Raw genomic sequence first — 117186 nt, 5'->3', positions numbered from 1 at the left:
CAGCCTATCACGTCAAACGGCGCGAACCGTGACGTATAAAGGGAGCGCCTGGGGAAGCAGCCAACATCCTTTCATCTTTTCGGGACTGTTTTTTGTTCGTGCCATTGTTTCACAAACTCCGGTAGGAAATTACTTATTTTTGTCTGCAAACGTTCAGGAGAATGTGTTCATCCGTGTCCCCTGGTTTGACACTTGATGTACACGTTTCTGGCGTTTTTTCTGTCTGAGAGGAGCGAACGCATAGACGATGCTTGAGGGCGGCGTCTATGTGTGTTTGTCTATTATTCAGTGCGAGCGTCTCTTCTGTTCGGACGCTCTGTTCTCGTTTGACACTCTTTCCGAGAGAGAAGGTGTCTGCATCTGTGTTTGTAGTCCCGTGTGTGCTATGACCGCTCCTCTGGCTGCTGGGTATGTGAGACGCTGTGTTTTTGGGACACGCTTTTCAGCAGGCTGCAGCTGCCGTGAGTGCGCGTTGAGAAAGGAGCCGCGCGCGGACAGTTCGACGAACGGTTCCTTTCTGATATTGTGGCTCCCATAGACTTTCCATTCTCTCCTGATCTCCGCGTTTGAGATCGGGAGGGCATGGAAAAACCCCTGGCCGTTCAGATTTGGATCTGAGCCAGACAGACGGGAGGAGGAAGAAACGAGAGTAATGGGTGATCGATTGTAAACACTGTTGCGTTTGTAAGCTGGGTCCATATTTTTATGTTTATAAAAAGTGTGGACTTTGTTTCTCCTGTATAGCTTTCCTGAGCATGTAGTCAGTAAAGTTAGAGGGGGCTTTTTTGGGCAAAATAACTGTAGCATTAGGTTGGCTAGTTTTAAAACATGCAGGCCGCTTTTCGGCTGCTATTTTGTAGCCTCCTATGTTAGAGTAGCTTCTCAGCTAATACTTTAGTTTGGTTTGAGTTAGCTCTCGTGCTTCAGTTATTTGTGTACAGGACGGCCTGCCACAAGCTGATGCCACGTGTCTGCTGAGATTGTAGGCCCATGGGGCCTTCTTTAGCGCATGATGGCGTACGCTGTACTCCTCTTGCTTAAAGGGTAGGAAGGTGCTTTTACAGAGTACACTGCTCATTGGATTGTGTTGGATGGGCTGTTTTCGTGGGCACCCACAGCTTCTCAATTACTTGGTGGTCATGCTTCCAGCATGCTATGTTTTAGGTGTTTGGCCTTACGGGCCATCCCGGAATATCGCCTCATTTGTTGAGTTTCTGTGGAATGCTTAGTTCATTATTAAGAACTCGGGTTATGTTGTAGGCCCTTTGTTCCGACCTCCATGACTATGTGCCCACAGTACGGTCTGTCTGTTAGGTTTAGCTTCGTACTTCCCTTTGGGTTGACTGTGTAATTGTGCTTAGCTCCCTAAGCTGGTCATTGGTTGTAGACTTCTGTGGAGTCTCCTGTTCAGACTGGCCCCAGGCTGGTTTGTGCTCCCCTGTACCAGGGTTTTTCTAGCGCACAGCCTCCTCAGTGCTTTTTCAGCCACTGAGTAGATCCTAGGAAGAGCAGATTTTACTCCCCTCATTACGAGGGTTTATAGTGTTTAGCTGAGTTCTGCTCTCCGGGATGCCCATCTCTTAATGGCCGCTAGCTGACGCTGCATGTAACGGGTAGGCCCGCGGGGCCTCCTTTTGGAACATGCTGGCATGTACCTTTTGCGTTTCTTTTGACAAGAAACAGTGAAAGGGATTTTGTCACTGGCTGGCCAGGGCTCCGGCTGACTCATTAACCTCCTCCGTAGACGGTTTGTTCTGCCTGGAGCTTGATAACACTGCCACGAGCTGATGCCACATGTCTGCTGAGGTTATAGGCCCATGGGGCCTTCTTTAGCACGTGATGGCATACGCTGTACTCCTCTTGCTTAAAGAGTAGAAAGGTGCTTTTACCGAGTACACTGCTCGTTGGATTGTGTTGGACGGGCTGTTCCGTGGGCACTCACAGCTACCTAATCATTTTGTTGGTCATGCGCTTAGCATGCTATGTTTTCAGTCGAATGGCCTTATGGGCCATCCTGAATACCACCTTATGGATTGGGTTCTTGTTGTGATATTAGTTCGTTTACAAGAACTTTAGTTATGTTGTAGGCCCCTTCTGGTCGGCCTCCATGGCTATGTGCCTACAGTATGGTCTGTCTGTTAGGTTGAGCTTCGTACTTCCCTTCGGGTTGACTGTGTAATTGTGCTTAGCTCCCTAAGCTGGTCATTGGTTGTAGACTTCTGTGAAGTCTCCCGTTCAGACTGGCCCCAGGCTGGTTTGTGCTCCCCTGTACCAGGGTTTTTTGTAGCGCACAGCCTCCTCAGCGCCTTTATCAGAAGCTGAGTAGATCCTAGGATGAGTGGTTGTACTCCCCTCATACGAGGGTTTTTAGTGCTCAGCTGAGTTCCGCTCTCCAGGATGCCCATCTCTGCGTGTGGGTTTGAGTTGCTTACTGCCTTTTCAGTCACTCTTTCCCGCTCTCCTCTGTGGAGTTTGCGCTTGGAGATTCTGTGTATCAGACAAGGTTGGCCAGGCTAGGTTTGGCTTTCGCTAGATTAGTAGGCGTTGGGGGTGATTTTGTTTCCCCCCTTAGTGACTGGCCAGGATTCCTTTGCACTTACATCACTGCCTGACCTCACAAATGCACTTCTAGAAGAATGATCAAAAATTCCTATAAACACACTCCTAAACCTTGTGGAAAGCCTTCCCAGAAGAGTTGAGGGTGGGCCAACTCCATATTAAACCCTACAGATTAAGAATGGGATGTCATTAAAGTTAATGTACATGTAAAGGTAGGCGTCCCAATATAGCGTGTGTGTGTGTGTGTATATATATATATATATATAATATATATATATATTATTCTTTTTTAAATACTGGGGAAATATTGTTCAATGTAGTTACAGGGTAAATACAATAAAAATACATACACAATCTGATATTACTGACTCTAAAACCTTTATTTGAAAAGCAACTTAATTCAAAACATATTTGCAACACTTCTTATTCATGTATTAATTTTTTTTTTTATCACTATATACTTTTCATTTCAAATTCTGAAGTCCTGACAGAAAGTAGCACGTTTTGTCCCTTTCTTTGTTTCTCTTGCTTGTCTTTTTCCTACTTGTTCCTCTTCTTATTTTTCATTTTTTCCACTGAGGAATCTTAAGAAGGGATCCCATGTATTTTGCTATTCTGTATTCTGTATTAAAAGAAAATAGAGTTCACCAAGAAATATTCACCACCGGCCTCGCTCCGTTCTCATGCCATTTAATCCACCTTGCTAAACACATAGGAATACTGTGACATGTTCATTCCAGAAGAAAACTCAAGACTGCAATGGAGGTGTTTCATTATGTTCAGAAACAGTGTGACATGTGATATAGAGAATAACTCAAGGGCTTTATTGATATTTAATAATATCAAGCTTTTTCATGGATAACCAGCAAAATTACACACACTAAAGAAAGTTGAACATGTAAAAAAGTAGAACAGGAGCTATTTAAACAGTCTGTAATTCCTCACCCAAGAGTCACACACAACAAACACTGACACACAAAAGCAGGGAGACAAACATCAACAAGTTCAAACTGAGATAGTCAGATGCGCAAGCCGAGGTTTGACACAGTATATGTAACTGTGGACAGAGATATTCATAATTATGAATAGATACACTCAAATTATCTAAAATAATGAGATGAAATAAAGGTTGGTAGAAGAATGTATTTATGAAAAGAGAACAGAGATACAGTCTGAGTTGAAAGATATATGAGGCATCAGATAGCCGTGTCTTATATCTGCTAAAATTACTTGAGAAGATAAAATAAATGCTTTGAGTTTTATCAATAAAAAAAAAATAAAAAAACGTGTTAAAAACAATGTGTATACACAATGTGTCTGCTGTTTGATAACTCTACATGACACTTTAAAATGTATATCTGTCAGTATTTTATGAAGTATTATTTACTAACCATGAATAATGATGATGTAGATTGTAGATGTTTCTTGTTCCTCCACTGAACTTGTGTCTTGAGCAGAAGTTATTTTGAAACTCCTTTCAACTCCGCATTTTCATAAAGGACTGTGGAGACGGACATTTTCAGAAGTGTTAAACTGATCTGTTTAACCATATCTTTTTCTGAAAACTAATAGAACCAGTTTTTCAAAAGGACATGTGACATAAGCGTGAAACTATGTGGAGAATCATGTCTTGCGAAATTGCATGTAAAAAGAGACCAACAACACTGACAAATACAGTAATCAGGACATGATGGGCAGTATTTTAATGTATTAAAATGTGCATTTAATTACATCCCCAATTTGTAATTAAATACAGATTTTTTTTTTTTTACAATACTTAAATGTAATTTTATTCTCAAATAACGCAAGATAAAAAAATATATATTTTATTTACTGTGGACTTTTTAAGATCTCCATTTAACCATTTCTTGCTTTTTTTGTAGAATTGTAAGGGAAGAGATGACTGTTTAAACGTCATTTCCCGTTTGTTGCTGCCACGCTGTTTGAGCCGAGTCGTCGAGCTGATTCCTAATTGCTTGTTTTTTCTCTTAATATCAAATTTATAACAGATCATTCTCTCTTTTACGGCGAGGGAACACATCGCCTACATTATTTCATATATAAAACACTCGGATTGATTTGATATCGATAGCTTTAGCCCGCTAGCAGTAACGGTGTGGCACACTAGCGTTTGTACTCTTCTCTCTCACTATAATATGGTTCATCTATTTTAATGGCGAGTGTATCGGATGTTTCTCTACCTTTGTTTGCAGGTGAGGACACGTTTGAGCTGCATGCGGTGCAGTTGGAGCTGGAGGACGTGGAGCGACAGATTCGGACCCTTCTCGAGAAGCAGGCCGAGCTACGCGAGCGGCAGACAGTGCTGGAAACATTGCGTGCGGACGCTCATCAATCCTCGGTAAGTTTGCAGCATGATATTAACACTCCTGCTTCCTCTATGCCGTGTGTTTCTCTGCACAGGGCCCGAGCACCCAGAACGCGTTCATCCCAGCCCTTGTTCACTCCGGCGCCTTCTCACCAGGGACCTTGGGTTCTTCAGCAGCGGAAGATGCGAGCCAGGCCTCGGACCAGGACCTCTCCTCCACCACCGCCCCCGGTCTTCGAGGTCCCGACACGGAACCGCTTCTCCCCTCTTCGCGAGGTGGAACGCGACGCCGTGGTCATCGGAGACTCCATCGTCCGCCACGTTCACGCTACCACAGCCAAAGGTAAGGTGCGCAGTCACTGTTTTTCCTGGTGCTCGTGTTCTCGATGTCGCCGCACAGGTTCCCGCGATCCTGAATGCTGACGAGAACATCGGAGCGGTAGTGCTGCACGGGGGGGGGGGGGTGAACGTCACCGGGCTGCGGCAGACAGAGGTGCTGATCGAGACGGTACAAGCCACAATGCCCGCGACGAGGATCATCGTGTCCGGACTGCTTCCAACGTACTGAGGAGGACATGAAAGGTTCAGTAGATTATTTGCTTTAAATGAATGGTTGATGTCTTGGTGTAATGAACAGAAGCTGCTCTTTATAAATAATTGGAATCTTTTCTGGGAGCGGCCCAGGCTCTTCCGTGCGGATGGCCTGCACCCCAGCAGAATCGGAGCTGATCTTCTGTCGGAGAACATCTCCAAGATGCTTCGCACCGTATGACTAGTAAGTCAAACCTCAAATCACAGTCTGTGTTCTGCCCACTTAATTGATAGAAATGTGAGTGTAGTACAGTCTATAGAAACTGTGGCTATTCCCCGAATAGTGAGGTTTAACAATACAAATAAAGGATCTATAGAAAACCTGATTGTAATCAAACCAGAAATTCACAAAATTACTGAACAAAATCAATATCTAAAGTAGGGCTGGGCAATGTATCGAATGCTTTTGTCACGCGCATTTCTTCAGTAAAGCCGGTTCCCTGATTGCCGCTAAATCGCCATCACCTGCTTTCAAATGAAGCGGCATTTAATAGACAGAGCCGTAGTTCACTGATAAGACACGCAATATCGCGTTCAATATCGACGGCGATACATATCGATATTGAACGCGATATTGCGTGTCTTATCAGTGAACTACGGCTCTGTCTATTAAATGCCGCTTCATTTGAAAGCAGGTGATGGCGATTTAGCGGTAATCAGGGAACCGGCTTTACTGAAGAAATGCGCGTGACAAAAACATTCGATACATCGCCCAGCCCTAATCTAAAGCTAAGGCTACTAAACATTAGATCACTGACACCTAAGGCAGTTATTATAAATGAATTGATCACAGATAATAGTCTTGATGTAATTTGCCTTACTGAAACATGGCTTAAACCAAATGATTATTTCGGTCTTAATGAGTCTTGTCCACCTGGCTACTGTTATAAAAACAAATGCAATCTGATTGGCCGAGTCGGTGGTGTAGCAACAATCTATAGAGATAATCTTAACGTTACTCAGAAAACAAACTACAGATTTAATTCCTTTAAAATTCTTATGCTAAATGTTACACTCTCAGATATAAGTAAAAAGTCGCTACTATCGCTACAACAGTACTACTCACGCTATCAAAAGAGAAACTCGTAATCTAGAACGCAAATGGAGACAAACTCGTTTAGAGGTCTTCAGAATCACGTGGAAAGACAGCTCGTCCCGTTATAGAAAGACTCTAAAAGCAGCCAGAGCCGAGCATCTCCACAAACTTATAGAAAATAACCAAAACAATCCAAGGTTCTTGTTTAGTACAGTAGCTAGATTAACAAATAAACAGACATCACCAGAACAAAACATTTCATTAAAGTTTAATAGTGATAACTTTATGAATTTCTTCACTGAGAAAATCGAAAGCATCAGAAATACAATTGTAAATGTACAACCTTTAACAGAGTTTTATGATTCAGCCTCAATTATCGGCCCTCAAGAGTAGTTGCAGTGCTTTACAACTATAGGACAGGTGTCTAAACCAACAACATGTTTATTAGATCCAATACCCACTAAACTACTGAAAGAGCTGTTACCTGTAGCAGAAGAGCCTCTTCTCAATATTATCAACTCGTCTTTATCTCTAGGTCACGTCCCCCGACCATTCAAGCTAGCAGTTATTAAGCCTCCCATTAAGAAACCACAATTAGATCCAAATGTATTAGCAAATTTCAGTCAGGATTCAGATCTCATCATAGCACAGAAACTGCGCTCATTAAAATTACAAACGACTTACTTCTAGCTTCTGACCAGGGCTGTATCTCAATACTAGTGTTACTTGATCTCAGTGCTGTGTTCGACACTATAGATCATAAAATACTCCTAGACCGACTACAAAATTATACTGGTATTCAGGGCCAGGCATTACAGTGGTTTAGGTCGTATCTATCAGACCGTCACAATTTTGTCTATCTAAACGGGGAAAAATCTAAGATAACGATAGTAAACTATGGAGTGCTGCAAGGATCAGTGTTAGGCCCTCTGCTATTTTCAATCTACATGCTGCCACTCGGCAATATTATAAGAAAACATGGAATTAGTTTCCACTGCTATGCCGATGATATTCAATTATATATTTCAACACAACCAGATGAAATCTCTAAATTATCCAATCTGACAGAGTGTGTTAAAGAACTAAAACATTGGATGGCTAGTAATTTTCGTCTATTAAATTCAGATAAGACTGAAGTATTACTTATTGGGCCAAAAACCTGTACACAGAATCTCTCAGACTACAATCTGCATTTAGAAGGATGTACTGTTACTCCATCCTCGACAGTTAAAGACCTGGGTGTTATATTAGGGTGTTTTCACACTTGGGTCCTCTTTAAAAGAACCAAACTCAGACCCCTTTAAGTGGACCAAAAGGTGGACCAAGTGAAAAAGGACCCAGTTCTCTTTATGTTCATACTGTACTTGTCCCTAAAGGAGGACTCAGATCCTTTTTGGTCCACTTAAGCACTAACGGGGTCTCAGACCTCTTTGTGTTCATACTGTTTCCTTTTGGGACCTCTACTTTGCAAGATGGCTGACACTATACATATGCTAATTTTCCTGTACAACATGTTTTTAAAAAGAAAAGAGAGAAATAGCGAACACTTTAAAAAAATGAAAGAAATCACAACACAACAAACGAATGCAGAGCATAACCAGAAGAAAAACATGGCAAACAAAACTCCTGCTGAAGCAGCATTGTTTATCTCTGGGACTTCACCTTATGATGCTGACTTCAGTGATGCTGCCAATTGAGCTATCTCCTCAAAGGTTAGTTTTCTCACTTATATCACATGATTTGATATCATACCTTTCATCTAAACACCTTACTAATTTGTGTTTTTCCCATATAATATCATGATTTCATATAACCACTTACTGTTGAATATTTTAAAGATCCTGTTGGACCAGAAACCAATCAAGCCATTGGTGGGAAAGCACTGAGTCTTGGTCTGACTTTGATTGGAACAGAAACTTCAGGATGAGTAGGAAGACATTCCTGTTTATATGCCATGAACTAAGACCTCATATTGAACGGATGACGACACGCTACAGAGAACCTTTAACAGTGGAGAATCGGGTTGCAATGGCTTTATGGAGACTATCTACTAACACAGAGTATCGGACCATATCTCACCTGTTTGGGATAGGAATCTCTATAGTGTGCATAATTACAAGAGAAGTTGTGCAAGCAATTGTACAAATTCTGATGCCACAGTTTATTAAAGTGCCACAAGGAAATGATTTGAGAGATATTGTTAATGGTTTCAGGGACAAATGGGGTTTTCCCCAATGTGCCAGTGCCATTGATGGCACCCATGTGCCCATCATTGCACCTCGTCAAACAAAGGCAGATTTCTACAACCGCAAGGGTTATTATTCAGTGCTGCTGCAGGTTGTTGTGGACCATAAGCTACAGTTTTGGGATATTAATGTTGGATGGCCTGGAAAGGTACATGATGCACGTGTTTTTGCAAATTCTAGCCTTTTTAAAAAAGGTCAATCTGGGAGGCTTTTTCCAGCATGGACTGAAGATTTTCAGGGTGTACCTGTACTTTTAACAATCATAGGTGATGCTGCTTATCCCCTTTTGCCATGGTTACAAAAACCATTTGCAGAGGGACAAGGTTTCACTCAAGCCCAACAACAGTACAACTACAGATTAAGCAGAGCAAGAATTTGCGTTCAAAGGGCTTTTGGAAGACTAAAAGCTTGCTGGCGGTGTTTGCTCAAAAGGAACGATCACAGTACCAAAATCATCAACACAATAATTGCTGCTTGTTGCACTCTGCACAATATATGTGAGAGCAGAGGTGAAGAGTTGGAGCCAAATCTTATTGAAGATGAAACAGAAGTAACCAGCATAGAAAATTATCAACCTATTGCAGAAGACATAACAGGACAAGACATACGCACAGCACTTGCTTCGTATTTTGCTCAACTCTAAGTGGTTGAGTGCATTATAATTATATATATATATATATATATATATATATATATATATATATATATATATATATATATATATATATTAGTGTGTGTGTAAATATATAGTTTAATTTTCATATTTTATTTCATAATTGATTAAAAATTTTATGTAGTTTAAATAATACAGTTTGATGGAAACTTGTTTTAAATTGAATTTTCTGAAATATTTTTGAGCGTGTGAAGGACACATGCATGTAGTTCTACAGTTCCTTAGGAAAAACACTGTTAAAACACTAAGTTAAATGATAGACATAATATACTGTAAGCATACACCTGTTCCCTTTCAGTCGGTCACGTTCGACGTACGTCAGTAGTGACCGACGAATTGGGATATCGCTTAGAGAGCCCTATCATCTTCGTGTAATCTAAAACAAGCCAATGGAATTGGCGTGCGATATTTGCATAATGCGCACCGCCCCCGTCAGGTGTATATAAATAGGAAGCAGATGCAATCGCACTCTGTCTTTCGCTTCGGAGCCATTCACTGGTGTCCTGTTTAGAAGACTCCTTTTTTCGTTTGTTTATTCTAAAACTTTGCCTAAACAGAAGAGGATTTACAGCGAGCTTTCAGTGCTGGTGAAAGGGCACGTTCAGCGAGGTCGCGAGTCTCCGAGGAGCTGAGCTATAAGCTCGAAAACTGCTGTTTTCACAGCAACACAAAGAGTGTGTGCGTGTGTAGCGATTTGGGCCGGTTCCTCGGTGTGTCAGGGAGTGGTGTACCTGACACATCGCGTCGCTCCCTGGGTGCTTCAGCACGAGTGAGTTGACTTCCCCTTCTAAAAGAGCTTTACAGACGAACCCTGACAGTATGTCATTTCGTCTGTGCGTTAATGGGTGCGGTCGTTCCCTGGTCCCTGCTGATGGGCACAATCGTTGCATCTCGTGTTTGGGCATTCTGCACGCTGAAGCAGCTTTTGTGGATGGTTCATGTTCCCATTGCGGGAACATGACTATCGCGGTTCTGAGGTCGAGGCTCTCCTTCCTGAAGTCTCAGGAAGCGGGGGTCCCCTCTCCTATGCCGCGTACGACCGTTTTTTCCGGCCCCGGGAACCGGAATGACGGTACGGCGCTGTATAGGAAGGGTGACCTGAGGATTACGGTCAGGGCTTCCCCGCCGAGCGGAAACGCTCCTCGGGCCCCTGCCGCCTCATCAGCACCGCAACCCATCGTGCCACCGTTGGTTTCCGCTGGGCCCTCTACGGACTGTCCAGCCGTTACCTTTGGTGTGCCGGCGGCGGATCGGATGCCGATCGCTGCATCGGAAGGTGAGCCTGAGTCCTCGGGGGAGGAAGATTCGGACGCGCTGCCGCCCGGGACGGTAGCGTTGCCCGAGTCGGATCCCGAGCTCACGGCTGTGCTCTCCCGGGCCGCCTTGTGCGTCGGGCTTGAGTGGAACCCTCCACCCTGTCCCGGCCCATCTCGGTTGGACGATTGGTACTTGGGGGGGGGTCGCGCTGGTCAAATCCAGCGTCCCGCCCCAATGCCTTTCTTCCCGGAAGTACACGATGAGGTGACCAGGTCTTGGCAAGCTCCGTATGGGGCTCGTACAGGGCCTGGTCCCTCGTCCGCCTTCACCTCCCTGGATGGTGGGGAAGCCAGGGGATACGCGAGGATCCCGCCAGTCGAGCGGTCTGTTGCGATGCAGTTGTGTCCAACGGCCGCTGGCTGGCGCGGTGAGCCGCGTCTCCCGTCCCAGGCCTGTGAGTTCTCAGCCGGTCTGACTGAGTAAGCTTACAGTGCCTGTGGGCAGGCTGCCTCTGCCCTGCACGCGATGGCCCTTTTGCAGGTTTATCAGGCAAAAGCGCTGTCGCAGATGCCCCAGGAAGGTCCTGACCAACAGCTGCTTGGGGAGCTGCGCGCTGCCACTAACCTTGCCCTCCGGGCAACGAAGGTGACAGCGCGTTCTGTTGGCCAGGCGATGTCTACTCTGGTAGTCCAGCAACGCCACCTCTGGCTGACCTTGGCAGACATGAGGGACACCGACAAACATCGGTTCCTGGATTCCCCCGTGTCTCCGGTCGGCCTTTTCGGCGACGCGGTGGAGAGCTGTGCCCAACAGTTCTCCGCTGCACAGAAGCAGGCTGAGGCTATCAGACATGTCATGCCACGGCGGTCCGCTGCTGCCTCCACCCAGCCGCCCGTGGCTCAGCCTCAGCCCGCTCGTCGCCGAGGGCGCCCGCCTGCGTCTTCCTCCGCCTCTGCTAAGTTGGCAAAGCAGCAGCCTACACCAGCCAAACAGCAGGGTGCCGGTCGCGGACGTGGTGCCCAGCCCGGGCAACCTGGAGCGGAAGGTTCCTGCCCTTTGGGAGAGTATTCCATCTGCTCTCCCACCCCCGGAGGAGGGCCGGGGGGGATTTTGTGGCGGCTGTCCATCTACCGCCGCTGGCTCTCCGGAGTCCAGCGGTACCCACTTTGCCACAAAAGGAGCAGTTTCCTCAAACTCCAGGTCACAACAAGGGGTGTCTGCCAGTGTGCCAGGCTCCGCCTCGCCGCTGACAGCTCCCTCCCCATTCGCCAGCAGGCGGCAGTGTGGTGGCGCAGACCGCTTCCCGTGCGCTGTCTCCCATGCACACTGCTGCCTCGCAGAGTCCGACCCCACTCCGGGCCGCCCCCAAGCCGTCCGAGTCGGGTCCCTCTCTGCCTTGCTGCCCCACCCCCGGTGCGTCTGTGGTGCCTTTGGTCCCGCTGGCTCAGTGTCTGGAAGCATGGATAGCGCTCCCCAGCCTGTCCAGTTGGCTCATTCGTACTATCAGACTCGGCTATGCGATTTAGTTCGCCCGGCGCCCCCCGGTCTTCAGGGCCGTCCACTTCACTCAGGTGTCGTTGGACAGTGCACCTGTTCTCCGGGTGGAGATTGCTGTCCTCCTGGCGAAGGATACAATCAAGCCGGTCCCTCCAGCCGATATGAAGTCGGGGTTCTACAGCCCCTACTTCATTGTACCGAAAAAGGGCGGTGGGCTACGGCCAATCCTGGACCGTCCCCAGGATTGGTTTGCAGCAATAGACCTGAAGGACGCGTACTTTCATGTCACGATTCTGCCTCGACACAGACCCTTCCTAGGTCGGTCTGCGTTCGAGGGTCGGGCATGTCAGTACAAAGTCCTACCCGACATGGTTGTAGCTCCCAGCCGGTTGGGTCTTCAGGTCAACTGGGACAAGAGCAAACTCGCCCCCGGGCAGAGGATCTCTTGTCTCGGTCTCGAGCTAGACTCGGTCGCACGGACTGCGCGTCTCACCGAGGCGCGTGTCCAGTCGGTGTTGAACTGCCTGAGCTCGCTCAAGCGCAGGACAGCGGCTCCACTGAAAGATTTTCAGAGGCTCCTGGGGCATATGGCATCTGCAGCCGCGGTAACGCCGCTCGGATTGCTTCATATGAGACCGCTTCAACACTGGCTCCGCGGCCGGGTCCCGAGATGGGCGTGGCAGTACGGCACGCTCCGTGTCCCCGTGACACCGAGCTGCCGTCGCACCCTTGTCCGGTGGTTGGACCCTTCGTTCCTGTGGGCCGGAGTACCCCTCGAACGAGTGTCCAGGCACGCTGTGGTCTCCACAGATGCCTCTGCCACGGGATGGGGGGCCACGTACAACGGGCATGCAGTGACAGGTCTTTGGACGGGGCCTCAGCTGCATTGGCATACCAATTGCCTCGAGTTGCTAGCGGTTCGTCTTGTGCTGGCCCGCTTCAAGAAGCTGTTGTCAGGCAAGCACGTTCTAGTCCGCTCACACAGCACTGCGGCCGTTGCGTACACCAACCGTCTAGGTGGTCTACGCTTCCGTCGCATGTCGCAACTCGCCCGCCATCTCTTGTTGTGGAGTCAGAAGGATCTGAGGTCCCTTCGGGCCACTCGTGTCTCAGGTGTGCTCAACCGTGCAGCCGACAAGCTGTCACGGCAGCATCCACTTGCGGGCGAGTGGCGGCTCCACCCCCAGGCGGTCCAGCTGATTTGGCAGCATTCCGGCGAGGCCCAGGTAGTCCTGTTTGCCTCCCCGGAAACTGCCCTCTGCCAGTGGTTTTATTCCCTGACCGGTGGCACGCTCGGCACGGATGCCCTGGCACACAGCTGGCCCCCGGGTCCGCGCAAATATGCGTTTCCCCCAGTGAGCCTTCTCGCACAACTCATGTGCAAGGTCGGGGAGGACGGGGAGCAGGTCCTGTTAGTGGCCCCGTACTGGCCCACTCGGACCTGGTTTTCAGACCTCATTCTCCTCGCGACAGCACCTCCCTGGCCGATTCCTCTGAGGAAGGACCCCCTGACTCAGAGACGGGGCACCCTGTGGCACCCGCGTCCCGATCTGTGGAACCTCCACGTGTGGTCCCTGGACGGGATGCGGAGGTTCTGAGTGATCTCCCGCAAGCGGTCGTAGACACCATCACTTCCGCTAGAGCTCCTTCCACTAGGAATCTCTATGCGTTGAAGTGGAACCTGTTCGTCGAATGGTGCGCCTCTCGCCGAGAGGACCCCCGATCATGTTCGGTCGGATCCGTGCTTTCCTTTCTGCAAGATGGGTTGGAGCGAAGGCTGTCTCCCTCCACCCTCAAGGTGCATGTTGCCGCTATTGCCGCACATCTCCATGCAGTTGAGGGTAAGTTCCTGGGGAAACACGATCTGATCGTCAGATTCCTGAGGGGGGCCAGGAGACTGAATCCTCCTCGCCCTTCCTCCGTACCCTCTTGGGATTTGACCCTGGTTCTCACAGCTCTCCGGGGTCATCCCTTTGAACCTTTGCAATCAGTCGACCTGAAACTAATGTCTCTTAAGACGGTTCTTCTGGTTGCATTGGCTTCCCTGAAGAGGGTAGGGGATCTGCATGCATTTTCGGTCGACGAAACGTGCCTAGAATTCGGGCCCGGTGATTCTCACGTTATCCTGAGACCCCGGCCTGGATACGTGCCCAAGGTTCCTACCACTCCCTTCAGAGATCAGGTAGTGAACCTGCAAGCGCTGCCCTCGGAGGAGGCAGACCCAGCCCTAGCTTTGCTCTGTCCCGTCCGCGCTCTGCGCGTTTACGTGGATAGAACGCGAAGCTTCAGGACCTCAGATCAGCTCTTCATCTGTTACGGAGGCCAGCAGAAGGGAAAGGCTGTCTCCAAGCAGAGGATGGCCCACTGGATAGTGGATGCCATCGCCTTGGCGTACGAATCCCAGGGCGTGCCTTGCCAGCTCGGGTTGAGAGCCCACTCCACCAGAGGGGTGGCCTCTTCCTGGGCGCTGGCTCATGGCACCTCGCTGACAGATATCTGTAGAGCTGCGGGCTGGGCGACACCTAACACGTTCGCTAAGTTTTATAGCCTACGTGTAGAGCCGGTATCCTCACGTGTACTCGCATCCACTAGTCGGTAGACGTGTTGTACCCGCTCTAAGTGTCGGCTTGCAATGCCATTCCCGCCACAATATAGACATCAACTGTTTTTTTTTCTCAAATAAACACAGGTACAACAATTTAATATGTTGTAAAGCATTTTATTGACCACGCATTGTAAAACTGCTAAACATCAAGAAACAATTTAAAAAAAATACTGCTTCTCATCACACAATACAATAATAAAAAATACATGGTCTCTTCTTTTATTGCAAATATACTCAAAACAAGTATTGATCAGCAATAATGGTCCTGCTCTCATAAAACATACCTGAAAATTATTAAAATAAAAACAATATTAGCTAGTTTATTAACTGTCAGCATACAGTGCCCAGACATTTGAACAGTAGACATTTGAACTGTAACCATTCAGAACTGGCTTTTTTTTTTTTTTTAACACATTTTAAAGTTACAGCAAACCAGGTACCCTCTACAGAGTCAAAACTAAAACTGTCTGGTCATTTAAAAGTGGATTAAGTATTTATCTTTAAAAACAACCCTTGAACAACAATAAATATATCATCAAAATTCCATCAACAAACTGGAATTTCATTATTTATCAGAATTGCTCAACTCATGCAAGATAGAAGACGGTGTCTGCTAACTACTGCTTGTACTACTGACTCCTTGACCAGTAACCGAAGCACTTGGTTGGTGTATGTCAGGCAAAATATGAAAAGATGGTTCTTCTGTGGGGTACAAAGGTGTGTGAATAGGAGGAAAAGTGTTAGTTACCGCTGAGTTCATCACTTGACACAGCATCCTCATCATAGCCTGATAATGTTCCATCTGTGCTCGGTGTTGCCACTCTTCTAACTCCATTTGGAACTTGTAACACTCTCGTTCCAACTCCAGTTCTCTCTGGTGCCGTTCCTCTTCCTTCAGCAAAAACAGATGATGGTCTTTCTTCTGCTGTTCAATGACTGATGAAATCAAAGTGGTAATTTGTTGTAGAGAACTTTTCTTCTCTTCTTGGTTGGATTTGCTTGTCTTTCTCTTTACTTCCACTGGATGACTGCTTGAAGTCCCCTCATCACTGGTTTCTACTGCAGACTCAGTAGAAGGTATGGAGCTGTCATCAGTACTGATGCTGCTGCTGCTGCTGCTGCTGCTGTTGTTGTTGTTGTTGTTGTTGTCGTCATCATCATCAGTTGCTAATGAAAGATGATAGGCACACATTTAGGGCAAAATATAGGTAATAAAAAAAAAATTAAAAAAACATTTGATAGGACTTCTAAAATGCTACCACATCTATTTCTAGGCTGCTTTAAGGAATATTCCTAGTTCAATAAAAGTTCAATTGACTGAACACCATTTATAGTTTAATGTTTATTATCACAAATTTGTAGATATGTAGATTTTATTGTGTGTGTGTGTGTGTGTGTAACATTTGAGAGAGAGAGAGAGAGAGAGAGAGAGAAAAAAAAAAACTACTACAAATCACAAAACTACGGAGCCCCTAAAGGGACATGGTGGTAGAAAAAAAAAATGGGAAGGAAGGAAATTTTACGTGGTGGTGGAAAAAAAATTGGGATGGGAGGATTTTTTTTTTTTTTTTTTTTTTAAATCTTTTGCGTTCCCTCGCAAAGATGTTTTGCGTTCCCTCGCAAAGATTGCGTTCCCTCGCAAAGATGTTTTGCGTTCCCACGCAAAACTTTTGCGTTCCCACGCAAAGATGTTTGCGTTCCCTCGCAAAGTTATAATCGTTCCCTTGCTGTGAGCTCGGACAAACACTTCCTCTTTATTGTCCCGCTGGCTGGCAGTAGTGTTTCAGTTAGTAACATACGTTAATAATGCACACAAATAATGCGCAGCTCATAGAGTTTGAACTTGGACTCAAAAATGAAGAAATGCAGTCAGTGCTTATGTCAAGCAGTTCAGTTGGCAATATATTAACAGATTCGAGCTTCCCGGATTAGTAACTCGTGAGCTAAACGTTGTTAAAAACACAAATGCAGCTACTTCCAATCATAGTAACCTAGACAACAAGCTACAACAACCCAATTTTCCTCAAATGTGTTTTATGATAAATTGGTCTCTATGAGCAGGCGGCGGAGAGAGACGCCTGAAGGGACCGTCTGAAAAGTGCAAAACCCAACACTTAGTTTGATTAAAAAAAAAATGCATAACGTTTATGATTATTAATTATTAAATAAAATAATATAATAATAACTTCACTGTTATTAGTAAAAATATTAAATAAATTGTAATGCCATCAAATCCAGTAAGCAATTATCATGCAAAAGCTGTTGTATGTAAGCTGTGTACCGACATCATTTGTGTAAAGAAGGCCTTTAAGTGCTACTTGCCAAACTAAGTGTTGTAGTACCTATAACCAGCAGGAAAGCAGTGATGTATGAACTGAATTTTGTGCCAGTACAGTGTGTTACAGTGAAGTTATTGAGTATTTTTCGTAATATAAAATGAGCAAAAGGGTTTCGGGTTTTGCACTTTTCAGACGGTCTCTTCAGGCGTGTCTCTCCGCCTGCTCATAGAGACCAATTTATCATAAAACATAAAATTGGGTTGTTGTAGCTTGTTGTCTAGGCTACTATGATTGGAAGTAGCTGCATTTGTGTTAAACAACGTTTAGCTCACGAGTTATTAATCCGGGAAGCTCGAATCTGTGAATATATTACCAACCGAACTGCTTGACATAAGCACTGACTGCATTCATTTTTGAGTCCAACAAGTTCAAACTCTATGAGCCGCGCATTATTTGTGTGCATTATTAACGTATGTTACTAACTGAAACACTACTGCCAGCCAGCGGGACAATAAAGAGGAAGTGTTTGTCTGAGCTCACAGCAAGGGAACGATTATAACTTTGCGAGGGAACGCAAAACATCTTTGTGAGGGAACGCAATCTTAGCTAAGTCCACTAAAGGAGGGAGAGCGTTTTCACATTTGGCTCCGAAACTCTGGAATAGCCTTCCTGATAATGTTCGGGGCTCAGACTCGCTCACCCAGTTTAAATCTAGATTAAAGACGCATCTCTTTAGCCAAGCGTTCACATAATGCATTTCATGTCAGATCAATTGCATGTATCTTTGCTTAATGTTATGAACAGCAGCTACGCTAATTATTCTCTATTTGCTTTTCTGTTTTACCTCGGGACACCCGTCTGGTGACTAGAGAGGACATCAGCTTCAGTTTGGATCCAGCCTCTTAAGAAGACCTCAGATGACCAACACCTATGAAGAGACGGCGCCAACTCCTGTGAGGACTTCATAAGATGCAACATGCACATTCCCAAATTTCTAGATATCCTAATTATTGTTGATGTATTTCATTTTTTCAGGAGCTCATTGCTTCTACCTTAAAATTAAATGCTAACAGTGTTTGTAAATTAATTGCACAAATTATTACATTATTTGCTAACTGCATTCTTCTAATATTGTAATTTTGACATGCATTCTCTGTAAAGCTACTTTGAAACGATTTGTATTGTGAAAAGCGCTATACAAATAAATGTGAATTGAATTGAATTGAATTGTTTATTATCGGTCAGGTTATTTCCAAACTGTGTGACTATTTTTGATTTTCAGTTGATGCTGTTGATTAATATTTAACTGTAGTTCTAACTTTCCCTTATCTGTCGTTCTACATGACGATGCACGGTTCTGAAGTCTGACTGCTTTCGGGAAGAAACTGAGTCTGGATGTTCTTGCCTGGATCTTCCCAGTGGCTTAAACCAGATCTGGGAAGGGTGAGCGGAGCCCTTCATGATAGAGGTTACCTTTATCACACACCTAGTGTTCACAGTCTGTTATGTCCTACATGAACGTAAACAGTTGGGACAAATCGGATGTGTAACTGTATATTACATCTGTGCATTTGTTCTTGAAGGGATGACAGCCTTATTAATATAAATCCAAAACAACAATAACAGAATATCACTTACTGCTCTTGACTGAATCACTTTTGTATCTTTAACATGAATCAGTTCATTAGCAGATCAAAGGAGACACCTACTTGCTGGAAGGAACTTTTGAAGTACTTTCTCACACTCTGAGGAAGGCTGAAGGCCGAAATCAGAAGTTAGTGGTAGCTTGTAATAATGTTTTATAATAAGAGCGACATGGTGGATTTCCGAGGGAAATTTGAGCATGCAGCAGTTCGTCTGTGCGTCATTACGTCACGTCCGTAAACAGAAAGGAAGAAGGAGTCCGTCCAGGCTAGTCAGTTTTATCACGTGAGGATGCTGCTGGTAGCGGATCATTTATAGCCTTTTCTCACAGCGGCTGAAATAATTAAACTCATAATTTTGATGGCGGATTTTAATACAGAAAGACCCAAAGGACAATCATCAGTGACAACTGGAGATCCAGTCATAGTCAAAAAGCAAAAGACTGGACTGTGGAGTGGATACCGAAATTGAAATCAACAGGTAACGCTAATATACACATAGTCACGCAATGCTGATGTTGTTAACATTAACAATTTGAGAACAATATAACAGTGATTATAATTTGCACGGTTTGGCATGATCCGAGCTGAGCGATCGTTAGATTTAATCATCATTGGCAGCGCGATTTATTGTAGGCCTAATGCCTTTTTCCTCAGTTGGTAAGAACAAAAGTGGCAGACATGTTACTTACTTGTTCAGATGATATTTTCCAGTGAAAATTCTTATATTGGTCATACTTTCAAGACGTAGAGTCTGTGATTCTGAAGTTCAGTATCCACACCGGTGCGGTGACTGACAGCAAGCATTAGATTCATCCGCGCTGACGAGCTGTGCCGATGCACAACACACATGGACAGCAGCTTTAAAATATTAAGTATTTTCAACTTGACAAATTTTCTTATTTAAACATACAGTTCAGTAGATTTCAATGATCTGATTTCAGCCACTGAAACATCAACTGCAAATCAAATCAATTAAATATCTCAAGATCTCAACAGAGGATGATTAAACAACTCCAAAAACAGCTTTACCAGCTTCACTTATTACAGACCAGTTTAGTTGAGTGCTTGACCCTTGGCTTTTCTTAAATGACTTCTTTGCATCAATTGCTACAGGGTTTGGATGGCCAGCATGCTAACAGTGCAGGAAATCCTGAGAAGATGAAGTCCTGTGGGTGCAATAGTGTTGTACTGTGGAACAGACACATCCACTAATTAAGTTATACTTTATATAGAATATTTAAGATATTTAGATATATTTAAATATGCGAAAAGTGTACTTTTTCTGTGGAAAAATGCTATTAAAGCACTTTTGATTCTGTATTTTCTAGCACGGGCGGACTGGCCATCTGGCATACCGGGCACTTTCCCGGTGGGCCGACGGTCGCCGACCGCCAAAAAAAAAAAAAAAAAAAAAAAAAACATGACCATGAAAAGTGGTAGGCCTAGATCGGCGGCCCAATGCTTTTTCATTTGACACTGGGCTGCTGGTCCAAAACACTTTAGTCAAAAATATCACATAGGCTATTTTTTTCCTTCTGACAGACGCGGCTCATGAAACATGTAGCTTAGCGGCCCATTGGTTGTTTTCTTGATTGACACTGGACTGGCTCAATCATATCTTTGAACAGAACTATCTATAAGATTTCTGCCTGCACGCAATATAAAAAAATATAATTAATAACCACGCTAAGTATTGTGCATAAATTATATAAACCTAAAATAATTATGTAAGTAGTAAAGCAATACAAACGCAAACGGGCGTTTTAAGTTTATTAAACATTTTGAGTCACCCCTCCCTTGCCTCACAGTGGTTTGGTCCACCGCGCACGTCACACTCGCTTGTGCTTAGATTCTGTAGAAGTCCGGCGGCGCCGGCGGGAGAGAACAGTTCTACAGACAGATGAGTTCCAGTAAGTCGGCTGTCAAGGCTATTTTATTCAAAAACATCGGGTGAAGTGATTATTTTCTCTTTAACGTTGATGGTGCTGAGTAATTAGTCATAACAAAAACAACAACAACAACAACAAAAAAGATGATAACTGATGAATTTGACTGATTTTTTTCCGCTATTTCCGATTACTCCGCTATTTTAGAGATTATAATGTTACCTAGCTTGTTTACCATAGCTTGTTGGATATAAGTAACCCACACCAACAACAATTAACATTGTGATAAGAATAAGTAAACTGTAATAAGGCTAATAGATTTACTGTTGTGTGTTGGGTTATGCTCAGTGTGTATTCATCGTATTTTGGTGACTTGGTTGTAAACAACTAAAAATAAATAAATAAGTAGAATAAATTTTATATATATAAGCGGAAGGACGGGTGGTATTTGTGATCTTATGTGGTGGTGGGCCGGTCTGGGCCAAAAAGCCAGGGCCGATTTTTGGTCCCAGTCCATCCCTGTTTTCTAGTACCAGCAGATGGCAGCAGACACTATTTTAACTACTTTAACACTTTCTAATTGGCAGTGTTATATAGGCCTATATTGTTTTTGGATTACAACTGCACCAAAAACTGAATTACTGTTGTTATGGTTTTTGGATTTCACCAAAATAAAATGTATCGAAATAGTTATTTCCCTCTGTGATGAAATGAGATGTGCTCTGTGTATCCAACAGGGGGCAGCAATTGATCATGCTTTAATCACTGATTTACAGAATGAAGTGCACCAGTCATACTTTTATAAACAGCCTCATAGAGCTAATTTCCCTTCATTACTTTTCACTTTTCATTCTATGCAAACTGTTCTACAGAAGATAGTCATATTTGGAACAACATGAATGATGAGTAAATTATAACAGGATTATTTAATTGAAAAACAGCCTGGCCCACTTAGATTTCACTGGTCAGGCTGGTCTACTTTGATGATTTTAAAGGGGGTTTAAGTCACTTTTTCTACTGCCCAACCAGTAAAAAAAAAAAAAAGAAACCCCAGGATGTGTTTTACCAATATGATTGTTTAATTGATCGCAAATTAAATTGGCCGTTGGGAAAATGTGTAATATAGGATAGGCCTAATAGTTATTTATAAATAAATGAAATCCTAGAAGGTCTACATTTTGTGCCTCATTGTGATCAAACTCACTGCAGAAGTCAGACTTGTATGATAATAATCCTGTTGAGGTGAATCTCTGTAGGTGCTTGAGCAGATATAATATATTCATTCTTGTTCCATCACAAGATGTGTCTGCACCTCTTCATTGTTCTTCTTTTCATTATTTTCACTGGAGGTGTAGAAAACATATACATATTGAACATTTTGATATTGATAATGATACTAAAGATAAATACAGATTTGCTGTTTGCAATGTATATTTCCTAAAATACTAGGAAAGTACTTTTATCAACATCAAGATTTTAAAATAAATTTGATATAAAAACATAATATGTCGTGTAACTCTTTTTTCACCATTTATACTTTTTTTTTTCTCTTCTAGTTCATTTTAAATCTTGTGTTGTGACATAATTATTATTAATTTCAATTAATAAGAGATATTTAATGTATTAAAGAATAAATATAAAATAATTGCATTATATATTTTGAAGTATAGTATGTCATACCAAACAACATGACCTGTACATGTACATGACTTCCTCAAAGTATTTATTAGTGTGTGACAAATTATTAGTTTTTATTAATTTATTATTAGTTCACATACTTGAGAATGTTTCAATGCAAGCTAAATTTGAATGCATTTTGTTCAAATTTAACCTGAAGAAATCCTGATGTTGTTTTTGACCTGTTTAAACACACCCAAAGTTGATCAGAAACTCCACCCTCTTTCAACACTCAACAGGAAAAGACTGACCTATTTTTCCTTTCTGTCATACTTCCCTACTCTAGTGATAAAAGCAAAAAAGAATCAGCGATCAATGACGAATGTTGAGGAAATTTTGAAGAAATTTTTTGAGAAATTTGTTTCTGAACAGACAGCAGAACTTTGTGATTCTCTTGGTTATTCATTTTGGAAACCATTGTTCAGAAAGTTAAAGTCAAGTTAATATTGCTGGAGCTCAAACAGTAAAAATGTTTTCACTATCTGAAGATGATTTTTCTTGTCCCGTGTGTCATGAAATCTTCAAGACTCCTGTTCTTCTGTCATGTAATCACAGTATCTGTAAAGAGTGTCTTCAACAGTTCTGGAGAACCAAGGAAACTCAGGAGTGTCCTGTCTGCAAGAGGAGATCCTCAAGAGATGATCCTCCAAATAATCTTGCGTTAAAAAACTTGTGTGAGTCGTTCCTGAAGGAGAGAAATGAGAGGCGTTCATCAGGATCTGAGGAGATCTGCAGTTTACACAGTGAGAAACTCAAACTCTTCTGTCTGGAGGACAAACAGTCTGTGTGTTTAGTGTGCAGAGATTCACAACAACATGTCAATCACACATTCAGACCCATCAGTGAAGTGGTTCCATCATATAAGGTAAGACTGATTTACACATAGGGCTGCTCAGAGGGTTGACCTGCATGTCTCCTCATGGCAAGAAGGTTCTCATTTAGAGTTTCAACAGAACCATTGTGTGTGTAAATTTTGCATGTTCTCCATGTGTTAGTGTGGGTTTCCTCTATGTGATCTGGTTTCCCTGACAATCCAAAAAAAAACAAAAAAAAAAACATACTGTATAAATGAATTGGAGACACTAAAATTGTCCATAGGTGTGAATGAGATCGTGAATGTATGTAAGCCCAGTGATAGACTGGCCATCCAGGGTATTCCCCGCCTATGGCCCAAGACGCTGGTATAGGCTCCAGCTTCACTGCAACCCTGCAGAGGATAAAGTTGGTTTGGAGAATATATGGATGGATGGATGGATGGATGGATGGAATTACATATGACGATTAAAACTGAAATCATATATATGACGTACAAATGTGTCTGTTCCATTTTGCTCATATTACATATGAACATGAACGTGTCTTATATTTTCTCTTTAAATTCCAGGAGGAGCTCAATACAGCTCTGAAGTCCTTACAAGAGAAACTTAAACACAAAGAAAACAGTAAAGGAAAGTTTCAGAAAAACAGTTCAACACATCAAGGTAAGGATTCATTCTTTTGATATATGTACAAGTTGAGCAGTTGAACTGGTTTGTTTGACACAATGTTTCTTTATTGACTGAAACACACAGTCATTTGCATATGATCAGGCAGAGATGCCTCTCTCAGCTTGTTATTCAGCAGTGGCCGGGACTAATGTGTGAGCAATAATCCCAATGGCAAGAGCTCACCTTGTTCCTCTTTCCTTCAGTGATTGTGCTTGATATCATCGGGTGTCTTCAATAATCGAACAATCACTTAATTGTCTAATTAACTCTAACACTGCTTTGGTGTTACTTTTAACACGCTGCTAGTGGTTCGCATATGAACAGCGAACTGTGTTAATTTAACACTGGGGAATTTACAAGGAAGCCCTGTTCACACCACCAGCGGCGTGCAGCGACAAAGCGACATGATCCCATTCATTTCAATGCAGAGTTAGCATCATCCAGCGACATGAACAACTGTGACTGTTGGCAATAGGAGGTAGGTGTTTCAAGGTAGGTGTGATGTTTAACTTTATGCAAATGAAGAGCGACTTTCGGGCGAGGCAAACAGTAATGAGTGAAGTCAGTGGCGCACACGTGATCCATCACTACATCCTGTAGTGAAGTGTTGGAGGCAAAATGGAGGAGACCGTAATTTTAGTGGTCAGCAACTTTTCTATAATTGATAATTGATGTCTTTTCCCAACAAAATATTTGTTTTTATTGGCAAGAAAGCTGATTTGTTTTTTACAACATGGAGTAACATTCATGAATATCATTCACAAACGTTACTAGGCAACCAGTTTTGGAAACGCCCAATAGCGATCTGAACCACCACCCGCTGGCAACATGCTGTGACAAAGTCACTGGCAGCATGAACACAGCTTTCCGTGTTTTCATTTGGACAAATGCAGACAATGTGATTAATATTCATGAGCCTGACAACCTGTATTCTTTGAACAACATTGTTCGATTGTCCTTTAAATATCAAGGATCACTAACTATCTGACTATTTAACTATCACTAACTATTTAAAATTAGTTTAAAAGTTCAGTAGGTGTTCTGGGAAAATGTCCTACCCTCTTTGCAAATCACAGTCCAAAGCCATGCCTCCTCCAAAATATCTGGTGGTGTTGGCCTTACAAATTCATGCCCCAAAAGTGTGGATATTGTAGTTTGCTCGTATCTTTGACAACATAAAAATAGTTCCCGATTAGACACTGGGTGCTGCCGTCATTGAGCTAATTAGTAAAGGTACACAAACTGCACATGCTACATTATGTTACTATTAAAACACATTAAAATCAAATCATACCCTGTACCTACCTGTCCAAAATAAATACTGCAACCATCGCATCATCTTTCCCTTTGACTCCCACATTCTCCAACATGGAAAAGCAACACAGATATTGATTATTTTAATATCTAATTAGCTCTTTTATGAGCCAGCCTTTTTTCGTTGTAGCCCTTTCTAAGACTGTCTTTCTTTTGGACGATACTTTTCCAGTCCCACTTGTTGTCGGTTCAGAAGGAAAGTTAGGTTGACTCTGCACCACGTACAAGAAACGTGCTGATGACGTATGATGCCTGCATGAACAGTTGCTATTGGACCGAACACAATGATTGAACGAACATTTTATGGGCCTACGCCTTCCACAGTTGGTATGTATTTATAAAAAATACATTTAGACTGCTTAACATAGTGATTGCTATCAGGATATGAGGAGACTTTCAACCAGCATAACAAAACAAAATTCTGAAGAGAATCTCCTATTGCACCTTTAAGGCTGTATGCTACAGCAAAATCCTCTGTGTTTAATGAACATCGCTCTGAATGTAGTGCACCAGTCGTATGCATCTACACTACAGAGTCTTAAAATAACACTGAAGCAGTGCAGGAGTTAATTCGATTTTTATGTGATGATTGACCTTTAGTATTGACACACAAACATTTGAAGTCACCAATGTGGTGATCAGTGTTTCCTGAAGTTGGGCTCTTGACTATTGAATTTTTTTTTTTTTTTTTTTTTTTTTTTTTCTCTGGCTGCTTAACAGTGTAAACACTTTTATTGCTTTTAAAAAGTCAAGACAGAACAGAATGTTGGTTGGAAATTAATGTCTTCTTGAAGTTGTCCGATTCATTCATTACAACTGAATCACTGAAATGTGTTTTGTTACTAATTTGTTCATATATTGTGCCAGTCAAGATTTTCTGGAACATGATCAAAACATTGTGAGTGTAAGGTTGAAAATATCCAAAGATATTTTAAAATGAACAAAGACATTTGCTTTACTGTTTCAACCCCCTCTCTCTTGCTACAAGGGCCATTTGGAAGGCTCAAAGGTGTTGATGGCGATCAAGGCCTGTAGGCCAAGATGTGTGTAAATGGTCACACCTTTAGTACAGTGGGAGAAGTTTTAATCTTCTGATGGGTCAGTTTGAATGTCTCACATTTGGGTTTCAGTCACGTGGTCAAGGAAGGGATAAAAGAATATTGTAACTGTTGCTCTGTCTTTTTGATTCTTGGCTTTCTTGGGCACTCTCTGGCCCTCTCTCTCTCTCTCTCTCTCTCTCTCTCTCTCTCTCTTTCTCTCTCTCAGGTAACTTTTTACATACATGCTGTGTACGATTAAATGGTATATGATTTTATCATCTCTATTCTGTAATTATTTATCTATTTTGTAATTATTTTAAGTGTAACCATAAGCAGATATTGTCATTAAACCCTTTCTATTACAAATTATGTGGTAACTAGTTTTGATTTGGTATTAACATTAACATGCTCCCTATTGCAATACAATATTGTCACACTATAGCAACGATATAGCAGCCTGAACCCCTGTAGGAGGAGTGTCACATGTTTTGATTTAAGTTTCATTTGGTGACTTTTTCTGTTTGCTCTGTGCCTGTTCTCCTGACTTACTAGTTTGTCATCTAGGCATCTCATTAGTTAATCATTGTTCCAGCTGTTCCTGTTTAGTTCCCTCATTTACTATGTGTATACTCCCTGTTCTGTTCAGGCTTTTGTCAGTTATTGTCTCAGATTATGTGTTGTGTTACTTCTATGTTTTCCAGTAAAGACTATTTGAAGTGTTCCTAGTTGTTTGTATTATTTATTCAGTGAGCAGGAAGTTATTAACTACAGACACACACAGACATCAGCAATCGTCAAATGAAACCCAACAATGCTGCAGTGCATCATGGGTACCAACATACAAATCTAGTTCAAGTGGCTCCTAGCATGCACTGTGGCATTTTATTTTTTTAATTTTAATCTTTTTTATTAATTAATTTTACTACTTCCTAACTATTAGGAAATCATGAAATTACAAGAGACACAAATGTCTAAACCACAGTCACTCGTTTTACTGCTACATGCATGTTACTGTGGTTTATCATTAATCTCTTTTTTGAGCAATGCAAAATGTTTCTAAAATCATTTCCAAATGATGAAACAGAACAGTCAAGAGCATTACTAAAGCAAACACTGATCACTATAATGACTTCAAACAAAACTTACTTTCACCCAAACATCCACATCTAAATCCCTGTTTATTTCAATAAAAACTTTTGCACATGTATGAAAGAAACAAACTGGTTGTAATAATTAATCTGCTGAGATCTTGAGAGATTTAATGTCTAAGGTTGTGGCTGGAAATCAGATGTAGTTCCTGTTCTTGTTTTTCTCTTTCGTTCAGTGCTTGTTAACTTTAGGTGTTTGAATGTTTCAGGAACATCATACTAAAAATTATTAACATTAAGGAAACTGGACATTTTTATGTTCTTGGAATGTTATGAATCAACATTCCTAGAATGGACTAACATTAAGAAATCTGGACATTTTAGCATTCCCATATCCAAAACTGAACATTTGGAAAATGTTTTTAGAACAAACATTTGTTAGCTGCTCAGTTCATTTGCTCTGCTTTCAAATAATATCGCATAAGAATGTATCTTCTTAAAAAAAAAACATTTAAAAATGTTGTTTTAATGAAGAGAGGCTGATGAGATTCATGTGTATTTTACTCAACAGAGACAGAACATCTACTACTACAGTATTAGTACTTTAAAAAGTTAAGGTTGAAGTAAACTAACCCACATTTACTCACTCTTCATGCTACTCCAGAATCAGTTGTGTCTTTGAGATGATTAAAGTGAATGTGATTTGATTTCAGTCTCAAGCTGATCGCACAGAGCGTCAGATTAAACAGCAGTTTGAGAAGCTTCATCAGTTTCTCAGAGATGAAGAAGAAGCTACAATCATTGCACTGAGGGAGGAAGAGGAGCAGAAGAAGCAGATGATGAAGGAGAAGCTGGAGGAGATGAACAGACACATCTCAGCTCTTTCACACACAATCAAAGACTTGGAGGAGATGATGAAAGACAATGACGTCTGCTTTCTGGAGGTCTGATTTCACATCATTGATTGATTGATTGATTGATTGATTGATTGATTGATTGATTGAGTTCTTGATGATAAATGGTGTGTTTGTTTTGCAGGAGTTTCCAGTCTCAATGGAAAGGTGAGTGATCTGCTGGTGTTTCTGGTCTCTCTGCTTCTGATCCAAAGCCACTGCAGTTCTGACTCCTGAATGTTCTTCCAGAGTCCAGATCTCACAGCCGGATCCACATATGGCTTCTGGAGCTTTGATTCATGTGTCACGTTACTTGGGCAACCTGCAGTTCAGAGTCTGGAAGAAGATGCAGGACATTGTCCAAAACAGTGAGTCTGGAGAAGATCTGTACTCTTACACACACACACTGGAAATCACACATGGGAGAATATTTACAGATTTTATTGAGAGAAGAGAATAACAAGAGAAGAACATGATTACAGTTACAGAAATACAGAATATCACCACTGTTCAGTTTTACATTGAAATGGTAAGTTATAAATGACCACTGCCAAGTTCCCTGGCAAAGGAAGTCTATGCTGCATCAGTTGCTGACACTATTGGTATGCGTAAGCAAACAATTTAAAAAGTGTCTCTCTTTGTCCGCGTTATTTTACATCTGACGATGGACAAGAGTTGTGTATGATTTGTTTGGGAGCAGAGTAAGCATGTTCAGCCATCAAAGGGGCTGGATGTGCTCACTGTGATTCATTCTCGCCTTTAGGAAAAAGAAGTTTATTCAAGTGTGCTATTAGTGTATGTCTTTTAAACTAAAAATAAGAAAGTATACTTTCAGTCTACTATTTATATTCTTCTCAGAAATCTACTTTATGTACTTGTCAGAAATATACTTTAAATTGCTCTTAAGTATACTTGATTTATACTGACAGAAAAGTATATTTGGCTTATACTTGTACTCAATATTTTGATCAAGATATACTTAAAATTTAATATCAGAAAGTCTTAAGTGATATGTCAATAGATATGTTAATGGATTTGAAGTATACTTAATATGAAATAAATGTATTTTAAATAGATTTTGCTAATATATATATATACAGTACAGTCCAAAAGTTTGGAACCACTAAGTTTTTTAATGTTTTTAAAAGAAGTTTCGTCTGCTCACCAAGGCTACATTTATTTAATTAAAAATACAGTAAAAAAAACAGTAATATTGTGAAATATCATTACAATTTAAAATAACTGTTTTCTATTTAAATATATTTCACAAAGTAATTTATTCCTGTGATCAAATCTGAATTTTCAGCACCGTTACTCCAGTCTTCAGTGTCACATGATCCTTCAGAAATCATTCTAATATGCTGATCTGCTGCTCAAGAAACATTTATGATTATTTTCAATGTTGAAAACAGTTGTGTACTTTTTTTTTTCAGGATTCCTTGATGAATAGAAAGTTCAAAAGAACAGCATTTATCTGAAATACAAAGCTTCTGTAGCATTATACACTACCGTTCAAAAGTTTTGGGTCAGTAAGAATTTTTATTTTTATTTTTTTGAAAAGAAATTAAAGAAATGAATACTTTTTATTCAGCAAGGATGCATTAAATCAATCAAAAGTGACAGTAAAGACATTTATAATGTTACAAAAGATTAGATTTCAGATAAACACTGTTCTTTTGAACTTTCTATTCATCAAATAATCCTGAAAAAAAATATTGTACACAAATATTTTTGTACAATTGTACACATTAAATGTTTCTTGAGCAGCAGATCAGCATATTAGAATGATTTCTGAAGGATCATGTGACACTGAAGACTGGAGTAATGATGCTGAAAATTCAGATTTGCATCACAGGAATAAATTACTTTGTGAAATATATTCAAATAGAAAACAGTTATTTTAAATTGTAATAATATTTCACAATATTACTGTTTTTTACTGTATTTTTAATTAAATAAATGTAGCCTTGGTGAGCAGACGAAACTTCTTTTAAAAACATTAAAAATCTTAGTGGTTCCAAACTTTTGGACTGTACTGTATATATATACACACACAGTGTTTTCACTAATATATGGTAGGGGGCGCTATTACACATCTTCTGAAAGAGTACAGAATCTCTGAATCAAAACACAGGCGAAGAAGAAGCAGAAACAAGTGCTAGATGACTGCTCATGCAAAATGTAAAAGAATGCGACCATCAAACATTAAACAAAACTGCCTAATGTTACCAAATGAAATGTCGACCCAGGACGAGCTATAGGACTGTGAAGCTTTGGGGGTGTTGCAGTGTTAATTTCGTTGACGAAAAAATTTTCGTCATAATTTTCGTCAATGACATTTTTTCACGGACGAAAACGAGACGATGACTAAATAAAAATGCGTTTTGAATGACTAAAACTATGACTAAAATCTACTCTAATTTTCGTCAACGAATAAAAACGAGACGAAAATGAAAGAGAGGGACGATTTGGGAAGATATCCAGTCAGGACTGCTGTCCTGTGTGGAAGATGCGCACATTTGAACTGTAATGTGCTGATCTAACCGCGGGAAAAGCGGCGCTGTTGCGCGCTCTACAGGCTCGTGCAGCAGCACATCTGACTGCTGCGCAATTAATGAATAGCGCACATTTATGCCATCCGATTGCTTATAAGCTAATGTTGATGAATTATGACAATGTTTACTACACGATGTTTATATGGTAGCATGTTTTAGACGGTTGAAAGAATGCATATTTATCTCCCTCATGAGCAGCCTGCTACAGTGCAGACTGCAGACATTTCAGAATAAGAGTCACGGTGTATTTCGGGATGGTTTATAATTATTATTTTTTTCCTGGTCATTATTGTTATTTTGTTTAAACAATAAACTGTATTTAATTTATTTTCTGTTTAATTCATAGTAAACTACTGTATCTTCTGTCACAGGAAGGAAAGACTAAGAACATTATTTGACACATTATTCAATATATTTTACAAGTATTATAGTTATTAAAGTAGTTATTATAGTTAACTAAACCTAAAACCAAAGAAATCTTCATTACTTTAAATAAACATTAACTGAAATAAAAGATAAATATATAAAAATGTAAACTTATAAAAATGTAAACTTAATAGTTTCTAAGCTTTAGCTTAACCTGAGGTATTAAAATAAACAAAAAATAAAAAGTTATAGACATTTAAAAGCAAAAACTAAAAGACATAAACAAAAAATTACTAAAACTTTTAACTAAAATTACAATGAAAGCAGGAAAAACTAAAAATCAAATCTAATTTTTTTTTAAATGAAATCTATAATAGTAGCCTACCTCAATGATAAGTGTGTCAATCCCTGAAAAGTACTGAATTTTGCTCTTTCACGTGTTTTTGCACTTGAACGGTCAAAAACCGTCCGCTTTGGTGAGCAAAGTACAGTTGGGTGAACATAAACAGTTTGGGGAATATCAGATGTACCTATATCAGTGTATTGGATCTGTGGAAGCATTTTTATTGGAAATGCTTAATGCTTACAATTTAACTAAATTCGATTTTAGTCGACTAATTCTACTGTAGATTTAGTCGACTAAAACTAGACTAAAACTAAAACAATTTCCAATGACTAAAATATGACTAAAACTAAATGGCATTTTAGTCAAAAGACTATGGCTAAAACTAAATCAAAATTTGCTGTCAAAATTAACACTGGGGTGTTGATGGACTTGATCTGCTCCATCTGGGTTTTGATCATCATTCTGAATCGCATCCAGACGTAATCTTTGACAAAAATGTAATTTTCTCAGCTTTTTGTTTAAAATGTTGTTTTTTTATGAAACCTACCCACATTAAAGTGTTGATAAATAAGCTAGAATAAAATGGTTTTAAAATGCAAAGAGTTAAAGTATAGTTAAAGGTACGATGCATAGCATAAATGAGTCCGTGACTAAATGAGTACGTACGGGATAGTGTGTGACTTCCCATTCTCTCATCCTTTCCAATTGTCTTTTTGGGTAGTGAAATTAGGATTATACTCATTGTGTATAGATTGGCTCCCATCCTGGCTGGCTGCTCAAAGGTTGGAGCAGGGCTTTGTCAGTTGGAATGGTTTGTATCATGGTCAGTGACCCATTACTTGTTACCTCCCCAAATCATTAGTCTGGAAGTTGGGAATTTGCTGCTATGCTTCAAGCATGCCTGGGCATCTTCCTTCAGACAATTTGAATTTGATGGTTTGAATCTCATCACTTATGAAAAGAGCCAAGCGGGACGGGAGCTTTCTCACTGAGAATCACAGTGTCACAGTGTAGTACACTTGAACCCATCTTTCATACACTAGTGAGTTTGTGTACTACAAGTGGTAACTAAATAAATCTTTTGAGCAACTGTTGAATAAAATGTTGTTTGTGTCTCATCAGCTCCTGTCATTCTGGATCCAAACACTGCAAATCCATCTCTCATCCTGTCTGATGATCTGACCAGTGTGAGATGGAGAGGGAACAAACATCCGCTTCCTGATAATCCAGAGAGATTTGATGATTATTACTGTGTTCTGGGTTCAGAGGGTTTTAACTCAGGAACACACTGCTGGGATGTGGAGGTTAAAAAGAATTTAGCTTGGAGACTTGGAGTAACAGCATCAAACCAGAGGAAGGGATGGGATTTCTTTAACTCTGAAGTCTGGAGTGTGCAGTATGGACTGACTAAACCATTTTGTTCTACTGTTAAACAGAAACTTCAGTGTGTGAGAGTTGATCTGGACTATGACAGAGGAACGGTGTCATTCTCTGATCCTGTAACTAACACACATCTACACACATTCACAACCACCTTCACTGACACACTCTTTCCTTTCTTGTATAGTCGTTACCCTCTGAGAATCTTACCGCTCAATAATCAGTAAACATTACAGCCAGGTCTGGATCTGTTTTTACCTCTGTAAGAGTGCTATTGATCTGAATATCAGTAAGGCTGTGATTGGGCCCCAGCTGATCACGTGACTGATATCCTGCACTACAGCAACACTCACACTCTCATACTGATTTTATACAACAGTTCAATGATTAATGAAAAATATGGCCAAATATTTAGCTTATTTTTGTCCCAACTGAAATGAGCATTGAAAATGAAGTGAACACATAGACAACTCGTATGTCTCAGGTACTAATAGTTGCCATTTATAGATTTAATTGGTCAAAGAAAAAAAAGAAAAAAAGAGTACTTTGACAATTTAGTATCAATAGGACTAAATCTGAAGTATGAATGAGATTGCTTACTTGCCTATATCCTTAAATGAAGGGATGTAATAATAGCAATAAATGCCATACAGGTTATTATGAATAATGAACATGTTTATATGTGCTTCTAATTCACAGAACATTTAAGTAATAATAATAACACAAGCCATTATTTTAAGTAAATAATAACACCAGCCTTCTTCACAAATATATATATATATATATTTATACATTTACCATAGGAAATTTACAAAATACCTTCACTGAACATGATCTTTACTTAATAATGAATTTTGGAATTAAAAGAAAAATTGATCATTTTGACCCATACAATGTATTGTTGGTTATTGCAACAAAATACCAGTGCGACTTGTGGTCCAGGATCACAAATAAATGTAAAAAAGCACTCATATTTTTTTCCAACACCATTTCCTTTTAGGGGCTCCATAGAATGTGTCATTTCCTTTCCGAATAAGGTATTGAGCTTTGGGCAGGTCTAGATCTAAGTCTAACTTTAACTTTTCATTTCAAAATAAATATATTTTATATGTATTGTTACCCTATGAGTCTAACACTCTGTCCTTTTGTTGGAAACAGCACTGTCCTGTGTAGAACATAGACTGTAAAAAAAAAAAAAAAAGATGGACCAAGTTTTTCCACTTCCTTCCACTGTAGAAAAATGAAGCCAGATATCCCAGTTTCAGTCACTGCAGATTATGTCATTTGGAGCCCTAGTCTGCACAGTAGTGATAATGAGGTGGATTACATTGGGAGGGCGGGGTTTATGGCCTATACTGCAGCCAGCCACCAGGAGGCGATCAAAATGCTTTTGGCTTCACTTTTCAGGACATGTGCGGTACACTTGTTGTAGCATGTCAGAAATAGAATGAGGTCTGTTTAAGGCCCACCGGTTCCCACCCAGGACAATTTTTTTTCCAGTTGATGAACAATAGAGCCAATCAGAATCCACATGACTATGGAGATGAGCATTTACAACGGCAGATGATAAAACTGCAGAGCATGCTTATAATAAACAAAGTTATTGTTAACTTGTGGACGCTAATATAATTATTCTTGGTGTGATGTGCCTTTACTGTCTGTGACTCGGCACAGCATTTAAGCAATGCTCATGTCCGGTCTAGACAGGGTTTAAATGTGTTACTGCGTATCCTTTTCTGCATTTGTGTTATTTTGTTGTATTTTATTGTCATGTGTGAATCAAAAGTAAGTGGATGAACGGGTAAAACATTTTTCTAATTCTAATTCTTTAAATGAACATTTAAGTGTTTTTACACAGAACTGAACCACCAGAACTGTTTTGTTGTTGTTGTTGTTGTTTGTTTCCATCCCTTCATCTCATGTCGATCAACTGACCTTTTATGTCAAATATATTTCAGAAGTGTAAATCATTCTGTTTTAATATTGCATAGACCTTTTTTTTTTTTACTGTTTCTGTTTGACTGGACCCAATAAAGACATTAAAATTACAAAAGGCCAGATTGGATTTTAGAACTGAATTAAAAATCTGTGAAAGAATTTTCTGTTCAGATATTCTTTGTTTATTACCAGTTCGGAATTAAAAAATGTCATGTCTAATCAAACACATCATTCTACACTTGACTAGAAGGAGGCCATCATCAGGTGTTTGGAGAGCTTCGTGGCCTGATCCAGAGAACAGCCAGACCCAGAGCAAACTTTGACACCATCGACCATGGAGGAATCGCATGTGCCCCAAGCAGACTTAGTGGGACAAGTGTTATAACACTGTCCCATTTTATGCTTGCAGGAGGTATGAGTTATTGTATTATTATTATTTTTTTGTTTGTTTTATTAATTTTGAGAATTCATAAATATTCTATATAAAAAATATAAAGAGGCTACTGGTGTTTGTCTTTATTTGGGGTTGATCCAGTGTTCTGCTACACATTTTACAATCTTCTTTCTTTCTGCTTCAAAATTTCAAGCTCAAATTTCCTGTTTCTTGCAATATCTCTGTAATAATAAAATTTACTAGCAATGCATGAGTAAAATTGTCTCAAAGTCAAACCTTACAAAATCAAATTGAATTGTGTTATTCAGTATTATTAGTTCATGTATGGATTTGAACATAGGATACGTCTCTGACAATAAATAACCCTTTTAGTTTAAAGTTGAGCCTAAAAGTTTAATGTTGAGTGTTGCTGGATATTGAACTTTGTAACATGCTCCCTGTCCCCATGGCTAGCATAATGCTAACAGTGCAGGAAATCATGAGAAGAAGTTATTTGGGTGTGATAGTGTTGTACTGTGGAACAGACACATTCATTGCTGATAAAGTTACATTTTGAACTTCAGCCTCTTAAAGCCTTGTTGTACAAAGTATTGTAAATACTATAATATATACAGTATATTACATTTTCCTATATGGTTTAAAAACATTAGTATTTACTATAAATTACTATAGTATTTTTTCACTTGGGACTGCTCCAAATAACATACATTCAACTAACAGTATCTTATTATGGATAATATTGATGGGTTACACTTTATTTCAAGGTGTCTTTGTTACACTGTAATTATACATTTAATTACTGAGTAATATTAAGTAACTACATGTACTTACTATAGGGTTTGGTTTGGTTTGGTTTAGGGTTAGTTGAATGTAATTATAAATAATTTATAGTTATTACTATAGTAACTACATGTAACATATGTAACAATGACACTAAAATAAAGTGTTACCTTTTCACGTTATTCAAATCACTGTGTAATTCGACAGTATTTAAGATGTTTAATTCATATGTATTATTATTATTATTATTATTATTGTAGTTGCTTACCATATAATTATTTTAAAGAGGAACACTGAAATTTAAAACTGAATGTCTGATCAAAATACAAATAATAAGATATCCTGACATTGGTATTCCTGTAATGCATTCAATTTACTAAAATAGTTATTTTCCTCAGTGCATTGTAAAATGAAATGTGCTGTGTATCCAGCAGGGGGCAGCAATTGATCATGCTTTTATTACTGAATTTTGACTTTCTAAACCATTCTAAATCATTGTATTTTTTAGAAAAAAATATAGATGTAATCACAGTATGTGACCATAGGAGGAAGAAGGCAGGAGAAGCAGGTTGCAAATAAAACTCAAAGGTTTAATGATAAATCAAACAACATGTAAACACATCCAAAAACAACAGTGACTGGACAACTGAGGGAGATGAGTGGTTTGCTTAAAAGTCTGGTGTGGTGAGGTGCTGATGGAGAACAGGTGAGTGTGCTTAGCAGATGGTGGACTGAGTGCAGGCAAAGAATATACACTAACAAGAAGCGACACTCAATAGAACGTTCCATTGAAACACCGGCGCCCAGCAGCGCCCCTGCGTTTTTCCGTCATTTTGGGGTGAAAGCGAGTCAAGTATGCAAGTGAATGCTTACGTGTGTGTGTGTGTGTGTCTTGATGAGGTGATAATCAGTGGCAGGTGTGGTGATGGTTGACTGAGTGCAGGTGGAAACCAGGAAGGGTGCTGGAAAATGTAGTTCTATGGTGACTGAGGATTGTGACAATAACAGTAATTAAATATATCGTCAATTTTTTCTTCAATATATTTCAACCCTTTAATGCAGGGACGTGCACAGGGGGGTTGCTCAGGTTGCCCGCGCAACTGCCCATATGCCCTTCTTGACTCACGTTGCCCTTCCGAGGTGGAAAAAAATAAATAAAAAAATCGTACAATGGATGCAGAATTTCACGTAGGCCTTGATTAAAAAAAAAAAAAAAATCGCAAAGCCTCATTCACTTCCATATTCGGGCACCCGTCCGAAAGTGAAAGTCAGTAGGGGAAGGGCAAACTCTGTTTCATTGGCTGCAGCGCTGCACGCCACCAGCACCTGAGCTGAGCCTGCATGAGCGGCACTAGAAGGAGATTGTCGCGGTTGTCGGGTGGGACGACTTAACGTTGTCGGAAAGGTGAGTAAGGTTATAATCGTTAACGAAAAAACGAAAACTAGGTGGGAAAAAACATCGTCGTTAAATGAAATAAAAATAAAAACGAGGCATTACAAAAAAACGATAACTAACCAAAACTGTAATGTGTGTTTGGCAAAACTAACTAAAATAAAATAAAATTATAGATTAAATGTCCTTAGTTTTCGTCTTTGTCAATGTCTTTCATAGAGCAAACGTTCAGCTGCATTTCATTTCCCTGCGTCTCTCACTCACGCGTCTCTCTCACATACTCGCGCGCGCACAGCCCCTCCCCTCCGTGCACACCGCGCCTCCATGAGAACAAGTGTTGGAAGCAAGTTCGCGAAAGGTTGGTATCTCGTGAAAACCTTTACACAATCTCACACATTAAAAAGTGGTATAAAAATATTTTTAATTCTGAATATAATTTTGTCAGTGTGTTAATGTCGACCCCAGAAGCGATTGCTACTTTAGAAAGTTAACTAGACGCAAGTTTGAGGTAAAATGCACTTGGGTTGTCGATGTCAAAACACTATAGATGTTTGGTAGGGGAGTGCCCTTTTTTTAGGTCAGAGCAACTGCTCCTCAAAATTTCTGTGCACGTCCCTGCTTTAATGTATTGATCATAAATATGTGAAAATATATTTTTATTTTCATAAGGATCCACATACTGGATCCAGCAAATAAATTACAAACTTGTTTCCAAAAAGTTGGGACACTGTACAAATTGTGAATAAATAAGGAATGCAATAATTTACAAATCTCATAAACTTATATTTTATTCACAAAAGAATATAGATAACATATCAAATGTTGAAAGTGAGACATTTTGAAAATGTCATGCCAAACTTCAGCTCATTTTGGATTTCATGAGAGCTACACATTCCAAAAAAGTTGGGACAGGTAGCAATAAGAGGCCGGAAAAGTTAAATGTTCATATAAGGAACAGCTGGAGGACCAATTTGCAACTTATTAGGTCAATTGGCAACATTATTGGGTATAAAAAGAGCCTCTCAGAGTGGCAGTGTATCTCAGAAGTCAAGATGGGCAGAGGATTGCTGCGGCGAAAAATAGTGGACCAATATCAGAAAGGAGTTTCTCAGAGAAAAATTGCAAAGAGTTTGAAGTTATCATCATCTACAGTGCATAATATCATCCAAAGATTCAGAGAATCTGGAACAATTGTAAGGGTCAAGGCCGGAAAACCATACTGGATGCCCGTGATCTTCGGGCCCTTAGATGGCACTGCATCACATACAGGAATGCTACTGTAATGGAAATCACAACATGGGCTCAGGAATACTTCCAGAAAACATTGTCGGTAAACACAATCCACCATTCGCCATTGCCGGCTAAAACTCTATAGGTCAAAAAAGAAGCCATATCTAAACATGTTCCAGAAGCGTTTTCTCTGGGCCAAGGCTAATTTAAAATTGACTGTGGCAAAGTGGAAAACTGTTCTGTGGTCAGACGAATCAAAATTTGAAGTTCTTTTTTGGAAAACTGGGAAGCCATGTCATCCGGACTAAAGAGGACAAGGACAACCCAAGTTGTTATCAGCGCTCAGTTCAGAAGCCTGCATCTCTGATGGTATGGGGTTGCATGAGTGCGTGTGGCATGGGCTGCTTACATATCTGGAAAGGCACCATCAATGCTGAAAGGTATATCCAAGTTCTAGAACAACATATGCTCCCATCCATCTCTTTCAGGGAAGACCTTGCATTTTCCAACATGACAATGCCAGACCACATACTGCATCAATTACAACATCATGGCTGCGTAGAAGAAGGATCCGGGTACTGAAATGGCCAGCCTGCAGTCCAGATCTTTCACCCGTAGAAAACATTTAGCGCATCATAAAGAGGAAGATGCGACAAAGAAGACCTAAGACAGTTGAGCAACTAGAAGCCTGAATTAGACAAGAATGGGACAACATTCCTATTCCTAAACTTGAGCAACTTGTCTCCTCAGTCCCCAGACATTTGCAGACTGTTATAAAAAGAAGAGGGGATGCCACACAATGGTAAACATGGCTTTGTCCCAACTTTTTTGAGATGTGTTGATGCCATGAAATTTAAAATCAACTTATTTTTCCCTTAAAATGATACATTTTCTCAGTTTAAACATTTGATATGTCATCTATGTTGTATTCTGAATAAAATATTGAAATTTGAAACTTCCACATCATTGCATTCTGTTTTTATTCACAATTTGTACAGTGTCCCAACTTTTTTGGAATCGGGTTTGTACAATAAAATCACACAAATAAAGTGTATTTGGTCTTTTTATTATGAATATTTGTGCTCTAGTTGTTTTTTTGTGTTTGATCTAATTTAATAACACTATATTTGATAGTTTCAGTAAGTACGTTTTGAATGAATGTTGTTTACATTAACCTTAAGAAATCTTGAAAGTGTGGCATTTGACTTGTTTCAACACACCCATGTGATCGGAAATTTCACCCTTGTACAGCATGTTTCCAAAAAATGACATGACACAATCATTCAGAAAGTGGAAGTGAAGTTAAGGTTGCTGGAGCTCAAACAGTGAAAATGGCTTCACTGTATGAAGATGATTTTTCTTGTCCCGTGTGTCATGAAATCTTCAAGGCTCCTGTTCTTCTGTCATGTAGTCACAGTTTCTGTAAAGAGTGTCTTCAACAGTTCTGGAGAACCAAGGAAACTCAGGAGTGTCCTGTCTGCAGGAGAAAATCCTCAAGAGATGATCCTCCATGTAATCTTGTGTTGAAAAACTTGTGCGAGTTGTTCCTGAAGGAGAGAAATGAGAGGCGTTCATCGGGATCTGAGGAGATCTGCAGTTTACACAGTGAGAAACTCAAACTCTTCTGTCTAGACGACAAACAGCCTGTGTGTTTAGTGTGCAGAGATTCACAGAAACACGACAATCATAAATTTAGACCCTTCAGTGAAGCTGTTTTATCATATAAGGTAAGACTCATCACATTCATCCAATCAATATTTTTATCTACCATTTTGCTCAAATTTATATAATATACATCACTGTATTCTCTTGTTAATTCTAGGAAGAGTTCAATACAGCACTGGAGTCCTTAAAGTGGAAACTTAAATGCAGAGAAAGAATCATAGGAGAGTTTGAGGAAACTGTTCAACACATCAAGGTGAGGAAAATGAAACAAGTCAAAAACTCAACAATCCCAACACACTTTATTACAGTCCCATTTATTATTATGACTATCCACAATTTAGAAGAGTAATAACACAAATGTAAGATTGACAATGATATAGTGACCAAAAAATGTTCAAACAAAATCATTTATTTTATCTCCTTTAAAGTTCCTTAGCTCTGGACACAACAATTTCCTTTTAATTTATTTATTTTTTTATTCTTTACTTTATCTTAAGCCCTATGTTTAGTACATGTTTCTTTAAATGATTGTAACCAATTAATATGATCAAAGTCCAGTAAGGTGTGGGAGTCAGTATCAAGCACCATTTGAAGGTAGGACTTCCTTTTCTGACACATGGTCACATGAGCACATGGTGTAAGAAGAAGGAAAGATTATTTGCTTATTAGTAATTAGTAATCTTATTTAAAATAACATGAACTGTACATAAAAAAATGTGTGTGTGCCTGAACGTGTAAAGAAGCCTTTTGTCTGGTTTTATGGTTCAGAAATTCAGTTTTGTTTTTTTGTTTGTTTGTTTTTTTGGCTCAGGGCAACGTTATGTGATAAGGGGTACTTTTTAAAGATGTCTTGGACAATACCTCACATTGGCAAATAATGTGTGATAAGAAGGGAAGATGCAGGGTTCCTGGGTGCGCAGGAACACCCGAAGTGATGTGAAAAAATATAACATACATCTCTATTTCACAGCAGAGAAGAAGTGTTTTTTGAAGTTTTGTACGGAGTAAAGTACGATGAAGTACGTTATATGACATGACACATTACATGATACAAATTTATGCCTGTGTCAAATCCGATATATATCAATGTGTTTCATTTTTCCCTTTTTACTTAATGATTTAATTACATTTTTTAAAAAGATTTGTGATTTCTTATAGAGGGTTGTTTCCAGTAGAGGGTTAAAACATGAGCACATAAGTCGATCATGTAAATATGCCACATAGCAGCATGATGGTACAAATCCATATGCCTACAATTGGTAAAACCAGAGAATTATCACTTAGTACATAGCAAATTAAGAATTCATATAAAAGCATGTTCCAGTAAACATACATTGACTATATCAAATTAAAAAACACAAAGTTACTTCAAAATATAAGCAGACAGAAAACAAGCCACTACTCCAGATTATGAAGATTATCAAATGATCACTGTTTTACAGGTGCAGAAAAATAATTAAAAGATATTTTAAATCTTGATTGTTAATACTGTTACGGTTGAGTCAGGCAAAGAAGCAGGCAGAGAAAAGGATCCACGTGCAGGATGATTTAATAACAATCCAAAAGAGTAAAAAACACAGAATATTCCAGGTGGCTTTCAGGCTTGATAGAAGACCCCCTCAGCGGAGCTTGAGACCACAATGGTGGAGCTGATGACCACCACAGCTGGGCAGACAGGGCCAAAGATGCCCATGGTGGAGCAGAAGACTGCCACAGCAGATCAGGCAGGAATGAAGACCTTATTTGTATAGCGCTTTTCACAATACATATCGTTTCAAAGCAGCTTTACAGAGAATGCATGTCAACATTACAATTTTAAAAAGAATGCAGTTAGCAAATAATGTAATTTAGGCAATTAATTTACAAACACTTTAAGCAATTTACTTGAAGGTAGAAGCAATGAGCTCCTGGAAAAATGAATTACATATTAACAATAATTAGGATATATAGAAATTTGGGAATGTTCATGTTGATCCAGTTGATTGCGTCTTCTGAAGTCCTCACAGGAGTCTGAGGCTGGATCCAAACTGAAGCTGATGTACTTTCTAGTCATTTTGTGATCTTAAAGAGCATGAAGGATAGAAGATCGGTTATTATATAGGTCATTAGCAATACTTTATAATCGATACGGAACTTAATAGGTAACCAGTGTAGAGATGATAAAATTGGTGATATATGATCATATTTTCTTGTCCTGGTAAGAACTCTAGCAGCTGCATTTTGTACTAATTGTAGCTTGTTTATTGAGGAAGCAGGACAACCAGCTAATAATGCATTACAGTAATCTAGTCGAGATGTCATGAAAGCATGAACTAACTTTTCTGCATCAGAAACAGATAACATATTCCGTATCTTAGCAATGTTTCTGAGGTGAAAGAAGGCTGTTTTTGTAACATATGAAATATGATTTTCAAAGGACAAGTTGCTGTCTATTATAACACCCAGGTCTTTAACTGTCGAGGATGGAGTAACAGTACATCCTTCTAAATGCAGATTGTAGTCTGAGAGATTCTGTGTACAGGTTTTTGGCCCAATAAGTAATACTTCAGTCTTATCTGAATTTAATAGAAGAAAATTACTACTCATCCAATGTTTTACTTCTTTAATACACTCTGTCAGATTGGATAATTTGGAGATTTCATCTGGTCATGATGAAATATATAACTGAGAATCATCGGCATAGCAGTGGAAACTAATTCCATGTTTTCTTATAATATTGCCGTGTGGCAGCATGTATATTGAAAATAGCAGAGCGCCTAACACTGATCCTTGCAGCACTCCATAGTTAACTATTGTTATCTTAGATTTTTCCCCGTTTAAATAGACAAAATTGTGACCGTCTGATAGGTATGACCTAAACCACTGTAATGCCTGGCCCTGAATACCAGTGTAATTTTGTAGTCAATCTAGGAGTATTTTATGATCTATAGTGTTGAACGCAGCACTGAGATCAAGTAACACTAGTATTGAGATACAGCCTTGGTCAGAAGCTAGAAGTAAGTCATTTGTAATTTTAATTTATAGACAGGGCTGAAGATCTCCATGGCAGAGCAGACAACCAACATCTGAGTAGACAGGCCTGAAGATCCCCACGGTGGAGCCAACATCCACCACATCTCAAGGGCGTCCTCCATAGACGCCAATTTAGGCTTCTGCCGGTGGATGCCCAGTGCCCCACATCACCCCTCCCCCCACCCCCCATTACATCCCCCATAACATCCATATTATATTATAGATGAATATGCTCTCAGTTTTGTGTTCCCTAATTATCAGTGGTTTGAATCTGCCCTAATATCGGTTTTTCCCTCATAAAGTTGAAAGAAGTTCATTAATATTTGTACATCAAGAGCAGGGACATGTTTGTGTGCATTTTGTTAGTGATTTCCCTGGAAAGAAGAGTCAAACGATAGATTGACTCGCATGTCTGAAGACTAACTTACACGAGTCACAACGTTCCTCAGCATGATTTCAATTACAACACGTTTCAGCGCCTGTTTGCTTCTTATTTAACTCAAATCAACGTCAACTGGATGTTTTATTTGCACTATATCCATGCAGCAAGATGACAATTACGACCCAAAAGCACATTCTTTTCACGAGTGTTGTCGCGAGTCATGCTCTCGCTTATATCTGATACAAGGAGAGTTTGAGTTTGAGCGTGCGCAAATATCACCATAGAAACAGCCTTAAATAAACTATAAAAAAGGGTGAAGATCATGTCTGAAAGCTCCAATCGATTTGTTATTGGTTAAAATCAATGGAGAATATCTCATATTTTTCCGTGAGTACTCGGGGGCTGGAGCAGCCACAGAAAGATATGAGATATTCTCCATTGATTTTGATCGGTGCCTATGGCGTCCTCCATAGTCGTAGAGTTACTGGGTTGGTCTCAGGGACCATGTCAAAACAGGCAGGAAACTCAAGGGTGTCCTCCATTTTCATCATAGACCATCTTTCTGTGGTCATCTCTGGGCAGAAAGAAAGTTCATGGATGACCTCTGTGGTCATGTAAGGGCAGACAGGCAGTTCAGGAATGTTGGTGCAGACAGACCGTTCAAGTGTGACCTCTGTGGTTATGTCTGGGCAGACAGAAAATCAGGGACGATCTCCCAGGTCGCATCAGGGCAGACAGGAAATTTAGGTACAACCTCCGTGGTTGCATCAGGGCAGACAGGAAGTTCACGGGCTGTAACTGACACAGGACTGGGCTCTGGGGCAGCAGTGGACTGGAGTGGATTCATTGACTGAGAGCAGCGTGCGTCCCAAACATACAGAATGGCTATCACCATAAGAGTGCAACTGACAGTAGGACAACCTCCGAGACCCCCAGACTTGATACCACTGCAGAGTGGTATCCTCCAAACTGGAAGCCAGTCTCAAGTGCCTAAGAACCGCCTTGATGTGAGGTTCCTGACAACCGGAAACACTGATGTGGCGTCCATGATGGCTGAAGACTCTGGCATGAAAAAATGAAAAAAAAAATGTTTAGGGGAAGCATTCTCCTCTACCTCGCCAACAGTGAAGGAGGACCCAGTTAGCTAGAGGGCGTAGTCCAAGAACTTGTTTGGCGATCCTTGAGGACCATCACAGAGACTGTAGGGGGTTGTTAAGTCCATAATAAAAGAAATCAAATGAGAGCAAAGACTGGGAGGTCAGTAAAATTAGCAATGGTTAGGAAGTCCTGGATGTGGTTCTCAAAGCGAGCAAGTTCTCTGATGAAGGCGGACTAGACTAAACTACTAGATCCATAATAGGTCAGTCATTCTGGTTAGGCCAGGCAAAGAAGCAAGCAGAGAAAAGGATGTTGATTTAATAATCCATAAGAGTAACTAACACAGAATATCCCATGTGAACAAAGAACTTTCAAAGCAGTTTAAAACATATTTAAATAATTTAGTGTCTAGACATTTGATTTAAAATGATTGAAATGAATGTACTGTGATTTCAGTCTCAAGCTGAGCACACAGAGCACCAGATTAAACAGCAGTTTGAGAAGCTTCATCGGTTTCTCAGAGATGAAGAAGAAGCTACAATCACTGCACTGAGGGAGGAAGAGGAGCAGAAGAAGCAGATGATGAAGGAGAAGCTGGAGGAGATGAACAGACACATCTCAGCTCTTTTACACACAATCAGAGACATGGAGGAGATGATGAAAGACAATGACGTCTGCTTTCTGAAGGTCTGATTTCACATCATTGATTGACTGATTGATTGATTGATTGATTGATTGATTGATTGATTGATTGATTGATTGAGTTCTTGATGATTAATGGTGTGTTTGTTCTGCAGAAGTTTCCAGTCTCAATGGAAAGGTGAGTGATCTGCTGGTGTTTCTGGTTTCTCTGCTTCTGATCCAAAGCCACTGCAGTTCTGACTCCTGAATGTTTTTCCAGAGTCCAGAGCTTACAGTCGGATCCACAGATGCCTTCTGGAGCTTTGATTCATGTGTCAAGTTACTTGGGCAACCTGCAGTTCAGAGTCTGGAAGAAGATGCAGGACATCGTCCAATACAGTGAGTCTGGAGAAGAGTCTCTTTCATACACTGGAAATCATGAATGAGAGAAGATTGACAGATTTAAAGATGTCTGATGTATTTGATCAATATGACGAGTGTTTGAATTCATAATAATCTGTGTTTGGTTCACTCTTGATCATGGGCGTCGGAACCATTGTATATGGGTGGGACAAGACCTTTGACCTTTTAAGACCAATAATATTGGACCCACTCACTTTTACCATCTCTAATTCAGCCCATATGTCTTTTCACTTTTCAGAGCCCCGTTAGTCAAATCCATTCCACTTGAGGAATGCCCTAATAAATTAAACTCCATTCCGTGTTTTAGCTACAGGCAGCCTTGACATCCAGGCTGCTGCTTCCAAAAATCTATTCCGCATTCAGAGTCCAGGAAGTAAAATCAGTTTAATCACCATTATTAATGCGCTGTTTTCATTGAAGCACGCGCAGACATACATCACTCGTACACAGAGAGTGGAGATTGTGCTGGGCGCACACAGAAACATTTAGGAGGACAGAAACTTATTAATGCTACCCTGCAACTTTAATTAATAAAATAGCTTTGCTACTGAATCGTTACATTATATTTCTCAGCAACGAAGGGGTTTATCTTGCACACTACTTTATCTCTATGTCTGATTCAAAGCAGGCAGAATGCTAGATCTAACTAGCATTGTAACTGACGAAAACAACCATCAGTTTTACCCTTCTGGTCAAACATTGCACTGCAAACATCAACAACAATAAAATGACCATGGTATAAGCAGGATAATCCAAGGCTAGCTGTGCATTAAATAATTTTAATGGACTTCTCAAAGGCAACCGCTCGATGTGAAGCAGAGGGCGGTTGCCTTTGAGAAGTCCATTAAAATTTGCCTCCACGTAGTGCATTAAAATCATTTAATGCACAGCTAACTGTAATTACTTGTTTAATTAATGACACCAGAATACTTTTCCGACACCCATACTTTTGATCATTATATGAACATCAGAATAAAAGCACCTGTTTATTGTCTCATCAGCTCCTGTGATTCTGGATCCAAACACGGCTCATCCATCTCTCGTCCTGTCTAAAGATCTGACCAGCATGGCATGTGGCTTGATCAATCAACTCCTTCCTAATAATCCAGAGAGATTCGACAAGTATTTCTGTGTTCTGGGTTCAGAGGGTTTTAACTCAGGAACACACTGCTGGGATGTGGAGGTTAATGAACGTTCATCCTGGAGTCTTGGAGTAACTACAGCATCAAAACGACGGAAAGGACGCGTTTTCTTTAACACTGATGTCTGGAGTGTGATGTATGGACCATTTCAACTGCCTGGTTTTCCTGTTAAACTGAAGCTTGATCATGTGAGAGTGTATCTGGACTATGACAGAGGAACGGTGTCATTCTCTGATCCTGTAACTAACACACATCTACACACATTCACACCCACCTTCACTGACCCAGTTTTTCCATTCTTTTATAGTCAATTCCCTCTGAGAATCTTACCGCTCAGTAGTCAGTAGTCGTTACACCTGTAGGTCTGGATCGAGCTCCTTTCATATTTTACAGTCATCATGTTTCCAGTATTTAATCCACTTCTCATGAGTAGCTTGGTAACTTCACATGACTCAACAGCAAAGAGCTTGTTAAATTTTTAGACAAGTTAAGATACTGAACAGGACCACATGAAGATGCTAGAAAACCCCTAAGTCACCACCCTACTCTGTCTGCATATACCTAATACAGTACATCGATCCATTCAGAATGACTAAACGCAGCAAGATACACATGACAAATCAAAACATTATCCTGAATGAGTGTGGAAACAATGTAAATGTACTGAAATGTGTGTGCATAAATGCAATCAGTGATCGAGAGTGCACATGCACGGTTTATTTGCGCATCAATACAGCGTACTGTACGACTGTTGTACGTCACCTATCTTCATTTTTATTGCAATCGTCACTCAATATGTTACATGTTAGCTGGAAGGATCTGCTTTGCAGGTATGATGTTCATTCTATTCATGAGGATCAGTGTCCATGTTTTATTAACATTTATGTTATTGTGTATTTGCCATGGTAACTGCAATTTCTGTGTACCTTAAGTTACGAATATGACTTTTACACTTTGTTTTCTGTATTTTTGATGACTATGGTGGCTCATACCAACTTATAACTTTATTGTATTAACAAAAACTAGTTTGGGACTGCTAATTAATAGCCTTCCCTTTATTCATCAGTGTTAAGTGATATTCTTACAATTTATGTGTATGAGGAATGTACTTACGGCTGTGTCAAACATTTTGGAGAAATAAAATTGCTTGGTTCAAAATCCAAAAAAATTGGGTCGTGGCTTAATAACCATGGAAAAATGTGGGCCAAACCAGTTGAAAACCATTGTTCTATTGGTCATGTGTCTTCAAGTGATATGAACTCGCAAGTTTAACTTGAATGCAACAAAATTTCTTTACATGAGTCTGTGTTTCCCATCTCCTACATTCATGTGCAATTGAATACATGTCAAAAACAAAAAGTGTATTATGACTGCCTCTTAAAAAAACCCAATGAACACACTGCATATTTTCCTTATTGTAGGTTTAACTAACCTTATACAGAGGTCACCTGGATGTCAATAACATACAGGTTTGGAACAACATGACGGGGATATACTTTTGCTGTCAAATCAGCCCTGACCCGTTGAGGCATGTACTCCACGAATGTGTGCTGTGGTATCTGGCACCAAGATGTTAGCAGTAGATCCCAGCAGATGCAGTCCTGTAAGTTGCAAGGTGGATCAGACTTGTTTGTTCAGCACATTTCACAGATGCTCAATTGGATTGAGATCTGGGGAATTTGGAGGCCAAGTTGACCTCAAACTCATTGTTGTGCTCCTCAAACCATTCCTGAACCATTTTTGCTTTGTGGCAGAACCATTATCCTACTGAAAGAGCCACAGCCACCAGGGAATACCGTTTCCATGAAAGGGTGTACATCGTCTGCAACAATGCTTAGGTAGGTGGTACGTGTCAAAGTAACATCCACATGGATGGAAGGACTCAAGGTTTCCCAGCAGAACATTGCCCAAAGCATCACACTGCCTCTGCCGGCTTGCCTTCTTCCCAGAGTGCTTCCTGGTGCCATGTGTTCCCCAGGTAAGTGAGGCACATGCACCCAGGCATCCACTTGATGTAAAATAAAACGTGATTCATCAGACCTTCTTCCATTGCTCCGTGGTCCAGTTCTGATGCTTCACTGTTGGCTCTTTCGGCGGTGGACAGGGGTCAGCATGGGCACCCTGACTGGTCTGCAGCTCCATACACAACAAACTGTGATCACTGTGTATTCTGACGCCTTTCTATCAGAACCAGCATTAACTTCTTGAGCAATTTGAGCTACAGGAGCTCGTCTGTTGGATCAGACCACACGGGTCAGCCTTTCGCTCCACATGTGCATCAGTGAGCCTCGACCGCCCATGACCCTGTCGCCGGTTCACTACTGTTCCTTCCTTGGACCACAAAGCTAAACTGATTATGTATTAACAAGACCCCTGATTAAATGTCACCTCATATTGACATTTTACTAAAAAGCAAGCAGGCATTTTGATTTGACAATAACACTCCAAGCAAACACAAACACAGTGAAATTCATATCAATCTTTATTTGTACTTAGAAATTTTGCGCAACAAATCTTTTTTTGTTTGTTTTTTTTTTTTTTTTTTGTCCTTTTTCCTTTAATGATTTACACCAGGGCAGATTAAAAGTCGATCTGAATCTCTCATGCCATTATTCCTGCAGGAGCGGCTGAAACGGACCTCTTACATAAAGTGCTTCTGTCAACGATCGCTTCTCTTTTTTTTTTTTGCAATAGAAAAAATGAAAAGACGGTGGAGGACAAAAAATTTCCATGGCTCACAAGAAGAGTGAAGAGGAAGGGGAATTCCTTTTTAAAAAAAGAAAAACAGAAAAAAGACAGAAAGAGCAAAGAAAGTTCAGTGAAGGCCGTTTCAGCCCAGGATCAGACTGGATTTGCCACCGGGTGGGTTCCTCCGGCCGGACGGGTTGGCAGGAGACGGGGCAGAAGGCTGTGCGGCTTCCTCTTTCTGCTCCACCGCCTCTTCTGGAAAATAAACACAGATGGACAATGGTTAGGATACTAGTGTCCTACTCCGTCTGACACAGAGATTGTTGAAAATATTGGCATCCGCATTGTCCAAAACAACACAAATAACCGCATGCATGCTTAAAGTGCCCCATTATGCTTTTTCCCCCCAAATATTACCTTTCATGTAGTATAATATAGCGGTTTGTGAATGTAAAACATCTGCAAACTTTTAAAGATCAAAGTGCATGACAAATACAGTTATTGTCTCCTAAAAGAAAGAAATCGATTCTGAACAGCCGAAATAAGTCGTCCGTAATTTCAGTCTCACTTCCTGTTAAACACCTACGTAACAATGTAACAAATTTGCATAATGCCAATAACCAAGCTTCAAAAAAATGGCTTGTTTTGATATCGCGGGATCTGTGACATCACACGGGTAAATACATTTGCATATGACTGCCTCCAGAGCAAGACGTCAGCGAATAGTTATACATCATGACATCATAGGCCCCGCCCACTGGTGTTCAATCACTAAATGGCTGACGTTTGCCTACACAGGATGTGAGCATTGTGTCAAAAGTGAACAGAAGCCATTATAACCAGTGACGCTGTCTACACTGATACAATATACAGATGCGAGTTCAGTTTCTGACATATTCCACGAGCTTCAGCCTGTCAACAACAGGACAAATGGAAAAGTGAAAAATTGTTCGCTTTGACAAGTCCAGTTTAAACCGCTTGTATATGAGAATTTAGTTCAAAATTTGACCTGCGGAGGGCAGTAATACAATTAGCAGTGTCTACACTGCTGGAATTCTAATAGAGAAGAAGAAGAGAGCTAGTTCAAGATAAGCATTTATGGTTAAAACGTATATAATAAAAAAAAAAAAAAAAAAAAAAAAAAAAAATAGAAAATGAGTGATGGTTTCTCTAGATAAGACCCTTAATTCTCGTCTGGGATCATGTAGAATGCTTTGAAGCTGCAATGAAACTAATCTTGACCTTCAGACGTTTGGGCTCCATTGAAGTCCACTATATGGAGAATAATACTGGAATGTTTTCATCAAAGACCTTAATTTCTTTTCGACTGAAGAAAGAAAGACATGAACATCTTGGATGACATGGGGGTGAGTAAATTATCAGGGAATTTTAATTTGAAAGTGAACTAATCCTTTAAAAGGTGCCTCCCCTTTAAAATGCATAATTCCAGGCAGCGGTTCAAAATGAGGGTTAACGATAATATTTTTTCCATGTATATTGTTTGTGTGTGCATGAGCAAAACAGCTCTACTAACATTATAAGGGATATCAAAGAACATATTAAAATAAAAAGTCCTTGTCATGGCCTTTTTAATACATTTCAATGTTTGATTTTGAGGATGGCTTATCATACATGTAAAGTCTAGGTCCAGATGTCTAGATGTCAAAGCACCGGTTCTTCAGTACCATCAATGACTGGAACAACATTCACTAACTCATTCAGCATATTAGGACTGAGTCTCTTATGGGTTTTAAGGTCAGTATATTTGCATTTTATGGTGATGGAAACATAATGGCTCATCATTCAGTCATATTGAACATTTCCAGGAAGTATATTAAAAAGTGTTCGGTAAGGTGTGACTCAGAAACGTCTCACAAAAGGACTTGTACCATCAGAGGGAAAGCATCCAGCTCATGAACAGCAGTATTGTGCACCGGTAAGGCCTGATATATACTCTACACAACTATATGAATGCACATGCTTTAAATTCCATACACTGTGCTCAGAAAAGTGTCAGCTCAATTAATAATGCAACAAATTCAAACTGCAATATCACCGCAGCCACAAGGGGGCACTATATAGTGGACATTCACATAAACTGACCTGAAAGAAAACACAACAGGCTTAAGAGAACCTCGCCGAATAGGTTAAAGTTTAGTTTTTATACAGCATTATCTAATGAAAATTACCCTATGTTTGAATTCTGATTACAAACATTTGCTCAGAGGAGCTGAAGTCAGATACTATGCAAAAGTGCTAACTGGTAAAAAGCCAAACCCAGCAGACATGAAGACCCTAGAAACGGATAATATTTACACTATCAGCATTGACTAATGGCCTAACACTAACACTAGAGCAGGACTAGTAAACAGACTTGTTATATGAACCCAGATCAGCCACTGAATACTGAATACTTAAAGTCACAGGACACTTAAACATTCAAGAGGCACAAAGCCTGTGTTTGAAGAGAGAGCTACAAACATTTGGCCATAAACTACACAAATTAACCTAGAATGAAAAAGTTGCTAGTTTTAAATGCATCAAATGTGTATTGAATTAATATTAAAGGGGACATATCATGAAAATCTGACTTTTTCCTTGTTTAAGTTATATAATCGTGTCTACGGTGCATCTACTGACCCAGAAAACATGAAAAAGGACAACCCAGTAACTTTGTTTTGGCAAGCCTTTCTCTGCAAACATGTGAACATGTGAGCTGCTCAGATTTCGCTCTCCTAGCGATATAGGAAGAGGGATCTTATTATAATATTACCACCCCTTAATCTGCATGTTTTCACCCACAGCGCCACCATTTTGTTCTTGCAAGCAAAGGTAAAGCTGCAAATGAAGGAAATGTAAGCATTTTTAAGTAGTGCAAAGCGTTTCTTCAGTTCAGGCAGCTCCATTTATTTCAATCCTCATTTTGGCTGCGTGAGATTTTCCAGCTTTGTTGTTGTTGAGCAATGCAATATGCAAGCTGTTAAAGCTCCGCCCTCTTCTGGAAAGGGGGCCAGGAGCAGCAGCTCATTTGCATTTAAAGGGACACACACAAAATGAAAGTGTGTTTTTGTTCACACCTAAATAGGGGCAAATTTGAGCAGCTGTAATAAATGATGTGTGTGAAGTTTCAGCTCAAAATACCCCAGACACATTCTGGGGACACCAGAGACATCTTGTAAAAAAAACAGCAATGCCCTTTAAAATTCATTGCCGTTAAAAAACACAAAGCAAACAAAATGAATTTACCCCTTTAAAAAAAAAAAAAAAATTATATATATATATATATATATATATATTAATTTGTGAACTATAAATGTGTCCTTTATATAAAATGTGTGACCTTGTTATCCATGCTAGCATTTTTTCATCTATTATTAAACTTTTTTTTATCAATTATTATTTTTATTATTTGTATTTTTATTATATATTTATTATTATTATATTTTTATATACACTACTACTAATCATATTTTAAACATCATTTAAAATCTACCTATAGAACATTTAAAAGAGGGAGGGGGGGACAAATAAATGAAGGTTTAAAACTATATTTAGACATATGTCTACTAAATGAATGAAAAATAAAAGCTCATATTTAGTTTGACCTCCTGAGTTTGTAGAACAACATTTACTGAAGTTTAAGCACTTCTTTTCACTGACCATTTGCAAAAATAAAAGAAAATTAAACTGAGTCGTGCCAACACATGATGAACGCATATCAAATCAACATGAAGCCCAATCAGCATGTGACTTCGGTCTAGTAGGTTAAGACTCGAGTCCCGGTTTCCCTGTCCTGAACTCTAGACGTGTTGGATTTCTAATGGAATTCCCTCATTCTGTCCCACAAGACCGACCGTCATCTGAAATCCAGAATCAGTGTTACTCCAGCTGTCCTTAATGAGAAGTCCAGACTGAAGCAGCGGCCAGCAGACGTGGAATCATGGAATATGTGTCTCTGTGCCGTTAACGGAGAAGGAACATTCCAGAACTAATGCAGAACTTCAGCAACCGTTTATTAGCAGCATTCCTCAACAAATGTGAGTCACGCTTCAGCGGTCACACGCGCAAAGAGAAAGAGCACCATCACTGGAGCACAATGAAACACTGAGATTTACAAAAGGAATTGATTCTCACCGTTGTTCTCTTGCTCATATTCATTTTGATCCTGCAAAACAAGAGCAGATTTGAGATCAGATGCATTTATAAAACAAACCTGGACAGTGTTTGTCAAGCTTCAGTATTAAATAAGGTCTCTCAGTCGTGACAACATGAAACGCCATTCATAAAGTTTTTAAACTTGTATAAAAAAGAATAAATACAGGCATTTCAAAGGCAGATTAAGTAACTAAATTTGTTTTGATGAAAGAAAGTTCATAAAAAATGTGCAATGAATTTTGTTCTATAAGAGCAGAGACATTCAAGACAGAAAATGGAAACAAATGCTTGTTAAAAATCACCACAGGATAAAAATCTGTAGGAAATTCCTCCTGTGAAGGACAAATGAATGAAGTTCATCCACATGAAGAGCTGTGGTTTTACTGACCCAGAGAACAGCTGTGGTGTCCAGCAGTGTGTGTGCATGCATGTGTGTGTGTTTTCCACAGACCCTGCGGCTGTTAGTTTGTACCCCACCCAACTAACCGTGTTATTTTAGACACACATACAGTCAGTTAACAGCACTACTGTGATCCAAATACAGTTGTGATAATGAAACCCCTCTGAACTTAGTCTAACACAGAAATAAAACTGGTCATTTGTTAGACCTTTAATAAAAAAGGAGAATAAAAATTAATTTTAAATGAATGAACAAAATTTCCTGTTTTTCTCTAGACTAGTACAAAAATAATTAAATCTTTATTACAGATAAATATGTATTTTCTGTTTGTCTTGATTGCCTCTGGCCTTATAGCACTTGATTAATCATTGCACACTTTATTGTATTCATTCATTTTAAAGAAATTGATAAATAGAAACATTTATAATAGTTTGATCTTTATGAATTCTCTGCCTGTCAAATTTCTCTGGTGTTATGTTAATTGTTTTATTGTTTTATTCATTTATTTTGATGAAATGTTGCAAACAGTCAAAATATTTTTATTTTTTAATATACATTTTAATTATTTTATTAATCTTAATGTTTAGGGGTTACAGAAAGTATAAAATATTTATTTATTAAATAAATATTTATTATTTTATTAGATGAGGTTTGCAGAAAACAATTGTTCTTCAAAATAAATAAATAAATACATTTATAACAAAAAATAATTTATTTTTTATTCAGATAAAGAGTGGCAGAATGTACAACAAAGTTTTTTATGATAAAGGGTTGCAGAAAATATAATAGATTTTATGAGTTACTATTTTTTTATTTTTAGATGAAGGATTACAGAAAACAATTGTTCTTCAAAATAAATACATTTATAATAAGATTTTTCTTTTTCTTTTTTTTAATTTTAAATGAAGTGTTACAGAAAATGTTTCTTAATTAATGAATATATTTATAGAATTTTTTTATTGTATTTTAGATAAAGGGTTGCAGAATTGTACAATAAAGATTGTTATGATGTTTTAGATGTTTTACATTTTTAGAAAACAATCTCTCTTTAAAATAAATAAATACATTTATAATAAAATGTATTTTTGTTTTATTTAGATGAAGGGTTGCAGATTTATAAAGATATTTTTAAGAAATATTTTTAATCCATTTTTTTATTTAATTAGATGAAGGGTTGAAGACAATATTTCTTTAAAATAAGTACATAAAGTTATTTTTTATGAAACGTTTTATACTTTTTATTTAAATAAAGGGTTAAATAAAGGGTTATTTTTAATTTTGTATTCATTTGGATGAAAGGTTACAGAAAACAATCTTTCATCAAAATAAATAAAAAATATTTATGTATTTTATGTGCTGAACATGTCTGGTCTTACAGTGGCTGATTAATCATTGTACATCTAAATTCTTTACTTTTTTTTTTCCACTCCAGAATAATATGTCCTGATGAACTTCACAGTAAGACCAGAAACATGCATGAAGAAAAGTAATTGGGGTAGATGTTGAGTAAGAGTATGAACTCCAGGCACACCCTTTCATTCATGTGCTCTAGGTTGCTAAATGACTAAATGAATAAAGCTCAAACAGGTTCAGATGACCTATATTCAGATCACACTCATAAATCTCATGTTTGAACTCACCACACTGTTGGCGGGCCGTTCGGCAGGAGCGCCGTTATCATAAACTATGGCGGGCTGGCACCGTCTCAGAGGAGCCGAGGGTTCACCGCACAGGACACCAGACGCTTCTCCACCTGTGATGACAAACACACACGGGTCATCAGATCATCAATATTTCAGTTTACCAATAAACAATAGGAACTTATAAACCGTGGCTTGGCATCCAAACAAACTCTACAGCCCTGTCAGTTCATAACATTTCATACTACAACAATATCAGGTGCAGCGTTTCTTCACTGTCCTATTAACCTTCCTCTAGTCCAATGAAATTCAAGGTAAATGTTCATGAATTTGATTTGAACAATTCTGGTCGGGTATTGGGTCACAGCTTGATGTTCAAAGTCAAATCTGGGTCATGAAACAAACTGTTTTTAAATAGTGTGACAATGACATGATACAATGTTTATTTCAGCAGCTCATTCAAGAAAACAAGACACACATTTGCATCTGGTTTGTTTGATGTGGGTGGAAAAAAGCCAGCTTGTGACCTGAACGAACTGCTATTAACACAGAAAGCATTTATTACCAGAGATGACATCAGGGCTATTATCGTCAACTGAAACCCATTTAAAAAAAACAAAACAAAAAAAAAAAACACTACCATAAACATAACCTGAAAGATTACCTGCGTGAACAGCTAGCTGAAATTCAATACATTTAAGTTGAAGTATAAAACTGAAAACTAAACATAAAAAAAAAAAATTACTGAACTTTAAAAAGAATGAAATTTTAAAGCTATTTCAAATTGACAAGCTACAGTAGTATATCAAAGATACTAAAGACAACATAACACCCCCCCCAAAGGCTTTCATGAGTGTGACGTGACCCTGAGGTCAAAGTCCTAAACACCACTCGCTTCTTATCCACTGAAATGCAAACAAAGGGCTTTTTGTTTGACTGTCTAACAAACGCAGCATCCTATTGTGTGTCAATGGAGTGATTATGAACATTAAATGAGCTTGATGTTGTAACACACACACACACACTTCGTCAGAGAAAGTGAACCAAACCAGCTGTGAAATAAATCACAACATCGCACATTGATGAAAGTAAATAAAGAGAAGAAAAAAAAAAAGAACCAAAAATGAAAACAACAATACAATATAAAACTGCTGATTTAGTTAAAAGCATAAAAATATATAAAATATATTTAATATATTTTAAAAAAAGTACAAAAAGACTGTGGGGAGACGGACTTGACAAAATCATTTCACAATGTTTCATGGGAGTGTCCGGTCACTGCTGAGCCATTTTGCAGTGATTCCTGTTTCCATGGTAACAGCCATTCTGCAGGATTATGGGAAGGGAAGTTTTCAACAGGAATACCATTAACAGAGTCACTAAGGCATGCCTTCAAGGTTAGCGTGTGCAAAAAAAAAAAAAAAAAAAAAAAAAAAAAATGCAACACCGCAAGGAGACAAGAGGCCATTTTTGAATGGCTGTCAATGGAGGAGGAGCGACAGTACACTTGAGGGGAAGCAGCTTATTTAATGAATCAACAGACTATCCCTAAATCTTCAACATGTTTGCCATTAATCATTATTTTTAGTTTAAATCAACTAAATAAATAAATAAATAGTAAATTTATAGATACATGTATTAATAAATAGTCTGTGACTGTTTGACAAGTAAAGATCATTTTGCAATATTTATGACAATTTGCGACAGTTCATGGTCAGTCTGTCTTGAAAATTTTATACATTATTATAAAAAACAACTTTATATGTATACCTATTATAAACTATAGGGCTGTTCAACTAACTGTTCAATTTTGAGATTTTGGTCCATTTTGTTTCCATTATTACTACTTTCAGACAAGTTGACAGAAAACATCCAGAATACACATTTAAGTGTTTCTTTTATTGCACTTTATATATTAGCATCTGTAGATTTCAATTACAATACATATCTTTAAAGGTTTTTCCTCCACTTCAGCAGCACTTACACACACCAAACTTTACATATTTATTCATATCTATACTCTGAAGGTTTTTACTGTGGAGTTTGTTCATATTTCATTCTCTGTGATTTAGAGAACATTTTATTACTAAAATTTTGTAAAATTTGATGTTTAAATTGATAATGCATCATTTGCTTATTTAAACATACCATTTCAGAAAACCTGTAATACAAATTAATTGTCTTAATATACTGTGACTAATCATCTATTATTTAAATTTTGACCCTTTTCACCTGTAGTGTCTTGCCTTAATGGGCAAAAATGGAATGTAATTTTTACATGACTATTACAATCCATTAGCTGAAAAAAAATAAAAAAAAAAATAAAAAAATGAAACCCCTTACAAATCACAATGGACAAACACAACAACATCCTGTCAGGAACCTCTGGTCGACACAATGAACTTCCTGTCAGACAGGAGAGAAGCTCATTCAGAGCAAGATTATATGAGAATCCACACATCCGACATGTACCACATGATACATAGCACACATAAAAATGCCAAGCGTTTCCCAAAAAATAAAATCTGACCGGATACTTCACACAACTAAAATCAGTATGCAAAAGTTCACACCGGCTTACCGGGAAACAAAGTCATTTATAAGTCAAGTTCCAAGACCTTAAAGGGTTAGTTCACCCAAAAATGAAATTTCTGTCATTAATTAACTTTCACGTCATGCCAAAACGTAAGATCATCGTTCATCTTTTGAACACAAATTAAAATATTTGATGAAATCCAAGGTTTTTAACCTCCCATTGAAAGCAATGAAATTACCACATTCAAAGTCCGGAAACTTTTAAAACCATTGTTAAAAACAATGTGACTACAGTAGTTCAACCTTAATGTTATAAAGCGACAAGAATACTTTTTGTGCGCAAAAACAAAAATAACGACTTTACTAAACTCAATTTCTTCTCTACCCTGTCAGACTCGTACGGAGTTGACGCAGTTCAGCGCTTCTGCGTTTACGTCCGAACGCCAGCTCAGTAATGGCCAACGCTGCGTCAACGGCATGGGAGACTGACAGGATATAGAGGAAATTGTTCTATAAAGTTGTTATCTTTGTTTTCGTGCACAAAATGTATTCTCGTCACTTCATAACATTAAGGTTGAACTACTGTAGTCACGTTGACTATTTTAAGGATGTCTTTACGACTTCTCTGGACCTTGACTGTGATAATTATGTTGCTGTCTATTGGAGAAAAACCCTCTCAGATTTCATCAAAATATCTTAATTTGTGTTCTGAAGATGAACAAAGGTTTATAGGTGTGGAAAAACATGAGGGTGAGTAATTAATGACAATTTTCATTTTTGGGTGAACTAACCCTTTAAGACATGAAGTTCAGATCAAATGAAATCTTTAAAAGCCAAGTGTTTTTTTTTTTTTTTTAGATCAGCTTAGAAATATCTAGTTGCTTGCTACAGAATTTATGGCTACGGCTGTAAAATAATCAGATGCAGCAGGATTCAACATCCCAGAAGAGAGCCAGCAAAGGCCTTTAGAGAGAATAAACAGATATAGGAACGACACCTGCCCGAGTGAAGCATTAGCGCTGAATCAAAAGCTCAGATTATCCCGATTATATCCGTATATGAGCTTGTGCAGGGCTAATCACACGACTGCCAACTGCATTCAAAACGCTACTGCATGCAAATACATGTTTCTTTTTCAGAAAATAAAGAACTCTGAACATCCAAACATTACAGAGCTGCCTCACTGTCTACATAGGCAGCTCCCTTCTGAGGCAACTTCCTACATAAGTGACGGATTTGGAGCAGCATGTGAAGCACATGGGGTAAACAACTCAAGTGATTTCAGTAGAGTTTGACATGTTGCTAAACTAATGACGTGCTACTTTGAGCAGAAAAACAGCACACAAAAATTGAGGAACATATTCCCATTGAAATTTTTGAATAAAATACAGGTATATCTACAGAAACACTTGTAAAGCAGACCGTCCTGTACGCACTAACGGACTGGATGCTTCATCATGATGTCACACCCTAACATTCTCTACATCACGAGTCACTTCCTGAATCACTGAACAGTCAGGATATTTGTCCAGGAAATGACATTGTGCCAACTGTATGCTGACACATAGAAGTGGTCGTCTGTGAAAGCAGCGAGTGGGTTAAACCTGGAAAATCTAACAAAGTCACTCTTTAATTTATGACATCTTCCTACTGAAATAATAAGCCAATAGTGAATCATTAAAGGACATTAATATTTAAATACATCAATATTTTTAATCCATTTCACTAAAATGGACTACAAAACTAATGCATGTGAGATTATTATATTAGTGCAGTCCAAAAGTTTGGACTCATGTGACACTGAAGACTGGAGTAACGATGCTGAAAATTCAGCTTTGCATCACAGGAATAAATTACTTTGTCAAATATATTTAAATAGTACACAGTTATTTTAAACTGTAATAATATTTCACAATATTACTGTTTTTTACTGTATTTTTAATTAAATAAATGTAGCCTTGGTGAGCAGATGAAACTTCTTTTAAAAACATTAAAAATCTTAGTGGTTCCAAACTTTTGGACTGGACTGTACTAATATATATATATACCTGCCAAGTTTATTTTGTCATTTTTCATTTCAAAACTATCATTTGAAACTGAACTGATTATATTATTCAGCAAAATTGATTATATTATATCTTAACATATATTCAAATAGAAAACAGTGATTTTAAAAATTAATATTTCACAATATTACAGTATTTTTTTTTATTAAGTAAATGCAGTCTTGGGCGAGAACATTTCAAAAACATTTCAAAAATCTTACAGACCCCAAACTTTTAAATTAGATTTACAGTTTAGACATTCATATAGATGAGCTCAATCATACAGACATGAGTTAAAAACATAAGGGTGGCATTAATGCCATGCTGGTTTCAAATAATACAAGCATTAAAATCTAACCAAGTCCAGATCTGACCAAAAGCAGAATTTGAACCAGATGTATGTGTGTGTGTGATGTGTGGTGTGTGGTATGTGGTGTGTGTGTGTGTGTGTTGTACCTGGCGGGTTGTTCCTCCGGTGGGCGTGAGGGTCGTCAGGTTCAGCAAAGATACTGGAGGCCATCTTGTTTTTGCGCACAGGCTTCTCATCATCTGTGCCGAAGGAAATATTAGAGGCTCCACCAGGGGGACGCAACACCCTACGAGACATCGGTCAGAAGAATGAGGCTCAGGAACATGCAAATCAATGACATATTAACAAACTCACTAGTGCAGAAAAGAAACACTAACAGAAGAAGGGCTGGAGATTATCATGTAGATACTGTGCAAATATGTCAACAGTAGAAACCTTATTAGCCTGAAGAAATTCAAAGCAGGGCGTGTCAAACAAGTCAAGATGATGAAATTAAAGGATTAGTTCACTTCGGAATTAAAATTCCCTGATAATTTACTCACCCCCATGTTATCCAAGATGTTTACGTCTTTCTTCTGTCGAAAAAAGATTAAGGTTTTTGAGGAAAACATTACAGGATTTTTCTCTATATAGTGGACTTCAATGGGGTTCAACGGATTCAAGGTCAAAATTACAGTTTCAGTGCAGCTTCAAAGAGCTCTACATTATCCCAGACGAGGAATAAGGGTAAAATAAAGAAATCAAAATGTATACTTTTTAAATTACAAATGTCTGTCTTGCACTGCTCTGCGATGCGCCACGCATTACATAACCACATTGGAAAGGTCACAAGTGATGTAGGCGGAAGTATCGCGGTTGGGCGAAAAACTCCATCTTATTTCCTCCTCCAACCTCAAAATCGTCCTACATCGTTGTTTTACCCTTTTTTTTGTAAAGAGCATTTGACTTAGTCTTTGCACATTCTCTTTGTAAACACTTGCTCAGTAGTTCGTCACACGTGACCTTTCCAACATGATTACGCAATGCGTGGCACATCACAGAGCAGTTCAAGATGAGCATTTGTGATTAAAAAGTATATAAAAAAAGTATTTTCTTTTAGAAAATGACCGATTGTTTCTCTAAATAAGACCCTTATTCCTTGTCTGGGATTGTTTAAAGCTCTTTGAAGCTGCACTGAAACTGACATTTGGACCTTCAACCTGTTGTACCCCAGTGAAGTCCACTATATGGAGAAAAATCCTGGAATGTTTTCCTCAAAAACCTTAATTTCTTTTCAATTGAAGAAAGAAAGAGATGAACATGGATGACATGGGGGTGAGTAAATTATCAGGAAATTTAATTCTGAAGATAACTAATCTTTTAAGCATTTTGTCATTTACGTTTGGCAAGTAATTATGTAACTTGGTGAATTAATTATATAATCGTTGATTATTGGCCACTTAATCAAAATTCAAATTTCAAATTATACACTATATTATAGTTTTAAAAAAATTATACACTTAAAAAAAAAAAAAAAAACACTGTAAAACACTAAAATTCATACAGTAAAATACCGTTTTCCACTGAAACAGTAATAAACCGTAAAAATGCATTCTGGGTAACATAAGTCATTTTGGAAAAAGCATCCTATAGGCTACTTCCTCAAAAATGGCAAATATTACCCAGAATGCATTGTTTTTACAGTATACTACAATACATTCTGTATATTACAACACACTCTGGGTAATATTATTTGTTGATTTTGAGAAAGTTACCTATAGGCCTCTTTTCTTAAAGCAACAAATATTACTCAGAATGCATTGTTTTTAATGGTACATTACTGTTTCAATGGAAAACGGTATTTTACTGTGTATTTTTTTTAAGTCATTAATTTGTATGTATGCTCTTTCATCTAAAATCTTCCCAGAAGTCTTTTTAAAAATCTCCATAAATAAAAGCTGAATAAAACTGTCACCTAATACTTATATTTAAATATTTAGATCAGGACAGTCCAATAAAATAAGATTTGTCAAAGAAGTCTCACAGAAATGACCTTTTGATGACCTTTCATAAATAAAGGGTTTAATTCATTGGATCATGTATGCATTTCGCAGATGTCTTTTATAGAAGATGTACATTTGATGAATTCATGCATTCCCTGGGAATTTAATTGAACACATGACCAGTTTGAGCTACAGGAACAAGCATTAGCCTACCACATGGTTATCAAAACGCACCATTTTGTGAGCAAAAAATAACCACATTGAGATGTAAACCTGTTACTGTGATATAAAGCGCATACAACACAACAAATGATTTTGGTCATACCACCCACCACTGAACACATACACACACACACACACACACACACAGCTGACTCGTCCAGCTCATCTGCTCACACCAAGTGCAGATTCCATCGTTGGATGGTTCTCATTCAGCACATATGTTGATTCATTAAAAAGACATGAGGGTGGGTGTCAGCAAACCCCGGATGAAAAGCAGTGGACCTGTGATTGATGCGGCTGAGGGAAACCCTAATCAATGCTTCTGAAAAGCCCAGCGCTGATCTCAACAGCCCTCCCTCCACGAGACCAGCTGACACCCGGCGGCAGCTGTCAGGGTCTCGCCTCCATCCAAACGCAACTTTCTGCTCCCTTTGTCAAAGGAATCGACGGTGTGGAGATTATAAAACCAACCAGTGCCGTCTGAAACAGCTAATGCCTTAACCAGACTAAAGCTTTGGGATCAGATCAGGGGACTTTATTAGAGAGAGGAAGGCCGCGTCGCCCGAGACCCCACCCAACCGACACAGGAGACACATGGCATTAAAAATCCTTCCTCAAGCCCAAGATGCATGCTGAAAACATCAGTAAATCAGACCGAGTGACCAATAAACACGCCAGCTCTCAGCTTGACCTACATTTCTGGCCGTCCTACTGAGGGGAACCCCAGACACACAGGATTTAAAAGAGAAAAACTGGGTGAATTTACTTGGATTTAACAGGAAAATGAGCTTTGAAGGTGTCAGGGTGGCAACATGTTGCACCAAGGATGCCTTAATATTCAGGTTAAACCGACTAGACAATGCCTGAACCCTCATTTTAAACCTCGTTTCTGTGCAACAAAAGCCACTGCAACATTTTTGACATGCAAATGCCAGAATGCATCTCCATCCCTCCCTCATTCGCTGACTGAAAGTTACAGATGATATCATTTCTGGACACACAAACACACCTAAAAAAAAATAAAAAGAGTTAGTTTGGATCACAAAGTCCTTTGGCCAGACATGCAAACCTTCCACTGGTTGGTTGGAAGAAATTCAATGCATCTGTTCCAAGCCTAGTATCAGAAACCTTTTAAGGACAATGGAGCGTGTATTTTTGGGCCAGAGCTTGAGGGTTACACTGAATAGTCAGATGACTTGGATTAAACTGATAGAAAAAAAAAGAAAAAAAAAGAAATATAAGCAGCAGAGAAAGCATCTATTCGTTAAAATCAATGCAATGCACAATGCATACTAAACTTTAAAGCAAATCTCCCAGTTTGAGATGTACAGTGGCAGCCTGCCAGCTCCATTCCTTTATAATGGCTGAAGTTTGAGCTCCATCCACATCAAAACATCAGATCAAATACACGTCAAACCTGGGTATAATGTGCCTGAACTGGATCTCAGAGCAGAATAAGGGTGGATGGGTGTTCATTGCTAGGAGGAAGAGGATGATGATGGTGGTGGCAGACAGTCTGGGTGAATTCAGATGAAATGAAAGTGTTACACTAATCCAAATCCATTAAGTCCTCATATTTAGGCTGATTAGCTTCATTTGCATTCGTGTATTGGAGGAGGAATCCATCCATCAGGCCACCACTACCACCACCATCATCATCATCATCATCATCATCTCCAGCTCTGAGCTCCGCTCTTCTTTTGTCTGCCTGGCGAACGCAACAAACCCGTTTAAATTCATTTACCTGGAACTGTTTTTGGCACCAGGCTCCATGCCTTGGAAAGTGGTCGTCGTAGTCATGTTGAGCGGGTAATGTGCTCGCTAAAACGCGTTAGAAACCCTTCAGCTTGACTGAATTCGTCTAAGTCCTTTATCCCGCATGGACTCCGCCCGGACCAGCTGAAATCCGAGTGCAGCGGAGCGGCCCTTTAGACCAGCCCACGAAACCCCGCCCTCCGGGGAGATGCGCAATGTGATTGGATAGGGCAGAGCGGTCCCTGGAGTTTGATTGGAGGATCGACCGTCGATCAGACAATAGCCTTCCTGGGTTTATGTGATGTGGTTTACTGCATAATCATCCATAGGCTATTTACTAAAACGTGTTATGCGAATATTTACATTATAAATGTATAAATTACATTAGAACGAACTGAAACACCTACATTACGCCATTTTATAATTATAAGAAATAATTTGAAACTTTGAATCATATCTTAAATTCTTCAACCTACAATGATTTCTTCTAAATATGTATAATTGTATCTAATTATTTTAATGATTATTATAATTCATTTAAATGTAATTATGAATAATTGCTAAAATGATGTCAATCACTGATTCTTGAGATAAGGGACAAAACATGTCCTACACACTAAAGCCCTGTTTATGTTAAAAATAAATTAATTAATAAAAATATAAATACTTAAAAAGTTACATCTAAAGGATATTATTTAAATGTTTGCTCTATACTTGGAAAATACATGTAATTTATCCTGTCATCAGCATGAGGTCACAATGTAAAATTGCCAAACAAAGTATTTAAAAATGCAACAAATTAAAAAATATACATTTGAATTGAAAGACAGAGATCGATCTAATATATCAAACAATACAAAAAGTAAGTCTTGAATTATATTTTCCTCAAAAATGGTCAGGTTTTATGTCTGATGGTTGACAAGTGCTCTCAAAAAGTCTATATAATGTGATTTAATGTTTAATGTTTTTTTTTGTTTGTTTGTTTGTTTTTTTGCATATGGGGAATTCTTCTAATGTTGTTTCATGATTCTATTTACATATACTGTAAATTTGGCCCCAGCTGGACCTCTGTCAACATGTCAGTTTTGTCAACTCAATATTTTTTAACTCCATCAGTATTTGTCAACACCGTCAATATTTGTCAACACCATCAGTATTTGTCAACTCCACCAGTTTTTGTCAACACCATCAGTATTTGTCAACTCCGCCAGTGTTTGTCAACAATGTCAGTATTTGTCAACTCCGTCAGTTTGTCATCTCCATCAGTTTTTGTCAACACTATCAAGTTTTTGTCAACTCCGTCAGTTTTTGTCAACTCTCAGTATTTTTCAACTCTTTCAGTATTTGTCAACTACGCCATTTTTTTGTCAACACTGTCAGTATTTGTAAACTCCGTCAGTATTTGTCAACTCCATCAGTTTCTGTCAACTCAGTCAGTATTTGTCAACATCATCAGTTTTTGTCAACTCTCAGTATTTTTCAACTCCATCAGTATGTCAACTTCGTCAGTTTTTGTCAACTCCATCAGTATGTCAACTCCGCCAGTTTTTGTCAACACCATCAGTATTTGTCAACTCTCAGTATTTTTCAACTTCGTCAGTATTTGTCAACTTCGTTAGTTTTTTTCAACACCATCAGTATTTGTCAACTCCACCAGTTTTTGTCAACACCATCAGTATTTGTCAACTCCGCCAGTTTTTGTCAACACCATCAGTATTTGTCAACTCTCAGTATTTTTCAACTTCGTCAGTATTTGTCAACTCCGTCAATATGTCAACACCGTCAGTTTTTGTCAACTCCATCAGTTTTTGTCAACACCATCAGTATTTGTCAACACCATCAGTTTTTGTCAACTCTCAGTATTTTTCAACTCCATCAGTATTTTTCAACTCCATCAGTATGGCAACTCCGTCAGTTTTTGTCAACACCATCAGTATTTGTCAACTCCACCAGTTTTTGTCAACACCATCAGTATTTGTCAACTCCGCCAGTTTTTGTCAACAATGCCAGCATTTGTCAACTCCGTCAGTTTGTTATCTCCGTCAGTTTTTGTCAACACCATCAAGTTTTTGTCAACTCCATCAAGTTTTTGTCAAATCCGTCAGTTTTTGTCAACACCGTCAAGTTTTTGTCAACTCCGTCAAATTTTTGTCAAATCCGTCAGTATGTCAGCTCCGTCAGTTTTTGTCAACACCATCAGAATTTATCAACTTCACCAGTTTTTGTCAACACCATCAGTATTTGTCAACTCTCATTATTTTTCAACTTCGTCAGTATTTGTCAACTCCGTCAATATGTCAACACCGTCAGTTTTTGTCAACTCCATCAGTTTTTGTCAACACCATCAGTTTTTGTCAACTCTCAGTATTTTTCAACTCCATCAGTATTTTTAAACTCCATCATTATTAGTCAAAACGTCAGTTTGTCAACAATGTCAGTTTTTGTCAACACCGTCAAGTTTTTGTCAAATCCATCAGTATGTCAACTCTGTCGGTTTTTGTCAACACCATCAAGTTTTTGTCAACTCCATCAGTTTTTGTCAACACCGTCAGTATTTGTCAACACCATCAAGTTTTTGTCAACTCCATCAGTTTTTGTCAACACCGTCAGTATTTGTCAACACCATCAGTTTTTGTCAACTCTCAGTATTTTTCAACTCCATCAGTATTAGTCAACACCGTCAGTTTGTCAACAATGTCAGTATTTGTCAACTCTGTCAGTTTGTTATCTCCGTCAGTTTTTGTCAACACCGTCAAGTTTTTGTCAAATCCATCAGTATGTCAACTCCGTCGGTTTTTGTCAACACCATCAAGTTTTTGTCAACACCATCAATTTTTGTCAACTCTCAGTATTTTTCAACTCCATCAGTATTAGTCAACACCGTCAGTTTGTTATCTCCGTCAGTTTTTGTCAACTCCGTCAATATTTGTCAACTCCGTCAGTTTTTTGTCAACTCCGTCAGTATTTGTTGTCAGGTGAAGGTTTGTTAATTTTTAAAGAAATGTCATATTCTTTTTTTTAATTCATAATGTTAAATTAAAACATCAACTGAACTACATGATATCATGTCTGATTTATCTGAGAATTGACATTGATTATCTATATTTAATATTAAAATGGAGGGTGGAGAATTAAGGAATTTAGGAACTTGATTGTTCATAATAACCCTAACCCAAGAAATAAAAACTTCAAAAAAATCTTTTGTCCCTTATGTCAAGAATCAGTGCAATATTATTTGGAATTCAAAAACAATTTAAAGATGCAAGTCATTCAGTGTAGTGAGTCAATGACTAAAACACACTGGCAGTTTGATAAAAAGAGAATATTTTATTTTAACAAGAGATTAGACAATACAGACAGATGCTTGACTTGTCCGAAACATGAATTCCCTCGTATGAGTTAAAACATGTTTAACACAAGTTTTGCACTATACATGATCACTACAATAAAAAAAAAAAAAAAGTTTTAAAACCAAATTGTCTGAATGGAAAACAGAGAATCAACTTGAATCTGCTTAAAGTACAACAGAGCTGAACATTTCTTGAAACACAGTCATAACTGCGAAAAAGCCTGTGCGCTCATATCTGAACCCGAGCGAATCCACACGGCTCGTATCCTCAGGTCAATGATTCTTAAGGGGAAACATGTATTAGTTGGTCTATACACAGATGACCGTCTCCATGATAGTTTAGCGATCACTCGTTCAAGAACTTGGGCTTAACACGTCAGATTTTACGGCAATTAACAAACCCAATGCAATAATTACTGTAGCAGGAACCCTTTATGTACAAAACCAAAAGAAAACATGATGAACTGAAAACACTATACAACAGCAGTTACAGAAAACCATGAGGAGAGAGGTCTGGGAGAACCAGGAACAGAGAGAGAGAGAGAGAGAGAGAGATTGGTTGGGCTTGATAGAGTCGTCCGATTCAGATGTGTCCTCCTGTCTGTTGCTGGAAAACGTCAATTGTGTCTTCATCCTCCATTTCCAACTGCGGAAGAAAAACATGAGGTAATGTCTTTATTATTCAGTAATATTAATACACACAAGCGGTGTGAGGTCAGGAGAGAGTCACATAAGGACACTTCATTCAGATTTCACAAGACTTCCTGTTGACTGTGAAATCGACACCTATCCACTCTAATTACAGTTTACTCTTATCCCATGATGCAAATGTACAATGATGCTGTCAACTCAGATTTATTCAGTGGGTGAGATGAACTCTATAATATTTCTGACAAAATCTTGTTTTATTGCCTGAATCTTCATCTAAGAGCACATATGATGCCTGCTCTGTCTAAAACAAACCGCCTGAGCTTTACAGTCAACATGAGATGCATTAAACTTCTAATTGAAATAGAATATTTGGTGGAAAAATAAGGGCAGGACATTTTCTATCAGGATTTAATTAAAAAGATAATAAAAAGTGGTGTATGATTGGATAAGGTTTATCAATAATAATACCAACTAAATTAAACTACTGTATTTGAATTCTGTACTGTAATAAACTGTAATTCAATGATTTTAAAAATTAAATATTACTACAAACACTACCAATATGTACTAATACCCTCTCTCTCTAAATATTATATATATGTATAATATAATTTAAAATATTTGCCTATTATATATATATATCTCAAACTAAAAATAGTATACAACTATTTTATATTATATATAATGTATTACTAAAATTAATATATATAGGGCCCTATGATTTCAGTGATGTAGAAAATATGGACAGAATCGCGATATTTAGTCATAAAAATGGAATTTACTGTATAATGCGGAATATCACAAAATTTGTCTTTTTCTTTTTTTTGGGTGAATAAATAAATAAGTAGGTCAGTACACTTAAATCGCAATATAGACTAATGTCTGTGAATATTAAACCACAAAAAGAATATTTAATGCTTCATGAGCATTTTTACAGTTTCATTTGGGAAAAAATATTGTCATATCATAAACACACAAAAACTCATATATAATATAATATTTCTTTATATAATATAATATTTTTTCTTCCATGTTTTATTTTTAAGAGTAAATTTGTTGTGTTTGACAAAAAGTTTAATTTCATATGATTAAGATAAATTAAATTAATGTTTGCCTTCATTTGATCGCCAGAAAAATTAAAAAAAACACAACAGAGTAAGAATTTCAGAAAAAAAAATAAATAAATAAATAAATTTTAATTAATTTAAATTAATTTTAAAATAATAATAAATTTTGTTGTTTTTATGAATTCAATTAATCAGACATGATTTGATGATTACAATTTAATTAAACAATTAAAATGCAATTAAGACAACTTAAAACAGAAAACACAGAATTAGGTAAAAATAAAACAGAATTTAAGAAAATAAATTTCATAAGGCCCTTTAAAATGTATTTTGTTAAACTTTAAAAAAAATGTTATTTCATAATTTCAATTAATTAGACATGCTTTTGATTACAAAAAATTAATGTAACCATTAAAATGGAAGCCAAAAAAACAGAATTTGAAAAAAAATATATATATATAAAAAAATACACAATAAAAGGGAATTTTGGAAAAAATAAAATGGAATTCATAGGGCCCTATATATGTATAATCATAAACACACACACATAAATATATATATATATATATATATATATATATATATATATATATATATATATATATATATATATATATATATATATATATATATGGAAAAGCACTATACAAATAAACTAATTGAATATAAAATAAATATTTGAATTAAAAAAATTATAAAAATGTTTTATCATTACAGTAATTGATGTTACAGAGTTGGAAAGAAATCTACTTAATTATCATGAAAATAATGTGACGGTGCAATTAGGTTTCATTTTCTTAATATATTTAACAATGCAATTAGGCTTTGTTTTTTAAGTATCTTTAGAATATGACCTGGACATTCAGGCTTTATGAGACTCACGTTTCACTAAATAGGGTAAACTTAATTTTGATTCTATGTGATATTAAAAATCTGTGCACGTGATCACGCACACACACGTGTACACACACACACACACACACACACCTGGGGCATTATGGCATTGCATAGGCATAATGGTTTTATACTGAGCTAATGACATAGCCTGTCCTCTAACCCTAACCATCACAGAAATCTTTCTGCATTTTTACACTTTCAAAAAAACATTTAGTATGATTTATAAGCCGTTTTCCTCATGGGAACAATGTCCTCTCAAGGTCAAAAATGACTGGTATTGCTATCCTTGAAGGGACATTTGTTCCCTGTAACACACACAAACCTGTCCAGTGTTGTTACTTCAGAATCAAAAGTGTAGTAAGAATGACAGTGAGTACGGTGATGTCATACCTGTGCGGGCGTGTCTGTTTCATTGATAGGCTGTCCATCAAACCGGAATCGAATCTGCCTCATTGTCAGTCCCTGCAAAAACAAATGAGTACATCAGTCCAGTGTTTCTCACACCACCATTCACCACAATGAAAATCACTTCATAGCTTCATTTTACATAACTTATACATTAATTTTTGTATTTTCATTTTTATTAGTTTTTGTATATTTTAAATATTACTATTTAGGTTTGATTTATTTTTACTTCAGTTTTAGTTTAGTTTTTATTTATTTTATTACTAGTTAGTAATTTGAGTGCTAAAATTTTACTTTAACTCAAAGAAAATTTGAAATTCTACATTGAAAAATAATTTAAATAAGTTATTTTTTTCATCTAATATGTTTATTTTATTTTTAATTTATTGCAATGTCATGAAAAATGAATAAATCCTGAATCCTGAATGAATAACTAATGCTTTTTTTAATGAAGCAGTTGAATCGAGTTGAATCCCACATCTTTTTAAACCTCCCAGCACAAAAAGGGAAGTAAACATCTCAGATAAAGATCAGCTGAAACCTCACGCCTTCATATTTGTTTTCTGACGGGCAGCGCTGTTGACAGGGAGTTCCTCAGGGCAGGGTCGCTTCCTTCCCTGTGCGCCAGTGAACGCTGTCCTACTTCTGCCGGCAAAACTTACAGAGCCACAATGAGATTAAACCCTCCGCCTCTGCCAGAAAAACATGTTACTGACCTAAAGATCACGAGGAGCATCTTAACCTCGTGTGTTTACAGCATTAATAAAGCTTTGCTTGTGTGTGTGTGTACAGGAGGCCATGGAAATGAAGATGTCAGTCTGGTACTGTACGCATGCTTATATCTGGAGCCGAACCGTGCAGAAATACTGATCGTGTGTGTCTGTCTTTGTCATACGTGAACATTAGAGTGACTGTTCTTTCTATAACCCTCTCTGACATGGACTAAACCTTCGACCGGACGCGCAGGACCATTAACCGGACATGAGGGAGTGATAAAGCCAGCAGGCGGTAAGGCTGTTGAGGAAATTATTGATCAGGCTGAAGAGCTTTAGTGCAGATGGCTGTAACCATCTTGCGGACTGAGCACTACTGTAAGCCATCAGACTCATATGAATGTGTCCCGCTTCAATCCACTCTCAATGTCTTTTATTTTTGTTATAATGACAGACAGGTGGAATATCATGAAAAAATTCATGAAAAATTCAGGTCTGAGGTGCAATAACATCAGAGTGCAACAGACGGCTCCGGTAGTAAAAACTCCATTCATTTACTCCATAGGGAAATTGATTTTTAACAATAACTTATAAATCTTTAAAGTCAGTGCTACTGTGAGCTACAAGGTTGACAATCCATTGTATTTGCTTCTTCTGAAGCTGGCAGCCCACATTATTTCAACTTATTTACAAAAATAATCATGTTTAACAGCGGAATTCTGAGTGAAAAACTACATTACCCATGATGCTGTACAAAATTCCACCAATCAGAGTCAAAACAAGCAAAACACACCAAAATAGCTCCTTATCTCCACCCTCTCCCATGAAGCACAGCGAATGATGTAATCAAGTCGATCTCCTTACACTCAAAATACTGAAATATTTAAATATATCCATATTTTGCAATAATCTTAAAAAAAATAAAAAGTTTATGTTTAATTAACATTTTCAAATTAGGAGTTTTGTTTCACGCTTCATCGATTTAATTAGATTATGCTGTTTGCAATGCTTCATGGGGTTGTAGTAAAAAAAAACGTTAAAGGTACAATATGTAAGATTTTTAGATTAAAATATCCAAGAACCACTAGAACAGTGTTATATATTTTGTTGAACTGTGTACTTACAATGTTTCCAAGAATGTTTAAATCCAGAGAAATAAGCAATTTTAACCAGGACACGGACCATGTCCGTGCATCGCCTATAACTGACATCATATCCGGGTTACCCTCAATTTCTGTTTTTATTTTGTAGAAAGCATGGAAACACTGAAGATGCTTTAATATATTATAGGCCTATGTTTTATTTGACAGGCGAATTGTTTGGATACATTCATCAACAGAAAAGCATAGCTCAACATGTTATTGTTTGGATCTTGTTTTCTTGATTTACCATGAGTACCATGTTTTACCTGACCAATATCGATCTAGCTTACTGCAGTGTGCATTAAGTGTCTCATAGTAGCCACTGAGTGAACGCACAGAGTAACTTCATACAAAGACTATAGAATAACACAAGATGCATCACTCGTATTGTTTTGAATGGGAGAAAGTGCAACGCGCAATATGGCATAATAAGTCCCGCCTTCTAAATAAGAGACAATCGGCGATTGGTAAAGTAATTGCGTCACAGCAGCGACCGTTAGAAGCTCCGGTTCCTATAGAAACAGTCAGACGCGCGCCTCCGAAATGAGACACGAGAGATGAGCATTTAGGACTGCGCATGTGCATTAGCTTGAACTAGCCTAAAAAAAATCAATTTTTTGCAATGATTCGAGCATTTAGAAACAAAATTTATGAGACAGTTGTTGTCAGATTTCATTGGTGATTACAAATATGAAATTTAATCGAAAGCTTAGCGAACAGTTTTGGAGAATTTTGGTGTTTCCCCATTCAAAGAGATGCACTTGGATGCCCGAGAGGCGTTTCAAAGATGGCCGCTGAGTGAAAAAGACATTAAAGGGACTTTGCTTTATAACATCATATTCAACACACAAACATATCTAACATCATAAACAGCGCTGCTTTACCCCACATACACTTGACCGGAAGAAATGGAAGTGGTGACTGCTGCATAATAAAAGGTCCGCTGCTCTCGAGGTGTGTGTTGCGTTCATCTCTCATTAGCAATCGCTCCAGCGGTCTCGTTCCGCTCCAACAGCACTCAACCCTGCTCTGCTTCATACTACAGTAACGTTAATAATCGCATCCATGAACATGATTTCTGACCGAGTCCTGTCCCAATTCTATTCCACTGGACATCTCCCATGATTCCGCACTCAATCTCGGCATCAAGCTACGCCTTTGTTTTGAATACGCGACCTCAAGCCACGAAAAATTACATATTGTGCCTTTAAGTACAGTCTTATACCTTTTTCAAGTACTTTTTTGCTTCAAATCAAAGTTTTTAGTGTTGTGATTCACCTCATAGCTGGTTGACTTGATTCATGGCTTAAAACGCTTTAACAAATAATTTTCTTGAAATTCCTATGGGAGAAATCAATGGAAGAAGTGCCGCTAAAAAAGTTGGCATGCACTAATGCCGTAGATTTGGCTTGTTATTAATCTGAATTTTACACTGTCAGTTAGAGTATAATTAGTGGCTTATTGCTTTCTCTTTTGTATATTTTATACACAAACATATTTTTTAAATAATAAATGCAGTTTAATTAGAAAAAAAGGTTTCTGATCAGAAAATTCTTCTGTATTTCCTCAGTATAACAATGACGGGCATGTGTAAACCTCTTCTATATTTTGGACACAAACTCTTATATGTGCAGCGAGGACTTCAAAATGCTGTCGGGACGGTAAGTTGTCGATCCTTGTCGCTGACAAGAACTCGCGAGGAGAGTGTGTGACTGTGACTTTATTTCACGTGTGTGTGTGTGGTGTGATGATCTCACCTGTCTCTCACAGTAGGCCTTCATAAGCTTGCTGAGGGGTGTGTGTCTCTTGATTTTAAACTGGACCACTGACCCGTCCTGCCCCGCCACCTTCAGGTTGATGTGGTCGTTGTTCTCTGTCTTTACACCCTCCTAAGAAAACAAAAGCACACATGTACAATTGACCCTGAAGTCGCAAAGACCCGCCCCCCTTAGTTACTGTTGCTTTGTCCAACAAGCCATGGCGCTGTCAGGCCACACAGAGTGAAAAATACATTGTGAAGCAAAGAGGACACTGACAACGCGTCGACAGACAAGACGGAGCATGTTACTTATGATATTAAACAAAGTCCCAGCTTTCAAACTGTGTAGTTTTTTAAGAAATTCGAACAATAAAAAACGTTTTGTGGTTCTTTAATGTGACGTGAAAGATTGCTGTAGCGCCTCAGCTCAAGCGGCTCGTGAACCGATCATCTCTTACTACGAGTCCATTTATAGCATCAAATAAACATGAATGAACATCAGAAGGGATGTTGTTTCAAACGCGGAAAGACGTCAGTACACACCATTTTTTTCAAGTTTAAGTCCACCGAGGTTAATCCTCTAACTCCTGAGTGCTTTGTCGGACAAAATGGCGGATTCAACGTTATGACTGGTTAGATCACCTGTCAATCAAACTCCCGGCGAAGTGTCAATTATGAGATTTTACATCACTCTTGTGGCATGTTTTATGTTGTGCATCTATATTTTATAATATATTGGACATATTGGTCAACCATTACACAATACAGAAAACATCTATTAGTATAAAGGAAACTGTTTGTATTTTGATGATTAAAATAGAATGAATGTGAGTTCAAGTTATCTTTAATCACATGACAATAACGTGGAAAGGGGCAGTAAGTATAGAAACAAGTTTTATCCTTTATTTGATTTGGTTTGATAAACTAAAAGGAATATGTGATAAATCTAGCTCAGTGTGTCTCTTCACACTAATTTCATATCTTTTACATTTGGGAATGAATTGCAGTAATATTCAGACATGTTTGTGTCTCTTTTCACAATAATTTCACATATTTTACATTTGGAAATGAATTGCAGTAATATTCAGACATCTCTGTGGTATGTGTGGCTTTATTATCAGTGTTGTGCTGCTTCACGTGATGGATGCTCACATTTGAAATACAACATCAGCTCAAACCGACAGAAAACTACTTTCCACCAGATCCCAGTCAGCAACCACTCCGCAATCACATGCAATGCGCAAATATGATCAATATATGTCTGATAATCGATTACTTCTCCTTGTTATTTTTATTTGAATGCGTCTGTGTGTGTGTGTGTCGCGCGCGGTGTGAGCTCGCCACGCGCGTTCACACGTCTTCTTCCGGTGTTTCTGAGGCGGCAGTTACAGGATTTATCCACTACGCGCGATATTTCACATTAAATATCAAACCATCTGCGTCCTTCCGTGTTTTCACAACCCCTCACACGACTTAAACTGTAACTAATAATAAATTATCTCTTCATTTTTAAACGCCACTCACCTTGGGTTTCTCGTCGGCCATGGTTATTGTATTTGCGCTTCTCTACGCCGCCACACAAAGACTCCGCGGGGACGCGCACGTCCGCGCCCCCGATTAAAAACAGGCCCGGCGTGCGCGGTCACGAGCGGCGCGTCCGTTCGCCGCGCTTTGTCGCGATTGGCCAGAGCAGGTCACAGGCGTCGTATGATGCGCAACGGTGATGTCATGCGCGAGACCAGGGAGCCGGGGAAACATGCACGCGCATTCGTGCACAACGTCTTATCTTGAAAAAATGTTGGACCAAATATGATTTAAACGACACGAAACGATGATTATTTTATAGTAAATATCATACATAATCATATTCATGACAGGGAATCCATAAGAATTGTGTACAATGAGTGTTATGTGGATTCTGAGGGAATAATGATCCACTGCTCCTCATTCTGGAGTGGGAAGAGACGCCATTTTGTTCTTTATGTAATTCACAGATCGAGCTGAATGTCCCTCAGCCATTATTTATAAATAACTGAAAACGACTGAGGGAAAAGAGCTACAATACAACAAATAAGTGAAATAATTTACACTACATCCTGAATAAAACATCTTATGATCATTTTATACCATTGAAATGACAGTATAATGAATTTATTAGCCATTATTTATTAATAACTTAAAACGACTGAGGGAAAAGAGCTACAATACAACAAATAAGTGAAATAATTTACACTATCCTGAATAAAACATCTTATGATCATTTTATACCATTGAAACGACAGTATAATGAATTTATTAGCCATTATTTATTAATAATTCAAAACGACTGTGAGGGAAAAGAGCTACAATACAACAAATAAGTGAAATAATTTACACTACATCCTGAATAAAACATCTTATGATCATTTTATACCATTGAAATGACAGTATAATGAATTTTTTAGACATTATTTATTAATAATTCAAAAATTACTGAGGGAAAAGAGCAACAATACAACAAATAAGTGAAATAATTTACACTACATTCTGAATAAAACATCTTATGATCATTTTATACCATTGAAATTATAGTATAATGAATTTATTAGACATTATTTATTAATAATTCAAAACGACTGTGAGGGAAAAGAGCTACAATACAACAAATAAGTGAAATAATTTACACTACATCCTGAATAAAACATCTTATGATCATTTTATACCATTGAAATGACAGTATAATGAATTTATTAGCCATTATTTATTAATAACTTAAAACGACTGAGGGAAAAGAGCTAACGTTACAATACAACAAATAAGTGAAATAATTTACACTATCCTGAATAAAACATCTTATGATCATTTTATACCATTGAAACGACAGTATAATGAATTTATTAGACATTATTTATTAATAATTCAAAACGACTGTGAGGGAAAAGAGCTACAGTACAACAAATAAGTGAAATCATTTACATTACATTCTGAATAAAACATCTTATGATCATTTTATACCATTGAAATGACATATAATGAATTTATTAGCCATTATTTATTAACAATTCAAAACGACTGTGAGGGAAAAGAGCTACAATACAACAAATAAGTGAAATAATTTACACTACATTCTGAATAAAACATCTTATGATCATAAATTTATTACCATAAAACTATATATTTTTTGTTTCAAGGAAACATTACAATGTTTAAATACCCTGATAGCACACGTACATCTCGGAGACGTCTATATGATGTGTGTTTATGTCTGGAACATGTATTTTTTAGAGTGTTTGCTCATCTGCAATACGTCTATAGGACGTTTCCTGTCAGATCTCAAATAGACATTTAGAAGATGTCTTTAAGATGTTTATGATTTAGAATATATGTAAAACTGACATCTTAAAGATGTCTATCAGATGTTTGCAAACAGCAGATGCTTTCCAGATGAAGTGATCTTTAACAGACATCTTGCAGACGTACGTGCGCTATCTGGGACAGTCAGTTCAAGCTTTAATGATTGAAAAAAATCACAGCACAGCCCTTAAAAGTCAAAGTCAAAGTCTGCTTTATTGTCAATTCTGCCACATATACAGTACATACATACAGAGAATTGAAATTGCATAACTCTCAGACCCCTGGTGCATACAGTTAGAATACTTTATAATAACTTTAATTAAAACATGGACTTTTTTTGCATTATATAATTCTGTCAGATAGTAAATGTTTAATTCAAATAGCTACTACTGTAATACTTCTACGGACCACCAGAGGTCCAGAGAACAACGCCACACGCGATCGATACAGTGCAAAAAAGTATTTAAAAAACGAAAGTCTTATTTTTACTCATTTTTTCTGCATATTGAAAACATAACAAACATTTGTGATTGGTATGTATTGTTATTAAACATTACTGATAATTCTGAAACAATTTCCTAATAATATCCATATAACTGGAAACTAACATAAACAGTGCATAATAAGTCATATTTTATTGTCGATTAGTATTTTGCTCAGGCGTTCAGTGCGTCGTACTAACCGCGCAGGCTTCAGGGGTCCTTCAGGCTCATGGCGTTTGATTCTGAGCGCTGGAAGTCTTGAATGTTGTTCAGATCATAAAGCTGTTAAAAGTCATATTTTTCACTGTTATTCAGGAGGATTTAATATCGCTGCGTGATGGAGGAGGTGGATGTGGAGCCCAGTCCCACGGTACGTGCCTGCATATGATTATTAATATACGGTACATAAGTATATGTGAAGAATGTGTCATATGTGAAGGTTTTGTGGTGTTACCATGGTATCTGAAGTTAGTATGGTATATACCATGGTACTCCAAAGTAGGCTAACATTATATATATATATTTTGTATAATCTATAAACCTGCATATTCTTATATATTATTGAAGGATAGTACTGTTTGTTAATACATATATCTTGCAGCTGATTCCTGGCGCTGGATTTCATCAGAGACACTTGGGTTTTGAATGGGGTCCTGGAGATCTGTTAGTTTATGAGACGAACTACAAACTACAAGGTATTAATATTCAAAATGAATGCTGCAGAGACTGTTTGAGTGTGTGAAAGGACATGAAAACTGTCAGAGATCTCATCACATGTATTCCTGCTCAGGTCCGAAGTCTGCGGGCTCTCCGTTCGTCCACATCGTGAGGAAAGATGAAGATATCTGCTCTCCCATCCTGCGTAAACTCTTCAACGAGTCTCATCTCATCTTCGTGGGGCTGCAGAAAATCAAAGAGGATGTGCCAAGCAAAAACAAGAAGCCACAGTGAGTCCTCAGACATCAAACATAGATTAAGTCCTGGTGTATTTGTTTTCTGATCTGTCATTGTTTCTGCAGGTTTGTGAGTATCAGTAAGAACTACAGGTCTGTGATTAGAGCCTGTATGGAGGAACTTCAGCAGAACGCAGGTAAACAATCAGGTGACGCACTTCACACATGAGGAATGATGCATTTGGTCAGCTGATCTTGCTCTTTTTCTCTTCTCAGTTTTAACACAAGACGGGTCTTTAGCGTCTCAGTATGGAGATCAGGTACATGCTGAAGTTCACATGAAATCTAAATTGACTGATAGAGTATTTTTAACTCTAACTCGTGACCAGTGCAGGTTATTTTACTGTTTAATTGTCCGATAAATTATATGTGAGTGACAGATGATGGTAGTTTCATTCCAACTAAAACTATTAAAAAACACTTTCGTCAATATTATTGACGAATAATATTAATTTTAGATGTGACAATTAGAAATGTTGCATTGGTAACAAACTGAAATAAAATGACTATAATATTAAAATTTCTAAAACTGAAATAAAAAATAAATGGAAATATAAAAAAAAAAAAAACAAGTGGTTACAACTTAAAATTTACAATGAAAACTGAAAATACAAAAATATTCAAAATATTAATAAATACTATAATGGTATATTCATATTACTAAAATAACACATTTTCTGATTATTGTGTATGTGTTCTAAAGATAAATGAATCATTAGAATGCAAAAATATTAATACTATTATAGTATATTAATATTACTAAAATAACAGTAATTTATATTTATTTTATTTTATTAAGATAAATTAACCATTAGATTACAGAAATATTAATAAATACTATTATAGTATATTCATATTAACTAAATAACACATTTATATTTTATTTGAAAGATAAATTAATCATTACATTACAATAATATTAATAAATACTATTATAGCATATTGATATTACCAAAATATCACTAATTTATTTTATTTTTATTTTAAAGAAATTAATCATTGCATTACAAAAATATGAATAAATACTGTTATCGTATATTAATATTACTAAAATAACTAAAATGTTCTAATTGTTTTATTTTATAAAGATAAACTAATCATTAGACTGCAAAAATATTATAGTATATTATTACTAAAATAACACTAATTTTAAAATTTTGTTTTTTTATGAAGACAAAATTAATCATTACATTATAAAAAATCAAAAATATTAATAAATATTTTATTAATATTTAAATCATTTTCTATAATATATTAATATTACTGAAATAACACTAATTTTCAAATTTAGTTTTTTATGAAGACAATCATTACATTATAAAAAATCAAAAATTAATAAATACTATTATAGTATATTAATATTACTAAAATAACACTCATTTTCTAATTATTTTATATACTTAATTTTATAAAGACATTAATCAGTAGATTATAACAACAAAAGCGTAATATGCATGCATTCTGAATATTTTAATAATAAATGGATGAAAAGTTATAAAGTTAAATAACAGCAATTGTTTCTTAAAGTAAAAATGTGTTTGTAATTTTTAATCAGAAAAATATCTCACTCTGCTGACATAATCAATGTCACATGAGCATAATAATAAAAATAATATTGTGATCTAATCAGCCCCTGATGGATATTCAGAAGTTATATGTTGATCTGATCTCTATCAGGTGTCTATTCTCTTGGCTATCGAGCTGATCTGGAACCTGTGTGAGGTGCTGTTCATCGACGCAGCTCCAGGTACAGACGTCTGCGATCATGTCCACATTCAGATTTGATCCTAGTTTCTGTGCTCTTCATGACTGGGTTTTGTTGTCACGCTGTAGCCGGATCTCTGCTGCTCCACCTGCTGGATTGGGTGCGCCTGCACAAGTCAGACGTGGACACCAGAGCGAGAGAGGTGTTACAGAGCGACAGCCCCACCCGACATCAGTCCTACTGGGACGTGGTATGAAGCGCGTGACCTATGACCTCCAGATCCTTCATGCATCACGGCTGGCGTCCTCACGCGTGTGTCTGTGTCTCTGTGCAGGTGATCAGTTTAGTGCTGCAGGGCCGGATGGATGAAGCCCGGCAGGTGCTGTCCAAACAGGCGTCTCTGCGGGCAGAAAGCAGCTCTGTGTTCAGACGCATGGACGTCCTGTTACAGACCATGCCCATATTTAACGTACGTAGACTTTAGGACACAACATACATCTGATGAAAGGATTGAACTATAACCTGTTTTTGTGAGATTTACCCTTAATTATCATAAAATAATCATCTTATGTGTGTGTTTTCAGCCAACAGGAACTCAAACATTGACCGAGTTTGATGTGAAATGGAGAAACTGGCATGAGGAGTGTGACCGCAGTCTCCAGGACAACACCTTCGCTAGCAACCGTCACCTGGAGACCATCTGCAAGGTGAGGAGTCCTGACCTCTGGTGACGTATAATCAAATACACTGAGGTTGTATCATCCTGACTGTGTCTGTCTTTCTGTCAGATTCTGGTTGGTGATGAAGACGCTCTGCTGGAGCAGAAGGAGCTGCTGAGCACCTGGTATCACTTCCTGGTGTCACGGCTGCTCTTCACACACCCCACCATCAAACCGCCCGATCTGCACTACTACGCACAGGTACGAGCAGCAGTGTTCATTTAGATACCAGTCACAGTTATTGATTAATCGGATCTAATCACAATTATCTGAGAGAGGCACAGTTATTGTGCAGTTTAAATTTCAGTTACATTTTGCTGTTCAAATAAGGGAAATTTAAGAGCTTAAAGAAATGCCATCAAATGTGTGATATTGTTTCCTTTTTTCTGGTGTGGAAAGAGTTTTATAAAAAACTGTTATAAAGCACACAAATATCAAAGGTCTTCCTTCATATGAAATGAAGGTTTGTGTGTTTAATTAGACTGCAGATATATTATAGTATAGTACAGTATATTACATTATAATAATTTTCACAACATAAAAATATATCATGGAACTGTATAATAATATATTACATTATATATTATAATAATTTTTACCACATTAAAGTAAATCATATGGGCCTATGTTATGTTAATGTTATGTTATATTAATTTTCACAGCATTAAAGTATATAATATAATATTAATTTTCACAACATTAAAGTAAATATTATATTATCAGAACATTAAAGTAAATGGGCCAAGATTGTATCATACTATACCATAAAAAAACATAAGGCTTTATACTGTAAACCGAACAGAATTAAACCGTTACTCGCAATTATCTGTATGACAATTAATCGTCAGTGCAAAATTCATGAACATGACAGGCCTATACTGTTATAGTAGTATGGCTATTTATAATTTAATATTTTCTGTTTTATTTTAGCTAAAGTTTTGGTAAATGTGTTGTACGTTGTTAGCATTTTTAGTAGTCATTTTTATTTTTATATCCTATTTCTATTTCAAGTAACAAAGTTTTTAATGGTTTTAGTTAACTATAATAACCCATGTATAATATAATATCTATAATAAATCATGTCCAGGTCATGCTTCAGCCTTAAAAAAAAAAATCAATAAATTATATTTTGCATAAAGAAAATTAATTTATTTTAATCCATAAATTAATTTTAACTAGCCAATTAGTTCAAATTGTCATCACAGTTTTAAAAGCAGGCTTATGTTACTTTGTTTTATTTAATTTCGGTTAACTATAATATCCCTGCATGCAACACACACACAGCACAAGTGAAGCTGCCCGATATCATATGAACCTCTGAGAATTAGTCCTGCAGTGATATCTGAACTTGATTTGAGTGAGCGTGTGAGTCTGTAACCCCGTACTGACCGTGTGTTTGTGTGGCAGTCGAGCATGAACATGTTTCTGGGTCCACGGGCGTCTCCGGAGCCTCTGGACATCATCCTGCTGTCGGCGTTTGAGTTCGACCTGCATCAGGTGATCAAAGACTGCAGGTGTGTTGATGCTCTTTCAGTACAGACACACATTCATCTGACGAGACCCTCTGAACTAACACACGTGATGTTTCCACAGCATCGCACTCAATAACTGGTGGTTTGTGGCTCATCTGACGGACCTGCTGGATCACTGCAAACTGCTGCAGTCGCACAACCTCCAGTGCGTATCTCACATCTGATCTTACATTCAGACATTTCTAGTACACTTATAATGTCAAAAAGTCATATTTAAGTGTTTATATGATCATTTTCCACCCTTACTACTTCTGTATGTAAATTACCTCTGTTATGGTAATCATATTACAGATTCATGTGTCTCTTTGAGAATGGTTTAGTAGATGTGATGTGTGTAACACTGTTCTGGTTTTGTGTGTTTGTAGTTTTGGCTCTAATCTGCGAGAGTTTCTGGTTTTGGAGTACGCCTCAGGTCTCTTCACACATCACAGGTGATTAAAACACATTATTTATCTCTGCAGACTGATGACTAAAGGGTTAAATCTCATGAGAACATGTCTAGGTCAATCTTCACCCTAAACTTCAATTCAATTTTATTCAAAATTTACAATACATATTATTTCAAAGCAGCTTGACAGAAAAAGCTTGTTTCAATTACATTCCATCATGCTCTTTTATTTACGTAAATGCTTTTAAACCATTCAAGCGCCACAAGACGAAACGAGAACGTGTTGTCACGTGCGCCAGTAGAGTTGTCTGTCGCGCTTGAACAAACAATAACACAAAATTATGCTAAAATGCATAATTTTGTCAAGTATCTTCATAATAACGGTCTTAAATGAGTTAAATTAGGTTTTTAAAGAACTTAGTTGTGAGGAAATGAGATGCGCGTCATGTTCGGCAGCAGCAGCTCTTAAAGTGACAGTAGCCTAATAAACCAGTTGCTGTGATGTCTGACATTAATGTTAATCAGTGAACAAAGATAAAGAAAACTGTAGCTTTATTAAGGATTAGTCTATATTTAATTTATAATTTATGCAGTGAAGACTGTAATATATAAGTTCACTTAAATTATTTTTCTAAAGCCTAATGTTGAAATTGATAACTTTCAGTTATACTGTAAAGTTGAATGTCTATAATTAATGTTTTAAAATCAATTTCATAGAGACATCAGTAGCAGTATTGGTATCAGTGATACTGGCCTTCATTCATAAAAAGATGTTAAGCAAGTATTTAAAATATACTTAATAATAATATAATTATTAATGTAATATAATATAATAATTAATATAATAGTCTTTAAGTTTCTACATTAATTTGCAGAGTAACTGAAATTATTACAATATAAAAATATTAAACTCAAATGTTGTTAATCATGATTCATTTTTTTTATTTATAATTTTATATACACTGCGTTCCAAATAAGCCTTTATCTGACCGAGTTCTGCTGTGCTCTAAATCACTCACAAATCTTATAATTTTATAATAACCATTGAGTTTCACACAATATTAGTTGTTTTCATGCCTTTTGCACAACATTGCGCCATTTCATGCTTTTCATCTTCAGAAAGATCTTTCTTCCTCCCCATATTGCATGAGAACTATGACTTGCTTAATAATGTGGAACATTAGGGTAGGGTTTCCATAGATCTGGCAAATTATTTTGTCTGAGATTGATATCATTTATCTAAAAAGACGTGGATAAATAAACAAACAAACATTTTCTTAGAAAAACTAAAATCTGAATGTTTATTCTACTGAAATCTTACTGATATGTCAATTGCATAATAATTTGGAACGCAGTGTGTGTGTGTGTGTGTGTATATATATATAATATATGTGTGTGTGTGTGTGTGTGTTAGTCTGTGGCAGCTGGCGGTGGATTATTTCGATCACTGTCCTGAGTTCGGTCGTGTGTATCTGGAGCTGCAGATCGAGAGAGTCCCACTCGACACCGAACGCAAAGCCATTAAAGTCCTGCGTATCTGTGAGGACAGACAGATGAGTGAACAGGGTGAGCGACGCCAACACCCTCAAACAGAGTCTGAATTATGACTGTTTTCAGATTTACAGTCACAAAAAAAACTGTGATCACTTTACATGGCAGTCCTCTTCTGCCAAATTGGGCTATTCATTTTTCAGAATATTCTTCAGTAAAGACTGGATCTTATGCTGATAATCAAAGACTAATGAAATCATAAACTACATGAAGTAAAAGTGTATGTGTGTGTGTGTTTCAGTGCGCAGCATCTGTAAGATCATGGCTAAACGAGCTCTGAGGAACAACAGACTGGGATCTGCTCTGTCCTGGAGCATCAGAGCCAAAGACGCTGCCTTCGCCACACTCATCTCTGAGAGGTTACACACACTATCTATCTATCCATCTGCCAGTAGGCACAGGTCATTATATTGCTCATTTTTTTCCTAACCCATGTGTTTTGCGCAGGTTTCTTCAGGATTACAGTAATAAAGGCTCTTTCACGGATCTGGATTTGTTGGATAATCTGGGTCCTGCCATGCTGCTCAGTGACAGACTGACGTTTTTAGGTACAGCATGAGAGATCAATGCCATTTATGTGATTTATCTGAAGAGCTGCTATAATTCAGTCCGTGTCATATTTCAGTCTGCTGTTTATCACCGCTTTCATTCAGGTTTCCTGCACTAACTGAACGATTCATTATATTTGCACATAGCTTGTCTTTCATGTAACAACTTTCATTTCAGGCATTAATAATGAGCAATAACTGAAACGATTTATTAGTTTTTGTTTTTAGCAAATGCACATTCAGCTCTGACTCATTCTATATGGAACGGCCATTTCACACCAATCAATTCCACTGAATAAAGTCCATGTTTTTCTTATCAAATATCCTGTTTCACTCTGAAACATGTCACAAAAGAAGGTTGCCTTCAAGAAGGTCTTTAGTCCATGAGATGTATGACCGTGTGTGTGTGCGTTTTTTTTTTTTAGGAAAGTACCGCGAGTTTCACAGGCTTTATGGTGAGAAGCGTTTCTCTGAGGCGGCCAAACTCCTGCTATCCCTCATGACGGCAAAGATCGCCCCGCGCAGTCTGTGGATGACGCTGCTGACCGACGCGCTGCCGCTGCTGGAGCAAAAAGAGGTCACACACATCTCATGCTTTACAGTAACCATTAACCTTAGGAAAGAAAGTGAATGTTTGTCTACAGAACTTCAAGCATTTAAGCCAAAACATTTAGAGCTTTTTCACGATCATTACCAACATGAAATAACATTGACTAGTTCTGTCTGTCTGTACTATTAACTGATAAAGTACATACCTTGAATGCATTGTAAATCACTTTGGATAAAAGCATTTTTCTAAATACATACATTTAAAGTTGACCGTTTGGCATTTAGTTTGAATCACTGTTTTCTTCCATGTAAAGGTGATCTTCTCAGTGGATCAGACGTATGAGCTCATGTCCTGTCTGGAGGAGCTGAACTCAGGAACTAAAGAACCAAACCAGACAGACCAGGTACTGCACATCCAGAATATCCCAGAAACACTCGAGCTGCTCGTTATAATGTATAGCAGTAAATCCAAGCTGTTTTTTCTTCTGTTTCAGGATGAAGATATTGAGTCCACAAAGACGGAGCTCTTGCGACTGTCTCTGGCCCGTAACCTCGCCATGGCCATTGTGAAAGAGGGAACAATAGAAACATAAATTCATCTGATCATCAAATTAACACTGTTTTTGCGCTCTCTTTGTGTCCTGTACATAATCCAGAAAACTTGGATAAAAATGATGTCTTTTATAAACTTTTTCCAGTATTTGCAAAAAATGTCTTTCATATTTCATGTATTTGTTTAGTCTTTATTTAAAGCTCTTGTGAGGGTAAACAAAATAGTTGTGCTCATTTGAATTAAAATTTGAGGTTCAGCTACTCAAACAGCCTGTTTAACGGCAGGAATCGACTGTAAATTGTTTTTGGTGCAAGAAAATTGACTGATATTTTAATACGTACATGGTTTATTCTGCATGGTGGTTGATTTAAAGGGACAGTTCACCCAAAAATGAAAATTTTATGTTTATCTGCTTACCCCAAGGGCATCCAAGATGTAGGTGACTGTTTCTTAATTGGAACACAAATGATGATTTTTAACTCCAACCATTGCCGTCTGTCAGTCGTATAAGGCATGTCAATCTATACCATCTATAAGAGTCAAAAAAACATATGCACAGACAAATCCAAATTAAACCCTGCGGCTCTTGACAACACATTGATGTCCTAAGACACGAAACGATCGGTTTGTGCGGGAAACCGAACAGTATATCATTTTTTACTTCTAGTGATGTCTAGCACTCATTAAAGCAAAGTGCGAAACATCACTTCTGTCATCAGAACTCTTTTTGACCTCAACTGATGCGCAGGGCAGTTGGACATAGTGGTTTTTTAGAGGTAAAATTATATAAATACGGTTTGGTTTCTCACACAAACCGATCGTTTCGTGTCTTAGGACATAAATGTGTTGTCACGAGCCGCAGGGTTTAATTTGGATTTGTCTGTGCATGGCTTTTTTTACTTTTATAGACGAAGTTCCCACTGACTTGCATTATACGACTGACAGACAGCAACGGTTGGAGTTAAAAATCATAATTTGTGTTCTACTGAAGAAACAAAGTCACCTACATCTTGGATGCTCTGGGGGTAAGCAGATAAACATCAAATTTTCATTTTTTGGTGAACTATCCCTTTAAGTATATAACCATAACGATTAACCATAACGATTTTATAGGCCTATGTAATAAATGATAAAATATTATACATAAATTATCTCCAAGAAAATAACGGTTTTGATTACAATAACCGTACAGAGGAACGATATCGTAGAAATTACTTTTTTAAACCACTGATGAACAATACAGCCAATCAGAATCATTCCTACTTAAAAAGCGCGCGCTGCAATCACGTTAACGGAACGTAACTGAAGCTCGTGCTTACAAAAAAAAAACGTTATCGTCCGATGGTGTGACGCTGACATAGTTATCGTTCTTTGTGTACCTTTCTTTACTGCACAGCTGTGACGCAAAGATATCGATGTTATCACTCCATTAACTCATCATTCAGAATCAGCGACGAGCGAAACAACAGGGATTCAGAAGCAGCGTGAAATCTGTCGTTTACGGCAACAAATGAAGGTTAGACACCCCCTCAAACATTTTTCGACTAATACATCTCAAACCACCTGCAGTTTCGACAATATAACCTACAAATGCAGTTTCACAGACTTTAAAGTCAATGTTTCACTTTTATTGTGTATTTTTGAACGAAACAGGAGAATGATGGTTGGTCAGGACTTGATTTGAATCCAGTGGGATGGTGAAAAATAGTGGAAATGTTTAAAAAGAAAGAAACGTGTGCTTGTCAATCCATTTGAAGTCTTTAATGGCGCAGTACACATGATGAAATCATTATTAAACACCAGAACAGTGCATCATCATCATCAACCAATATCATTTTTCATAAGTTACACATTTATCCCACATACTTTCATGAGTCCTCCTAAACCTCTACATCAACATCAGACCAGATGAAGCTTTGGCTCTTTAATGATCCATTAAAATACACACAAGGTTCCTCTGAAATACTGAAGATGCACATCAAGTCATCATCTCACTGAAACACTTCAGACAGAATCAGAAGAGATGCTCCACAAATACAAATTAATGCCTTCAAACATTCACAGGCATGAATCACAAACATGTCCAGGTCATATTTCACCCCAAAATAATACAAAAAGAGACAAATTTTGCAAAATTATTTCTTTTGCGGGTAAAATGATTAAATTTAAACAATTTCTGTGTGAGATTCACTCAGCAGCTTTTGTCAAACACATGATCATAATGAATTGTACGGCTTGCACATTATCACACAGAGGAGAGTCCAGTTCTCCTAGTCAGACACATTAAGGTTTGTTTGGGACTAAATTAGTGTCTAAAATCACATGAGGCCTTTATCAGATGAAGTAAAATGCTCTCTCTCTCTCTCAGCTACAGCGCTTAAAAGAATTAAACCACGTGAAACGCTCAGAGGACTGACAGACTTACGATAAACAACATTAACTCAAATGCAGTTTGTTCTCAATCAAGATCTTCATCTCATAAACTGCAAGCAAAAACACTATGTAAATATATCATAATTAAATGAACAAATCTAATATTGTCAATAAAGGCTGTCGAATGAGACACTGTAATGCTAACCCTTGAGTCCAAACTTTCCTGTAGCAGCAATAAATAAAACCAAACAGTGTTGAACTATAACATAGGCAGATAAAAAAATAACTCAAAATAAACCAGCGTCATTGTGCTACTGTAAAACTGACAGCGCTCTTCATGTAAACTCGTTTGACTGCAGATGTACATTCGTTCTGATGCTGAAGTTTGTAGTGGATGAATCTTATTTCTAGAAACAGCAACGTTCAAATGCTTGTTCGTTTTGAGGAGCGTAAGAACACCTACAACTGCCTGGACAGAGTAAAATCACGGTTAATACACTCCACAGACGGCGGCGAAGTCACATGACACCATCAGTATCAGCTCAGCTTCTGAACTTACCATGATGCACTATAGTTTACACCAAAATACCACAGTTATTACAGCTGACAAAATAATGTACAAAATAGTGCTTAAGATAAATTTTGTTGCATTTTTCAACTGTAGTGAAAGAAGCCGCTTTTATACAAATAAACATTAGATAAACCTAAAAATTACATAAAATTAAATCATTAAAAAAAACTGGGTAACAAGCAGTTATTATAGTTAAAGGTACAGTATGTAGGATTTCTGTCCGCTAGAGGTCGCTAGAGGCCTATTCAAAACAAAAGGCGTCGCTTGATGACTCCAAGTTTTAGAGAGAAATCTTGGGACATGTGGTCTTCAGCTCAACGGCCGGTGGAAAAGAATCGGGATAGGACTCGGGAAGAAATCATGTTCATGGATGCGATCATTAACGTTACTGTAGTATGAAGCAGAGCAGGACCAAGTGTTGTGGGAGCTGAACGAGGAGCTGGAGAGATTGCGCAACACACGCCTCACGAGCAGCGGGACTTTTATTATGACACAGACGTCGGCGCAACTTCCGCTTTTCCGGTCATGAGTATGAGGTAACACAGCTCTGTTTATCATATTAGATACATTTGAGTGTGTTGAAAATGTTATAGCGTTACTCTGAGCGTTCGCTCAGACACTGTTACACACTTTAGTAAGATAGATCGATTTTAGAAGTTCATATTAAATATTGGATGGCTTGTGTTGATAAATGGCACACAATTAATTTTAAAACGTATTGTATGATAGAGAAAATGCTGTATTACTGTTACTAAAAATAAAGTTGCATCTGATTATGCTATGTTAGCTACTTCACAAAATAGTGTTTTTCTCTGAGGCATGCTAAAGCATGGTACTCGCAAAAAATCAAGAAAATTAGATTTAAACAATAAGACACGTGTTGAGCTATATAACAACAATTAGTTTTCTGTCTATAAATTTATCAAAACAGATGTTCCCTTGTCTTGTATATAAACATGTAAATATTAAAGCGTCTTTATTGTTTCCATGGTTTCTACAAAATAAAACCGGAAACCGAGGGTAATGCGGGTATGACGCAATTGATAGGCGACTCCTCACACGTCCCGGAGCCTTGGTTAAAATTGCAATTTTCTCATGATTTACAAATAGTTGCAAACATTTGGGATATTCTAAGTACTCAAGTGAACAAAATATATAACACTGGCCTAGTGGTTTTTGGATATTTTACTGCAAAAATATTACATATTGCACCTTTAACTAAAACTAAAACCATACATTTTTTTTTATTTTTTTTTTACTTTTTTACATTTTGTTAAATGAAAAAATAAAAAAGCATTTTATTTTAACTAGAGCCCAAAGCAACATTTCCCATGTTCGTTTAGTTTAACGATGTACTAAAATAACAAAAATTATGAAAAACTATACACATTTAATAAAAAACAATAACTAAATAAAATGACAAAAACAAACAAAATTATTAAAACTAAAATGAAAACAGAAAATACAAAAATAAACACTAATTCAAAATATTTAAAGCATATATATATAATAGTAATGATACAAAAATAACACTGGTAACAAGGTTAAGAAGTATGGAAGCTTGTTTCCACCACTGAATAAATAAAAAAAAAAATGGTAATTGCAAATTTTTATCTTAAAATTCTGACTTTTTTTCTTCAATTGCGAGTATATCTTGCAATTCTGAATTTATAACTAGGGATGCTTCGATCGATCGACTGCAGATCGGTATCTGCCAATATTCCCACTCAAAGTTAAATTAAATTAAATAATGCAATTGCAACTTTATACCTCACAATTCTGAGAAAAATCAGAATAAGCCACAATTATCTTTTATATTTTTTAAATCCCTGACTAAAACAAGCTTCCATGAAGTAATTTTACACAAATTTAATTAATTTTACAAAATATGTAATTAATACACAAATTTTATTTAATTTTATTACAATAACTTAGTAGTCTATTTGTTGAAAGTGCCAGTCAGTTATTGTTTTACTGTGGTGTTTTGATGGAAACTATGATTTACCATGGTAAACTGCTGTAAGGGCAGCACACAAAAGATCAATCTCTGAAACGTGTGCGTCCGTTTCAGGACATCATGTGTGTCACTGACGTTGCATTATTGTATTAATATCCAGCTTGAATTTTTGCTAAAAACATCAAGCATCAAATGCTGCTTCACAAAGCTACAGTAAAACACTGATTGAACATAAATAAACAGCACAAATGAATGAGGATACTTGGGAATGAAGGGGTGAGAGTTCGAGCAGGTAAACGGCAGCGAGCGTTGGAGATCTACAGGGACCCCCATCTGTCTGCCGGAGGAAACTGATCCAGCTCTCCCACCTCCGAGTACTGACGTTCTCCCAGAAGATACGTCAGCTTATAGCGCAAACGCACGCGCTCCTGAAATACACACAAAATAGCTGTAGACCTTTATGAAGTGGTGTCTTATTTTTGATTGTTTAATTATTTATTCTTACAAATATTTTAATAATAATAATAATAATAACAACAACAGTAACAACAACAATATTATAAATAATACTTAAAAAAAAAAAAAAATTAAACAATAAGCAAAAAAATATATATAATTTACCCTCCCAACTCTTATCTTTTAATAATAACAGTAATAGCCACATTATGAGTAATATATTTTTAAATCATTTTAGAGACTTATATATTTTTTTTTTTATTATTAAATACAAAAACGTAATTATTTATTCCCACCTTTTTTAATAGTTTTATTTGTATATAAAATTAATAAATTTAAAAGCATTATTTATTCCACCTTATTTCAACAACAAAAATAGTATATATATATATATATATATATATATATATATATATATATATATATATATATATATATATATATATATATTTATATATATATATATTTTTTTTTTTTTTTTTTTTTTATATATATTTAATTAAATTTATTATGATTTTTTAAAATTAAAAAAAAATATTGGATGCATGTGTGTGACCTCTCACCCTCAGTGGGTTGGCGAGCAGCATGACCTGAGTAATGGACGCAGGGGGCAGGATGGGGTTAAAGGGAGCGATCTCTGTGCCTGATGGAGGCTGAAGCTTCACTCGCATAGACTGACACAAACACAACCGTACAGGGTCAGAGGTCATATTTAAAGTGTAACTTGTTAATCAGAACATCAAAACATGCTTAAAAGATTAGTTCACTATCAAATTAATATTTCCTGATAATTTACTCACCCCCATGTCATCCAAGATGTTCATGTCTTTCTTTCTTCAGTCGAAAAGAAATGAAGGTTTTTGATGAAAACATTCCAGGATTTTTCTCAATATAGTGGACTTCAATGGAGCCCAAACGGTTGAAGGTCAAAATTACAGTTTCAGTGCAGCTTCAAAACATCCTACATGATCCCAGACGAGGAATAAGGGTCTTATCTAGAGAAACCATCACTCTTTTTTTTTTTTTATTAAGAAAATGAAGAAGAGAGCTAGGTGAAGATGAGCATTTATGGTTAAAAAGTAAATGCTCATCTTGAACTAGCTCTCTTCTTCTCTATTTGAATTCCAGCAGTGTAGACACTGCTAAGTGTATTACTGCCAGAGCTTCCCACAGGTTTGAAATATACTTGCGGTGGTAGCCAGGCAAAAAATCCTCCTATTACCCATGGCACAAAAATGGTCTACTACATGTGACAAACAAATAATGTGTGATTTTTAACAGTATTTTTATTTATTGAAATTAATTTTAATTACATAGCATATTACATTTAATTACATACTAATATTATGCATTATTATGCATTGTAAATTATGCAAAATTACAGCATTTAAATGGTTCACCTTTTCCTATGTTCTCCTTGCTGTCATATAGTGTCTCTCTCAGTGAATGGGACATAGATTTTACTAGTAAAATGTATAAAATGAATAATATATGAGTCAAATAATGTTCTTAGTCTTTTCTTCCTGTGGGGGAAACTACAATAATTTACTATGAATTAAATGGAAAACAAATTAAATACAGTTTATTGTGAAACCAAAATACCAATAATGCCCAAAAGAAAAAGAAAAAACTTAGCATGTGACTTTTAATTATAAACAAGCCCAAAATATACTGGGACTCTTATTTTGAAATGTCTGTACTATTGCAGGCTGATCCTTCAGATTCTTACAATCATCTAAACATTTTATATAAAGGCCATGAAGTATACATTGTCATAATTCATCAACTTGAGTTCATTAGCAATCGCTTGGCATAAATCTCCGGTTTTGTGACTTTGCAACGCCGGTGGGAATGTCAGCGGGAGTAAACAGTTCTGACGCACACATAACGAGCAGGTACGAAACAACTAGTTATTCAATCGCGGATGGTTTCATTATCTTGGGCGGATATAAAAGTATAAGAGGATAAAAATAATAAAAGCAAAAATGTGTCTCCAAATATACTTGGGCGGCCGTTATTATACGTGGGCGGCCCACCCAAGTAAAGTCTATGTGTGGGAAGCACTGACTGCCCTCCACAGGTTAAAGTTTGAACTAAACTGTCATATACAATATGCTAGTGCAAGTATATAACAATTAGTTCAAAGTTTGACCTGTGGAGGGCAGTAATACACTTAGCAGTGTCTTCACTGCCGGAATTCAAATAGAGAAGAAGAAGAGAGCTAGTTCAACATGAGCATTTCTGGTTAAAACGTATATATATATATTTTTTTTTTTGAAAATGAGTGATGGTTTCTCTAGATAAGACCATTATTCCTTGTCTGGGATTGTGTATAATGTTTTGAAGCTGCAATGAAACTGTAATTTTGACCTTCAACCGTGGGCTCCATTGAAGTCCATTGTATGGAGAAAAATCCTGGAATGTTTTCATCAAAAACCTTAATTTTAGTTCGACTGAAGAAAGAAAGACATGAACAGCTTGGATGACATGAGGGTGAGTAAATTATCAGGAAATTTTCATTTGAAAGTAAACTAATCCTTTAAGGAAATCCCCACCTGGCATTATACATTGTTTTAGTGAAACAAATGTTAAGTTAACTTTGTAAATTAGTTCAAATGAATCATAAAGAACCGATTCAGATGACTGATTCATATAAATCGATCTGTGTCTGCAGTGGAGGAGGTCGTACCTTTGGAACTGCTGCTTGCAGCAATATGTTCCGCATGGGTAACGGCGCCGTGTTGAGCAGGGACACCACAATGACCAGGACGTCCGGTCGAGCCGGCGGACAGTCCATCGCAAAGTGCATAAGAACACGAACTCCATCTTTATCGTACACCGTCACAGGTAAGACCTTACCTGAGGACACCACAGAAACACTGAGTTTGGCTAGGTAACTAGATAACTTTTAGAGTCATTTCACCCAAAAAGCAAAAGAAAGAAATACTAAATCATACTATATTGTATTATATTTATAATAAATTATTATTATAAATAATACTGGTGCAGCGATCACTCACTGGGTCTGATGGACTCAATCGGGACGTACAGGTTGGACAGGCTGGGCTCGGAGCTACGCGCTGGGCTGCTCTGGAGCGAGTGGGACGGGGATGAGAAGGGCTGAAAGAAAGGGCTGCCAGGAGCCGAGCCGGCTGTCACCGCCTGAGCCCGAGCCACAGCGGGCGAGCCGGGCACTGCCGCGCTCACAAACGGGTTAGTGGACTGAAGAGGGCCAGCCGCGGAGCCCATGACACCTCCAGAGAGACCAAAAGTACCTCCAGCAATACCGCTTAGACCAGAAACACTACGGAGAGACAGAATAAGATACAAGTATCCGAAATATCCTTTATATACTCAAATAAGCTGTCTACATGGGCAGCTCCCTTCTAAAGGAGCATCATAACATCATGCACCCTCATAAGTGACTGATGTTAAACCTCTTTAGGCAGAATTGTACCTCTTTCCACCTCCAAAGTCCAGCATGGAGAGATCCTGCAGCCCCTGACTGACAGCTGGGGTGTGTGAGGTCTGCGCAGGTGTGTGTGTTGACGGAAAGACGGCGCTCGGTGCCGAGATGCTCCCAAACAGGTCCAGGCCTGGATCAGGAGCCTTAGACCAACCAAAATGACAGATTCAATCATCAGGATTAATATTCAGCATATGCTTTAAACATCTGTAAGTCCAAATGATTTAGTGTGTCCTACCTGTAAGGACGTCCATTGACCAGACAGTTCATCCAACTTTGGTCTGTTTGGCACAGAGGGAGGATCATTCAGGCCTGGGAATAAAAGAACATGTGCGCATGTTATATTATATATATATATATATAAACTAATAAATAGTAAATTAATGAAATCAATTAAATTATATTGCACAAAAACATAAAACAACTTTAAATATTATAAACTAACTGAAATATAAGCAACCTTTACCTTATTTTCTAGTTGTCAAGGCAACATTTATCATTTTCATTTAGTTTAACTTGATGCACTAAAATAACTAAAACAAATGTATAGACATATAAAAAAAAGTATTATTTATTGTTATTATTTATTTCTTTACGCCATGTCAGCCACAAGGATATTTTCATAAAAATAAAAAAAACAATAATACACATAACAAAATTACTGAAACTTTCAAATTAAACAGAAAACAAAAAACTATTATAGTATCTCAATGATCCTAAAATAATACAGGCATGGTGGAAGAATTTTAGAATAATAATATGGATTATTATTATTAATTAATAACTACTAATTGATTAATTAATATTAATAATTATTATATATATATATATATTATAATTATACTTACATAATTATACAATTATGTAAATTATAATTATACATTTTATTTTTAATGAACATTGTTTTCAAAACTATGTACTATATTCAAAACCTTGCATACAATATTTTTATTATTAATTATTTTAATAATAGTTTTCAAAATGTTTTAAAACATTATTAATAAGAATAATAATTTTATTTTTAATAATATTATTCATTTATATATTTAAGTGTCAAATACCCAGTGTTGGGGAAAGTTACTTTTAAAAATAATGCATTACAATATTGCTTTACTCACTAAAAAAGTAACTAATTGCATTACTTAGTTACTTTTTATGAAAAATAATGCATTACATTACTTTTGAGTTAACTTTTTACACCTGGGCTGGGCTTCTAAAAGTTCTATTTTTGGCAAATGTTTAGGTCCTTTCACACCAAAAGTGAAATGCATAAGCCTCAGGCTGAAGGAAAAGCATGCATTACTTATTTGAAAAAGTAATCTGATTATGTATCTCAAGTTACTGGTAATGCATTACCCCCAACATGCCTTATCCTAATACTGCTGATGCCATTTTATAAAAATAAGGTTTTGTTTTACAGTGATTTTACCACTGTTATCTGGGGTACCATGTAAAAACTTGGTAAATTCACTGTATCACATGACCTCTCATAGTATATTTCCTTAGTATAGGTCACCAGTCAGCATCACAACAATTTAAAAGAGATTTATTACCGAGAGACAAGAGTTCATCGTCCAGTAATGAGAGGGAGGACTGCTGCTCAGGCGGTTTGTGATTGGGGCTGCTTGTCTGACTGCCATGACCGGTTGCCAATCGGCGAGGAGGAGGCGGCAGCACAGGGATGGACGAGGCCATGGGATTGGTTGAAGGGACCTGAGGAGGAAGAGAAGGAGGTGGGACAGTTGGGGGAGAGGATGGTTCATCCAGGCCAGCCAGATCAATCAGTGTGCCCGTGGTCTCACATCCTGAGAGAACGAGAAACATCATGTTGTAAGAAAATGAGATGTACTGGATTATCAAAATATTGCAGTTGAGGGAAGATCGACAAATGAACCCCAAACTGATGTCACCTTCACTAGCAGCCGGTAGGAGATCATCACCCTCGCCATTGTCCGCCTGTCCTTCTACGATCCGTTTATAAGAGCCGATTACTCTGGACAAATCATCGTTTGCCTTGAGAATGTCACCTACAGGAAGCAGATCAATAATGAATATTTCAAATAAACAATCATTCTCTGAGAGTAAAGCGGATCATCACGCCATTTACCCAAACTGGAGTCGTTGTCCTCCGCTTCAGTGGCCAGTTTGAACGCGGTGCGTCTGAGTTTATCACAGCGCTCGTACAGCTCCTGGACACAGACGTCGGGTCACATGTGAGCGCTGCGCATCAACTTAATTATAAAAGATCTAATAGTACAGACAGGAAACTGCTAATCAGTATAGGACTGTGAAATCAACCTTTAAAAAGCATACATGAAATACATTTCACAATTATTTCACTACTGTAATGTGACGTCTTACCAGTGAAATAAGATATTCATTCAATAACAGACAACACTGCGCACATTTGTGGCTGCTAACCAAAAGTGTCTGTTTTGAGTTTAAGAATAACATGAAATTGAAACTAATTCCACCAGACCTGACCATGTGGTGATAAAGAAAGATTCTACTCTGTTTTTCAAGTGCACGAACCACAGTCCCAGCAGAATAAACTGTGGTTACTCTGTGAGAATGAAACTAAATTTCGAGGTACTGATTAAAGTTGGTTTAGGTGGTGATCAGCTGGGAAACCAGCTGGTAGGGCTGGGGTTGACCTAGTGGACAAATATGGAGGCTAAGCTGATGGAGATCCATGATCCAGCTAGTTTCCAACTAAAGCTGGGTTCACACTGTACGATTTTGGCCATGATTTGGTCGTCTTAGACAAAAATGTGCTTCTCATGCACGTTGGGATTGTTTACCTCTGAGCACGTCCCTTTGATGCAGAGTACAGCAGTGTTGTGCATTTTATGCAGTTGATGGGGAAAGTATTCTTATAATTGGTAATAACATTTCATGTTATCATGATATATCGCATTACCAAATGTTGGCACGTCTAGTCAGAAGTTTTGATGCACGGACTACTCCTACGATGAACGTCAAATTGATTTGTTTTTTAAGACAAGCCATGATCAACACTAAAGATTTCCACCATTTCAGTCCCATGTGTAATGCAGCTCAGTCACGGAATGTGTAAGCGGTGATGATGTTAAACTCCGAACAAGATTTTTTGTATGCGTCCTTTTTAACACGTCTTGACTGTCGTACAGTCTGACAAGCAACAATCGTTAAGGACTGTTATAAATCGCACAGTGTGCCCCCGGCTTAACCTAACCAGTTTTCTACCTCTGCAACTCTACTTTAGTATTAGTTACTAGACATTTCTTTAAAAACTATTTTTCTTTGTCTGCTCATTTCTAAGCATTGTCTGTCGTGCTCATTGAGTATGATGTCACCTTGATGAGCTCGCGGTCGGCGTCTGATGACCGGTCCCTGTCGTAGTGACTCAGCATTTCGCTCAGAAGCTTGACGTTGTTGTTCACCTCCTCTAGCGTGTTGATGCGTTTGGTCATTTTCTGCACTCTGGCTTCATCCTGCACACACAACACAGATTCGGTCCATCACAAGTTGCATGTCACACCTGATTTAGAATCAGTCCTATTATGCTTTTTACATTTCTAACTTTCTTTAAAAAGGTCTGCTAATTTACGAAGCACAACTCCGAAGGGAGTTATTCTCTATCAGTGCACACTTTTTCTGAACTCCCTGAAATGCCTTCATTGTAGTCTTGAGTTTTCTTTTAGGTACAAACACACCAAAATATCCCTCATAATTCCTGCCCAAGGCATATGCAAAATAAAGGGGTAAGTTCATTAAATTCATTCATTAACCCTTCAATTGCTTTAAAAAAAAGACCATTAAAAATTGGTTTGGTCCCTCCAATGTTCAAGAAACAGCTACGGCTTTGTTGTGAATGATTAATTACTGTAAAAAAGGAAATACTATTTCATGTTGGCTATAAACTGTAGGGCTGGTCCAAATACCATATTTTTAGCTTCAAAGCTCTGTAGTAATCAGCACCGAATATTCGAAGCTTCGACGGGAGGGGGCTGAAGATATTCTTCTCTCTAATAAAGGCATGTGTAACGAGTTGAAATATGGTGTGGCCCCTTTAAGAGCTGTGCGCTCCCGGTTGAACTGTCTCGAACGACTCGAGCACCGCGTGTACTTGGAGTATGAGGTCTCTGCGGAACAAAAGTGGACGTTTATGTATTTGTGGGTGTTTTCACACTGGTGGGTGTTTATATATCACGCAATGAAAATGATCCCCTTCACCCGACCCGACCCCTAAACCCTACCCACACTCTGACATGGGCAAACCAGGTAACGCTCTCAAAAACGAAAAACGCCCCTCTGTTTATGGCCTTGCTCAATCAATAATGTCCTGCAAAGACCTTTACTTGTGTATGCGGGTTATTTCTGTTTTTCTGTTGCTCATTTAAAGTTATTTTCTTTATTAAGTAACGCTGTGGATGGCATAACATTTGCGACGGACAGTTACATGAGTTTCATGGGGAATAATTCGCCTCCGTGAAGTCTGTCTGGTATCATAACTCAAGCTAAGTGAGCTAACAAAACACAGGTCTGTTAAGAGCAATACTTTTAAAAAGTTAGCCTAACGTTTTCTGACAAACAAATCGAAAAGCAGAAATGACCAGCAATTGTAATTACTGTAATTACTGACACAGTAAAGGGTAGGCTATTTAAATAAAAGACGAACAAAAGATACATGAACGAACGGTAATACATAAAGAACACACCGTCTCAGTAAAATCTCACGTTTGAGTTTTAACAAGCTCCAATATTTCGCAGTAGATTCATTTACACTGATAATAACGGGTAAAAAGGCGAATATATTTTGTTTCTATTATTCTATTTTCCACAATGTCAAAGCAACACAGCTTAACCCAAAATACAAGCTCTAGACAGAGAATACTCCAGTTGCAAGGGAACACATTAGTAAGAAGCAAATATATGTTTAAAATATAACAAGGTTGGGTTCCTTAAACTGTCCATCATATTAAAAACGCCTAGGCTATATAGGATAATTGTAAAAAAAGAGTATTGTATTTATTTCGCAGATTTTATAGTGTAAACATATTCAAGCGTGAATGAGAACCGTTTTGCAAGGGGGATGCCAGGTGTGCAAAAACAAACAAAAAACGAATATTCGAATCCCAAAATTGAAAATCTAATACCAACCTACCAAACGAATATTCGAATAATCGAATATTCTGGTCCAGCCCTAATAAACTGGAGCTCTACATCCATCTTTATATCTCGATCCCATCTCTCTCACCTCTTTCACCATGTTTTTGATGAGTCTGTTCGCCTCCTGAAGATCTTCTGGGTTTTTGCTCCTCAGAAGTTCAGCCAACAACTGCCATCAAATCACAGAAGAGCACAAAGTCATTTCTCTAGTTTCATAAAGGGAAATCACATTCAGTTAAACCTGCAAAATCAGCATATTTCAATTCAAATGTTGCATATACACAGTCTCACCTTCCCCATGTCCTCGTTGTCAAACACAGGGTTTTTGGGCCGTGCGGGAGGGGACGGGATCAGGGTTTTGTCCACCGTCAGTTCTGGGTCCGACTTCACGAGTCCTGAATAAATCACAACCAACATCAATCAGACAACCGCTCACGACAGACCCCAGAAAGTTCATCCCTAAAATCTCACCTTGCATCTTGAGTGCCTTGTACGCGTCTGCTATCTTGGACTCATTGGGAAACGCCACTGTCCAGCTGTACAGCATCTCAATGACCTTATTCTTCACCTTTTCAGAAGTATTCTTCCCCATGTACTGAAACACACACACTGTTTTTTAACATATGTTTCACATTAGATGTTTAAGTGCACAAAAATGAGTCCTAAAACCTGAAAACAAGATCACATTTTAGCATTTCCAGTTCCATCATCCTGAAGTCAATCGTTTTGTTTTTTGTTTTTTTTATGCGTTTTTGGTTAAATGCCTTAAAAAAAAACATCTGTGGCAAACATAAGCTTAAGATATTTTCATGTTTTATTTGATGGCATAAAACAAATCAGTAATACTCTGAGTTTTTTTAAAGGGGTGGTTGATTATGAATTCATTTTTTTACTTGAGTTAGTGTGTAATGTTGCTGTTTGAGCAAAGTTACAACGCTCAAAGTTCAATGCAAGGGGAGATATTTTCTTTTACAGAAATCACTTGTTAAGGATTACAACAAATGGCAACCGAAGCGTGAGCTGTTAAAGCTCCGCCCTCTTCTGAAAAGGGGGCCTGGAGCAGCAGCTTGTTTGCATTTAAAGGGACACACAAAAACTGTGCGTTTTTGCTCACAGTCAAATAGGAGCAAATTTGACAAGCTATAATAAATGATCTGTGGGGGATTTTGAGCTGAAACTTGATAGAAACATTCTGGGGACACCAGAGACTTATATTACATGTTATGAAAGGGGCATTATAGCTTTTTAAAATATCTTACAAGTGGCTAGTCAGCACTCTTGCAAACTGTTATAACTCAAACATGAAAAATGTTTTTTAAAAACACTGAAAGGGTTTTTGAAAGTTTACTGATGGTGATGTTGAAGTCATCTACTGTGGTGTAGTTCGTTTATAGCCTAAATTTAGCTTTTACCTTCTGCCAATTGTATTTAGGCTTCAAAATACATAAAAGTTGTGCAAGAATCATAAACTTTTGTTTGTCACAGAGCATATTTTCTGCAATAATCCAAAAGCCAATGGAAATATCCTATTGGGTTTTTGTCAAGGGAACCAGGCTGCTAACGTTTGGGTTGGCCAACAAAAGTAAGTCATAACAGAAAAACCACCAACCATGGGTGAAACCAATTTAACCAGCTCATTTAAAAACCTATATCTGGCTATTTCGTTGTGAAATCTTCGCCCACAGTTCTTCATACACGCCTCCAGAACCTGCAGAGACACATAAACATCATATCATCTGTAAACAAGACTCATGCTTGAGCAGTAATGCTGGATTGGCATTAAAACACGGCTCACCGTCAGAGCTTGTAGGGCTTCCCATTCTTGAGAATAGATTTTGTGAATGAGGAGTCTCACGGCTATCTGAGGACTATAAACACACACATACACAATTGAAAGAGCAGAGAATCTGTAGTTTCCAGTCATGTTGGATTATTACAAATGCTTACCCTTCCAATTCCTTATTGATCTGGTCACAAAACCCGATTATGTATTCCCAGTCCTCCTGCCTGTTGGTCGGATGTGTGGCTTTGTCTGTGGAGGACACACACCATCGTAAGGACCAAACAATCGGCCCCGTTGAGCTCTGTGTCTGTGATACACTGGCACAACAGTACGAGGGCCAATCACAGCCATGCATATCAATACATTACCATCAGTAATGTAAAGAAAAATATGAAGAAAGTCCTTTACAAAATGAGCTATGTGTGATTTCAGCATATTCATGTACAATTATATTTATTCATGTAAAAAAAAAAAAAAAAAAGGTCAATGTACTATTTGACACACTGGATAAAATCATCAGTTAAATTATTTCTAATTAATATTGAATTCTAATGTAAATTCTAAAGCTCTGGGTCTGAACTACATGAAAACAAACACGGACTTTACACTTTAATCTGGACGCATGATCGCCAGATCTGACAGTAAACGTGCACTCTATGAATTTATATAAATCATACTATAGGAAAGGTATGCATCATGAATATTAATCAGGAGGCGTGGCGTTCGTACAGTGGGTGTATCTGATTGGCTGGAAGTGGGCGCTGGCGAATTAACGAATCCTACTATGGTGAAGTCTTCGCTCTTACATGTTATGTAGGCTTTGTGATTGGACGACAAAGAAGGTTACCAGGCAACGTCAATATGAGGTAATTAATTTTCATGAGCAGACCTTCGCCATAGTATGATTCGAAATTCCGCGGAAAAAGCCAAACAAGCGCGTCAGACGGACCAGTACTGATGCATGCAGAGAACACACAAGAACAATAATATTATTTACAGCTATTAGAAATGCAAGTGATAATAATGCACGTACTGATCCAGGATTCGAGCGATTCTCCCTCCGGAAACGCCATGATCCTCATTTAAAGCTCTGACTCCATAAATCCACACATTTCCCCCTTAGATACCACGGACATTCGTCAAATTAAACTGATTATGATAAAAACAAACATCCTCTGTTCCATTCGAGCCTGTATGTCGCGACAAAATGCTGCTTTATTTATTTATTAAATGAATAGTGTATCAGCTGGCAGTATCATCAGCTGCCTGTATGGAGGTCCTTGATTTAGACGCCTCTGGTGGTTACAAAATAAAAGTCACTAGCTGTACGAGTCTTGATTACAAAATAAAAGAACATCTAAAGTCATAAAGCCATTTTTAAGCAAATGGCTTGCTTTGGGCGATAGAATAGAATAGAATAGAATAGAATAGAATAGAATAGAATAGAATAGAATAGAATAGAATAGAATAGAATAAAATAAGGTGCAATAACAGTACCAACAAAGAAGTCAGAGATCCCTAATGCTGGGTCACAAACCTCAGGGATGGGATGACAACTCTCATGATATTCACAGAAACTTTTCTGGATTTTTACTTTTTTTAATAAAACATTGTTTTAGTATGTATATTTAGAAGTCGGGATGTCCTGATAAAACAAAACCTGACTACACCCACCTTATGAGGCCATTTATGAATCCATACGTATGTCAAACCACTACATATACAACTGTCTTATCTACTGTAAATGAGAAACCGGTGACTATTATTCTTATTTTTATTCAAATATTTCTATACAGTTATTGAGTTGTCTTAGTTTTAATAAACAAAAATACTGACGTGTTGTTTTTGCTGATAGAGTAGGGTAAACAGTGTATGACTTTTGTGCGACATTAGACAAAGAAATGCAAATAAAGACAATTTTAGAGAATTTTAACTAGAATTTGCAGTAGATCTTGATTACTTTTTTTACTTACCCAATATTGTTTGAAAGGCACAATTTTCTGTAAAGCTGCTTTGAAATCATTTTGAAAAGCAATTCACATATCCAGACTTCATGACTAGATGTAGGAGACGTGCAGGAGCCAGGAAAGGAAGTGATAAGAAATAAGTTTATTGGATAACCCTTAACAGAAATATATTAAAGAAGTGCTATGATCACAAAAAAAAAAAAAGGGAATGAATATGTACTAATTCTTAACAGTGACTTGTGGCCTTGAATGAAGACATGGTTACGCAGAAAAAGCAATTGTCAAGAAACAAATGTACACTAAGAAAAAAAGAAAAAAAATCAGTAGAAAAACAGATAATGGCAGAAAATAACCAATACCTCTTCTAAGTTTACAGACATTTCCTTCTACCCTAAAACACAACACAATGCAAAACATAATTCAAAACACATGTAAAACACCTGTGAAAAACAATATGGAAAATCCCTTCATATGAACAGTACATTGGGCCTTTGTTTTACAGAATTTACGAGTAGAGTGTAAATTAAAATAAAAGTAAATAAAATACAAAGAATACATGATAAATGAGTACATGAATGTGATCAATATGAGTAAAATGCTGTAAGATGAATGTAAAATATATAGAGAAAATGTATAGAAAAGGAAATATGTATAGTATAATTGAAGTAAAACACACGTATGCTCTCTGGAAGTCAATGCATTACTGGTATTGGTCAGCTCTCAGTCACCCCTCACATAACAAAATCACACCATTGCTTTTATAAAATTGACATACAAAATAGGCATTTCTGCTGGACAAAGTCCTAAAACATACAACACTAATGATTAAAAGATTGGTTTAGATTGATTTGTGGATATGATAATGAAGCAAACCGAAATAATGTCTAGGAACAACTACAGGCTTTGGTCCAAGAGCTCTTTCGTCTTGGATGTCCTAATGTTTTGAACTGGAAATCTAGAAAGTTTCTCGTCTCTCACAAGGAACGTCACGGCAGTGACTGACAAGCCAGAGGGCCAATTGTTTACGCGATGATCGCGTAAACGATTGGCTGATGTTTTTAAGGCCCTACCTCGTGCACAGATGATGTATATTAATATTATTCATTTCAGTGCACCTAATAAATAGTCTTTTATCAGTTAGTAAAGACAGTTTCAAGTAATATTGCAAAAATGTATAAAACAAAACATCCTCTTTAGCACCTTTAACTTAAAACATTTGATGGCTAAATTACAGCCAACGTACATAAAATTGGACATCTGTTGGTATTTTAAGCATTAAATGAGGTAAATTCCCTGTTTTGGATTGATACATAACAACTTACCAGCGTAAAAATATATAAGTTCATGCTCCTTTTCTTCTCTTGATTTTTTTTTTCGAAATCTCCAAGCCGGTCACATGATTGGCTGCTAGCATTCTGATTGTAGGATCTCAAAAAACAACCAATCTAAAGTATCCAGATAGAAATTTGTTTCTCATTCTCAATGGGAAAGTGCCCAAGTAACATTGCCTGGCAACATTGCTCAAAAAGTTGCCCTGTGTATCATCACCTTTACTCAAAGTCCATGTCAAATGCAACTGGTCCATTCATTGAGAATCCGATAAAGAATGTCACTCTTGTGCCAGATTCTTTATTTATCTGGCTTCTGAACATTGGATCAACCCTTCTGTCTGCAACGCTGATAAAACCATCACAAATTTTACCAGAAACTCTGTGAAGTTTATTACTGTCTTTCACTTGCTTCCATATTTTTTCATCATCCCATTTAGTTGAGATGTTCTTTCCTGCTCCCAAACAGTTGTTAATATCTCTTTGGGAAATCAGACCAACATAACCATTGTCCTTCCCTAGGTAAAAATGAACAGCTCCTCTCTTACCATTAGACACAGATCTCAGCTCATTTGAGTATGACGTCTTCATTTGTGACACAAATGTTGGTAATGCAAAGTTCTCCTCATGCCATAACAATAAAACTGTGATGTAGTGCAATGGCAGAATCTCACTGAAGGGTATGGGGCGTTCAATTATTCGAAGGAGTAATTTACAAAGGTCTTGGTACGACTTGATGTACTGAGATGCAGGGTTGATGTTGGCCAGAATTACATTGGCATAGATAAAGTTGACATAGTCCATCAATCTGGCCTCTTGTGACTTCAGAATGAAATCATACTGCTGGATGATCTCTTCAAGAGTTGAGGTAGAGTCTTCCTCATCCAAATATTCCAGAAGGCCGGTATAGGAATCACCCTTGTTTCTCTCCAGACATTGATGCGTCTGCTCAATTTTAACCATGCGGTTCATGCTCTCATTGTTGACCAGCTCACTCCAATTTATGTTGCAAAAGAGTTCAGTGTACTGTAGAAAGTACCTGGAAACCTTGGGCTTCATCAGCTCTTTTTGTTTGTCATTCTCTGCGAAAAAAGGGTACTAAATTGACAAAAAAATTGTCAAGAAAATCAAAATGATTCTTCATTGTTTGTTTTAGTTGAAGAAGACATTTCTTATGTTTCTGCAATACATCACAATATTGCTTGAGTCCAGGGTGCTTCCTTGACAGCACTTCAATGGAAATTTTACCCAAGAGGACTTGACCAAGGCAGTTTAACAGTGGTGTCTTTTGCAGTATTTCTATGACAGTAGCTGCAGTTTGAAGTTCACCGAGATGGCCAGCAGTGTTGTAAGTAGTATAGTCCTTTAGTCTTTGCAGTCGAGCCATGGCCTCTTTGTTTGCAGTTTGTTGCGTTTCTTTGCAAGCTTCTGCTGCAGACTCTGCCAATGTTAGATATCTATCAAGACTGTTTGGCTTGATGGGATCATCCTTGTCTTCACAAAAAGTATGCTTAAGCTCACGCACAAGTACCTGTGAAACTGTATCATATATGTACGAGTTATCCCTTGAAAGGTCTTTGGCCTTTTTTGCCCAAATCATGGCCTTTGTAAAGTCCTGTTTTTTGATGTAATACCTGGCAAGGAGCTGGAAAATTACTGCATCCTTTCTGTAACACTTTGCTGCATTGTGTAGAACAGTCTCTTCCATCCCTGGAGTCTCTTTAATTATATCCTGGATAAGAGGAGAAAAAAAGTAATCTTTAACCTTAGCTAAATACTGCCTCTTCACCAACATGTTGTGGACATCCTGCATTAATTTTTGTTTTCCCAGAGCATACTCATAAAATGAGTCTGTTGTGAGCAGAAGGTTAGTGATTTCTGCCTTTGACATTTTGTATGACAAAGTTGACAGCTGTTTCAAACAGTGTTGAGCTATACTCAAGTGAATCACCCTCACACCTTCAAAGGTAATGTTGGAATAAGCTGTGCATCTTGTTAAAAGAGTGGAAAACTTCTCAAATCCATCTTCAACTTCAAAGTTTGGTTTTGTTTGCAGACCAAGGAACTCTTCACATGTAGATACTGACAGCAATGCATTCTTGCAGTAGACATGCAGGAGGACAAGAACAGCAAAAAGTTGAGCATGTTTGTGTTGAAAGTTGAAGCCCTTGAGGGTATTTTTCACAACACCCTGAATATAACCAGATGAAAAGTTGTTCTTCAGAATCATGAACCCATAAAACGTTTTAGTGTTTGTGTTGGTTTTCTTAAACTCTTTTAGCTTTTCTTCAAACAGTTCCTGTTCCTTCTCAGATAAGCGGTTTCCAATGAAAACGGCATCATCAGTTCCTTCAGTTTGTTCCCTGGATTCAACTCTCATGCAGTTGACAATTATGACCTGTGTAGATTTTGATAAAATGTTTTGCTTTAACAATTCATCTTCAATTTGAAGTTGGAGTGTTAGTACATTGTGAATGTCTTGGAAGTCATCGATCATGAGCAAAATGGGAAGTCGTGTAGGTTGCTCTTTTGTCTCATATGTTAGAAGCTGCACAACCTGTTCTGCTACAGTAGAATAATCATCTGTTGTGTTCTTCATCACTGCACAACGAAATTTATCCTTCAGTGTCCATAAGACATGCATGGCTAATGTCGTGCCACCACAGCCTGGAAGATGGAAGATGTTGAAAAACTCACAAGCTCTCTTCCGGCTGCATATGTCTGGAATAATAGTGTTGACTAGATAGTCGAACTTGTCACGTTTGATGAATGCCATTGATCCAGGCTGTTCTGAGAAGTAGAAGTTCCACCAAGACACCTTTCCTCCCTTATAAAATTTCTCCTCATATTTTTGTTTGTCCTCATTTCCTCCATCACACTGATTAACACAAAGAACACTCAGTGTTTCTAAGGATTCCTCAATTTTCTTTGATAGCACAACATTACTGCCTCCACCACAAGGCAGAAACCGGTTTAATTTACGATTCTCTGACCACAAACTGAGGATAGTGCCATTGACCTCAGCAAAACTCATAAATGCATCTTGTAGAGATGTCAACTTTATATCGGCCCTTAATGAGATCCTTCCAGAGTGTATATGTTGTTTCATTGTCACTGATGCATAAGATTTGGTTTCCACCATTGAGCTCCTGTAAAAACATACTGAAGGTCTCAAGCAAAGGGTCGTTGGCGTCGCTCACCTGACTTAACAGCAAGAATATGGTGAGAAGCTTCTTGCGAGGCAGCACGTCTTTTCTGCACAGGAAAGAAACAACATCACGCACTGAAGATCCCTTCTCAGTCAACCAGTTGTCAACATCAGAGGGGTTTTCCTCATTAATGCCTCCATTACAGAAAACCCAGCTTGTGTTTTTGGTCAGCTTTAACTTGTTTAAAATGTCTTCAACTGCACCTGTAACTTTATACCGAGCTGGTAAATCAACACTGGACAATTTTCTTTCTTTAAGTATCTTATTCAAGCCGTTCTCAGCAGATTCTGGATCAAAATCCAGAACAGCCACTAGATTCATGTGAACAAGGAAATCCAGGTTTTCCAGCTGAACAGGATGCGACTTATTAGCCACCAAAATGTACCATTCAAAGTGTGACCTGTCCAAAGATTGGGTCCCTCCTGTTATCATCTCACACAGTTTTGAGCCTTGGACGCTTTTTTTGACAACAGAGAGATGCTTTTCTTCAGCGTCCTTCCTCAACTGGGACAATCGTTCCATGTTTGCAGTTTCAGTATATTTCTCATACTCCTTTGAGGAAGCAGATGTAATAAGATTCTTGCTGCTGCTGCCATCCCTTATAAAGAAAGACTTGCTATCATTCTGCTTCTTCTCTGCACCATTGGGCTCTTGCATCTCATCTTCATTTTTATCAACATTATAAGTGTTAAAGTGAAATTCTTCACAGACTATGGAGGACGGCTCTATGTCTACCTCAATAACACGTTTTCCTGCAGATGTCATGTCAGCTTTGAGAACTTCAACAAAGCGAGGGGGTTTTATACACCTCTTTGCTATTTTTAACAGACCTTTCCCATTTGAAATGTTTTTCAATTGCATGTGACTGCTGTCTATCAAAAACATCTGTGTTCTGAACATTAATACCCAGAATTTGTCCATGTGGTTTGTCTGCCACTCCAAAATGAATAGTGCCATTTGTGCGGCTATTCATACAAGCTGCTGCAAATCGAATCACCTCATATGTATATTTACTCATTCTATTCTCTTCTGTTGTGTTGGTGAATGCTTTGAATTCATGGCACGGTTGTATGAGGTCTATAGGACCGGTTTCAGTTACGTCTAAATTGCTGTTTTCTCTGTACCGGTGAGCAGCATTAAATCTATTGAAAGGGTAAGGCTTCAAGCTATAAGACTGAGTCACCACATCATTCTGCTGCTGAGTCTTTTGTTTCAGAAGACCTATGTTGTGAATAATCAGCATTTTTGCATTCATTGACAGTTTTAGTTCTGTCAGAACTGACATCTGCAAAAGGAGAAGACCAGATCCATTAATTTCCTCACGATGCAAAATGTCTGCATCTTTTATGTTCACTTTTATCTCCAGCATCCATTGTTTCACATGATCTTTATTCCAGTCTTTGATGTCCACTGGAAGTTCAGATGACACAGCAATCTCTTCATTATTCTGAAACAACATTATTGCAAAGAGGAGGATAGTTTAAAACAAACAACTTGTGTTTAATTATAATATGCAACCCTACATTTGATACAGGTGATTGCTAATGTGTTGACTTTTCCAATGCTACTTACCTCTAAATGTCTTGAGGCTTCCATAGTGGAATTGGAAACCACTCTATAAGAAACATGTCATCAAACATGTAACATGGCATTAAAACACAATGTATCATTGTAGAAGTAATATAGGGAAAACCAGGAAGGGTTGTTACACGAAATTAGTTGTAACACTTAACACACTTTAAGCACTTAGAAACTAAGTAGTGTGAAGAAACGTCTGTCATAAATCATGATGAAGATCAAGAAATCATCATGACCACTTCCTTCCTGAGAAAGTTTGAAGTAAAAATTATATATATATATATATATATATATATATATATATATATATATATATATATATATATAAAACAATAAATAATGCAATACATATAGTTTGAAATTTGATTTGTAATCTTTGAATGTTAAGACATAAAACTGCAAGCAGCGATGAAAAGGCTCTTACACCTGTGCCACTGCCACCTGGTGGCTTTTAGGAAAACAGAGCATGGTCAATATGCATTTAAGTATATAAATGTAAGAGGACTGCATCAGTTGTTTGTATTTGTCACACTTCCTGCTACCAGCTGGTGACGCTATGACTATAACTAAATTTTATCATGTAGATGTCTCCAGGGCACTTATCAAACATTTTAAGTCTGAGGCAGATTGACATAGAGAGTTCTGAATTTTTTATGGTATAGGTATACAGGTAGGGGTGGAGTTAGGATTAAGCAGTAGCAATCTGCCAGGAAGTCAAATATGGGCACAACACCGGCAAAAAATACTGGTTTCTAATGCATTGTTATTAATGCACAAAAAGAACATTGGCCGAGGTCTAGATATCTGTTAAATAATACATTAGATTTCAATTGTTTCTTGCCAAACCCTGTTGTATGCCTAGCACCTGGCCTATAATTCATGACTGTAACTGAATATTGGCATGTAGATGTCTTCAGGCAGGACTCTTATCAAACATGTGAAGTTTGGGGCAGATTGGACATGGTATGCCTGACTTACAACAGCTTCCTGTTTCATGCCAAAACATCAAACAGGCCGCCACGGTCATGCCCTTCAACAAAAACTTAAGATCTTTGCAATTTAACATCGCAAAGGCCTTTAAATTAGACTGACCAAATATGAAGTTTATCTGATAAAATCTCTAGGAGGAGTTTGTTAAGCGCGCACACACTTAATGATTGTAAGGCCGATTATGAATGTAAATTGATACTTATGACTGATCGTGCTCAAACGCGTCCAGTCAGAGCCAGTTGCGTTCAGTCTGCGATTACAGTCGGTGTTCAAATTCCATGTGTAAGTATTTAAATCTGCTTCAGTCGCAGGAAACAATTACTGTGTGTTGAGCACAGTCTTAGAATGTTTTAACTAGTCGTTAAATGTGTGCCCGGCTTTAAAGTACAACTTTGGAAATTTTGCAGAGAAAATTCTAAATATATCACTTCCTGTTGGGTTTTCAGATTTTGCTCTTTTTTGTAGATATTGAAATGTAGCGTGAAGAGTGCTTAATTGAAATTTTGTAGTTCGGTCGTTCTGACACCTATACTGAACTGTAATGGGCAACATTGCTCCAGTGGCAAGAAGAATTAAATATGCCTTTTGTTAGGCCCTTTTGTTTTTAGGGTCACATCTTGTGACATCTTGTCGTGTTTTTGGTTTGTTTAGATGTCTTTGGTCCATTTTGCATTTATATATCTGTCGAACTGCAACAAAGTTCATTTGGAAGCAAAACTGAAAAGGTGGGTCTTGGTACTCTTGTTTGGTGCGCACCAGGGTTCGGATGCCAATGTTCACACTTATTCAAATGAATGGCAGTAACAGAGCAAAGTTCATTTTAATCAAATCAAACCTGCCAAGTGTAAACGCCCTAAATTTTTCAGTTGGCCTAATTAAGGGTGCGTCTGTTCACACTTGTCATGTTTGGTTCGACTGAATCGAGCCCTGGTGCGATTGCTCTGTTAGTGCGGTTCATTTGAACATGTGTGAACGCTGACATCCGAACCCTGGAGCACATATCCATTTTTCTCGTCATAGTTGCGAGTTTGCCCATCACAGGCAGCAGATTGTTTGTGTGTGTGACGGATGGATTCCCGCCACTGTTTTGACTCCTTTACACATTTTATAAGCTCTTCACGAGTTCCCAGCTGGCCAAAATAACTTCAAATGCAGGCTACACACAAACAACAAGCGCATTTATCACAGCACACAGCATTGTTTTGGATGTTTGGTAAGTTCCGTCTCAAAATAGGCAATACGTCATAAAATCCGACCAATCAGTTATTAAAGGTGCAATCGAATTGAAAATTGAATTTACCTCGGCATAGTTGAATAACAAGAGTTCAGTACATGGAAATGACATACAGTGAGTCTCAAACTCCATTGTTTCCTCCTTCTTATATAAATCTCATTTGTTTAAAAGACCTCCGAAGAACAGGCGAATCTCAACATAACACCAACTGTTACGTAACAGTCGGGATCATTTATATGTATGCCCCCAATATTTGCATATGCCAGCCCATGTTCAAGGCATTAGACAAGGGCAGCCAGTATTAACGTCTGGATCTGTGCACAGCTGAATCATCAGACTAGGTAAGCAAGCAAGAACAACAGCGAAAAATGGCAGATGGAGCGATAATAACTGACATGATCCATGATAACATGATATTTTTAGTGATATTTGTAAATTGTCTTTCTAAATGTTTCGTTACATGTTGCTAATGTACCATCATTTCTTACTGTATTCACGGAGACAAGAGCCTTCTCTATTTTCATTTTTAAACACTTGCAGTCTGTATAATTCATAAACACAACTTCATTCTTTATAAATCTCTCCAACAGTGTGTAATGTTAGCTTTAGCCATGGAGCACTATCAAACTCATTCAGAATCAAATGTAAACATCCAAATAAATACTTTACTTACGCGATTAGACATGCTGCATGACGAACATTTCGTAAAGATCCATTTTGAGGGTTATATTAGCTGTGTGAACTTTGTTTATGCAATAATAGAGTCGAGAGCTCGGGAGGGGGCGGAGAGTGCACGATTTATAGGGGCCGCAGCATGAATCAGCGCATTTCTAATTATGCCTCAAAATAGGCAGTTAAAAAAAAATCTATGGCGTATTTTGAGCTGTAACTTCACAGACACATTCAGGGGACACCTTAGACTTATATTACATCTTGTAAAAAAACTTCGATGGCACCTTTAAACGTATCCCTATGCCTTTATTAGGTTTGGTATCTTTTGGTTCGGTGTTAAAATTAACAATCTGAATGCTAATCGGACCAAGACTAAATTTTATTTTTTTCTTTTGGTCCGGACCAAACAAACTGAACTACAAGTGTGAACACACCCTAAATTTCTGTGAACTGAATTTTATCAGTTGTGGGAGCAACAGGCTGCTAACATTAGCTCAATGAAATATTATAAGTATAGCCAATTAAAAAATCACAAATGGAAAAAAGTAAATACATTAAACAAAATCACTTTATTAAACACTTCATGAACTTCAGCATTTTCCAAGATATTTGGTAAAAAACACTGAATATTACACAGTCAGATAAATCATGAAAAACCACTTAAGGCATCAATTTTCACAACCATCCCTGGGTTTCCCTTACATCATGCTTATCTAATAAATTAAAAGATGAATATATGTTAGTCTCACTTACCGCGTCAAGGGACAGAATTCATAAGTTGTTTTGGGGTTTTGAGCTCTTTTGGGCATTTCATGTCAACACCTGTTTCACACATGTGGGATTAGGGAACTATTTAATAAGACTTTTTCATTCATTCATTTTCATTCATGTGTACTCTCTTAAATGACAATTTTCCACCAAACATGGCCACAGAGCTGTGACTTTATGATGCTTATGTGTCATTTTAAAGCTTGCTTTCTCAGGGGATTCTGAATTTACAAGGTGACGAGTTCTACAAGGGGTGCTTCTCATTTCTTATTTGTGCATTCTCGTTTCCTTTCCTTGCTTCCTTTCCTTACGTCTCAGCTCCACCCCTGTAGGATGTGAGGGAAGGATGCAAGAAAAGAAAACTAGGATGGAGGAATCGAAGGAAATGTTCTTTGTATATTGGAATGTTCTTGATCACTCGAGCTTCACTTCAAAGCATCATCAGCTGTGCTTGAGGGATCAAGTTGTTCAAGTTTGGTTATCAGAATCACAGTAAATATTAATAATGGAAGATGTCCCGTTGTATGCGAATATGTGAAAAGTTAAGTTTATTTAAACTGCAAAAGTAAAGAATACATTTAAATTATTGTTGACAGATGTGACGGGGGAGGAGAATGTATACGTCCATCAGGTTCCTCGACAAGAAAGTCTTCTGTAAAGGATATACCTGTCTATCCTCGCTCATAACTCCTCACTCCTCTTTCCTTGTGGTGCAATCAGAGAAGTGAGATGTCCTACAAGATGGCTGAGCTGGATCGGTTTCTGGGTCATAAGATGGAGGACGGAGGAGTGAGGAAAAGAGGAGGGATATTGAGAAGCACCCATAGAATTTGTAATCTCATGAACGCACCATTAAACCACTGTTTTAAAGGGATAGTTTCACCCAAAAATGAAAAATTGCTGTTAATTTACTTTTTTCCTTCAGTAGAACAGTAAAGAAGATTTTTAGCTAAAAACGTATGCGACAGGAAGCTCACGCTCCAGACTGTCATGAATGTGCTCGTGGCTGTTTGCCGAGGCTGTGGATTAGAGGTAAAAATGTTGTAAATATTGTTCAATTTCTTGCACAAACCAATCGTTTCATTTCTTAAGACCGCAATGTATCGTCAGGAGCAACGTGTATTAATTATGATTTGCCTGCATGTTTTTTTGTATCTTAAAATGGTGGCACCCATTGACTTCCATTATATGAATCACAGAGGACCACGGTTTCAGCTAAACATCTTCTTTACTGTTTCACTGAAGAAAAAAAGTCATACTTCTTGAGGGTGAGTAAATTAACAACAAATTTTCATTTTTGGGTGAACTATCCCTTTAAGGAAGTTGGACAGTGGAAAGAGGTTATCAAATTTCCATTTCATGCAAACCATTATTTCCTCTGTGTAATTAAATAAACCTATTTGAATATTGCCTTAGGGTCTCTTTAACAGCCTTTCTTTACATCTCGATGGTGTTTATTGCCTTTATTTTTTCTTATGTTCAAGTGATTTTAGATATATTATACAGTAGATATTTTAACCATAGAACAACAGTTATCACTTTTATTTAGTAAGTGCTTTCTAATAATACCAGCACAATAACTCTCTGCCATGAGGTGGCCAGACTTTAGACCATTGCAAGGCAAAACTGAAGGGCCACCCTGTTTTTTTATATAAGTGATCAAATTAGCTTTCACAACCTACACTACATAAAGGTAGGCAGGTTATTAGAGCACTCCAATAAATAAATAAATAAATGGACCAACGTCTTACTAGTGCAACTGGATCCTGGACTTTCTGACATTTGCATTAGCAGCCACACATCATCCGAAATATCCCAACAACACTGTTTTAAGGTCCTAAATCAGGGGTGTTCAGTCTTGATCCTGAGATCTACCTGGAGATCTACCTCCTTATTTATCAGGTGCTCCTTGAGATCTTAATTAGCTGGTACAGTTGTTTTTGAAGCTTCAGGGTTGAAGCTGAACTTTGCAGGGAGGTAGATCTCAGGAACAAGATTGAGCACCCCTATCATATTCAAAGCTTCTGTATGGATTCAGTGGAGAGACTGTAATCTTACCTCACTCAGAGACACCAGGCCAGCTCCTTCTTTTAGCTGTCATTCAGAAAGGGTTTTGGTGATGATGACCGTCCAATAATGTGCTGACCTGAACTACACCCAAACTTACTTCATCCCTTTGCATGGCTCCTCCCTCCTCCGCCACCTCCTTTACCTGTGTACTAAGAGGTAAGCTCCACACTGCCCTCTAGGATGTAGTATGTGAAAATGGGAGTGTGGTAAGTGGACAAACTTGAACTGAATTATCCCTCCTGTACCATTACACATGACTGTGTTGCAAAGCACTGTTCCAACATCTTTAAATGTTCAAATGACACAACCACCATAAAATATGAGCTGATGCTAGACCATAGGCATGATAAGGAACTACTGGTAAAGAAACAGACTGGTGTGTGAATCTATGAATGCGTAAAGACACATACTTTTGTTCCTGTGATTTACTAGCATCTCCCAAAAGCTGTTAGTGTTCAAAAGAGAAGTGGAATTGCTGCATTAAAGGGTTAGTTCACCCAAAAATGAAAATTCTGTCATTAATTACTCACTCTCATATCGTTCCACATCCGTAAGACCTTTGTTAATCTTCAGAACACAAATTAAGATATTTTTGATACAATTTTTGAGTTTTTTATCCCCCATAGAAAGCAACGTAATTACCACATTTAAGGTTCAGAAAAGTAGTAAAGACTTAGTAGTAAAATAGTCCATGTGACTACAGTGGTTCAACCTTAATGTTATGAAGTGACAAGAATACTTTTTGTGTGCAAAAAAACAA

General features: G+C 37.7%; 5 protein-coding genes and 2 pseudogenes across 6 annotated transcripts; 3 read left to right on the top strand and 4 right to left on the bottom strand.

The window, feature by feature from the left end:
- The first annotated feature begins 22580 nt into the window (after window positions 1–22580).
- On the top strand, window positions 22581–34768 carry LOC137017204 (E3 ubiquitin-protein ligase TRIM35-like; annotated as a pseudogene).
- A 5010-nt stretch (window positions 34769–39778) lies between these two features.
- Window positions 39779–47980, top strand: LOC137017202 (nuclear factor 7, brain-like). The gene is made up of 6 exons (XM_067381206.1): window positions 39779–40209; window positions 40305–40400; window positions 45096–45326; window positions 45437–45459; window positions 45541–45659; window positions 46685–47980. The coding sequence occupies exons 1-6, from the start codon at window positions 39814–39816 to the stop codon at window positions 47170–47172; spliced, it is 1353 nt and encodes a 450-aa protein (XP_067237307.1). The 5' UTR covers window positions 39779–39813; the 3' UTR covers window positions 47173–47980.
- Window positions 47981–49322: 1342 nt separating this feature from the next.
- On the bottom strand, window positions 49323–64726 carry jpt1b (Jupiter microtubule associated homolog 1b). The gene is made up of 5 exons (XM_067381207.1): window positions 64547–64726; window positions 60745–60884; window positions 55709–55821; window positions 53648–53678; window positions 49323–49768 (listed from the first exon to the last, which is right to left on the bottom strand). Exons 1-5 carry the CDS (start codon window positions 64600–64602, stop codon window positions 49656–49658), a joined length of 453 nt encoding a protein of 150 aa, XP_067237308.1. The 5' UTR covers window positions 64603–64726; the 3' UTR covers window positions 49323–49655.
- Window positions 64727–67868: 3142 nt separating this feature from the next.
- sumo2b (small ubiquitin like modifier 2b) lies at window positions 67869–76223 on the bottom strand. The gene is made up of 4 exons (XM_067381205.1): window positions 76065–76223; window positions 74539–74670; window positions 70912–70983; window positions 67869–68552 (listed from the first exon to the last, which is right to left on the bottom strand). The coding sequence occupies exons 1-4, from the start codon at window positions 76083–76085 to the stop codon at window positions 68490–68492; spliced, it is 288 nt and encodes a 95-aa protein (XP_067237306.1). The 5' UTR covers window positions 76086–76223; the 3' UTR covers window positions 67869–68489.
- Window positions 76224–78575: 2352 nt separating this feature from the next.
- Window positions 78576–87093, top strand: nup85 (nucleoporin 85). The gene is made up of 19 exons (XM_067371003.1): window positions 78576–78725; window positions 78957–79050; window positions 79146–79302; window positions 79375–79445; window positions 79525–79568; window positions 80986–81055; window positions 81142–81263; window positions 81348–81482; window positions 81598–81720; window positions 81802–81933; window positions 83140–83246; window positions 83326–83409; window positions 83630–83695; window positions 85067–85218; window positions 85445–85562; window positions 85651–85751; window positions 86177–86328; window positions 86615–86704; window positions 86795–87093. Exons 1-19 carry the CDS (start codon window positions 78693–78695, stop codon window positions 86891–86893), a joined length of 1950 nt encoding a protein of 649 aa, XP_067227104.1. The 5' UTR covers window positions 78576–78692; the 3' UTR covers window positions 86894–87093.
- Window positions 87094–88605: 1512 nt separating this feature from the next.
- gga3b (golgi associated, gamma adaptin ear containing, ARF binding protein 3b) lies at window positions 88606–103876 on the bottom strand. 2 transcript variants are annotated; one of them, XM_067381203.1, is made up of 17 exons: window positions 103644–103876; window positions 102775–102859; window positions 102623–102695; window positions 102437–102535; window positions 101299–101422; window positions 101119–101222; window positions 100916–100996; window positions 99012–99149; window positions 97784–97865; window positions 97587–97703; window positions 97230–97481; window positions 95915–95988; window positions 95668–95819; window positions 95231–95514; window positions 94900–95069; window positions 92774–92884; window positions 88606–92182 (listed from the first exon to the last, which is right to left on the bottom strand). In XM_067381203.1, exons 1-17 carry the CDS (start codon window positions 103690–103692, stop codon window positions 92072–92074), a joined length of 2106 nt encoding a protein of 701 aa, XP_067237304.1. In that variant the 5' UTR covers window positions 103693–103876; the 3' UTR covers window positions 88606–92071. The 2 variants fall into 2 exon arrangements, with proteins under 2 accessions (XP_067237304.1, XP_067237305.1); XM_067381204.1 differs by lacking the exon at window positions 102437–102535.
- A 2251-nt stretch (window positions 103877–106127) lies between these two features.
- On the bottom strand, window positions 106128–110573 carry LOC137003827 (sterile alpha motif domain-containing protein 9-like; annotated as a pseudogene).
- Between the last annotated feature and the right edge of the window lie 6613 nt (window positions 110574–117186).

Source organism: Chanodichthys erythropterus, chromosome 3, assembly GCF_024489055.1.
Source record: "Chanodichthys erythropterus isolate Z2021 chromosome 3, ASM2448905v1, whole genome shotgun sequence".
In the NCBI taxonomy this organism is placed as follows: domain Eukaryota; kingdom Metazoa; phylum Chordata; class Actinopteri; order Cypriniformes; family Xenocyprididae; genus Chanodichthys; species Chanodichthys erythropterus.
This window is presented reverse-complemented; position numbering and strand designations above follow the sequence as displayed.

Coding starts and splice junctions, on each gene's coding strand:
- LOC137017202 (XM_067381206.1), top strand. CDS start 39,814: ATGGCTTCACTGTATGAAGATGATTTTTCTTGTCCCGTGTGTCATGAA. Junction 40,401..45,095: donor AAACTGTTCAACACATCAAG/GTGAGGAAAATG, acceptor CTGTGATTTCAG/TCTCAAGCTGAGCACACAGA. Junction 45,660..46,684: donor GCAGGACATCGTCCAATACA/GTGAGTCTGGAG, acceptor TTGTCTCATCAG/CTCCTGTGATTCTGGATCCA.
- jpt1b (XM_067381207.1), bottom strand. CDS start 64,602: ATGACTACGACGACCACTTTCCAAGGCATGGAGCCTGGTGCCAAAAAC. Junction 55,822..60,744: donor CCGGAGGAACAACCCGCCAG/GTACAACACACA, acceptor TTGTCATCACAG/GTGGAGAAGCGTCTGGTGTC. Junction 53,679..55,708: donor AACGGCCCGCCAACAGTGTG/GTGAGTTCAAAC, acceptor CTTGTTTTGCAG/GATCAAAATGAATATGAGCA.
- sumo2b (XM_067381205.1), bottom strand. CDS start 76,085: ATGGCCGACGAGAAACCCAAG. Junction 74,671..76,064: donor TGGCCGACGAGAAACCCAAG/GTGAGTGGCGTT, acceptor TTGTTTTCTTAG/GAGGGTGTAAAGACAGAGAA. Junction 70,984..74,538: donor AGGCCTACTGTGAGAGACAG/GTGAGATCATCA, acceptor TTGTTTTTGCAG/GGACTGACAATGAGGCAGAT.
- nup85 (XM_067371003.1), top strand. CDS start 78,693: ATGGAGGAGGTGGATGTGGAGCCCAGTCCCACG. Junction 83,696..85,066: donor GGTCTCTTCACACATCACAG/GTGATTAAAACA, acceptor TGTGTGTGTTAG/TCTGTGGCAGCTGGCGGTGG. Junction 86,329..86,614: donor CGCTGCTGGAGCAAAAAGAG/GTCACACACATC, acceptor TTCCATGTAAAG/GTGATCTTCTCAGTGGATCA.
- gga3b (XM_067381203.1), bottom strand. CDS start 103,692: ATGAGGATCATGGCGTTTCCGGAGGGAGAATCGCTCGAATCCTGGATC. Junction 102,860..103,643: donor ATCGCTCGAATCCTGGATCA/GTACGTGCATTA, acceptor TGTCCTCCACAG/ACAAAGCCACACATCCGACC. Junction 101,223..101,298: donor CAAGGCACTCAAGATGCAAG/GTGAGATTTTAG, acceptor TGATTTATTCAG/GACTCGTGAAGTCGGACCCA.